This window comes from Argopecten irradians, chromosome 9 (assembly GCF_041381155.1).
Source record: "Argopecten irradians isolate NY chromosome 9, Ai_NY, whole genome shotgun sequence".
NCBI lineage: Eukaryota > Metazoa > Mollusca > Bivalvia > Pectinida > Pectinidae > Argopecten > Argopecten irradians.
Window position 1 is genome coordinate 32,048,220 of NC_091142.1, and position 144,179 is coordinate 32,192,398.

At 36.0% G+C, this 144,179-nt stretch overlaps 2 protein-coding genes and 1 pseudogene across 2 annotated transcripts; all 3 read left to right on the forward strand.

The window, feature by feature from the left end:
* Window positions 1-21,260: 21,260 nt before the first annotated feature.
* LOC138330707 (uncharacterized) lies at window positions 21,261-85,797 on the forward strand. The gene is made up of 3 exons (XM_069278242.1): window positions 21,261-21,391; window positions 56,806-56,956; window positions 85,595-85,797. The coding sequence occupies exons 1-3, from the start codon at window positions 21,341-21,343 to the stop codon at window positions 85,795-85,797; spliced, it is 405 nt and encodes a 134-aa protein (XP_069134343.1). The 5' UTR covers window positions 21,261-21,340.
* A 41-nt stretch (window positions 85,798-85,838) lies between these two features.
* Window positions 85,839-88,277, forward strand: LOC138332086 (uncharacterized). The gene is made up of 3 exons (XM_069280036.1): window positions 85,839-85,866; window positions 86,728-86,916; window positions 87,135-88,277. Exons 2-3 carry the CDS (start codon window positions 86,739-86,741, stop codon window positions 87,335-87,337), a joined length of 381 nt encoding a protein of 126 aa, XP_069136137.1. The 5' UTR covers window positions 85,839-85,866; window positions 86,728-86,738; the 3' UTR covers window positions 87,338-88,277.
* Window positions 88,278-110,608: 22,331 nt separating this feature from the next.
* LOC138332087 (uncharacterized) lies at window positions 110,609-112,130 on the forward strand (annotated as a pseudogene).
* The last annotated feature ends 32,049 nt before the right edge of the window (window positions 112,131-144,179 follow it).

Genomic DNA, 144,179 nt, shown 5'->3' on the forward strand with positions numbered 1-144,179 from the left:
ATACATGGGGGCCGTCCTTACATGACCATATATGTTAATAGGACGTTAATTAATCAAACAACAAACAAATCCTCTCTCTACTGGTACAAATACAGTGGTAGAGCATTCGGCTAGTGTTTCTCCTCACATGGTACAAGATCAAGTGAAACTTGCAACACGGATCATTTATAATCTAACCTTATACATATGTATATAGTTATCTTCGTTAGATGTGTATAGACTCATTTGTTGAAGTTATGGTTTTGATTTTACCGCAGACGCGTGCAAGACTTTCCGGATATGAAAGTGGCCGTGCTGCTACTGTTCTATTGTGTTGTCGGTGTCAAGACAGGTAAGTTGTCATTTAAATTCCATCACAAATTAAGAAAGGAAATATTCCAACTTAAGGTATAATGTGTGTGACATTTCTATTATATTATATTATACAATTATCAACCTAATTTCAGATGGATACGGTGAGTTATCAACCCGAGTAAGTGATATATCCCGAGCCCATCTGGCATTCTTGAGTGTTTTCCATAAATTGAAGTTTGCAGTTGATCACGGTTGATCGCAGTAAACTTTCTGCCTTCCGACATATATGTTGCCGACTATAATAATAACGTCACAATAGATTATCCTGAGGGAAACTACCGTTACGTGATATTTGGGTATAACTCAACGTCAAAGGTGATTATTACGTCACATCTCAAGGGAGTTTTCCTCTATCTAATTTTGACACTGGTTACTGCACTTGCGAGAGTAACGTCGCGTGTTTTTCGCCGCTGATTTCGGGGTTGATATCGCAGTTGATTAATACTTCTGAGAAACGTATGGGCCAATCAAAATAAAGCAAAAGCACAAGTCATATAATAATTATCAATTATTGACTTTTGGCGAAGTCAATATACGGTATATTAACCGAGACGAAAGTCCTTAATTTTTATATTACATATAAAATCAATATTTTCAAACTGATAAAACAAAAATAATATAATTTAAATTAATTATTTACTAACATACTTAACATTTTAGCAAAATTAATATGAAATTCTATATTTTAACAACATTATAATATTATTATTTACATTTACAACTATATCTGTAGGTAATTTGATAAATTGAGTAAGATTTTCTGTTACCTTCTGACTTTGTGATATTGATTTTGAAATTGAATGTTATATTTGAACAGTTATTCAAAGTGGGCATATGTAGTACTAGAGGTGACTTAGCAGTTGTACAAGAAACCGTAGCCAGGGATAGCTGGTTGACTTGTAAAAGTATCTACAAAATTACTGAAAAGCTCATTGAAACCATCATTCAATGACTGGTGGTCAAGACCATCCATAAGAATTTGTTCTTGTGAAATTGTCAAGGATACCAACGGAAGAGTTTGGCCGGTCATCCCTGTTGTAACACTTGATGACGTGGCAGAAAAAGTTGCACTTGCTTTGCATCCACTTGCTTTTTCTTTTAACTTGCTGAAATCAATTTTTTCACTTTTCTGTTTAGCATATGTATTCAGTGAATTTTCGGACTTGTGTCCTGTTACAGAAATGATATGCCTGCTAGGAAACTGCAACATCTAGAACATGAACAGTTGTAGCCCTTAATAAATGATAAGTGTACTCTATCAATTGGCCTGTAGCTTTCGAAATGTTCATCATGTTCCCTACAAGGTTACTGGAATAAGGCCCAGCATTTTGGGTTGAGACGTTTTAACAAAACTTCTCGCTTGACATCTGTCACTCGCTTGACATGTCATCTAAGAGAGAGAGGAAAATTAATGTTTGGTTTGGTTTGATTAGTTTAACGTCCTATTAACAGCCAGGGTCATTTAAGAACGTGCCAGGTTTGTTGATGGAGGAAAGCCGGAGTACCCGGAGAAAAACCACCGACCAGCGGTCAGTACCTGGCAACTGCCCCACATGGGATTCGAACTCGCGACCCAGAGGTGGAGGGCATGTGGTAATATGTCGGTACATCTTAACCACTCGGCCACCGCGGCGAAAATTAATGAAAATGAGAAAATAAAGACACATTTTCTTCAAATTTTATTATTCATGGCTACTGTTTTAGACTCATTGTAATGACTATTCTCATGTTAAAATCATATGAAAATCTTGGTGTTGTAAGTAACCAGAGAGTATGAACTCATTTGTGATTGGATTTGATTCACTTAATCTCCAGTGTGTTAATGGTGACGCATTAACATTACCATCATCAGTCTTGGTATCATCATCAACCTGGTGCTTTCTTGTTAATTTATCACGGGTTTTGTAAACATAAAAAGAGCCTTCTCCGTCCCGCATTACCGCAAAGTCATCGCATTTGCAAATTCTCCTTTCCTTGGTGACCAAAGTGAATCATTATATCTACAAATACCTGTAAAGTTAAACATAAATATTCCATATATACTTATATAAGTTTAGTATGTTTTTTTTTTTTCTCTCTCTCTCTCTCTCTCTCTCTCTCTCTCTCTCTCTCTCTCTCTCTCTCTCTTAAATTTGATTTTGCAATCCTTTAAAATATTACACAGACAAATAAAAATTTGAGTTGAAATATTAACTAACGTTTACATCTACGTTATACTATACATGTACGAATACGCACATTCGTAACATTGTAACATTGTACCGAACTAGCTACATGTAGTTATATGTGTAAAAATAATTTATTACTAAAAGCCTAATGGATGATATACACTCTTGTAAACTCGGCGATGTTCTTAAAAAAACTACAACAGAGTCTGAAGCACGCCATGTATCTAGATTTTTGCACAACGCAAGACTTCTTACACATTTTCCCGTCTTTATCTCGGATATAGTTATAAAATCTACTTGGTCTAAGTGTTCCTACTCGTATCTTTCGAAATCTGTATCCATTTCCTTAGTCAACAAATAATCTCTGGATATTTTCACTGAAAGTTGAGTTAGTTTTTAAGTCACCTGAGACGAAGTATCAAGTGACCTATTCTCATCGCCTTTTGTACGTCGTCCGTCGTCAGCGTGCGTTGTGTGTCCGTAAACAATTTACATTTTCTACTTCTTCTCCAAAACCGCTGAAGCAATTTCAATGAAATTTTGCACAAACCTTCTGAGGCATAAGGCCAATCAAAATTGTGATTTATATGACCACCACCCCCAGGGGGCTGTGGGATGGACCAAAAAGGCTAAAATTGGCTAAAATTTCAAAAATATTCTTCTCCACTCACAAATGCGGTAGAATCAAATACTCTTCATAGAAATAAAGGTCTTAAGGCCTTCTACAAAAATTGTGAATTATATGACCATGGTGTCTCAGGTTTTTCCCTGGGGAGGGGGTTAAGTTTATTATAGTTTATATAGGGAAAACACATGTGTGAGCATTATATGGTCATTTATAATAAGAAATTAGTCAAATGTTGTCAGAATTATCCCTATGTGATGGCCATTGAATGATATAAACAAATTTTCCATGACTGACTTCCAGAGACCTTAAGAGCGGGGCCAAGAGGGGTCAAATAGGCTAATACTTCAAAATAAATTCTGAAATTCTGGAAATGGTAGAATCAAATATTCTTCATAGATGGAAAGGTCTCAAGGTCTTTTACAAAAAATGTGAATTATATGACCCTGGGGTCTAGTGGTTCTCCTCTGGGGAGGGGAAAAAGTTTACCATATTCTATATAAGAAAAACACATTTATGAACATTATTTGTTTATTTTTCATAGGAAATTAGTCAAACTGGGTTAGAATTATTAGCCTTAAATAGCATTTTAACACCATATCCAATGACTTAATTCTTCCTAACGTCTTCCTTGACACCACCTCACTTTTGGCCTTTAGTTGAGCGCTCGCCCCTGTGAGGAAGGCTCTGGGTTCTGTCCCCTGGCCGAGACACACCAAAGTCTATAAAAGTGGTAGTTTCTGCTCCTGATTAGCGCTCAGCATAACGGGAGTGGGACGACTGGTTCACCCGTTGTCAGTATAATGTGACCGGGTGGGGTGTGTTGATTGGTGTCTTCGGCGGCATGCTTCAGTGATATAGCACTATAAAAAGGGCAATAGTTCCACTATACAAGAAGACACAACATGAATATACCACAGTCTCCCAAAACACTCACCTCGCACTACATACACGCATCACACCGCATACATGGGAGGCCGTCCTTACATGACCATAGCTGTTAATAGGACGTTAATAAATCAAACAAACAAACAAACCATATCCATATTGGTCCTGGCCGACCCTCAGGGGTCAAAAGATGTCAAAATGGTTAAAATCTTCTTTGAATTCACAGATTAAATGGAACCAGATATTCTTCATAGATTGGAAGGTCTTAAGGCCCTTTACAAAAAATTGTGAATTTCATGGTCCTTGGATCTCAGTTCCCCCTGGGGAGGGGTCAAATTTACTATAGTTTATATAGGAAAAACACATTTATGAAGATTATATTGTTGTTTATTATTTGTAATAAATTTTGTTTAGAAACAACCAGATTGTTTGGGCATTACTTATATGCCATCTTTTTATATTCTGGTGTTAGTATAACTAAGTATCATAATACAATTTTGTTCTTTTAGTTTTAATTGTTTTTCTTTTGTACTCTTTTGTATAAAGATGTTCCACCGCCGACAAATAGTATTTTTACACTATCAAATACAGGAGAAGACGATTTAGTATTCTTCCTCAGTTACAAAAGTTACTTACTTTACACCATTACCATCATCGAAATGTATGAGCTTCTAATTTTACTTCAAGCTAAAAATATGAAAATAATTTATTGCATCACGAAAAAAATCAGTGGCACTATATCCTATTTGGAATGAAGTACTGATTGCGCATGCACCAAAGGCAAAATAAATTATTTTATATTACTTTTCGTGTTAATTAGACATATATATATATACACGATAATACACCAATTATTGTTCAAATAATGAATATCATTTATGCTATATCGGCGGTGGAGCATATTTAACTTTTAATTTTTAGTTATAAATAGTTTGTTTATATAATTATATATAGTAGGGATTTCCCCCTACTGTGTGCACTTGGTTTGATCAACAGTAACTCATCTGCATGTGTGTTAATACATAGCAACATTGACCCTTCACGTGATCGTATGCTAATTACATCCGGGATGCAGCTACTGATTGGTAACCTCATCACTAGGCAGCTATATATAGTTAAGAACAATTTGATTGGTCAAGCGTTAAGCAGTCTTGCATAATTGATGAGGTCCGGCCACGGGTCGGAACAAGGACGTTAAGCCCCATCAATCAATCAATCGGGTCAGCGTCACCCGGCGCGTCACCTTCGTTAGAGCGACTAGCAGTACTAGTGCCTGCAGCTACATGTTATAGCGATTCGTTTAAGCCTTTCCTCCATCCGCCCCAACCACCACCTTTTATTTTAATTCTTAATTCAGGACAATTTTTTTCTGGTTAAGTATTCACGTATCATGCAGTTATTTTATCATGTTGTATATTAAAAAAACTACAATCGTTTTATAGCAGTCAAAATACCAGTTTGACAAGGGTTACTATTAAACAACAATATATATTATGTATGTTTATATATATAATAATAATAACATGATTATACCGGTACATTAATTGGGACTGTTTCACATGTGCACCTCAATTTATAGCTAGGGACGGGGATTACACAACCGCTATGTTGATGTATTTGCCCCCATGTTGTCAATAGATATATACAAGCATGTATAATGTCGTAGATACCAAGCATGGTATATGTCACCAGCATTTATAGATCCAGGATATTCTAGCAACCCTCGCATAGGAGCCATGCACCATTGGCTGACGGGGCTAATGGTTGGAATCGAGAGTTCACTACCTCGCTGCATCCTCTCACGGGACCAATAAACATACATACAGACTCAGGGTGTGTTGGGCTCGGTATCCTCTCATGGTATTCAGCACTCTACAGTTTCTCATAGAGGCTGAATTCAGGGTCGTCCAAATATCCTCTCATTGGGGTCTGTATAAGATGTCAGGAATCTCGTCCAGCCGTGGGGACCAGGAGTAAATTACTTAATCCTGGTTGGGATATCTTACCTTAATATTCATAAGATTCCTTAGTTATATATGTGCAGTGTGATTCAGCCCCAGAGGCCAAAATTTTAGTTCAGTTTTTTGATGTAATATGTATATGTAATAATAGGTTTTAAGTATTGCTTGTATGTAAATGTTTTGTAGTTTTTGTGTTTTATATAAGTGTAAGTTGTATAGACAAGCTGCTTATGGACAGTTAATAAATGCATATTTATTAACTGTTATTTTGCGTCTGGTGGTTTTAATTGTTTATGTTAAGGTAATTAATCAAACTGGGTTAGAATTATTAGCCTTTTAACATTTCGCATTTTTACAGAGGTGCGGGGGCAAAAATGGGTCAAAATAAATAACATTTCAAAAATCTTTCTTCTTAATTCACAGATTTGATGGAACCAAATACTCTTCATAGATTAAAAAGTCAAATTTATAAAATCACTGACTGACTTAAAGTGCCTGATGGGCCAATATGTAGTGTTTATATGTCTTTGCTTCATTCTGTATCTGAACTCAGGTGACCGTTAAGGCCCATGGGCCTCTCATTAAATATTATCACTGATTGAACTGTGTGCTAACTCTTTCATGTGCGCTTTATACATCTCCACAACCTATCGCTTCGAATTCGCCGCCATTGTTGTTGACAGACGACAGCCGGGTCGATTCTTAACAGTAAACCAAAGAGCTATATACACTATCATGATTTAGTTTTTGAAACACCGAGTCTATATTCCCGCGTCAACGATAAAAAATCGTAACACCGAGTTAATATTCCTGCATGCCACGATACAAATAGAAACATCGAGGCGATATGCTTTTTTGGTGAACATGTGATGTTGTCTTAACCAATCGGGAATAAGATAATTATACTTGTGTATAATTATTTGTGTAATATATATATATATTTATATCAATTATGGACCATTGTTGAGGTCAATATGGTTTTAAAATGCCCGAGTAGAATGCATACTCCTTCGACCATTATTTGAAATTTCAACGAGGGCAATAAACCACCGAAACATAGGTCCTTAATTTTTATATTACACCTGGCCCGAAGGGCCGGTGAGCTTATGTCATGGCGCGGCGTCCGTCGTCCGTCCGTCCGTCGTCCGTCCGTCTGTCCGTCAACATTTCCTTTAAATCGCTACTAGTCATAGAGTTCTGCATGGGTTGTAACCAAATTTGGCCACAAACTTCCTTGGGGGAGGGGGAACAGAACTTGTATAAATTTTGGCTCTGACACCCCGGGGGCAGGAGGGGCGGGGCCCAATAGAGAAAATATAGGTAAATCCTTTAAATCGCTACTTGTTATAGAGTTCTGAATGGAATGTAACAAAATTTGGCCACAAACATCTTTGGGGGAAGGGGAACAGAACTTGTATAAATTTTGGCTCTGACCCCCCGGGGGCAGGAGGGGCGGGGCCCAATAGGGGAAATAGAGGTAAATCCTTTAAATCGCTACTAGTCATAGAGTTCTACATGGATTGTAACTAAATTTTGCCACAAACATCCTTGGAGAAGGGAACAGAACTTGTATAAATTTTGGCTCTGACCCCCCGGGGGCAGGAGGGGCGGGGCCCAATAGGGGAAATAGAGGTAAGTCCTTTAAATCGCTACTAGTCATAGAGTTCTACATGGATTGTAACCAAATTTGGCCACAAACATACTTGGGGGAAGGGGAACAGAACTTGTATAAATATTTGTTCTGACCCCCCCGGGGGCAGGAGGGGCGGGGCCCAATAGGGGAAATATAGGTAAATCCTTTAAATCGCTACTTGTCATAGAGTTCTGAATGGAATGTAACAAAATTTGGCCACAAACATCCTTGGGGGAAGGGGAACAGAACTTGTATAAATTTTGGCTCTGACCCCCCAGGGGCAGGAGGGGCGGGGCCCAATATGGGAAATAGAGGTAAATCCTTTAAATCGCTACTAGTCATAGAGTTCTACATGGATTGTAACTAACTTTTGCCACAAACATCCTTGGGGGAAGGGGAACAGAACTTGTATAAATTTTGGCTCTGACCCCCCCGGGGGCAGGAGGGTGGGGCCCAATAGGGGAAATAGAGGTAAATCCTTTAAATCGTTACTTGTCATAGAGTTCTACATGGATTGTAACCAAATTTGGCCACAAACATACTTGGGGGAAGGGGAACAGAACTTGTATAAATTTTGGCTCTGGCCCCCCGGGGGCTGGAGGGGTGGGGCCCAATAGGGGAAATAGAGGTAAATCCTTCAGTTCGCTACTAGTCATAGAGTTCTGCATGGAATGTAACCAAATTTGGCCAGAAATATCCTTTGGAGAATAAGAACTGAGTTTGTATAAATTTTGGCTCTGGTCCCCGGGTCAGGAGGGGCGGGGCCCAATAGGGGAAATAGAGGTAAATTCTATAAATTGCTACTTAATTGTCCTAGAGTTTTGTATGGATTGTAACTAAATTTGGTCACAAACATCCTTGGGGGTAGGAGAACAGAACTTGTATAAATTTTGGCTCTGACCCTCAGGGGGCAGGAGGGGCGGGGCCCAATAGGGGAAATAGAGGTAAATTCTATCAATCGCTACTTATCCTAGAGTTCTGCATGGATTGTAACCAAATTTGGCCACAAACATCCTTGGGGGAAGAGGAACAGAACTTGTATAAATTTTGGCTCTGATCCCCTGGGGGTAGGAGAGGTGGGGCCCAATAGGGGAAATAGAGGTAAATCCTTTAAATCGCTACTTCTCATAGAGTTCTGCATGGATTGTAACCAAATTTGGCCAGAAACATCCTTTGTGGAAGGGGAACAGAACTTGTATAAATTTTGGCTCTGACCCCCAGGGGGCAGGAGGGGTGGGGCCCAATAGTGGATTTAGAGGTTAATATTAAAATTCCTTCAGAAAAGAAACAATGAACCTGTATTCAGAAAATTATTTGGCATTACAAACCAGGTGAGCGATACAGGCCCTCTGGGCCTCTTGTTATATTAGATATGATAATTATTTTAGATGTTTACTTCGTTTTAAGTAATATAGAAATGCAAGGAGAATGGCTCGACTACATCTTCCCGAATAACACGACATCAAAACGAAGATTGTGAACACTATTTTCTATACTGCCCTTTATACGTCAACCCTATACGGCTCCTTTTTAACTCTATCTTGGAACTTGACAATGATATACCACTGACAACACAAACATTTTTGCATGGCTCTGCATTACACGATATTAACATCAATAAAGCTATATTGGATAAAGTTCAGTGCTTTGTCAGAGATACCATTATATTTCGCTGATTTTGTTGAATATATTTCGTTGAATTCGTTGATTATCTTGTAAAATCATTTTTTTCTATTTGTAATGATATGAACTAGGAGACATTTTGTATATGATGTTTATCAATATCTAGCTTGATGTTTTAGGATATCATCATCATTAAATAAATATAGCAATTCAGATTATTCATGTATATATCAATATTAATTAATTTGTATCTACTGTTAATATGTAAGGAGAAGGCGTTAGGCATGTTGCCTGTTGCCCAATTCCGATTGTCTGTAACATCTGACAATAAAATATTCTGAAATGAAAAAAAATGAAATAACACGACATCGGGGTATTGTGACGTCATAATCGCAATATCGGCATAGGAGTGACGTCACAAAAGAAATATCGACTCGTCGGGAGTGACGTCACAATAGGGAATATTGATTCGGTGTTTCTAAAAATGCAAACAGAGTCAATATGCTTCCTAAAATGGAAACATCGTGTCGACATACTAAATATCGCCCTCCACATGGCAGTGTATCAGCCTATGAGAGTGGCGTAAAATCTGAGCACATCTAATTCAGTGTGTATTAATATTATTATCTTACTTCTCTAACATTTCAAACATTTACAAGTACTTATCATACTCACATAATTAGTCGGTTGTTATTTTTTATTTCTTAAATAAGATTTCGTTCGTATGGATTTTTCTTCAAATTTATTTTACAAACCTAGATATGGATAATATAAGCGTAAATAATATATAACATGGCTTAATGGAACATTCTTGTTACATATCTTATGATAAATGCTTGTAACATTTCTAAATCTCTTTCTCCCATCATTTTTTTTTCATTCTAAAATGGTGTTGATATAATGTTTGTTTTAGATGGATTGTTTAAAAAGGTGGAGTGTCAATTTGGGGCCTTTGGCGGCTATTTTTTGTTTACAAATTCCCGGGAGTTAGGACATCATGATATGATCAAGGTCATGACAATGACGGAGTCCCTTGTGAGTTATGGAAAATTAAACAAGAGGGATAATTTTCTGCTTTGTCCAGTTTTGTAGGAACCCAATGATATTTTTGAATATTTTTCATGAATATATTTAGATGTTGAAAAAAGGAAAATATAACTTCAGTGTCAAAAATTAGGTCACAATAACCTAATTTTGTTAAACGTCAATTATGTAAGAAAAAAGTTCATCTGGAGCCATAATATGCCAAAACAAATGTTTTATTGTATCATATTAGATTGCATTGAGAAGAGTATTGGCATATCATAAACTTGGGCAAAAATAATAAGGATAGGACGGGATCGGGTAGGGGGTGCATGGGGAATGAGGATTTTTATTTTTCAAACTTTACAACACCTATAAAAGATAGTTTGTACAGCATATTCCATAACGAAAAAAGTATAAATTTTCCTACATAACTGGTCGGTACTTCTGTTTTGCTCTTTATTCAAAAAACAAATCCCAATTATCCATTCGGAAAATTTGTAATCCTCAACTTTTGTGATCTAGGGCAAACTTGTCGAGACAAATATTTTAGGATTCCTCACAGACAGGAGTCTTTCTAAGAAAACGATTAATGCATTGATAACTAATTTTTTCGTGATTCTGGCAGAAAATGTATAAAATTTTGCACCATTTACCCCATATGTACTTTAATACAAAGTCTAAGGATCAACTGTGATCAGCTGGGAAAATTTGTAGTGGGCGGAGCTTTGCAATGTCAGAATGTAAGAAGCGATCTGATTGACTAATAGGAAAGAAGCGGGAGATCTCCTTTTCAGATGACGAGTTTTTATAAACCTTAAGGGAAAATACGACCTTTATGCATTATTACAAATTTAATGATTTTAGAATGGGGATAGAACGCCATTTGTCGTGAGTTTATTGAAGATCATGACTTTTTAACACAACTTAAACAACAATTCTTTTCCACTGATTGTAAACATCAAAAAAGTTTAACTCAAATCTCAAACACAATCTACTATAGAATATAGCTACACTCGAAGCGAAAACACAAAAAAGGTTAATTCTGTCAAGATATACTGTTAATTACCTTCGTGACGTCACAATACGATTCACACTATGCAAACCAATTTAACGTATAGAACATTTCTTCAGATAATTCAATTTCCAAATATTTTATTGACAAAGATGTTATATGTTAGTAGGATTAGATAACAGGCATGGGCTATCTTAGTCTTCTGATAATGGTGGTACAAACAATCAAATATATAAAACATATATACATGGTGAGGTTTGTGAAAATAAGGGGAGGTAACTCCTTGATGAGGAACGATATCATTTTTGGTAATATTTTTTGTTACTCTATAAATTAACAATTAATTTCCATTTCTAATATATAATAACCGAGTAATGACATGATTCTAAATATACTTGATAGTATGTATATTTTGTCATATTGGTCCTATTCGCCACAACAGATACAGGCTATAAAGTTCACAGGTGTATAGCACAACGCATCAAGAACCAATCTCACAAAATAGACATATATTTGATTTGTGGATTTACAACTATTTTTGTTATTGCAAGTGTTTATCCATAATCAGCTTTTAAGGAGTTACCTAAATATCTAGAGATTTTAAAATAATAAAAGAGAGAAAAAAAAATAATATAAAATATAAAAGAGAGAAAAAGATGATAATCTTATAAACAGAGATATTTATAAAACATTAAGTTGGATAAGTCTCATTAGGCTGCCCATAGTACAAATAAACTGTGAGTTGCTAGCTTTATGAAGGTGGATCACCAGGGATGAAGGATGTTAGGTACATGTACATATAAACAATAATGAGCATTTATATATATAGCATTTAGTGAATTCCCATCAATTTTGTTCTCAATCAATCTTAATATATTTAGTCTTTTAAAAGCTTTCTCATGAATATCAGGCTGAGTTTAATAGTTTTCCTGGAAAATAGAACAGACTCTGTTTTAACAGGAGGTTAAATTTGATGTCCCATTCTGTGGTAAATGTTTTAATATTATTGAGATCATCTGACAGATTTTTTTTTTTTTTGGTAATTCTTGGGGATTGTTATCACATATAAAACAAATAAGGAAGTAACATCGGCAAAATAACTTTATTTTGTTTGAGACACAATCGACAATATCATTAATATAAATTAAGAACAGTAGCGGTCCGAGGACTTAGTCTTGAGGAACTCCTGCTTGGACCGGTTTCAAAATTGAGTACCCTTCGGCAGTAACCCTTTGCTTTCTTGATGCTAAAAAATGAGCCAATTTAAAAGATAACCTACAATTCCATATGATAGTGACTTGCAAAGCAGACCATTATGCCAAACTCTGTCAAATGCCTTACTGATGTCACAGAATATATATATATCATTTACTTATTTTGATCTAGGCAATTAACTATAGTATGGTAAAGGACAATAATTGATTTATAGTTGAGTCTTTGGGAGTAAAAACCTGATTTGTGTTTGGTTATAATTATAATGTTGAGAGGTAGTTATATAGGTATTTAAAAATAACCTTTTCTAACATTTTACTTCAGCATGAAGTGACAGATATAGGCCGATAATTAGAAACATCATTGATTCGCCCTTTACCTGTATAAATTGCATTAATATCTGCCATCTTCCAAATAGAAGGAATTATACTTGTTTCAATAGTCTTGTTATAAAGGAGAATAAGAGGGGGAAATAAAAATGGTTGTAGCTGTTTTATTATTTTAGGAATTATGTCATCAGGTCCTGCAGGTTTATTACCATTCAGTAAAAATAACTGATCTTTAACATCATCCTGAGTTGTAGGAATATTAGAAATAGAGTGAGGAAATTGTTGGGTAATTTCAGGTAGTAGTCCAACATCTTCAGAGGTAGAGGATATGGATAGAAAATACTTATCAAAACACTCAGCTTTATCAAATGGATGTTGAATGAAGAAGTTATTATTAATAATAGGGGGTTGGATGTTGATTTATTATTGATATTTAAAACATTACGTGCAATTTTCCACCATTTATTAAGGGGAATATATTTATCAGATAGGGATTTTTGTAGATTTCGATTCTATAATTTTCCCAATAGAGTGCAGAATTAAATAATTTTGCTTACCTATGTGCTCTATTTCTTTGTCTTATATGTAATCTGATATCATTATGCAACCATTTTTATCATTTGGCCTAATTGTAACATATTTATTAGTAATACCTTCAGTTATTAGGCTTTTTATTGTATCACATATTATGTTATTAAATTCAGTTGCATCATGTCTATTTATAAGGCTTTTCGTATCTTTTCTCAAGATTTGTTATATTCATTTTATCAAAATCAGCATCTGAATAATTTAGATTTTTTTTACTATATAAATGTTTTCATAAAAGTGTGCAAGATATGTTGAAATTAATCAATGACTATGAGTGATCACTACATATAGGGGGAAGTACACATGCATTTTTTTTAACATTGTTGTTATTGGTAAAAACAATATCAATTGAAGTTGCTAATGTTGGAGTGATGCGAGTATCTCCACTAATTAAGTTAGACAAATCAAGTTTAGACATCAGTCTACTAAGATGGGAGTGTGGTTGAAGATTGGTCACGTTAATATTTATGTCACCAGTAATTATTTTATCGATATTAGTATCAATAGCTTTCTCAATGACAGAATATGTCCCAGTATCTAACAGGTGATTCAGGTCTATAGAGACAAGCTAAAATAAATTTGTGTGACTCTATGTGAACTTCTGTCCATAACGTCTCTGCTTCATCATGCTCTAGATCATGTTGTCTATAACTGAAAATATTATCTTTGTTGTATATTAAGACATCACCACCAGGACCAGTTTGTCTATCTAATATATAGATATTTTCGAGAAAAAAAACAGAAGTTTCAAGTTCAGAATCAGCAATGGTAGGACTAAGATATGTCTCAGTAAGACTTAACATATCACTGTCACTTAATTCTGTCTCAACAATATCAATGTTATCGTTTAAAGATCTTATATTAAGGTGTAAAATTTCAAGGTAGTGCATTGGGCCTGGATTTGGTTTTACAAATACTTTTTCTTTACTCATACTCATGTTACTCATACTCATGTTCATACAGTGCATGCTTTCATTCATATATGTGTGCGTTTAAACATTGTTGATATTTTTCAGATATCCTGGTTTGTTCTGAATACCTGGTTTCTGGTTCTCACGGAGTTACCGATAGCGCCATGACAGCTTCATCGTTTCTGGGCGGTCCCGCTGATCACGGTCCGAGAAATGGGAGACTTTTCTATCCTGGAAATTATATTTCAAACCCAGTTAGAATAGGAGGCTGGATCAGCAATACGTTAAACACAGACGAATTTATACAGGTTATTTTTTGGTATTATTTGAACAGGTACACTGAAGTAAACAATGACAAAGGTCGGGATTACGGGAACAGTCTCATAGGTAGTAAACAATGACACGGTCGGGATAACGGGAACAGAGTAAGCAATGAAGATGGTCGGAAGAACGGGAACATTCTCATAGGTAGTAAATAATGACGAAGATCGGGATAACGGGAACAGACCCATAGGTATTAATAATCGACGAATGCCGTGATAACGGGAACAGTCTTATAGCTAGTAAAGAATGACGAAGGTCGGGATAACGAGAACAGTTTTATAGCTAGTAAACAATGACGAAGGTCGGGATAACGGGAAGTCCCATAGGTAATAAACAGGAGCAGTCCAATAGGCAGGTAACAATGACGAAGGTCGGGATAACGGGAACAGTTTTATAGCTAGTAAACAATGACGAAGGTCGGGATAACGGGAGCAGTCCAATAGGCAGGTAACAATGACGAAGGTCGGGATAACGGGAACAGTTTTATAGCTAGTAAACAATGACGAAGGTCGGGATAACGGGAAGTCCCATAGGTAATAAACAATGACGAAAGGCGAGATAACGAGAACGGTCTCATAGGTAGTAAACAATGACGATGGTCGGGATAACGTAAACAGACCCATAGGTAGTAAACAATGACAAAGGTCGGGATAATGTGAAAAGTCTTATAGGGATTAAACACTGACAAAGGTCGGGATAACGGGAACAGTCTTATAGAGAGTAGAAAATGACAAAGGTCGGGATAACGGGAACAGTTTCATATGTAGGAGGAGTGACCTCCCTACCCAGGTTCTAGCCCGAGTTTCCATGTGAAACATAAATAAACAATGCACGTATAAGTTTCTACAACTTTTATTCATAGATAATAACAATGCCCTGCTGGGACGACACACAGATAGACCATACGTACAATACATAACACAGTGGGTCAGCCTACCTGGCTTCGCCCAAGACAAACATAGTTTTATAGACAAACATACATGACACCACGTCAGACACCCACCTGTAATATATGACAGCCAACGACGAGACAGACACAGCGCGAGCTACTCGTCTGCCTGCCGAACACACGTGCGCTACCGTATTATAGTAAATACGGTAGCCAATGTCAGACAGTCTACCACTCGACCAATCAGCACACAGCTTTCATTCCACCCATGCACACGTACAGTAAACAACATGGACGACACCAGTGACAGACGACAAGTCCCAGCGGAGTCTAATCAATTTACACGCAAACAATAACATAAAACGAGGTAATTATATATGTAATTATAGGCTTTCAGACACTGATACATCCCTTCCATTCAACATATAGATATATAACCAATCACACACGGCATCACTCACTGCACTCTCGACACTCGCACTCGCATAGGCCTATTCCCTTGCACACATATATATACAAAAATACCCTACTTCCACACACTTCCCCCCCTTTTTTTTTAGAAAAATACAGATCCTATTTTTCTACAATTTAACAAATCATTCGCTTATTATCAATATACAATGTGAGCATAATTAGAAAATCACAATTAATTTTATTATAATCCCCAACTTTCAAGATCAGGCTTACATAAATTAGTAACAAAACACTTCACACTCAATTCACCATAACATGATGAAGATAACAAGTTTAGATTATAATCCCAACAATTGTAAATCGTATCAAAATAAATTTAACAATAGAAAAATAATTTTAAAAAATGTCAACAACTGCCCAATAAACCTCTATATAACATGGCAATAAAAAATGTCAACAACTTATACAGTCACAGGGGTAGCACATCACAAACAACAATTAGATGGCATGACACTCGTCATCAATATACGCCAACAGTTCCTCCAAGGGTGGGATCTGTTTGTCCGGTTCTGTTGGGTCCTTCAACTTTCTGACTGGAATCCGAATGCCTCCAGGGGAGATATATTTCTTGTTTATAACTCTGTATCCTGTACCCACAAGTTCTGCTGCTGCTGCGGGACACAGTTGATGGCAGTATCTGACATGCCTCACCACTTGGTTTCGGCGTACATGGTAATAGGTGCAGTTAGGGCACTTTACCCTCTCTACTGTCCTGGCGTGCACCTCTGCCCAATGCCTCAGCATCCCTGCATAGGACTTATAAAATTTGGTTCCACAGTATGGGACAGGACAGCTCATTCCCATTTCCACCCATTGGGGTTTTGTGTCCCTCTGTATTAGTTCTGCTTCTCCCTCGGGCACTAGCAAGTCGATGATATCATCCATAGTCTAGGAATAAAATTTCACAAATCAGGCTTCACGCCTTCTTATACATATTTTTTTCCTGTGATGATTTATACTATAGTAATAACTGATTTACATGTTATCAGGCTAACAAGCCTTCTCACTGAGTGTTTATATGCCGGTCAGTTTACTATTAACGTTGTATTATTATAAGAGTTTAGGAAGGACAATACAATTACACCACAAATGGAACATAAGACAAAACAATTATAGACATATTGGTTAGCTATCAGGTGGGGCTGAATGGGACTTTGGACCGGATTCTCCTTCCAAATCGGCTATATACTGGAGGGGTACGAGGGGGAGATACTTCCATGCCACTAAAGTCATAGTCATTGTTACTGTCATGGCCATTGTCAGAGTCTTCGTCACTGTCATCGTCATGGCCAGCTGCAGAGGGTACAGAGATGTCAGACATATTGTCTTCCATAGACTCTTCTTCTCCCCAAGCTGTAGGAATGGTCCCCCCTTCATAAGGTTTTAGATGATCCACGTGTACAGTGGTTGCACGAGCACCAGGCTTGAGCTGTATTACATATGTAAGGGCTGATTTGATTTCTACTACTTTATAGGGTCCAGCCCAACCCTTCCCCAATTTACAGGACAGGGCTGGTGGGTACCATCTCCAAACATAATCACCCACTTGATACTGCCGCGGTTTTAACCCCTGGTCGTAATTATTTTTCTGCCTGTCGGCTGATACCTTTAGGTGTCTAGCAACAAAGTCGAAAGTACTACACATGCTACGTCGGAGCCAGTTAACATATAAGTTGGGGCAAACAGGGTGCTGTTCAGGGGAGGGAACTCCCATTACAATGTCCAGAGGACAAGTTGTCTCCCTCCCCAACATTACCAGATTTGGGCTACAACCTGTGCTTTTCTGAGCTGTAGCTCTATAGGCAATTAACACATATGGGAGATGATCATCCCAGTCATCATACTCTGAGTTTACAAATGTACTCAGCATCTGAATCAGGGTTCTATTGAACCTCTCAACCAGGCCATTTTGTGCTGGTCTAAAAGCACACGAGTTTTTCTTTTCTATCCCTAACTTCCGACACAGATGTGTAAATAGATTTCCTTCAAATTCTGCTCCCCTATCGGTTAGTACTTCCGTACTGCATATTAAATATACTATATTAACACAATAAACGCTTTTATACAGCTTTGCAGCTACCAACGTTTTATACAGCTATTCAGCTACAAATATTCCAGTCCAAAGTACCCACGTATGTTACGAGACAAGACATGAAACGAATAACATGCAACATATAGGACAGAATTCAAACCGTAAACACATAAACACGTGTGAAACACATGGAGGTTGCCCAGACTTCTATCACAGCACCATTTGTAGGAGGAGTGACCTCCCTACCCAGGTTCTAGCCCGAGTTTCCATGTGAAACATAAATAAACAATGCACGTATAAGTTTCTACAACTTTTATTCATAGATAATAACAATGCCCCGCTGGGACGACACACAGATAGACCATACGTACAATACATAACACAGTGGGTCAGCTACCTGGCTTCGCCCAAGACAAACATAGTTTTATAGACAAACATACATGACACCACGTCAGACACCCACCTGTAATATATGACAGCCAACGACGAGACAGACACAGCGCGAGCTACTCGTCTGCCTGCCGAACACACGTGCGCTACCGTATTATAGTAAATACGGTAGCCAATGTCAGACAGTCTACCACTCGACCAATCAGCACACAGCTTTCATTCCACCCATGCACACGTACAGTAAACAACATGGACGACACCAGTGACAGACGACAAGTCCCAGCGGAGTCTAATCAATTTACACGCAAACAATAACATAAAACGAGGTAATTATATATGTAATTATAGGCTTTCATACACTGATACATCCCTTCCATTCAACATATAGGTATATAACCAATCACACACTGCATCACTCACTGCACTCTCGACACTCGCATAGGCCTATTCCCTTGCACACATATATATACAAAAATACCCTACTTCCACACATAGGTACATTGTAGTAAACATCAACGAAGGTCGGCATAACGGGACCAGTCTCGTAGGTAGTAAATACTGACGAAGCTCGGGATAACAGGAACAATCCCATAGGTAGTAACCTAATAATTTCCACAATTAAGTATTGTGTACAAATATTCTAAAAGTTGAATAGTCTTCAATGCCCTGCAGGTAGGGCGTTAGAATTGTACCTGCTGCCCCTATTGTATTATCGTAAAAGGCGACTAAATTTAGGATCTTATCTTTTCTCTTCTTCCTTACCGACTTTATCTTTCCTAATGCCTCCCTTGGCACCGCCTCACTTTTGGCCTTGATTTGAGCGTTCGCCCCTGTGAGGAAGGCTCTGGGTTCTGTCCTCTGGCCAGACACACCAAAGTCTATAAAAGTGGTAGTTTCTGCTCCTGCTTAGCACTCAGCATACAGGGAGTGGGACGACTGGTTCGCCCGTTGTCAGTATAATGTGACCGGATGGGCTGTGTTGTTTGGTGTCTTCGACATCATGCTTCAGTGATATAGCACTATGAAAGGGCAAGAGTTCCACTATACAATAAGCCACAACATGAATATACTGCAGTCTCTCAAAACACGCACCTCACACAACATACACGCAACACACAGTATACATGGGGGGCCGTCCTTACATGACCATAGCTGTTAATAGGACGTTAATTAATCAAACAAACAAACAAAATTCTAAATTCTTCAATATATAACATCAAGGCACTCGGTATATATCATGGATATAATATCCATATATAATATCAATGAAGAACAGATATGGGAAAGTAAACTTTTAAAAATTCGAAACATAGTAATGTAATTGGAAAAACTTACGCTTGAAGGAAAAGTTCTCATAATTAAATCTTTGATTTGTTCCCAGGTAACATATGAATAATCTCAAACGAACATTCCGAAAAACTATAAAATTAAAATAAACGATTTGATTTATGAGTTCCTATGGACTCTCTATACAGTTGTGTTATCAGTCAAGAAAACAGGGTGGATTACATATGTTGGATATAGACTTTATTGATCAAATAAAAAAAGTTAAAATGATATATAAGCTTATCCATAGTGAAACAGAGGCATGGAATATCATAGGAAAATACTGGCTCTAAACTTATGATAACACTTTCAACATTGATTACTTTTTTCTTTGCAAATGTAGCACTACAAAAGGGTTAGACCTCCAGAAATACCAGATATATTTCATCAGGCCTTAATTCAATGGTAGTTAATTATTAAAAAATATTCTAATCACACCCGGGAAGGCATTTTTTGGCAATAGCAAAATATTATTTAAGCACAAAACACTTTTCTTTAAACAATTGTACAATAGCGGAATATCTAAAATCAAACATGTATGGAATAATACAGAAAGCAGATTTATTACCTCAGAAGCATTACAGAATAAATTAATCAACAGACATAACTGGATATACGAATATTCTTAAATAAAGAAGGCAATACCTAGTAATTAGTTACATATCTTAAAAAAATAAATAAGATGAAAAAGAAATAACTAAGATCACCGATGATCTGTGTCTAATATGCATTGAGAAAATTATAAATACACTTCAAAAAGTTTTTAAACACATTTTGTATAGCAATAACTCAAAAACTTAACAAATGAACAAATGGGAACAGTACTTTAATAACGAGGATATGAATTGGGAACTTATTTGGCAAACTATCAAATGTTAAATAGCAGAAATAAAAATATAAGGATTTTCAACTGAAACTTAAACAAAGAATAGTAATCACAGAACACAAACTTAAACAAATGAATAAATCAAACGGCCTATGTACATTCTGTTAAATGAATGAAGAAATCTAAACGGATTTATTTTATCCATGCCCAAAAATTGAATTACTTTGACAAAAAAATTAAAATATCATGATAAGGCTATTTAGCTTACCCCCAAATTATATTATGGAAGAAACACATTATGTTAGGACTGAATGATTATTTCAACAAGGAACAGCTAATCATTACCAGTTTGATTATAATAACAACAAAATGGTGGATTTTGAAAACAAAAATATTAATAAATATCAAAACATCGATCATGATGAAAATTATATATTCAGACACTAAAATTCATTTAATCGGCACAGCAAACATTTTTGGATTGGGTGCAATAAAAATATTAAAAAGGACACATGTAAAACACAGAAAAAAGTATTGTGTCGAAAGTGTCTTTTACACGTTTCAAGTTTTTTCGATGAAAAATGTGTTTAGCCACATACAAGTACGCAGATAAAACTATAGTGTTATGTTTTCCGCTTCGTGACCTATAGGTAACCTTTCCTGTGGACACAATAGTTACCGCTGTGACAATACAGGGACGATCCAAAACCCTTCAGCAATGGGTGAAGTCTTACTATTTACTTCACAGTATGGATAACGTCATATGGACAACGGTGACGTCATCAGACGGTACCCCAAAAGTAGGTATCACTAAATATACAGTATATCAAGACTGCCAAAGGTATATAGCAAAATGGTCTGTATAGCCAGATGGTCTATACATGCATATTGATTTATGTTAAAATTAGTCAAAGGGCTTATTCGTATATCAGAGGTGGTCGCTGAGGCAGGTTTTACTCTATACATACTTCCCACGCATACAATGTGGTATTTCTTATGATTCCCGTTTTTTTGGTTTTTTTATTAGGGCTTTTCACTTTTTGGTGAAAAGACCTATTGTTTTCGTTAAGTTTCTTATTCTTATTCTTATTAGGGCTTTTCACTTTTTGGTGAAAAGACCTATTGTTTTCGTTAAGTTTCTTATTCTTATTATTATTATTCTTATTATTATTATTCTTCTTCCTGTTTTTGTGAACGCTCTATCGGTCAAATGGTAAGACATAGGATAAAAATGATATCAGTATCTTTAAACCAAACATCTGAAGGTGATCCATGAACAAAATTAAGTAGGTCAAAAAATCCAAAATGGCCGCCATGACGTAAAACCTTAAAACACAAAAAATGCTATAACTCAAAAAGTATGAAAGCTTTTTCAAATCTGAAGGTATGTTATTGTAGGGAATGAACATATCTAACTTTTACCCGTGACATGTTTCCACAAAATATGTATCGTTTAAAAGCTCGCTATTAGGTCGAAGTTTACCAAATGTGACTATTTTTAGATTTTTTTTTATTATTCATTTTTTCTCCAATTTTTTTCAATACATTGATTCCGGATGTCTTTTTGAAGGTTTGGATGTCTTCAAAAATCAAATTGGTCCACTAATTAATTTTTTATGACGTAATTAATATTAAACTAAGATTTTTTTGCAAATTTCGACAATTATATTTTAAACATCTCCTCTGATTCCACCAGTCCGATCAAGCCCAAACTCACACAAGATCTTCAACTGATTACCGTGACTAATTCTTGTTAATATGGTGTTGATTCAAATTCAAATATGGCCGCAATGGCCGCAATGACGTCACTTCCGGTTTAACCTAGACAGCCATAACTCGTTAACCACTGAGCCAATTTCTTTCAGTTTTTTATATGTTGTGTAGAATGGCATACTGAGAAACTTTGTAATTGTACATTTTTCTCTAAAATGTCAACTTCCGGTTGTTTATTGACTCATAGTGCAAAATCGCCGTTTTCGGTGAAAATCACGAAAAAAACTTCTTCTCAAGTTCTACATAGTATAGAGGCTTCATGTTTTGCATGAAGTAAGCTTAGGTAGTTGACTATCGGGTTTGAAAAAATAAACGAGCTTGACCTTCATCCAAGGTCACAGAGTGCGTGTGATTGTAGAGATATGAAAATGATCCTGTGAAAATTCAGCTCATTTAGACAGCCGTAGCTCGTTAACCACAAATACAATTACTTTCATTTTTGGATATGTTATGAAGAATAGCATACCAAGAAACTTTGTAATTGTACATTTTTCTCTAAAATGTCAACTTCCGGTTGTTTATTGACTCATAGTGCCAAATCGCCGTTTTCGGTGAAAATCACGAAAAAATCTTCTTCTCAAGTTCTACATAGTATAGAGGCTTCATGTTTTGCATGAAGTAAGCTTAGGTAGTTGACTATCGGGTTTGAAAAAATAAACGAGCTTGACCTTCATCCAAGGTCACAGAGTGCGTGTGATTGTAGAGTTTGGAAATAATCCTGTGAAAATTCAGCTCATTGAGACAGCCGTAGCTCTATAACTACAAAGCCAATTACTTTCATTTTTGGATATGTTATGTAGAACAGCATACTGAGAAACTTTGTAATTGTACATTTTCTCTAAAATGTCAACTTTCGATTGATCATTGACTCAGTGCAAAATCGCCGTTTTCGGTGAAAATCGCGAAAAAATCTTCTTCTCAAGTTCTACATAGTATAGAGGCTTCATGTTTTGCATGAAGTAAGCTTAGGTAGTTGACTATCGGGTTTGAAAAAATAAACGAGCTTGACCTTCATCCAAGGTCACAGAGTGCGTGTGATTGTAGAGTTTGGAAATAATCCTGTGAAAATTCAGCTCATTGAGACAGCCGTAGCTCTATAACTACAAAGCCAATTACTTTCATTTTTGGATATGTTATGTAGAACAGCATACTGAGAAACTTTGTAATTGTACATTTTCTCTAAAATGTCAACTTTCGATTGATCATTGACTCAGTGCAAAATCGCCGTTTTCGGTGAAAATCGCGAAAAAATCTTCTTCTCAAGTTCTACATAGTATAGAGGCTTCATGTTTTGCATGAAGTAAGCTTAGGTAGTTGACTATCGGGTTTGAAAAAATAAACGAGTTTGACCTTCATCCAAGGTCACATAGTGCATAGGATTTATCATTTTAGAGCTATGAAAATGATCAAGTGAAAATACAGCTCTCTGAGACAGCTGCAGCTCGTGAACCACATAGCCAATTTCTTTGAGTGCCTGTGATTTAAGAGTTAAGAAAATTAAATTCATTGAAACAGCCTTACCTCGTTAACCAGAAATCCAATTTTATTTGTTTTTGGATATGTTATGTAGAATCAAAAATGGAAGAATTCAATTATTCACCACTTTTCTGTAAAACATCAACTTCCGGTTGGAAATAAGGGTGAAATTTCTTTAGGGGTTTAAGATTAAATGTTTTTTCTTAAATGCGCTAAATTATAACATTTCAGTGTCTAATATTATCAGAAAATCTTTTCATGAGCTATATAAGGATATATTATTTTTCTTGAAAAACTACCCCACAGTAATCTTTCTTTTAGATGACAACTTTACTGGTCATGGATTTTGAATATATTTTTCTAACATAATGTGGTAAAACGTTACTAAAATTTTTGGTGTACAAGAACTGGAAATGGGTACACCATTTTGGTGAAAATTTGATATTGCTAAAAACAAGAACTTGCAAACAAATTATTTCAAATTTTTAAGTTACATATGTTAAGTCAAAATTTGTGGTATTGAATACTTTTGAATAATGTTATTGGTTTTCGAAATTGAACATTAATTTGATATAGCTTTGGACCTGAAAGTTAACCCTGGTGTACACCTCGGGATGGCAACATTAAATCAGCCTCTGGGGCCTTCTGAATTTTATAAAGGCATCTTACAGGTTCTCTGTCATAGTACCACAAACATGTACCTGGGTTTTATTAAATTGTTCGTGGGCAAAATTCAATGGTAGGTGTAACAGGTCCTTTCGTTCATTTCTACATAATATGACTGAAGGCAATGCCATAAAGGGCGCAGCCAGATGTTTCAGTAAGCATTAATTATGCAATGTTAAAAAGTTCAATTTATGGAAATAACGGAGACAAATTTTCTGTTTATTGTTTATTCATATATTCAAACTCTATCTTTGTCCCAAAAAACCCATTTGCAAAGGAAACCCACATTAGAGAAGAAAGAAACTTGAACGCTTGCAAATAAAGAGCAACAGCACTGACCTTCTGCCGGATGAAAATTACGTTCGTCGGATCTTAAAAGCGTTTGAATCGCTTGATTATATAATGAGCTGACCTCAAGCATCGAATTTACGCTGATGGGATTTTTTACAGTGGATAAAATAATGGCGGCCGCAAACTGAAGCTGTCAATGTGTAGGATTGAATTTTGAAGATTGTGTTTATTCTTATATTTTCATGTATGCGTTACTTTAGAAGTGTTTCGCACTTCGTGCCCTTTGGGAGGATAAATTGAGATTATTTGTCTTGAACGGTTTCCTCCTAAGAAAAAGCGTCCGGTTGTTTTGGGGTCACCGCAAATAAAAACGTCGTTTTTTTGTGAAATTCTGAATGTGTTACTTCTAGAGTTAGTTGCCTATCAGGTGTGAAAAAAATAACTTAGATTTTTATCCAATGTCATGGATTCAAAGTGGTTTTATTCTGCTACGGTGGTATGATTATAAAAAGAAACCTGGTTTAATGAAAAGGTTTTTGATGATGAATCGTCACTCCTCCCATGTGGATACAGGCAGATTTATACATTTAGAGTGCAAGAGCTTAGTCTTCAGAATATTTTGGGTAGGTTTTCAAGAAATCAAACGGCAGAATGTTTATGTAAATCACAACCCATCCCCCGAAATATCAACCATTTCAACTATCTCAACTGGAGAGAAGAGGGTTGAGTTGGTAGTATTCTACCACCATCTCATTGGCTGATATTCTATGGCGGAGGCCCGGGATGTAACACACCTCCATTTTTATGTCGCCAGATATATCAATTAGGTTCCTTTGAAAACGACACAGAAATAGCCTCATGATAGCTATAATAACACGGTACCACTTGTACATTTATATCATCAATGTTTTTAGCATATACATGGTCAATAAGCGTCCCCTTCTCTGTTGTTGGTTCTCCTACCAATTGTTTGTAGCCATAAGACTCCATAAGTGTTTTCACAAATGACATTTTCAATATGTTTTCATTGAAATCACCTAGAATTATTGAACTCGTCTTGGTATCGTCAATTTTCTTCACTAAAAGTCTCAATTTGTTTTTAAAGGTCTGAATGCTGTACGATGGTGGTCGATATATCGTAATGACAATGACAGTTTTAATCTTAAAAGCAATATATTCAAAATCATTCACCTCCAGGAATGTACGATTGAATTCGGCATTGTTTCTGCTCAACACTGCTACACCGCCATGTTCGGGTGCTTTTGATTCATCTGAGTAGCTGAATGACATTTTTCTGGTTTGATTATGTAAATGAAAGTTTGGAACATTGATACTTTCGTAAGTGTCATCTACTAGCCAGGTTTCCGTCAAACAAACATAATCTGCTTCGAGCATTCGTTTATTAACACGTATATCTCGTAGGTGCGGAATTAACCCTTCAGTGTTGTGATAAATAATTTGTATCGAATTTTGAACAGTTTGCTCATTTGTAATAATAAAATTGGGCATTCTTGCAAGTGAATCCTTTATCTTTGGATTGCAGAATATCATTTTCTGGTTAAAATTTATGATTGAAAGTCCTTGGACAGACGTAACTCTACTTAATGCTACATACGCTTGGCCTGGCGCAAATATTTTGTCCAAACAAACAACGGCTTTGTCAGTTGTAAGACCTTGGACTTTATGAACAGTACATGCCCATGCAAGTTTCAAAGGAAATTGACGTCTCACATTTCTATTGTTTCTACCTCGTACTACTTCCTGACGTTCTATTTTAACCAAAATATCACCTCCAACATTTCTACCATTTATTTTTCCAACTTTTTTATTTTCAAAAATAACTTCAACAAATTTTACTGATTCGCTGTTCTCTTCAGTTACCAATCCTTTTACTGTTCCAAATGCACCATTAACGAGTCCATCAGAAACATCTACATTTGATGTAAGCATGACACGAGCACCTACTGACAACCATAATGAACTTGGCAAGCTACATGCTCTTGTTTGTGTGTCGGTTATTTCATTTCTTGTCATTCTTCCACTGCGTTCATCTTTAGTCCAGTCTTCAGCATCAATACAAAGAGGGTCATCGCAAATTTCGTGTAATGCATTCAAATTGTGTGCATTCACCTGATCATTACATGCATATATATGTAAAGCGTTACTTTGTTCACCAGTTTCTCTGCTGGATAGCATTTGTATATCATTATCATTAAGATTTTCATTTTTTGGCTTGATGCGACATCGGTTTAGTACATTGGCAAATTCCTGGTCATCCTTCTGTCTCATTATTTCTTCTAATTCCACAATTGAGAAATTATCATTCCATAAGTCATAATAAATATCTCTGGTATACAAAGCTTTTCCCTTTACTGGGGGAAGCTGGTAGAAATCGCCTACAGCTAATACGCTGACCTTACCAAATGGAGAATGATCACCTGTTTGCTTTATTTGTCTCAAGCGTCCATGAACATAAGAGAGCAGTTTTTTGTCAACCATTGATATCTCATCTATTATGAGGAGTTGCAACTGACCAAGTTTACTTCGCATGGTGTTAATTCTTTCATCACCAAGTGGTTGATAATTTGATTTAGCATCTACAGGTATCGAAAATGCGTTATGAATAGTTGAACCGCCAATATTAAAAGCTGCAACACCAGTTGGTGCAACTAGCATAACTGCAATATCATCTGGATTTTGCAATGTTGGTGCAAAAAGTCTTGTGACCTCAAATAATAGATGGCTTTGATCAAATGACTTTTACCTGTACCAGCTCCTCCAGTTAGATACACATGTAGTGGTTCAGGTTCAAGACCATATAGTTTATGACAGCACCATTGCCGAATCTTGTAAAACACTTGACTTTGTTTTGAATTCATTGATCTCAGTATAGTTAAACCTTCATCTCTTGATACAACAGCTGGACATATTTCTACATCTTCGTTTTTCTTATTCCCAAGTAAATCTGGTATTCCTTTTATCTTTTCTGTATCGTCTCCTGAATTGCACTTTTCTAAATCGCATTCGATTCGTTGTACTTCTGATTCCGGACAAATGAGTGCCCATGCATCCTCTTGCGGTTCAAGTTTTTCCAAAATATTTTGTGCGTCATCTAATGCATCAACATCTTTTTCAAAAAAGTTACGGTTAGCATCTACTAATGACTGGACCTGTTTCAACTCTTCATCTCCTTCAAGTTTGACATATCCTGTATTGTAAAACTCTCCGTAAGTTTCGAAACCATTTGGTTTTAATTGTACATCTGTTCTAAATGGTAAGTACAGTTGAAGAATAGATTGAAAGTATTTCTCTGGTGTACGTGTGACTGAAAATCTAGGGTATCTTATTACGGCAAAGTCTGTTCGTGATCGCTTCATGACATACCCCAAACCATTTTGTAGAGTATGGACAATGTTCCGATGTTTAGAATCTTTGGACGCTTCACTTGATGATAATACTCTGTATTCAGAACAAAAGGTACCAAGACACATTTGGTCAAATTCTTCAGACCTAGGTCTTGCTTTGTACCTGTCGACCAGGTTAGTCATCCATATATTGCTGTCATCGATCTCTGCTTGGTTTTTTATAACAGATAACGGAAGACTCATTCGTACAGGGTTATCACCTATGGGTATGAATTGAACTTTTCTTGAACTTTGTTTTAGTTTCAAGTTGCAAACCCTAAATGTAGCTTCCTGTGCGCTTACTTCCCGATGATGAAGATACACACTTCCAATTTTTTTCATGGCCTTTTCTGCATCACAGTTGCCCTCTTTAGCTTAAGTCTGAGCATGATCGAGTGTTTGACTGATTTCCCTTTCGGCTTTGGAAATATATGACACTATGTAAACAACACATGCGTATGCATCGGTTATATACTGAATATCCATATTTGCGTTCCAGCATTGCAGTAAGTGTGGATTGTACTGGTTTGTCCAGGTTTCATTTACATCTCTCTTTAAAACCACATTTGTTTTTTTCGTGAGAGTATTGCATGCTTGTTCAAACATAGATTGTGTCAATCCTAGTTCATGAAATATGGTTTCTACTGTTTCAGTATCATAGTCTGCAGATGTTATACGTTCCCACAAAGAACCCAATGTAGCTTTTGCCATTTCAACAGACATATTTCCAATTTTCATGTTATGTGAACAAATTTCTTCAAACTCTTCAGCACTCATTGTTAGGTCTGACTTTTTTATGTCTTTTGAATTGTTTTGTGGACGTGAAACAAATGTCTCGGCTGATGGTGGTCTAGGAAAGTTAAATCGACATGCTTTCCCACCCTTTTTACAAGACTTAGAATGTCGTTTACTATGTTGTTGGACACTTGTAACTATTTTGTGCAGTTCTGTTTCGCTATCCGGAGGCATTCTACATGTAACATATTCATTAACAAAATCGACTATGTCTGCATCATCATCTTTGTCCAACTGTGGGGCATTCTCTATCCAGAATAAACAATGAGTGTGCGGTGACCCTCTCTGTTGGAATTCAACTCTATAGAAATAGTCAATAACGTTACCTATTGGATTAGCTTTGGACATGATAACATCCTTTAAGAAATAGTGAAAGCGGTGTTCAAACATTCTAGCTACTGTTATAGGATTGCTTTTTAATACATCATTTTTCTCTTTCCATCCTAACATTTCTATTTTTCTTTTATCATTTTGCTGATTTAAAATGCATTCCATTACTTCGGTCCACCTCATTTCTGCTGCTGAAAATGAGCAAAACCATGTTGGAAGCCCAAGCTGACGTAACATAGCAAACAGATCTTTTTGTGTTGCTTGCCAATACGGTGGTGTACCTCTTATTGGTTTAAGGAACTTGTAACCTTCGTCGTTTTTTAGGATCGATTTAATGTTTTCATGGTTTTTAAATGTTTCAGAAGTGACATTTTTTTCATCTTGACCAATACTGGTTCCTTTTCTCAAAGCTATCGAGACATTCGATACCACTTGTTGTAATTCTGATATATATTGTGCAAAGAATATGAAATCTGTGTTTTTTGCAAACCTATTGTCTGCATTCATTAATCTGTTATGCAAATATCTACATAAAGTTATGCTTATATCACGGTCATCACTAAAAACATTTTCCCCGTCTGGAAATAATACAGGAAATGCTTTTGCTTCAATCCCCTTTTCCATTAAAACACTAATTGGGTTGTTTTTCTCGCATGGAGCTACTGAAAATATTTTGTCAAAATATTGATCAAGAACTTCTTGTCCTATATCCACAGGTTGTAAACAAGTATCAAGTGGCAAAGCGTGAAGTGCATTATCAACACCGTCATCAACCGCTTCATTGTCATTATTTTCTGCATTTTTGTTTTCTACCTCATTTTCCACATTGGTGTTCTCAGTGTTTACCTCAATAGGGTTTTCCCAAAATTCCTCTACTTTCACATTTGCGTACCACTTATTTCTATCCTTTAAATATGCAATTGCCTTTTCAAGATGGCTTGTATTTACAAAATGATAGTCATAATGACCTTTGTATGACAGTTTTCTTTTCAGTTTTACACGAATTAATTGGTTATCACTCTCACATCTAGGTAAACTTGTAATGGACGTGTTAATATCTGCTGGAACACACACAACTGGTCCATGAACACCATATTGTCCACCTTTCGGTAAAGGTATCATTTTCATAAATGGCACAATTATTGAAATCAAATGCGATTCAATTGGATTTAAACACTTGAGTTCTGAAGGGATATCAACGATTTCCATTTTGTTCATTGCTGCCTCACTGGGAATTTTTCCATCTAGTAATTTTCTATGACATGTAAAGCAAATCCACAAAAAACACATGTTTGAGCACTGGTGGTTGTCATCATCTGAACAAGGATTAACAAATCGTTCAGATATGCAAAGTTGTGCAACCTCGATACTTTTCTGTCCCATTTTAACATAATTATCCATGTGACATCGTAGGACCTGTTTCCTAAAAAGCAATTTGTGACAGACAGAACATATATGATCAGGAAATTCCTTAATAATGTTTGAAAATGTGTTAATAACAAAGTTTAAATCTTGCTTTTGGTTTTCTAATTTATTTCTTGTTTTTTTAACTCTATCTTTAACCTTCTTTTTATGGGCGTCTAACCCATACTTTCTTTTAGATGCACTTTTCAAACTTTCTTTGTGCTGTTCGTTGCATTCATATTTTCTTTTTGATGAATTAATTTTAGTTTGTGCTCTTCATTACATTTATACTTTCTTTTTGATGCAGCTTTTACACTTTCTTTATGTTCTTCATTGATCTCATATTTTCTTTTTGATGCAGCTTTTACACTTTCTTTATGTTCTTCATCGATCTCATACTTTCTTTTTGATACAGCTTTTAATTTTTCCCTGTGCTCTTCGTTGATTTTATATTTTCCCTTTGATGCAGTTTTTACACTTTCCCTGTGCTCCTCATTGCATTCATATTTCCTTTTTGATAAATTAATTTTATTTTGTCTGTGCTCTTCGCAACATTCATACTTTCTTTTTGATGCAGCTTTTACACTTTCTTTATGTGCTTCATTGATCTCATACTTTCTTTTTGATGCAGCTTTTACACTTTCTTTATGTGCTTCATTGATCTCATACTTTCGTTTGGATGCAGCTTTTATATTTTCTCTGTGCTCCACGTCGCATTGGTATTTCCTTTTTGATGCCTTGATCACATTTTGCTTGTGCTCATTGTCCGTAGCGTATTTCATAATTGAATTGGCCATTTTACATTCTTTGTATGTATTGTCATTTGCGTATTTCTTGTTTGTATTGGCTTTTTTAGATTCCTTTTATACGCTATCAAATGCATACTTTAATCTTAGTTTTTCCTTTTTCCCTTCGTACAACCTGTAATCAGTTTTATTTCCAAAAGAATCTGTTACCTCAATAGATTTATGTCTGTATTCTCTCATTCTTAACTTCCTTTCTATTTGCTTTTTCTTGTAAGACTTCCTGATTTGTTTCTTTTTAGGGAATAACAAACCTGTATCATGAACATCTTGAGCTATTGCTCTAGAACAGTTACTTAGATTTGAAGTTTCAGCAGCTTGATTAAATGTTCCGCTAAGATCAACAGCGAGTTGTCTTTTGACAGTAACTGCAGTAATTTCGAACCTGTCGTGCATGTTGTAATTCATTGACAGAGCCAATTGAATGCAATGATCATACACCTCATCAATGCAAGATCGATGAACAACTACACTTCTCCCGCAGGGTATTTGTAAACCTAAAGAATTCCTTGAATGAGAATCGAAAGCGTAGTATCCGCCAGCTTCCTTAATAATTATAAACGTGTTTCCTTTAAATGTAATAAAAGCACCATGACTTTCAGGTTGGTTTAACGCGGCATGTAATGCTTCATTCAGTGTGACAAACAGTAACACATCGAGATCTTGACCTGTATGTCCAAGTGTACCCTCTAGGGGTTCCTGAAACTCGAACTGGTATTTTTTCCCATAACATTCTAGCTCTCTTGGTATTTCATTTATAGACACGTATTCGTGGTGCATTGTAGAGCTCTGCTGAAGGAAACCATATACCTCGTCGCCTTCAATCAGTATTTGGTCCAGGTCCGGACTCATCCACGTACTAAAAGGTTTTTCTTTGCTATATATAAGAGCTGCTAAACTGTTCATTACACATTGTTTCCCTGCATTGTCTAAAAATCTTGGGTGTCCCTGATGAAAAGTTCCCTGCACCGATTCATGCATGTCCCTTTGCGTCTTTATTTTTTCAAAACTTTTGCAAGGCTGGCATTCATTCTCATCTAAATGAGAACTGCGTTCATTCAAAGATTTAAAAGCTGTCGAATTCGGTTTTTTTGCAACTGATTCTACACAAGCGCCTGGTCTTTTGAGCACTTCTTTGTCATTGTCAAACTGTTTTGTTTGTTTTATACGTATATCTTTACCACTACATACAGATGGCCGATTACAACCAGCAAATGTTTCAACATTTCCAAAAGTATCTTCAACGCATAACACTACATCATAATGAGCTCGATATCTATGTATCAGATATATTGCTTCTTGTTCTACTTCTCTGTTTCGATCTACCTGCTTTGCTGAAAATTTCAACCAAGATGACATATTCTCTTCATAGATGTACACATCGGTACCGAGAAAATCAGCAGCGGCCAATATTTCAATTTCTGTCGCCCATGTTCCATTTTCAAGCATTTTTTTCTTCATCACCCAATCACTAACAGATTTATAACCAGATCTCAAGTGACTATTGTATTGGTTAGCATTCTGAATCATGTGTATAACGGTGTCGTGACGAATTTTTCTATGGTGCGTTTCATCATTACTTAGGTTATACGACAATGCTCTGAAAAAGCAGTTACCATCACCAAGTATTCGTTTTGTTTGCTTAGGCTTACCCAATATTTTATCATTCGTTTTTTCTTTTTCATTGCGACAATGACTGCTGATTTTCAATTTCTTTGTCAATCTCTGTTGTGTTCCAGTGGATAATGGATTAAAGTAAAACACTGCAGGCCCAGTTTCACTTTCAAATTGAACTTCATCTGTTTGTTCAAATTCAGCCGTTTCATCTATTGTCTGTTCAGTGGTATCTCTGGTTGGACCAGCAAAATATTCATGTGAATCATTCTGTTGACTGGACAACTGGTCTATTTTGTTTTTTATCAAAGCTTTCATTTCTTTAGGGATCGGTAATGAAACATGCTCGTTTTTCTTTAATGTTTTCCCCAATTCACGTGGTTTTCTACATGTTCCCATCGAACTTACAACATTTTCTTTTTCTGAGTTTCCATTGTCTGTAGCGCGACACTTTTCTTCATTGTCATTAAGAATTGGAATATCTGTTTTACATTTACTCTCAGAATCTTTGCATTGATTCTGTTTGTTTGGTTTTTCTTTTTGTTTTCTTTTTTTCTGTTTATGTAATGTTTCCAGTTTTTCTTTGTGTGGTTTTAATTTCATGTTTTTGGTTTTAATTCTTCTACGGTTGGTTGGTTTCTCGCAAGAATACCTTAATTGAGAAGTACGGTGTATCCCTTTAACACGATTCATCTTTTGCTTTGAAATGTCAATAGCTATTGTTTTCTCAGACTTTTCATTCATTTTATTTTTTCTAATTTTTCTATCTGCCTTTGCAGTGATCAGCATTATATTGAAGCGAGGCTTGTGTTTGCCTTTCAGAGTTTGCTTTTGAACACTAACTTTTAAGGATGGTTTGACAATTTCAGCTTTTTTAAACGAGGTAGCATCCTCACTAGCACATTCCGATTTTTTAAACGAGGTAGCATCCTCACTAGCACATTCAGATGTTTTTAACGAGGTAGCATCCTCGTTAGCACATTCAGATTTTTTAGACGAGGTAGCATCCTCGCTAGCACATTGAGATTTTTTAGACGAGGTAGCATCCTCGCTAGCACATTCAGATTTTTTAGACGAGGTAGCATCCTCACTAGCACATTCAGATGTTTTTAACGAGGTAGCATCCTCACTAGCACATTCAGATGTTTTTAACGAGGTAGCATCCTCACTAGCACAAATAGCTTTGTTGAACAAGGTAGCATCCTCCGGTGTCTCAGTAAGTACCCTCTTCTTCGCCAAACCCTTACGCCAGTTCTTCTTCCGAGGCATTCTGAATCTGCAAAATCTATCTATTTTAAATTCAACAAAGGCAATTCAAAATTGCAAGATAAAAAATTGAATGGCAGAGAAACCAAGGTGTTGGATAAACTTATTGTGGAATTAAGGTTATGTTAATGAAGTAAAAAGTTGAAATTTAGTTATTATTCCTAATCCAAATAGAATGCATCAAACTAATGACAATGGCTTTAATGAAAACAAATGCTGCGCCAAATGATGTCTTTCACGAAGTTAGGGAAATCGCCCAGGAAGCAAAACTAAATGTTACATGTAAGAATATTAGCGCAAACCCTTTTAATACGGTTAAACAAATGCAGGGGGCTGTGCTATGGCCAAATTAAATTTGCCCATTAGAGGTGTGTGACAGGGTTCCCTTTTTTATCCAGAACGGTATCCAAATCCTGATTAATATCGTCAACAGAAAATAATTTGAAGAATATTTATCACGAGATGCAAAATACAACACGAAAGTATTATGGAGGTATATTAAATCAAAATCAAAATGCTCTTGCAGGTAGGACGTTAGAATTGTAGGTGCTGCCTTTATTGCATTAGGAAAGAGAAAGTCAGTTAGGAAGAAGATAAAAGATAAGATCCTAAATTTAGTCGCCTTTTACGATCATGCAATAGGGACAGCAGGTACAATTCTAACGCCCTACCTGCAGGGCCATTCTTTCTCTTCTTCCTAACTGACTTTATCTTTCCTAATGCCTCCCTTGACATCGCCTCACTTTTGGTCTTGAGTTGAGCGTTCGCCCCTGTGAGGAAGGCTCTGGGTTCTGTCCCCTGGCCGAGACACACCAAAGTCTATGAAAGTGGTAGTTTCTGCTCCTGCTTAGCGCTCAGCATACAAGGAGTGGGACGACTGGTTCGCCCGTTGTCAGTATAATGTGACCGGGTGGGGTATGTTGCTTGGTGTCTTCGACGGCATGCTTCAGTGATATAGAATTATAAACAGACCAACAGTTCCAATATACAAGAAGACACAACATGAATATACCAAAACAGGAAACAGACGTTTAGGTGAAAAGCCCGTCAAATTGTCTCGGTGACAATTTCTAGTTATTCTTATTATTCTTCTTCCTGTTTTTGTGAACGCTCTATCGGACAAACGGTAAGACATAGGATAAAAATTATTTCAGTATGTTTAAGCCATGAAACTAAAGGTGATCCATGAATAAAATTAAGTAGGTCAAAAAATCCAATATGGCCGCCACGACGGAAAACATTAAAACACAAAAACTGCTCTAACTCAAAAAGTTTGAAAGCTATTTCAAATATGAAGGTATTTTATTGTAGGGAATGAACATATCTAATTTTTTTCCGTTACATGTTAATACAAAATATGTCTCGTGAAAAAGCTCGCTAGAGGTCAAAGTTTACCAAAAGTGACTATTTTTAAGATTTTTTTTAATTATTCATTTCACCCCAACTTTTTGCATTGCATCCATGCAGTATGTCATTCTGAAGGTTTTGATGTCTTCAAACTTAAAATTGGTCCACTAATTATTTTTTTATGACGTAATTATATTTAACTAAGAATGTTTTGCAAATTTCGACAATCATATTTTAAACATCTTCTCTGATTCCACCAGTCCGATTAACCCCAAACTCACAGAAGATCTTCCAATTATCACCGTGACCAATTCTTGTTAATATGGTGTCGATTCAAATTCAAATATGGCCGCAATGATGTCACTTCCGGTTTAACCTAGACAGCTATATCTCGTTAACCACTGAGCCGATTTCTTTCATTTTGTTATATGTTATGTAGAATAGTATATGGAGAAACTTTGTAATTGTACATTTTTCTCTAAAATGTCAACTTCCGGTTGATCATTGACTCATATTGGAAATTCGCCATTTTCGGTGAAAATCATGAAAACAACTTCTTGTCAAGTTCTACATGGTATAGAGGCTTGATATTGTGCATGAAGCATGCTTAGGTAGTTGACTATCAGTTTTGAAAAAATAAACGACCTTGACCTTCATCCGAGGTCACAGAGTGCTCCTGATTTTAAAGCTATGAAAATGATCCAGTGAAAATACAGCTCATTGAGACAGCCGTAGCTCGTTAACCACAATGCTAATTTCTTTGATTTTTGGATATGTTATGTAGAATTGAAAGTGAAACAATTAACTTAATTACCACTTTTCTGTTATACGTGAAATTTCGGTTGTAAATAAGGGTCAAAGTTCAAAAGTGCAATTTTTCGACAAAATCATTAATAAATCTTCTTCTCAAATTCTAGAAGGCATAGACACATAATATTAGGCATGTAGCATGCTGACATAAATGCCTACCTAGATTGTTAATATGATTGACCTTCATCGATATTCAAGGTCACAGGGGCCAAAAAACCTAAAATATCCAAATGACGTCTGCTGTTCTGCAAGGCCTAGATACCTAATATAGATATGCATGATGCTGAAATAAATGGCTACCAAGTTTGTAAATAAGAATGAAAATGATCCAGCGAAAATACATCTCATTGAGACAGCTTTTTAAGACTTTTTTTATATGTTCTATATAATCGAAAATGACACAATTAAATTTTTTACCACTTTTCTGTGAAACGTGAACTTCTGATTGCAAATAACGTCAACGTTCAAAAGTGCAATTTTTCGACAAAAACATTAAAAATATTTCTTAAAGACCTAGATACCTAATAATAAGCTTCTAATAATAAGCATGTAGCATGGCATGCTGATATAAATTCCAACAACTTTTGATAATATGATTGACCTTGAACTTCATTCAAGGTAACATGGGCCAAAAATTCTAAAGTCTTCAAATGACTGAATTTTAGAAGGCCTAGAGACAAGGTAATAGGCATATAGCATGCTGATGTCTTTGTTTGATTAATTAGCGTACTATTAACAGCCAGGGTCATGTAAGGACGGTCTCCCATGCATGTGGTGTGTTGCGTGTATGAAGTGTGGGTGTATGTTTTGGGGGACTACATTTGAAACAGACCCATACGGTCAAGCTGTACTGACAACGGGCGACCAGTCGTTCCATTCCCTCTATGCGGAAACTACCACTAGAAACAGAAACTAGACTATGGTGTGTCTCGGCCAGTGTACAGAACCCAAAGCCTTCCTCACAGCACTCAACAAAACTGAAACCCAAAAAATAAGGCGTTGTAAAGAGAGAAGTTAATAAACATGTAAGGAAGGCAGAAAGAAAAGAAAACATCCTAAATCTAGACGCCTTTTACGATCATGCGTCACGGACAGCAAGTACAATTCTTAACCCCTACCTGCAGGGCCAGCATGCTGACATAAATGCCTATAACGTTTGACATGAACGACCATGACCTTCATCCAAGGTCATAGAGTTCATGTGATTGTGATTTGTGAAATTCTGCATTTTTTTCCTTCTCGAGTTCTATAATGTCTAGAGGCTACATATTCTACATGAATCATGCTTAGATATATAGGTTTGAAAAAATAAACGGCTTAGACATTTATCCAATGTCATATATTTTAAGTGGTTTTATCGTACTACCGCGGTATGATTATGAAAAGAAACCTCCTGTTTGATGCAAAAGGTTTTTGATGTAGAAACGCCATCTCTCCCGTGTGGAAACAGGCAGATTTAAACATGCATATCCCGTGCAAGAGCTTAGTCTTTAGAATATTTTGTGTAGGTCTTCAAGAAATCAGACTGCACGATATTTATGTAAATCACAACCCCTGAACAACACCTCCCCCGAAATCTCAATCCTCTGTTCTGATCTCAGTTGGAGAGCAGATGGTTCAATTGGTAGTATTCTACCACCATCTCTGTGTTTGAAAAGTTATGGTGATGACCCGGTATGTAACAGACCTCCATTTGTATGTTTCAGGATATATCAATTCGGTCCATTTCAAAACGACACTGAAATAGCCTCGTGATAGCTATAATAACATGGTACCACTTGCACATTTATATCATCAATGTTTTTAACATATACATGATCAATAAGCGTTCCCTTCTCTGTTGTTGGTTCTCTTACCAATTGTTTGTAGCCACAAGACTCCATAAGTGTTTTCACAGATGATGATGTTTTCAATATGTCTTGATTGAAATCTCCTAGAATAATTGAACTCATCTTGGTATCGTCAATTTGCTTCACTAAATGTATCAATTTATCTTTAAAGTTCTGAATGTTGTATGATGGTGGTCGATATATCGTAATGACAATGACAGTTTTAATCTTAAAAGCAATATATTCAAAATCGTTCACCTCCAGGAATGTACGATTGAATTCGGCATTGTTTCTGCTCAACACTGCTACACCGCCATGTTCGGGTGCTTTTGATTCATCTGAGTAGCTGAATGACATTTTTCTGGTTTGATTATGTAAATCAAAGTTTGAAACATTGATATTTTCGTAAGTGTCATCTACTAGCCAGGTTTCTGTCAAACAAACATAATCTGCTTCGAGCATTCGTTTATTACCGCGTATATCTCGTAAGTGCGGAATTAACCCTTCAGTGTTATGATAAATAATGTTGGTCGAATTTTGAACAGTTTGCTCATTCATAGTAATGAAATTGGGCATCCTTGCAAGTGCATCCTTTATCTTTGGATTGCAGAATATCATTCTCTGGTTATAATTTATGATTGAAAGTCCTTGGATAGACGTAACTCTACTTAATGCTACATACGCTTGGCCTGGCGCAAATATTTTATCAAAACAAACAACAGCTTTTTCAGTTGTAAGACCTTGGACTTTATGAACAGTACAAGCCCATGCCAGTTTCAAAGGAAATTGACGTCTTACATTTCTACTGTTTTTACCTCGTACTTCTTCCTGTCGTTCTATTTTAACCAATATATTATCTCCAACATGTATACCATTTATTCTTCCAATCTTTTTATTGTCAAAAATAACTTCAACAAATTTTACTGATTCGCTGTTCACTTCAGTTACCAATCCTTTTACTGTTCCAAATGCACCATTAACGAGTCCATCAGAAACATCTACATTTGAGGTAAGCATGACACGAGCACCTACTGACAACCATAATGAACTTGGCAAGGTACAGGCTCTTGTGTGTGTGTCGGTGATTTCATTTCTTGTCATTCGCCCACTGCGTTCATCTTTAGTCCAGTCTTCAGCCTCAATACAAAGGGGGTCATCGCAAATTTCGTGTAATGCGTTTAAATTGTGCGCATTCACCTGATCATTACATGCATATATATGTAAAGCGTTACTTTGTTCACCAGTTTCTCTGCTGGATAGCATTTGCATATCATTATCATTAAGAGTTTTATTTTTTGACTTGATGCGGCATCGGTTTAGTACATTGGCAAATTCCTGGTCATCCTTCTGTCTCATTATTTCTTCTAATTCCGCAATTGAGAAATTATCATTCCATAAGTCATAAAAAATATCTCTGGTATACAAAGCTTTTCCTTTCACTGGGGGTAGCTGATAGAAATTGCCTACAGCTAATACACTGACCTTACCAAATGGAGAATGATCACCTGTTTGCTTTATTTGTCTCAAGCGTCCATGAACATAAGAGAGCAGCTTTTTGTCAACCATTGATATCTCATCTATTATGAGTAGTTGCAACTGACCAAGTCTACTTCGCATGGTGTTAATTCTTTCATCACCAAGTGGTTGATAATTCGATTTAGCATCTACAGGTATCGAAAATGCGTTATGAATAGTTGACCCGCCAATGTTAAAAGCTGCAACACCAGTTGGTGCAACTAACATAACTGAAATATCATCTGGATTTTGCAATGTAGGTGCAAAAAGTCTAGTGACCTCATAATAGATGGCTTTGATCAAATGACTTTTTCCTGTACCAGCTCCTCCAGTTAGATACACATATAGTGGTTTAGGTTCAAGACCTTGTAGTTTATGACAGCACCACTGCCGAATCTTGTAAAACACTTCACTTTGTTTTGAATTCATTGATCTCAGTATAGTTAAACCTTCATCTCTTGATACAACAGCTGGACATATTTCTGCATCTTCATTTTTCTTATTGCAAAGTAAATCTGGTATTCCTTTTACCTCTTCTGTATCGTCTCCTGAATTGCTCTTTTCTAAATCACATTCAATTCGTTGTACTTCTGATTCCGGACAAATGAGTGCCCATGCGTCCTCTTGCGGTTCAAGATGTTCCAAAATATTTTGTGCTTCCTCTAATGCATCTACGTCCTTTTCAAAAAAGCTACGGTTAGCATCTACTAATGACTTGACCTCTTTTAACTGTTCATCTCCTTCGAATTTGACATATCCTGTATTGTAAAACTCATCGTGAGTTTCAAAACCATTTGGTTTTAATTGGACATCTATTCTAAATGGTAAGTACAGTTGAAGAAGAGATTGAAAATATTTCTCTGGTGTACGTGTGACTGAAAACCTAGGGTATCTTATCACGGCAAAGTCTGTTCGTGATCGCTTCATTATAAACCCCAAACCATTTTGTAGAGTATGGACAATGTTCCGGTGTTTAGAATCTTTGGACACTTCACTTGATGATAATACTCTATATTCGGAACAAAACGTACCAAGACACATTTGTTCAAATTCTTCAGTTTTAGGTCTTGCTTTGTACCTGTCGATAAGGTTAGTCATCCATATATTGGTGTCATCAATCTCTGCTGCTTGCTTTTTTATAACAGATAACGGAAGACTCATTCGTACAGGGTTATCACCTATAGGTATGAATTGAACTTTTCTCGAACTAAATTCTGATATATATTGTGCAAAGAATATGAAATCTGTGTTTTTTGCAAACCTATTGTCTGCATTCATTAATCTGTTATGCAAATATCTACATAAAGTTATGCTTATATCACGTTCATCACTTAAAACATTTTCACCGTCAGGAAATAATACAGGAAATGCTTTTGCTTCAATCCCCTTTTCCGTTAGAATACTTATTGGGTTTTTTTTCTCGCATGGAGCTACTGAAAATATTTTGTCAAAATATTGATCAAGAACTTCTTGTCCTATATCCACAGGTTGTAAACAAGTATCAAGTGGTAAAGCGTGAAGTGCATTATCAACACCGTCATCAACCACTTCATTGTCATTATTTTCTGCATTTTTGTTTTCTATCCCATTTTCCACATTGGTGTTCGCGGTATTTTCCTCAATAGGATTTTCCCATAATTCCTCTAATTTCACATTTGCGTACCACTTATTTCTTTCCTTTAAATATGCAATTGCCTTTTCAAGATTACTTGTATTCACAAAATGGTAGTCATAATGACCTTTGTATGACAATTTTCTTTTCAGTTTTACTCGAATTAATTGGTTATCACTCTCACATCTCGGTAAACTTGTAATGGACGTGTTAATATCTGCTGGAACACACACAACTGGTCCATGAACACCGTGTTGTCCACCTTTCGGCAAAGGTATCATTTTCATAAATGGCACAATTATTGATATCAAATGCGTTTCAATGGGATTTAAACACTTGAGTTCTGAAGGGATATCAACGGTTTCCATTTTGTTCATTGCAGCCTCACTGGGAATTTTTCCATCTAGTAATTTTCTATGACATGTAAAACAAATCCACGAAAAACACATATTTGAGCATTGGTGGTTGTCATCAGCTGGACAAGGATTAACAAATCGTTCAGATATGCAAAGTTGTGCTACCTCGATACTTCTCGGTCCCATTTTAACATAATTATCTTTGTGGCATCGTAAAACCTGTTTCCTAAATAGCAATTTGTGACAGACAGAACATATATGATCAGGAAATTCCTTAATAATGCTTGAAAATGTGTTAATAACAAAGTCTAAATCTTGTTTTTGGATTTTTATTTTATTTCTTGATTTTTTAACTCTATCTTTAACCTTATCTTTCTGATCGTCTAACACATATTTTCTTTTAGATGCACTTTTCACATTTTCTTTGTGCTGTTCATTGCATTCATATTTTTTCTTAGATTCTTCTATCTTATTTTGTTTGTGTATGGTATTGTTCTCGTATTTTCTTTTTGATGCAGCTTTTAATTTATCCCTGTGCTCCTCATTTCTCTCATATTTTCTTTTTGATGAGTTAATTTTAGTTTGTCTGTGCAATTCGTTACATTTATACTTTCTTTCTGATACAGCTTTTAATTTTTCCCTGTGCTCTTCGTTGATCTTATATTTTGTCTTTGATGCAGTTTTTACACTTTCCCTGTGATTCTCATTGCTCTCATATTTCCTTTTTGATGAATTAATTTTAATTTGTCTGTGCTCTTCGTTAATTTCATACTTTCTTTTTGATGCAGCTTTTATCTTTTCTCTGTGCTCCTCGTCGCATTGGTATTTTCTTTTTGATGCCCTGATCACATTTTGCTTGTGCTCATTGTCCGTTCTGTATTTCATAATTGAATTGTCCATTTTACATTCTTTGTATGTATTGTCATTTGCGTATTTCTTGTTTGTGTTGGCTTTTTTAGATTCCCTATAAACGCTATCAAATGCATACCTTAATCTTAGTTTTTCCTTTTTTACTTCATATAACCTGTTAGCAGTGTTATTTTCAAAGGGATCTGTTACCTCAATTGCTTTATCTCTGTTTTCTCTCATTCTTAATTTCCTTTCCATTTGCTTTTTCTTGTACGACTTCCTGATTTGTTTCTTTTTAGTACTAGTAAGTAACAAACCTGTATGAACATCTTGTGCTATTGTCCTAGAACAATTACGTACATTTGAAGTTTCTGAAACTTGGTCAACCGTGCAGTTAACATCAACAGCGAGTTGTCTTCTTCTGACAGTAACTGCTGTAATTTCAAACCTGTCGTGCATGTTGTAATTCATTGACAGTGCCAATTGGATACAATGATCATACACCTCATCAATACATGATCGATGGACAACCACACTTCTCCCGCAGGGTATTTGTAAACCTAAAGAATTCCTTGAATGAGAATCGAAAGCGTAGTATCCGCCAGCTTCCTTAATAATTATGAACGTGTTTCCTTTAAAGGTGATAAAAGCACCATGACTTTCAGGCTGGTTTAACGCGGCATGTAATGCTTCATTCAGTGTGACAAACAGTAACACATCGAGATCTTGACCTGTATGCCCAAGTGTACCCTCTAGAGGTTCTTGAAATTCGAACTGGTAATTTTTCCCATAACATTCTAGCTCTCTTGGTATTTCATTTATTGAGACGTATTCGTGGTGCATTGTGGAGCTCTCCTGAAGGAAACCATAGACCTCGTCGCCTTGAAACAATATTAGGTCCAGATCCGGACTCATCCACGTGCTAACAGGCTTTTCTTTGCTATATACAAGAGCTGCTAAACTGTTCATTACACATTGTTTCCCTGCATTGTCTAAAAATCTTGGGTGTCCCTGATGAAAATTACCTTGCACTGATTCATGCATGTCCCTTTGTGTCTGCATTTTTTCAACACTTTTGTATGGCTGGCATTTATCCTCATCTAAATGGGCATTGTGTTTATTTATTGATTCATTTCCTTCTGTCGAAGTGAATTTCTTTACAACTGATTCTACATAAACGCCTGGTTTTTTGGGTACGTTCTTGCCGTTGCCAAATTGTTTTGTTTGTTTTCGACATATATTATTACCACTACATACAGCTGCCCGATTACAACCCGCAAATGTTTCAACATTTCCAACCGTATCTTGAACGCATAACACCACATCATAATGAGCTCGATATCTATGTATCAGATATATGGATTCTTTTTCTACATCTCTGTTTCTACCTGTTTTGCTGAAAATTGCAACCAAGATGACAGATTCTCTTCATAGATGTACACATCGGTACCAAGATAATCAGCAGCAGCCAATATTTCAATTTCTGTCGCCCATGTTCCGTTTTCCAGCATTTTCTTCTTCATCACCCAATCACTAACAGATTTATAACCAGATCTCAAGTGACTGTTGTATTGGTTTGCATTCTGAACCATATGTATAACTGTGTGTGTCGAATTTTTCTATGGTGCGTTTCATCATTACTTAGGCTATACGACAATGCTCTGAAAAAGCAGTTACCATCACCAAGTATTTGTTTCGTTTGCGTAGGTTTACCCAAAATTTTATCATTCGTTTTTTCCTTTTCAGTGCGACAATGACTACCGATTTTCAATTTCTTTGTCAATCTCTGTTGCGTTCCAGTGGATAATGGATTAAAGTAGAACACTGCAGGTCCAGTTTCACTTTCAATTTGAACTTCATCTGTTTGTTCAAAGTCAGCCGTTTCATCTCTTGTCTGTTCTGTGGTATCTCTGTTTGGACCAGCAAAATATTCATGTGAATCATTGTGTTGACTGGATAACTGATTTATTTTGTTTTCTATCACAATTTTCATTTCTTTAGAGATTGGTAATGGAAAGTGTTCATGTTTCTTTAATGTTTTCTTCAATTTACGTGGTGTTCTACATTTTCTCATCGAACTAACATTATCTTTTTCTGAGTTTCCATTGTCTGTAGTGTGACACTTTTCTTCATTGTCACGAAGAATTGGAATATCTGTTTCACGTTTACTCTCAGAATCTTTGCATTGTTTCTGTTTGTTTGATTTTTCTTTTTGTTTTCTTCTTTTCTGTTTTGTTTCAAGTTTTTCTTGGCATGGTTTTAATTTCATGTTTTTGGTTTTAATTCTTCTACGGTTGGTTGGTCTCTCGCAAGAATACCTTAATCGAGAAGTACGATGATTTCCTTTTACATGTTTCACCTTTAGCTTTGAAATGTCAATAGCTACGTTTTTCTCAGACTTTTTGTTCATTTTACTTTTTCTCATTTTTCTGTGATCAGCATTATATTGAAGCGTGGCCTGTGTTTGCGTTTCGGCGTTTTAGTAGGATTATTCTCACCCGAATGTGATTTAGTAGTTTTAGTACGATTTTTCTCATTCAAACGTGGTTTGTCTACTTTTCTTAAGGATGTAGCGTCCTCACAAGCAAATTCAACATTTTTAATAGAGGTAGCATCCTCACTAGTTAACTCAGCAGCTTTTTTTAACGAGGTAGCATCCTCACTAGTCAACTCAGCAGCTTTTTTTAACGAGGTAACATCCTCACTAGTTAAGTTAGCAGCTTTTTTAACGAGGTAGCATCCTCATTAGTTAACTCAGCAGCTTTTTTGAACGAGGTAGCATCCTCACTAGTCAAGTTAACAGCTTTTTTTAACGAGGTAGCATCCTCACTAGTCATGTTAGCTGCTTTTTTTAACGAGGTAGCATCCTCACTAGTCAAGTTAGCAGCTTTTTTTAACGAGGTAGCATCCTCACTAGTCAAGTTAGCAGCTTTCTTTAACGAGGTAGCATCCTCACTAGCTTCCTTTAACGACTTAGCATCCTCCGGTGTCTCAGAAAGTGCCCTCTTCTTAGCCAAACCCTTCCGCCAGTTCTTCTTTCGAGGCATTCTAAATCTACAAAAGCTATCTATTTATTCAACAAAGACAATTCTAAATTGCAAAAAATACAAAACATTCAATGGTAGATAAGCCTATTGTGGAATTAACTGTTATATGCCATCTATGGTCTTTCTTATTCTGTTAATGAAGAAAAGAGTTGTTCAAATTTTATTTTTATTCCTAATCTAAAATGAATGCATAAAACTATTGATAATCGTTTTCATGAAAAACAAATGCTGTACGAAAAGGACCTCTTTCATGAACTTTGAAAATTCGCCCACGAAGCAATATCATCAAAACTAAAGGTTAATATGTATTAACATTAGTGAAAACCCTTTAAATACGATTTAATAATTGCAGGGTGCGGTACTATGGCCAAATTAAAGTTACCCGTTCGAGGGGTAAGACAGGGTTCCCTTTTTGATCCAAAACGGTATCAAAATGTCGTTATAAGAAAATAGTTTGAAGATAATGTATCACGAGAAGCAAAATACAATACGAAAGCAATATGAAAGTACATTAGATCAAAATCAAAATAGCAAGCAGGTAGGGCGTTAGAATTGTACCTGCTGCCCCTATTGCATGATCGTAAAAGGCGACTAAATTTAGGATCTTTTCTTTTCTCTTCTTCCTAACTGACTTTATCTTTCCTAATGCCTCCCTTGGCACCGCCTCACTTTTGGCCCTGAGTTGAGCGTTCGCCCCTTTGAGGAAGGCTCTGGGTTCTCTCCCCTGGCAGAGACACACCAAAGTCTATAAAAGTGGTAGTTTCTTCTCCTGCTTAGCGCTCAGCATATGTGAGTTGGACGACTGGTTCGCCGGTTGTCAGTATTATGTGACCGGGTGGGGGTGTGTTGCTTGGTGTCTTCGGCGGCATGCTTCAGTGATATAGCACTATAAAAAGGGCAACAGTTCCACTATACAAGAAGACGCTACACGAATATACCGCAGTCTCCCCAAACACGCACCTCGCACAACATAACGCAACACACCGCATACATGGGAGGCCGTCCTTACATGACCATAGCTGTTAATAGGACGTTAATTAATCAAACAAACAAACAAAATAGCACTGCAGTCAGGGCGTTATAATTTTGCCTGCTGCCTATATTGCATGATCGTAAAAGACGACTAAATTTACATGTTTGTTGCTCTTCTTCCTAACTTTATTCTTCCTAACATCTCCCTTGACATCGCCTCACTTTTGGCCTTCTGTTAAGCGCTTGCCACTCTGTTGGTATGTGTTGGGCAGGGGACAGAACCCAGAACCTACCTCACAGGGGCGATAATACAGAAATTTCCACACTCCCATATAAAGATAAAATTTACCCGATGCAGCAAACTATTATTCATCACGATACTGTGTCAAAAGAATTTTTCAGATTTAAGGTAGATAAATCACCAGGAATTAATCAGTAACATCCTCTTTTCCTCAAGAAAACAGCAGAAGCAATGTCGTCAAAAAAAACACCTTTTCAGCATTTCATTGAAAACAGGAACAGTACCAGATGGTTGGAAAGAAGCTCAAATAACCGTAATTTTAAAAAGTGACAAATGCGAAGCAGGAAATTATAGACCTTTTAGTTCAACATTTTTAATTAAAAAATGGCCCTGTTGAAAGGCCATTAGATTTTTACCTGCTGTCCCTATTGCATGATCGAAAAAGGCGACTAAATTTAGGATCTTATCTTTCCTTTTCTTTCTTACTAACTTCATTCTTCCTAACGTCCTCCTTGACACCGTCTCACTTTTGGCCTTCAGTAGAGCGTTTGTCCCTGTGACGTAGGTTCTGTGTTCTGTCCCCTGGCCGAGACACACCAAAGTCTATAAAAGTGTTAATTTCTGCTGCTGCTTAGCGCTCAGCATAAAGGGAATGGGACGACTGGTTGGCCCGTGGTCAGAATAATGTGACCGGGTGGGGTAGGTGGCTTGGTGTCTTCGGCGGCATGCTTCACTGATATAGCACTATAAAAAGGTCAACAGTTCCACTATAAAAGAAGACATAACAAGAATGTACCGCGGTCTTCTAAAAGAAGAAACAGTCTTTTAGGTGAAAAGCCCGTCAAATTGTCCCAGTGACAATTTCTAGTTTGTTTTGTTTTGTTTGTATATTATACAATTAGAGCATTAAGATAAGGTCGATGCATGTTTTTATTAACCAAAGGAAAACTATCTACCGAATTCGAAATGCTTAAATTGTTTTATTATTTAAGTTTCTTTACATGCAATCAAGGATTTAAAAGCGTCATCTACGTCCTTGATGCATTACATAACAAGAGGCCCAAAGGGCCTTAACGGTCATCTGACTACCTTGGCAATAGTAAAATTTGTTTCATATGGTGTCACTTTGTCAGGACCATGTCAGGATCATTTTCCATTTCCTTCAACAAATCTTATTTCAAACAAGAGGCCCAAGGGCCTTAACATGTAGGAAATTAATCAGATATAGTGTCATGGTAACCTTCTTCGATTTGGGATCAACCAGAGATGTAACAATACTTTGTCGAACCATGTCTGGATCATCTCATGCAGATGAAGTTGCAGCCAAATCACAAAGGTAGAACTTGAGAAGAAGTTCAAAATGTGTTTTCAAGATGGCGGCTTTGGCGTCCATCTTGGATTTCGGATCGACCCGAAAAATAACAACACTTTGTCAGGACCATGTCAAGATCATTTCATGCAAGTTTCAGCCAAATCTCACCGGTCAAACTTGAGAAGAAGTTCAAAAATCTTTTCAAGATGGCGGCTGTGGTGCCATTTGGATTTCAGATCGACCCGAAAAATAACAACACTTTGTCGGGACCATGTCAGGATCATTTCATCAAGTTTCAGCCAAATCGCACCGGTAGAACTTGAGAAGAAGTTCAAAATGTGTTTTCAAGATGCGGCTTGGCGGCCATCTTGGATTTCGGATCAACCCGAAAAATAACAACATTTGTTGGGACCATTTCAAGATCATTTCATGCAAGTTTCAGCCAAATCGCACCGGTAGAACTTGAGAAGAAGTTCAAAATGTGTTTTCAAGATGGCGGCTGTGGCGGCCATCTCGGATTTTGGATCAACCCGAAAAATAACAACACTTTGTTGGGACCATTTCAGGATCATTTCATGCAAGTTTCAGCCAAATCGCACCGGTCAAACTTGAGAAGAAGTTCAAAATGTCTTTTCAAGATGGCGGCTGTGGTGGCCATTTTGGATTTCAGATCGACCCGAAAAATAACAACACTTTGTCGGGACCATGTCAGGATCATTTCATACAAGCTTCAGCCAAATCGCATCGGTTGAACTTGAGAAGAAGTTCAAAATGTGTTTTCAAGATGGCGGCTTTGGCGGCCATCTTGGATTTCGGATCAACCCGAAAAATAACAACACTTTGTTGGGACCATTTCAGGATCATTTCATGCAAGTTTCAGCCAAATCGCACCGGTAGAACTTGAGAAGAAGTTCAAAATGTGATTTCAAGATGGCGGCTGTGGCAGCCATCTTGGATTTCGGATCACTCCGAAAAATAACATCACTTTGTCGGGACCATGTCAGGATCATTTCATGCAAGTTTCAGCCAAATCGCACTGGTCAAACTTGAGAAGAAGTTCAAAATGTCTTTTTCAAGATGGCGGCTGTGGTGGCCATTTTGGATTTCAGATCGACCCGAAAAATAACAACTTTTTGTCGGGACCATGTCAGGATCATTTCATACAAGTTTCAGCCAAATCGCACCGGTAGAACTTGAGAAGAAGTTCAAAATGTGTTTTCAAGATGGCGGCTTTGGCGGCCATCTTGGATTTCGGATCAACCCGAAAAATAACAACACTTTGTTGGGACCATTTCAGGATCATTTCATGCAAGTTTCAGCCAAATCGCACCGGTCAAACTTGAGAAGAAGTTCAAAATGTCTTTTCAAGATGGCGGCTGTGGTGGCCATTTTGGATTTCAGATCGACCCGAAAAATAACAACACTTTGTCGGGACCATGTCAGGATCATTTCATACAAGTTTCAGCCAAATCGCACCGGTAGAACTTGAGAAGAAGTTCAAAATGTGATTTCAAGATGGCGGCTGTGGCAGCCATCTTGGATTTCGGATCAACCCGAAAAATAACATCACTTTGTCGGGACCATGTCAGGATCATTTCATGCAAGTTTCAGCCAAATCGCACTGGTCAAACTTGAGAAGAAGTTCAAAATGTCTTTTTCAAGATGGCGGCTGTGGTGGCCATTTTGGATTTCAGATCGACCCGAAAAATAACAACTTTTTGTCGGGACCATGTCAGGATCATTTCTTAAAGTTTCAGCCAAATCGCACCGGTAGAACTTGAGAAGAAGTTCAAAATGTGTTTTCAAGATGGCGGCTTTGGCGGCCATCTTGGATTTCGGATCAACCCGAAAAATAACAACACTTTGTTGGGACCATTTCAGGATCATTTCATGCAAGTTTCAGCCAAATCGCACCGGTCAAACTTGAGAAGAAGTTCAAAATGTCTTTTCAAGATGGCGGCTGTGGTGGCCATTTTGGATTTCAGATCGACCCGAAAAATAACAACACTTTGTCGGGACCATGTCAGGATCATTTCATACAAGTTTCAGCCAAATCGCACCGGTAGAACTTGAGAAGTTCAAAATGTGATTTCAAGATGGCGGCTGTGGCAGCCATCTTGGATTTCGGATCAACCCGAAAAATAACATCACTTTGTCGGGACCATGTCAGGATCATTTCATGCAAGTTTCAGCCAAATCGCACTGGTCAAACTTGAGAAGAAGTTCAAAATGTCTTTTTCAAGATGGCGGCTGTGGTGGCCATTTTGGATTTCAGATCGACCCGAAAAATAACAACTTTTTGTCGGGACCATGTCAGGATCATTTCTTAAAGTTTCAGCCAAATCGCACCGGTAGAACTTGAGAAGAAGTTCAAAATGTGTTTTCAAGATGGCGGCTTTGGCGGCCATCTTGGATTTCGGATCAACCCGAAAAATAACAACACTTTGTTGGGACCATTTCAGGATCATTTCATGCAAGTTTCAGCCAAATCGCACCGGTCAAACTTGAGAAGAAGTTCAAAATGTCTTTTCAAGATGGCGGCTGTGGTGGCCATTTTGGATTTCAGATCGACCCGAAAAATAACAACACTTTGTCGGGACCATGTCAGGATCATTTCATACAAGTTTCAGCCAAATCGCACCGGTAGAACTTGAGAAGTTCAAAATGTGAAAAGTTAACGCACGGCGGACGGCGCACGGCGGACGACGACGGACAAAACATGACGACTATAGGTCATCCTGACCCTTCGGGTCAGATGACCTAAAAACGCATATATGTGACAGTGTAGTGTGAACACCTACAAAGATTTTCAGTTGAAATTAATATTATGTATATATATATATATATATATCCAAAATGATTGTACAAATGATCCGATGATTTAAATACAGTTTTCTTATTAGTTCTGGTTTTCAGATACAATGTAGAATATGGAGAATGCATCATCAAACCCATACAGTTCTGTATTTTTCATAGTTCTCAACTGTTGAATTACTGTAAATGTCTAAATACATATATATGTACAAGCACTGCTGGTATCGTTGCGTCTTTGTATGTTTCATTTCTCCTTTATCGGCAGAGATGCACACCTGCAGCTGTGTCTGCCTACCATTTTCAGTGTTTGACGAAAATGTGTTTCCAACAAAACCGGTGAAGTTCTCAGTGAAGTCCTCATAGTAAAATCATGATATATATGGTTTTATTGAAAGTTGAAGTTCTCATAGTGATAGTTTTTTGCAAATAACATGTAATATTCATTAAAATCATGATATATGTTTTTATTGAATCTTAAGGCAATTAAATGTAAATTAAAAGATATAATTGACGTGGGGATAGGGGGTTCATTTCACCATGGCCATGGTATTTTGACCCCCCCCCCCCCTTCCTCTTCTTAGGTGAAGTTCTCATAGTCATAGTTTTTGCAAATAACATTTAATATTCATTAAAATCATGATATTTATAGTTTTATTGAATCTTAAGGCAATTAATTGTAAATTAAAAAGATATAATTGACGTCGGGATGGGGGGTTCATTTCACCATCCCCATCATATTTTGACCCCACCCACCATCCCCTTCTAAGTTGAAGTTCTCATAGTGACAGTTTTTTGCAAATAACATGTAATATTCATTGAATCTTAAGGCAATTAAAGGTAAATTAAAAAGATATAATTGACGTGGGGATGGGGGTTCATTTCACCATGGCCATGGTATTTTGACCCCCCCCCCCCTCCTCCACCTTCCCCTTCTAAGTTGAAGTTCTCATAGTGATATTTTTTTGCAAATAACATGTAATATTCATTAAAATCATAATATATATGATTTTATTGTATTTTAAGGCAGTTAAATGTGAATTTAAAAGACATAATTGGCGTGGAGATGGGGGGGGTCATTTCACCATGGCCATGATATTTTGAACCCACCCACCTTCCCCTTCTAAGTTGAAGATCTCATAGTAATAGTTTTTTGCAAATAACATGTAATATTCATTAAAATCATGATATATGTTTTTATTGAATCTTAAGGCAATTAAATGTAAACAAGGAAATAGTCATTCAGATCCCCCGCCAATGGAGATATCAAAGCTGAAGTAAGTTTGATTGTGGAGACTTATGTGTATGAAAAAAACCAGGAAAAGGGAAGTTGAGCTAAAGAAAGATGGTGTATAATTCAAGTAGAGCCGGGCTGCAATTGTTGAATCAGGTATACAGCCTTGACATTTATATTAGACTATATACACAAAGATGGGTGGAGTTTTGCAAAGTAACATTTACCATTTACCATGATATTTTCAGCAATGTTTCCATGGTAATGGAAAAAGTGCAAAAAATGAAAACCTAAAAATAGCAAAAGGTACAACTAGACCATAAAAAGAATGTGTCTATGAAGTTTCGTGGAAATATCTCTGCTGGTTTTAGAGTTATGCTCCGGAAATGAACCTGCTACAAAAATATGATATTTTCAGCAATGTTTCTATGGTTACAGAAAAAAGCACGAAAAGTGAAAACCTAAAAATAGCAAAAGGCACTACTAGACCATAAGAACAATGTATCTATGAAGTTTCATGGAAATATCTCTGCTAGTTTTAGAGTTGTGCTCCGGAAACGATTCTTACCCAAAAATCTGCCATTTTCAGCAATGTTTCCATGATTACAGAAAAAAGTACAAAAAGTGAAAACCTTAAAATAGCAAAAGGCACTACTAGACCATAAAAAGAATGTGCCTATGGAGTTCCGTGCATATATCTCAACCGGTTTTCCAGTTATGCTGGGGAAACGAACCTGGTACAAAAATATGATATTTTCAGCAATGTTTCCATGGTTACGGAAAAAGTGCAAAAAATGAAAACCTAAAAATAGCAAAAGGCACTACTAGACCATAAGAACAATGTGTCTATGAAGTTTCATGGAAATATCTCTACTGGTTTTAGAGTTGTGCTCCGGAAACGATTCTTGCACAAAAATCTGCCATTTTCAGCAATGTTTCCATGGTTACAGAAAAAAGTACAAAAAGTGAAAACCTTAAAATAGCAAAAGGCACTACTAGACCATAAAAAGAATGTGCCTATGGAGTTCCGTGCATATATCTCAACCGGTTTTCCAGTTATGCTGGGGAAACGAACCTGGTACAAAAAATATGATATTTTCAGCAATGTTTCCATGGTTACGGAAAAAGTGCAAAAAATGAAAACCTAAAAATAGCAAAAGGCACTACTAGACCATAAGAACAATGTGTCTATGAAGTTTCATGGAAATATCTCTACTGGTTTTACAGTTGTGCTCCGGAAACGATTCTTGCACAAAAATCTGCCATTTTCAGCAATGTTTCCATGGTTACAGAAAAAAGTACAAAAAGTGAAAACCTTAAAATAGCAAAAGGCACTACTAGACCATAAGACCAATGTGTCTATGAAGTTTCGTGGAAATATCTCTTCTGGTTTTAGAGTTATGCTCCGGAAACGAACCTGGTACAAAATATGATATTTTCAGCAATGTTTCCATGGTTACGCAAAAAATGCAGACAATGAAAACATAAAAATAGGAAAAGGCACTACTAGACCATAAGACCAATGTGTGTATGAAGTTTCGTGGAAATATTTCTACTGGTTTTAGAGTTATGCTCCGGAAACCATTCGTACGGACGGACGGACAGACGGACGGACGGACGGACGGAACCCATTTGTATATCCCCCGCCAACTTGGGCGGGGGATAATTAAAAAGACATAAATGACGTGTGTATAGGTGGTTCATTTCACCATGGCCATGGTATTTTGAACCCCCCCCCTCTCCACCTTCCCCTTCTAAGTTGAAGTTCTCATAGTGACAGTTTTTTAGGTCATCTGACCCGAAGGGTCAGGATGACCTATAGTCATCATGCTTCGTCCGTCGTCGTGCGCCGTGCGCCGTCCGCCGTCCGCCGTGCGCCGTCCGCCGTCCGTAAACTTTTCACATTTCAATCTTCTTCTCAAGTTTGACCAGTGGGATTGAGCTGAAACTTACATGAAATGATCCTGACATGGTCCCGACAAAGTGTTGTTATTTTTCGGGTCGATCCGAAATCCAAGATGGCCGCCACAGCCGCCATCTTGAAAACACATTTTGAACTTCTTCTCAAGTTCTACCAGTGCGATTTGGCTGAGACTTGCATGAAATGATCCTGACATGGTCCCGACAAAGTGTTGTTATTTTTTGGGTCGATCCGAAATCCAAGATGGCCGCCACAGCCGCCATCTTGAAAACACATTTTGAACTTCTTCTCAAGTTCTACCGGTGCGATTTGGCTGAAACTTGCATAAAAATGATCCTGACATGGTCCCGACAAAGTGTTGTTATTTTTCGGGTCGATCCAAAATCCAAGATGGCCACCACAGCCGCCATCTTGAAAACACATTTTGAACTTCTTCTCAAGTTCTACTAGTGCGATTTGGCTGAAACTTGCATGAAATGATCCTGACATGGTTCCGACAAAGTGTTGTTATTTTTCGGGTCGATCCGAAATCCAAGATGGCCGCCACAGCCGCCATCTTGAAAACACATTTTGAACTTCTTCTCAAGTTCTACCAGTGCGATTTGGCTGAAACTTGCATGAAATGATCCTGACATAGTCCCGACAAAGTGTTGTTATTTTTCGGGTTGATCCGAAATCCAAGATGGCCGCCACAGCCGCCATCTTGAAAACACATTTTGAACTTCTTCTCAAGTTCTACTTGTGCGATTTGGCTGAAACTTGCATGAAATGATCCTGACATGGTTCCGACAAAGTGTTGTTATTTTTCGGGTCGATCCGAAATCAAAGATGGCCACCTTAGCCGCCATCTTGAAAACACATTTTGAACTTCTTCTCAAGTTATACCGGTGCGATTTGGCTGAGACTTGCATGAAATGATCCTGACATGGTCCCGACAAAGTGTTCTTATTTTTCGGGTCGATCCAAAATCCAAGATGGCCGCCACAGCCACCATCTTGAAAACACATTTTGAACTTCTTCTCAAGTTCTACTTGTGCGATTTGGCTGAAACTTGCATGAAATGATCCTGACATGGTCCCGACAAAGTGTTCTTATTTTTCGGGTTGATCTGAAATCCAAGATGGCCGCCACAGCTGCCATCTTGAAAACACATTTTGAACTTCTTCTCAAGTTCTACCAGTTCGATTTGGCTGAAACTTGCATGAAAGGAGCCTGACATGGTCCCAACAAAGTGTTGTTACATCTCTGGTTGATCCCCAATCGAAGATGGCAACCATGACACTATATCTAATTAATTTCCTATATGATTATTGCCAAGGTACTCAGATGACCGTTAAGGCCCATGGGCCTCTTGTTGCAAATAACATGTAATATTCATTGAAATCATGATATATATGATTTTATTGAATCTTAAGGCAATTAAAAGTAAATTAAAAAGATATAATTGACGTGGGGATGGGGGTTCATTTCACCATGGCCATGGTATTTTGACCCCTCCACCTTCCCCTTCTAAGTTGAAGTTCTCATAGTGATATTTTTTTTGCAAATAACATGTTATATTCATTCAAATCATAATATATATGATTTTATTGTATTTTAAGGCAGTTAAATGTGAATTTAAAAGACATCATTGGCGTGGAGATGGGGGGGGTCATTTCACCATGGCCATGGTATTTTGACAACCCCCCCCCCCCCTTCCCAAAATTTTTTTTAAAAAAAATGCCTTCCACATGCTAGCCATAGGTCTAACTTAATCCCAATTTGAAGTTTATCATAAATGAGAAGAAAATATCAAGTTTACAAGTGTTATAGTAACTTTTAGAAGGGAGAGTCATTTTACCATTGGGGGGGTCATTTCACCATAATGGTATTTTGACCCCGGGGTCATTTCACCATAATGGTATTTTGACCCCGGGGTCAATATACCATGATTCAAAATACCATGCTACACCGGCATCTTAGAAACGCTTTAATTATCAATGTTATAATGCATGTCGCATTCAAACGTTAAATGACTTTGACGCATTGATGCACTAGTTCGGGAATTTCCGATCTATTTATAGACTGATGGGTCAACTTTTTCATTCTAATTTTACCAGTTGATCATTGTTTTATGTTTGGTCAAGTGGGGTACCGACGTCCAATGAGATTTGCGGAAAAACTAAGAAAAATAATAAAAATATATATATATATATATATTTAGATATTTCTCCTCCAATACATCTCCAATACTCTACTACCTACGTGTGTTATTTACACTGTAACATTTCATGGGAATGTATTAAAAGTTTCAGTATCGGTTACATTAAGTAATCAGCCGTCAGGTGACCGGGTCAGACCGAGGCATACTGAATAAATTTGTGACGCCGCCTTAATTCAGCAGCATGATGAAGTCTTCGCGATAAGTCACATTTAGACTTCCAGTCTTTCTTCCCTGAATCGTTCGAGGGCAGCGCGTTATACTATGCTTCATGGACAAACCACGGTAAAAAAACTAGCCATACAAAGATAAAAAGTATAAATATATCTATTCTAGGTTTTCATTGGAAGTACAGACTTAAACACACCAGCGAAAACTTCAGTAACACCAAACATCACAGTTCGACATTTACGGATAAACCCTCAGACGTGGGAGTGGTTCCCCACACTTAGGTTTGACGTCAGTGGCTGTCATATTAAGGAGATCGGTAAGTTGAATTGTATTGTGTGGCTTACGTCACCAGTCTGTGGTTAAATTGTTTGCTTGATTAATTAACGTCCTATTAACAGCTATGGTTAAATTGTATGTTGTGGCTTACGTCACGAGTCTGTGGTTAAATTGTATGGTATAGCTTACGTCATGCGTCAGTGGTACCGAGTATTGGAAGTATTTCAATGTCTCTTTATTTCAATGTCTCTTTTTTATTATTTTAAATAACGAAATAAAAATAGTGTTAATAAGAATATAAACATAATTAAATTGCAGGCTATTATCTCATGAGATACTTTCTCTCTGTATTTCTCTCTCCCTCTCATTACTGTCATAGAGCAGTAAAGTACTTTGATTCGTCAAGTGGAAAAATCGTTTTCTATACAAGTATGTGTGTTGTTACTACAGACCATGAAAACATCAAACATTCCCTCAAATGCGTGTTGGTTTCCTTCGTGTTCCTTTCGTTTTTCGTTTGCGCTTCCGGATTCCTTTCGTTCGTTTTCATTCGTTTGCGATTGAGCTGTTATTTGAATCCATTTTTGTTCGTACAAACAACGATCACCCTGCTTTCTTTGACTTCTTAATAAAATTTCTAAACAAATTTAATATTCCACGCACCATTTTTTGTGGTGATTTTAACCTTGTACTTAACTCTGATATTGACTCCTGAAATATGTATATGTACATCTAAAATAACCTTAAACAACGCAAAAGGACTTATCTTATGGAAGGCTAATTTAACGATTTTAGGAATTATTGACCTTGAATGAAAGTCAAGTTCATTCATATTAACAAAAATTATAACCTTTTATATCAGTATGCTTCAAGCCTAATATTATGTATCTAGGCCTTCCGTAACATCACAAGAAGTCCACAAGATGACTTTATTTTGAACGCCATTGCTGTCCCGTATGGTTTAAATATAATAAATGAATTTGTGTTTTCAATTTAGCAGTATATGGTTACCGTGTTATCTGTATTTGACTTGGTTTTAACAATGTATCATTTGCTTATATTATTATTTTATCTTCATTTGTCGTGGAATAATTTTAACCTTAAACAACGCAAAAGGACTTATCTTATGGAAGGCTAATTTAACGATTTTAGGAATTATTGACCTTGAATGAAAGTCAAGTTCATTCATATTAACAAAAATTATAACCTTTTATATCAGTATGCTTCAAGCCTAATATTATGTATCTAGGCCTTCCGTAACATCACAAGAAGTCCACAAGATGACTTTATTTTGAACGCCATTGCTGTCCCGTATGGTTTAAATATAATAAATGAATTTGTGTTTTCAATTTAGCAGTATATGGTTACCGTGTTATCTGTATTTGACTTGGTTTTAACAATGTATCATTTGCTTATATTATTATTTTATCTTCATTTGTCGTGGAATAATTTTTGCTTTATTATTATATCAATCAATTTCACCATTATTTGATTTGATGATATATATATTTGATTTACACCTATCATTGTTAAATCTGGTGTTATCATTATATTATTTTCATCTATCGTTATATTATTTGATTTCATCTTCATTTGAAACTTATTTTCCAAATGCAAAACAAAAATGCAATGTACAATCTTCAAATTTCTTGATTTGAAATGACATCTGAAATATAAACAGTCTGGAATACAACCTTTGATATTACTATTTAACAAGTATAGTGTTTGTCTAGTGTCGCTTAGATAATCTGTTTATTCGACTTTCCTAATAAAATATTTCATATTCATAAATAAACAGTTAAGGATGTATTCTTCTGAGGTTTCAGTCCCATTGAAGTCTCGTTTCAACATAGATCAAAGAAGTTATGAGATTTTCAAATATAATTTATCAGTATCTGTAGCAAGTTGCCAGATGCAAATTTTGTCAAAAAATTACATTTCTATTTTCAGTAGATTTTTTTAAACGGGGATTTTAAGAAATGACCCATTTGGCGGCCATTTTGAAATTGTGTCTTTTTTCGCTTCAAGTAGAGCCACAGTTTTAACATTTTTTACTGAAATTGTTTTTACTTAAATCATTACTGCGCCAGCATTTTTAGCTGTATTTAGCTAAAATTTGCTGCAAATCGTTACTAGGTTCGTAGTAATTAAAATATTGAGCATTAATATGTGAAACAATACACTTTTGTGACTTTATTTTTACATTTAATGGTAATCTGGGCACTTTTATTTTTTACTCTAAAATACTGAAAAATAACAAAAATTCAAATGGGGCAAAAAAGTAAGCACACGGACCCCCAATTTTTCTTCCTGATTTAGAAAGAACAACCGTTTCCCTATTGATATGCAAAATAATAACAAAAGTTTAATACCAGAACTTTTTCTATAAAGGGTTAAATTTGGCAAAAATGGCTGAAAATGGTGCATTTTGTTGCACAAAATTAAGGGGTAGGGGTAGCATATGTTGTTATTCTGAGAAAAAATATTAGTCTAATTGATCAAAACTGGTATATTTTTAAAGAAGACTACTAGAAAATGAATTCTACAAACATTCATACATATCAAACACCTCATTAAGAAATTATGGCTTTAATCTCTAACTTATATGGCCAAAATGGCAAAATTCCCATAAAATCCAATATTTTGTCAACTGGGTGTCTTTGAGTGACAAAAGCTCAAAAACGAGCACACGGACATATGTTTTTTCTTCCATTTTCTTTTATGGTACAAACTCCTTTTTCCAAAAATCCATATGAGAAAAAAAGTTTAATACAAGAAAATTTTGACTTCTCAGAGGTGTACATCCTTAAGCTAAATTAATGGGTTTAATTTCTGGACATTTGAAACATTTAATGATAAACACAAAAATTCCTCGAGTTGAATTGACATGCAATCATAAAAAGAATCATGTAAGATATCTATCGACTCCATTAAACCTTGTTAACGTTTGCGTGACAGTAAATAAACTATTAGAAACTGAATTTATATTATTTATATATAGTATATATTTCTTATACAACCGCCGCAATCGTACAGACCTTTTGACGAAACGAAACCTACAATACCAGAAAATGCAAAGCGGGCATTCAATAGAAATTACTAAGAATTGCATTAAATCATTTTTGTAGCTAACATGTTTCGTCCGTCGTCGTGCTCCGTGTGCCATTCGTAAACTTTCCACATTTTTAGTAGTAAAATCAGGCTGAAACTTGTATGAAATGATCATGACATTGCACCGACAAAGTGTTTTTATTTTTCTAATCGATCCAAAATCCATAATGAGGAAAAACGGTATAAAGCTAGTATATTAATAATCCGAAATAAAAGGCCAAAATAAATTCAAAGTAAAATCAAAATCATTTCTATGGAATATATATTCAGCCACTATAGGGCCTTCTTCAGTCCGAAATAACACTTGTTTACATCTATTGTGTGCAGGTACGAAATGTCTCGGCCCGTTTGATGTATACGGCGGGTTATTTCGACCCAACATGCTATGTGCACTAAATCAACCCCAGTGTTTAAACAATGGTTATAACCGCAAGATACTTTATCAGATAGACTTGTGTAGCCATAAACATAACACTGACGTATCAAAAGGGGATATTATATGCAATCACATGCACAGTCGAAACGTCAGACATACCAGCTTTTCGAGGTGACAATCGACTAAGGGTATGTTATTGTTTTGAGACAACTCGTACCTCACACTTTTCTGTAGACATAGTGCCTATTACATCAAATCTAATAAATAAAACAGAGATTCCTATTATCATTACGTTTGATCAAAAAGGATCAGAGAAAAAAAAATCATTTTAAACTCCTTCTGATGAATCATAACATGGTCCGACAAGGTGTTTCGTGTTGATCACAAATCTGAGATTGCCCGATAACCGTTGGGCCTCTTTTTTTGATAAGTTCTTGCAAGAAACCCTAGGTTCTGATATTCTAGGTCGTGGCGAACGGTTTATGTGTACGCACTCTATATCGACTACATAACGATATCCACGCCTATGAAATTGAATTAGGAACCATTAATTATTGTTCCTTACATCCTTAAGAACCTTCTGGGGATATTGGAAAATTAAAATTTATAAGTTAATTAGAGTAAAACAAAATATTAAAGCACCACGTATTGAGGGTCGTGGCAAACCGTTTCTGTGTACGCACTCTATATCGACTACATAACGATATCCACGCCTATGAAATTGAATTAGGAACCATTAATTATTGTTCCTTGCATCCTTAAGAACCTTCTGGGAATATTGGAAAATTAAAATTTACAATTTCATGAGATTAACACAAACTATTAAACCACCACGTACAATGTATTGAGGGTCGTGGCGAACCGTTTATGTATACGCACTCTATATCGACTACATAACGATATCCACGCCTATGAAATTGAATTAGGAAACATTAATCATTGTTCCTTACATCCTTAAGAACCTTCGGGGGTATTTAAAAATTAAAATTGATAATTTAATCAGAGTAAAACAAACTATTAAACCACCACGTATTGAGGGTCGTGGCGAACCGTTTATGTGTACGCACTCTATATCGACTACATAACGATATCCACGCCTATGAAATTGAATTAGGAACCATTAATTATTGTTCCTTACATCCTTAAGAACCTTCTGGGGATATTGGAAAATTAAAATTTACAATTTCATTAGATTAAAACAAAATATTAAACCACCACGTATTGAGGGTCGTGGCGAACCGTTTCTGTGTACGCACTCTATATCGACTACATAACGATATCCACGCCTATGAAATTGAATTAGGAACCATTAATTATTGTTCCTTACATCCTTAAGAACCTTCGGGGGATATTTAAAAATTAAAATTTATAATTTAATTAGAATAAAACAAAATATTAAACCACCACGTATTGAGGGTCGTGGCGAACCGTTTCTGTGTACGCACTCTATGTCGACTACATAACGATATCCACGCCTATGAAATTGAATTAGGAACCATTGATTATTGTTCCTTACATCCTTAAGAACCTTCTGGGGATATTGGAAAATTAAAATTTATAATTTAATTAGAGTAAAACAAAATATTAAAGCACCACGTATTGAGGGTCGTGGCGAACCGTTTCTGTGTACGCACTCTATATCGACTACATAACGATATCCACGCCTATGAAATTGAATTAGGAACCATTAATTATTGTTCCTTACATCCTTAAGAACCTTCGGGGGATATTTAAAAATTAAAATTGATAATTTAATCAGAGTAAAACAAACTTTTAAACCACCACGTACAATGTATTGAGGGTCGTGGCGAACCGTTTATGTATACGCACTCTATATCGACTACATAACGATATCCACGCCTATGAAATTGAATTAAGAACCATTAATTATTGTTTCGTACATCCTTAAGAATCTTCGGGGGATTTTTAAAAATTAAAATTGATAATTTAATCAGAGTAAAACAAACTTTTAAACCACCACGTACAATGTATTGAGGGTCGTGGCGAACCGTTTATGTATACGCACTCTATATCGACTACATAACGATATCCACGCCTATGAAATTGAATTAAGAACCATTAATTATTGTTTCGCACATCCTTAAGAATCTTCGGGGGATTTTTAAAAATTAAAATTTATAATTTAATTGAGTAAAACAAACTATTAAACCACCACGTATTGAGGGTCGTGGCGAACCGTTTATGTGTACGCACTCTATATCGACTACATAACGATATCCACGCCTATGAAATTGAATTAGGAACATTAATTATTGTTCCTTACATCCGTAAGAACCTTCTGGGGATATTGGAAAATTAAAATTTATAATTTAATTAGAGTAAAACAAAATATTAAACCACTACGTATTGAGGGTTGTGGCGAACCGTTTCTGTGTACGCACTCTATATCGACTACATAATGATATCCACGCCTATGAAATTGAATTAGGAACCATTAATTATTGTTCCTTACATCCTTAAGAACCTTCTGGGGATATTGGAAAATTAAAATTTACAATTTAATTAGAGTAAAACAAAATATTAAACCACCACGTATTGAGGGTCGTGGCGAACCGTTTATGTGTACGCACTCTATATCGACTACATAATGGCCCTGCAGGTAGGGCGTTAGAATTGTACCTGCTGCCCCTATTGCATGATCGTAAAAGGCGACTAAATTTAGGATCTTATCTTTTCTCTTCTTCCTGACTGACTTTATCTTTCCTAATGCCTCCCTTGGCATCGCCTCACTTTTGGCCTTGAGTTGAGCGTTCGCCCCTGTGAGGAAGGCTCTGGGTTCTGTCCCCTGGCCGAGACACACCAAAGTCTATAAGAGTTTTTGCTCCTGCTTAGCGCTCAGCATACAGGGAGTGGGACGACTGGTTGGCCCGTTGTCAGTATAAAGTGACCGGGTGGGGTGTGTTGCTTGGTGTCTTTGGCGGCAAGCTTCAGTGATATAGCACTATAAAAAGGGCAATAGTTCCACTATACAAGAAGACACAACACGAATATACCGCAGTCTCCCAAAACACGCACCTCGCACAACATACACGCAATGCACTGCATACATGGGAGGCCGTCCTTACATGACCATAGCTGTTTATAGGACGTTAATTAATCAAACAAACAAACAAAGTATAAAGTTGATAGCATACAGATAATTGCCATGGTTAAAATTGCATGAATGTAAATTCAATAGTTTACATTGGCAACATATTGGCTTTGTTTACTCTTTTAAGTCCAAACTTTCAAATATATAAGTATTCAAGTATAACTTAATGATTGGCTGCCATACAAATTAAGTAATTGAAATGACACTTTGCAAAAGAGAACAAAAAGACATTTTATCGTATATGTAGCACGCAAAAAGTTGATAACCTAACTAAGTCTTTTCCAAAATATTATGCATCCATGTATATCAATTTGTGGTCAAGATATAATTTAGATAGCTTTTAATAAGATAGATTTTTTTTGTTACTGTATAGTTGTATTTTTTTAATATCAACTCATTTCAAATAATTCAGCTGAACAAAGTCTTCCCATCTCTTTCGACCGGTACGAGTAATGTTAATTGTTATCCACTTATATAGTACAATTTATATGAATTATTTAATCTTAGTAGGAATAGAAGGATATTCAATTTGACATATTCATACATTTTTCAATCAGGTATTTTCTGATAGCAGGTATTAAACCATGATACTCTACAAAATATGTATTAATCTGATGAATTAAATTTGCAGCAAGAATTGGACCGCAATTCCGGTCTAATTCACCCAGCAATTTCCATTTGACATGTCAATTTACTTTGAATATTGGTGACAATACTGTTTTTATAAGGCTTGATTCAGGAAAAAACATAACTGTAGTAAACGATTTAATAAAGGTTAGTGACATGCTTACTTTTTACAGTTTTGATGAAATCATACAAAAGTGTAATTGTTACTTACACCGTTTTCAACCTCTTCATTCGAGAAAGTGCCAGGCAGCTCTAGATCCTCTTCGTTTTCATCATTATCATCATCATCATCATCATTTACATCATCATCCTGTTAATGGAGAAGTTGTTTTACTCGTAATTTCAGTAAGCCCTGGGTTGTAAATTATTTTGTTACCGTTGTTAGAGTATCCCTTTCATTGAAATCAGCATATGAAAGAGTGTTATTATCTTCATATGGAAAGATGTTTTGTTATGTTTCTCTATTTCTGTCTTACGAATATTTCAATAAATGATTATATTCAAACTACATATATGGAAATATGTATGTTAAACTTAAGAAAATGAATAAAAAGGTTATTTTTACCTCGAGTAATGTAAATGGAGGAGTTGATTCCAATGGTAGAATAGGAACTGCCACCTTCATGTGCCATTCATCTGTATCAGTCTTTGAAGATCAATGAAATGCATTTTAGATATATATTATGCAATGTTACAATAAATCTGGCATAATTCATATTTCAAAATTCAATGAGTATTGACTTTTTATTTATAAAAATACCTGATATATATTTCTTAAAAAGCAAATTTAAAAAAAAAGTTTTCCTTCATATTCTCTGCTATGATGCTGTGGTTAGAAATAATCACCATTAAGGAATGAAGCTTACAGGCAGACAGTGATTACTGTAATAATTGAAATAATAATAAACTTTATTTATTGAGGATGGATTTACATGTTAAGCCAAAGGCCTATCTACCATATGGTCCTCAAATACATGATACGCTTAACTCCACTGGTGTTGGTTTGAGATTTTGCCTACAAAATGTACCATCACTTTGCAATGGCTACTGACAAGCTATACTATTTGTATTGCACGTATTTCGCAGCAGACGCTGCAATAACTGATATGCAACACATGTAAAGGTTATAAATGTTAATGCAGCTGTGTTTACCTGACATGACTGTCCGTCTTTGAAAGCATCATTGCTTGTTGTAAAAGATGTAAAATGTTTATAATAATTATTGTAAGCGGAAACGGTATTATCATATATGAAGGAATATTATGATATGTAAAAAAATACTTTTGTCAACTAAGCATTATTTTGAGCATTGTGACACAGGAATATTAATACTTTATTTGAAATATTATCACTATCTTTTTATAATATACGTAGTCAAAGGATAAATGAAAATATGATTTTTGGTGTGACAGTGTCTTTTTACCTTGAAATTGTTTCCTTTTCTTTGTTCCAACCTAGAGAGAAATCATTGAAGTATTAACGGAAACGTATTGATTTTACAATGATATCTCAATGACAGGCAACGAAGCCAAAAAACATCAAAGATAAAGTGATGTTGCCAGGCTGTGTTCACATTTAAAAGTTTGAGCCAAATCACGTATGATTAAATGATTTTTGATGCTTTTATGAAAAGCCCCTAATTCAAAATTGGAAAATACTTTTAAACACATTCTTAATGAAAAACCTTCAAATTGCGAAGTTTCGGGTTGAAATAAATAGCTTATATTTGAGATAAGTAGTACAATGTAGTACCTGACACTCTCTACAAATGAAATGTGGCGGTTCCTGCCATTCATCAAAACCAAGACAATCTGGATGATACCAGTCTTCACAGCATTCACACTGCCAATATTTTCTAAAAGTTAAATTCAGATATTTAGAGAAATATTGTCAGCAAACAGTTTCTAAAATAATATGTTTGACTTATTCGACTATCATGGTATTCAATTCACATAATAATGATACCGTTATTGGATAAATATATATCATTAATTGCATGGAAATTGTATATGATTGGAAATCCAAAACATATTTCCGGTTTATTTATTGTAATTGATATTTCATCACGTGACGTGATGAAATTGAGACATCTATATACTTCACTATTACATTAATTGCTGAACTAGAAAGTCGTATAGGTGCCGTTATATACTGCCTCATGCATGTTCATGTCGTCACCAGGATAATGGGTGGAAAATCTTTCTCCATCCCACACTTTGTTACTGGTGGTATATTTACCTGCCATCATTTTTTCTTTTGCAGACACAAAATGTGTAAGCATTCTTTTTTATCTTTGGGTACACATATGAGACGCGTTTCCTCTGTCAAATATAAGACATATTGTCTTTCGTAATGAAAGAAGTAATTGACATGTACATATATAAATAATGTGGTGAAGCAATATTTCTAGAGAACTATTGTAATATCATATGTACATTGGTCATTTGAACATGGAAAGAATTTTAACACTACAATTTTGAATTTTTTCATAATGCTGTTACGGTTTAAGTATTTGAACATTTGGTGAGTTAAATATCCAGTTTACTATAGAGATATTTATGTTAAGAATTGTAAACGAAATTAAAGTATCAATGGAACGAAAGGTAAGTGAAAAAAACATTAAGGCCAGGTAAATCATAACTGTAAGTACAACACGCATGTGAAGACACATACCTTTTTACAACCTCTGTCTTGGTTTTTCCTGGTCTCATGCGACACTGTAACAAAAGAAACTTTCATATGGAATTATAGTGTTACAGTGGTGTAAATCAAAGCTTTATTTGTTTTAAATTGTAGGTGTTAAATAATACGTCTTATTTCTTGTTTCCATGAAATAAATATAAGTTTATAGCGTCATTATATATAAACTTCTTTAGATTTCAGTAAAGGAGATAAATTAAGCACAGTCAGACAAACAGTCTTCCTACGCACTGGTTTAAATTCCATGTTTCAATATATATTTCAAAACATTCTGCATCGATTAGAAATACTTTCATCCTACGCACCTGTTTCTTTAACGGCTGGCGATTTGTCATTGACCGTTGCATTTTCATTAACTGGAGTTTCCTGTTGTTTCTCTGAAAAAAAGTCAACATCATTAAATTGCACCACAATTAAGTCATTAAATTTGCAAGCAATATGTTCTGACATGCTGTTCCCAATAACTACCCAAATCGCATTATAGTTGATGCTTTTCCAACTTTTTAAAATCGCATGGAAATGGACAATACACTAAATATCAGGTTTCATAACCATTGCGACCATGTGGCCGTGAGTCCATGAATAGATTTCAGTAAAGGAGATAAATTAAACACAGAAAAGTTTTGTCAATCAGACAAACAGTCTTCCTACGCACTGGTTTAAATTCCATGTTTCAATATATATTTCAAAACATTCTGCATCAATTAGAAATACTTTCATCCTACGCACCTGTTTCTTTAACGGCTGGCCATTTGTCATTGACCGTTGCATTTTCATTAACTGGAGTTTCCTGTTGTTTAAAGAGAAAAGTTCCACTATACAAGAAGACACTACATGATTATACTGCAGTCTCCCGAAACACGCACCTCGCACAACATACACACAACACACCGCATACATGGGAGGCCGTCCTTACATGACCATAGCTGTTAATAGGACATTAATTAATCAAACAAACAAACAAACATCTCTGAAAAAAAGTCAACATCATTAAATTGCACCACAATTAAGTCATTAAATTTGCAAGCAATATGTTCTGACATGCTGTTCCCAATAACTACCCAAATCGCATTATAGTTGATGCTTTTTCAACTTTTTAAAATCGCATGGAAATGGACAATACACTAAATATTAGGTTTCATAACCATTGCGACCATGTGGCCGTGAGTCCATGAATAGATTTCAGTAAAGGAGATAAATTAAGCACAGAAAAGTTTTGTCAATCAGACAAACAGTCTTCCTACGCACTGGTTTAAATTCCATGTTTCAATATATATTTCAAAACATTCTGCATCGATTAGAAATACTTACATCCTACGCACCTGTTTCTTTAACGGCTGGCGATTTGTCATTGACCGTTGCATTTTCTGACAATCATGTGAATAATGCTATAAATTGTCTGTTAATATTTCAATATGGGTATCCAAAAATAAGAGAGATAACTTTTGTTGTTATGAACTAAATAAAATCAAAGTAGTGGAAGTGCTGAAAAGTTAATATACCAATCAAATATATATAGACTTTGATGATAAGTATGAAATTTTTTTAATGATGGCAGCAATGACAACCAACTTGGCTTTCAAATTGACTTCAAAAATAACATTTATTTAGGACAATGCCAGCAACTTTTCAGGCAACTGTCAACTGTGTTATAGGTTTTCAAAGGAAACGTTAAAACCCATGTGGGACGGCGCACAATGATAATAGGTCATCCTGACCCTTCGGGTCAAATGACCTAAGACGCAATTGACTGTATTTAATAACTCATCCTAAATAAATATATTCAAGTGACATCTTCTTGTCATGGTGCTTACGACTGTGAAATTATAAAAACAGTAGGATGAGTGGGCAGATTCAAAATGACAGGCCATCCAGATGGGAGACAAAAATGATAATAAGCATAGGAACAAACCATATCCACATCTCATTATTGTCAGTGCTAATATCTTCCTTTCATTTTGAATGTCGTCTCTTGACCACTCAAACTGGTATCCCACCTTCTTACTGAAGTTTTCAGCAAACAGTTCAAACGTCGACAACATAAAAATTTTCAAAACTTTGCAAAAAAAGTAGAAAGTAGATATTAAAGTCTATCTACCAGTATTAATACTTACATGTATACAACTTTCACAACCTAACTATGCATCAAACTGGAAATTACAAGAAACTCATAACTTATAACAAGAACGAAGCAACTTCATAAATGATGCCATTCCGACACCAACATGTACTTCCTTCGGTCCTTTTGGTGTAGAAGTTCATTCTCCTTTGGACCAATGAGCTACAAATCAGAATACCTAAGTTTCCAATTATCTCCCTGTAACTACAGCACATTTTGAACATGAAAACATATGTAAAATTTTTTTTTTATTTTTTATTTTTTTTTTATAGAAATTACTCTCTAACTTATACCTTCAAAAGAATTAATCATATTTACTGATTATAATACTGTTTACATTTTACATTAAAACCTAAACTCCACAAGATAAACTATCAAACTGTTTGGCATGTTGCACAGTTTCCACTGTCCACTGCTGGCCTGTACCATCATCGGCATTGATGAAATTGCTAAAAAGTTAAAATAGACTTTGATCAATTATAAACATTGTGCATTCAATGTAAAATTGTTACATTGATATCAAAGTTACAATATTTAAATTCACAATATTCAAATCAAAATTTCAATTTTTTATAAGAAATGAAGAAGTTCGAAAACACCCATGACGTTACATTGCCACTCAGATAAATACAAAATATTTACAAGACACTCAGATAAAGACAATATATTTACAAGACATGTGAAATTCTACAAAGATTCTTCATCACCTTTTCAAACTAATGTTTATAAGGAAGACTGGACTGCAGACAAAAAAGAAATCTAAGTAACACACCATATCAAGAATGACATTACGCGAACAACTATAATTATTCCAGTTCTCATAAATTAGTTATGCTTTGATGTTATCATACATTTCTACTACTAACAGACAAAAGTGAAAGTAGTACATTGCAACAACAAATACTCTTACAAACCTGTAAACGAAAATTACTTCAAAAGTTATTTCCCTATGAAAATACATTGAAGTTTTTAGTTGATGCTAGGTGTCATTAAAAAAAAGTTCATTATATAGAATACAAGATAATACTTCCAAATACTAGTTCTCCAGAGGGAGAATATATATAAGCATTAAATAGTATAAATTTCCCTTCCACAAATTTTCAGCCACTTGGCCATCTTCAGGTACATAGAAACACAAGAAAAAAGACAATATCTGGAAAAAAACCCATTATTTTTCAATAGACTTTTACTTTTAAAGACTACATTTCATCAAACTGCGTAAAAATATTCTCTTATTACTGGGAATTTAGTTAATTTCTTCATTTGTTTCATTAAATTTTCAACACAAAATTGATATATCTTTTCATTTAGGCTGATATTATTTTGTTTAACTAAATAATCATTCATGACTTTTACACATTGCCTCATTGGTTGAATTTATCAAATATATTGATAACATTGATAGGCTCCATAAATTTGCCCGATTAACAAAAAGCACTCATAACAAAAATGGCAGTAATATGAAGGGCAATTGAGAAGTTCTCAGCATTAATGCATTATATGTTGCATTTTTCCCCATCATAACATACATAATCAGAACTGCATTTATAATTCACATATAGATACAATATTTGAGAACCAAAGTACCTATTTTAAAACAGTTTTTTCCTTGACCATCCAGAAAGTCTTCTATAAATTGTGTTGTCTAATTATGTGGCAGAATATTGTTACCATTAGTGGTCGTTTTGCAATTTCTGACATAGAAATAAATATCAAGATCAGGCCAAAAAATAAAAATTTCAAATCAGATGTGAGCCATGCCAGTTGGACAATTGTAAACAAGAGCACTGGCTTAATTTAACAACGCATTCAGGCTCCGTAAGTTTTGTTGGTTTTTTTTTTCAATCACTATTTCAGCATTTTAATTTAATTTTATGATTTCTTTTAACCTGCATTAGTGACATACTTTCCTAAACAGGTGTTACCCTTCAGGTTCTGCTACGCTTTAATCTAACCTTTCACTACTAATTATAGAACATAAATAATCAACTTTCCAGCAGGAATAACCTATTTTGCTTTATCTTTAAAGTGCTACTGCTTCCATAAAAGTGATCAGATGACACAAGCATTCCAATTCTGTGACACAAAAATGTCAAGAAATTACAAAGCTGAAAAAAAATCCTTAGACTTTGTCAATATATATTCAAAACTTATCAATCACCCTTCATATCTGAACTTAAATTGATAACAAAACAAACAACTTTCAAAATACAGTCAAACCTGTCTATAACGACAACTGAAGGGGAGAATGAAAAACAGTCACTATAGACAGGTTTCCTTTATAGACAGGTTGGGGCGTTCGTGCCAACCAGCATGCTAGTTAAATAAAACATATTTATATTAATGCAAAACAAACCTGCTATTGGATATTTATATATTTATTACCATGCATTATTTAAGAACTAATTGTATCAATATATTTCAGTAATTTGTGTTCATTTCATTTCTAATGAACACTGTCGTGAAAGAAACAGTCAACGGGATCTACGACGAAACACATACGGATACAGATACAGATGTTTGGATGGGGCTTTCAAACGCAATAGGAAATTATGATCATAAAAAATCAACTCGTTATGATACACACTTAGTCTAGTAGTAATTTTTCTCAGCTATGATCATGATAATTACCTAATTACTGACTTGACATTGTCTTGAATTATCTGTGCAAGATTATTTTGAGACAATGTATGGGTGTAATATTTTTACAGTGCATTCTCGCTGGCAAGTCGTGTGCAATGTTGTCGTGTAACCAGAATTTCATCAGACAAATTGCATGATATTTCAGTAATTTAACATGATATATTAATTTCATATGACAATATACTTAAATTAAATAGACTACATCTCAAAACTTTCTTGTAAATCAACGGTTAATAGTTGCAATATCAAAACTTTACAATCCAAATCTTGTTTTTGTATTTCATGTAAATGCAGCATAGGTCAAATATTTTTGAAAAAGTAATGCAATTTGTTTTTAAGGATAAAGTTTAAAGTTTATCCATTCAAAGTATATCAAATAAAATAAAATTTAAAGGTAGTCTCATTAATTCTGAACTAATATTGTAACTTGCAGTGTTTGTACCCATATTCAAAGTTATAATGCCAAACAACAATGCTCTAATGATTTTTAAGTTCAGCAGCAGATTTGTTTGATAAATACTGCTTTCTGTACATGTACAAGTTACCAACTGCTACATATATGACAATATGTCACGTACACGCATGCACAGAAATTTAGGCCCTGCAGCTGTTAAGGCATATCTAGATAAAAGAGTATGTTTAATGGAGACTACCCTTAAAGGATTTATAAGACAATTATGATTTATAAACAGTATGCCAATAAAATTGTATAATTTTGCCATGTTTCTGGTTGAACAGCAAAATTGAAATCAGTCTTTTACATCTTATGCTTCAATATTGCTTGATTCACACAAATGAAATTTTCCTTATTCCATAAATAAATTTTTCGTCCAGGATATGTTTTTGGTGATGACGCTATACAATTTCATTGCTAATTTTCAAAATTTAATTCAACATTGAAACAAATACTGTTCTACATACCACCAAAACTGTAGTAAAGCATTACAAACAGTTTTGTTCTCTCCCATTGGGTTCATGTATATAAGTGTTTTTTGTTGTGGTTGAATGATCTATATACACACAAATACATGTAATATATTAATGACATATGTTTACAAACGATGAATACATATTTGAATACATATGATATATTAATACATCTAAAGTAACAAAGTACATTGTCCTTGCATAGCAATGATATAGATAAAACAGAACTATGACACAACTGTTGAGCACTTTAGCCCCATCAACTGAGCTTTTCACAAATGACATTACAAATAATGAAATGTAACTATAAAAGACAATGACAACATCTAGCAATGGTATGCAGAAACAAATGAATTAATTCAAATTATTTTCATTCCATTTTCATGGTATCAGAGATTTTACAAAGGGAACATTATAATATCATCATTACTGCATTATAAACTCACATTTAAAAACTATGATCACCGGATCGTATTTAAAAGGGAATCACAAGAACTGGAATTAATTAATTCACATTTAAACTAAATATAAATAGTATGTAATGATTTGTTTTTCTTTTTGCCATTGTAAGATGTTGTTGGCTCTAATAGGTCCATTTCATTATTTGTGATTTCATCATTGTTATGGCGACATTTATTAATATATTCTGAATAGCTTCTTTTGACAGAGCGAAATTGATCAGTATTTGTGTTATTCTTTTCTTTTACTTATGAATACCGGATATATATATATATATATAATAAAATATATGATATATATATTTATGACAAAACAAAGATTACACTAAGCAGTTTTGTGTTATTGGATAGTAATGTGTTAATGTATTAGCTTCAAAATTATTATGATAATTTACTGATTTATTGATAGAAGAACTTTATCAGACACATCCGTAAAAAGCCCTCTTTTAAACAATGCACAACATTTACAGGCACTACCTCAACCCATTTTCCTATAAAGTCAAAAGGAATACTTACAAGTAAAACCCAGTGGTGTCCTCCTTCATTCACGGCAGCAATGCAGGCATCATACTTTTGAAAATTTTCCTGTAATGCAGTGTTATCCTTCAGTATCTAAATGTCCTATACATAACATCCCTTTGAAATGGGAAAATTCATGTATTTTAATACAAATATTTTTAAATTCATAATTTACCTTTTCTTAGCTACAGATAATTTTGAGTTAAAAAATCATGTTCCAATTCATTCTTTACTTTATCATTTACAAACAGCGTTCAAATTATCACATTTTTATTGAGAGCCTTTATGGATTAACGTTGCTGAACAATTGCGTACCATTGATAAAAACAAGCTCCTCTGTCCATGTCCCTGGAATGATGCTGTGGCTACCACACAACTTATGTGTAGAATGTTAGTACCATTACATAGCAGTGAAAGGTATGCATCAATGATCTGAAAGATCAAATCATTTGTACAATTAACACTGATATCACTAACAATAATGAAATATTTATATCTAACAGTTGCTCATTGTGTATACCTTTATGTCTTTCACACAAGTGTGCCTTTATTATCATATAAAAGGTTGGGAATGGTGCTGTGAGTACTATGTCACCAATGTCTTTGATTAGGATTGAATGATATTTGAAATTTCAGTTTCTCTGAATCTATTTAAATGATGTTTTGTAGTAAACTGTCATTGTCAAAAGTAATCCTTAAATAGAGATTTCCATTTTATTTTGTTTATAAGCACTGCATTACTTTCAAACAAAACTTTAGTCACATTTTTCATTGCATCTGGCAGAGTATATCGTTTATTGTTGAAGCATTCAAAGTAATTCAAAATTAACAAGAGGCCCATGGGTCTTAACAGTCACCAGAGTCTGAATATATAATGAAACAAATAATGAAACAAATTAAAGACATATAAACAATATATACTGGGCCTTGAAGCTGGTCTTTGTTTGTTTGTTTGTTTGATTTATTAACGTCCTATTAACAGCTATGGTCATGTAAGGACGGCCTCCCATGTATGCGGTGTGTTGTGTGTATGTTGTGCGAGGTGAGTGTACTGGGAGACTGCGGTATGTTCGTGTTGTGTCTTCTTGTATAGTGGAACTATTGCCCTTTTTATAGTGCTATGTCACTGAAGCATGCCGCCGAAGACACCAAGCAACACACCCCACCCGGTCACATTATACTGACAACGGGCGAACCAGTCGTCCCACTCCCTCTATGCTGAACGCTAAGCAGGAGCAGAAACCACCACTTTTATAGACTTTGGTGTGTCTCGGCCAGGGGACAGAACCCAGAGCCTTCCTCACAGGGGCGAACGCTCAACTCAAGGCCAAAAGTGAGGCGGTGCCAAGGGAGGCATTAGGAAAGATAAAGTCAGTTAGGAAGAAGAGAAAAGATATGATCCTAAATTTAGTCGCCTTTTACGATCATGCAATAGGGACAGCTACAATTCTAACGCCCTACCTGCAGGGCCAAAAAAAAGGAAGATCATTTTCAAATAGATAACTATTACACCACACAGAGAGACAGAGTGAATATATGTTTGGTTCAACTTCTCAAAATTTATTCTTCTTTATGGACAAAACTCCAAACATCATGAACCTGTATTACCAAATTTGAAAATAACCTTGTTTTGATGGCATAAGGCAAAATCTTATTTCAATAACTGAAAGACTTGTTGATTATAAAATTTTGGATTGAGGACTACCCAATGATTTCTTTCAAATTGGACATAGTAACAAGTATGATATCTGAATATTTTGAAGGAGTTGTGTATATAATCAGTTCTGAAACTCAAAATATAATTAAACCATGGGAGCTAGATCAGATAACATTCGAATCATACAAAAAATTCAAGTTAAAGAGATTATTTCCAGTAACTTTGTAATTATGTTTGTGTGTTAGGGAAATAAAGCAGATTTTCACTTAATTAGTAAACATTTATTTACTGACGGTACTTACGCAGGTCGAAAAAAGTAGCTGTCTTCTGGATGCTGACTTTGAACATCGTCTATCATTTTTGCTACCTCATTTTGGTCCTCTTGCCCAGACTGAAGACTATATAAAATAATAAATATATAACATATAATAAGATCCTATTAAGGAGATGAAAGAGTTTTCTCTAAACAAGATAATCTGAAGGCTATGTATATATAGATTTTACACAACAAACTACTGTTAGATATATTCATTTCACTCATTAAATTACAACATGGCTGTGATGTCATCTATTGTTTTAGCTTGAGGTATAGTCAGAGCAAAGTCGACTATTATCACCTACTACTGTGGCATAGTTACCTTTTCTTGTGGAATAGTTTGTGAACTATTCTACAGTTAAAGGCGAATTTAATGACTGGTGAACATAACTTATCACGTAGTCAACATTATATCCATATTCCTTTAGGAAATTTACATTAATAAAATCCAGGGAGAGATGGCACAATAGTAATATGAAAGCAACAAACAAATCAAGATTTCCAAGTTTCAACAATGATAATTCCTAGGTACCTGTTGTGATGTATTTTTACACTTATTTACCTGGTATCTTTTTATGTAACTATGTAATTTTCGTCACTTCTTTCCAAAAGAAATTTTATCATTTCTTCCACAGCCACTCTATCCCTAACCCAGCTAATAATTCAATTTAATAAATCCATGAAATGTTTAGATGGAATACCACAGCACAACTTTCTCAAAAAGAAATTACACTTCATATTTAGTAAAAATGGCATCTATTTAAGTGACAATTCAGTGTAAGAGTTTATCAAAATTTGCACATATTTTGGAAACAAACCAGTTCTAATGGAAATTAGATCAGTTGGCTTTACGGTGATATGCCAGAAAAGCCCACTGCAGGTAAATGTACGTGAAATGGTCAAACTCGCTTGCAGTCCGCCATTACACATTGTGGCTGGACATCTTGTATGCCGGACCATGGCCCTTGCGAGTGTAGTAAAGATTTTTTTGTCTAGAACTACTCAAATCCCTCTTACAGTAGTGTGTTTATTAGATGCATGTACTTGTCTAAAAATGATTTCATCAACTCATCAGTGGTTCTGTATTGCATTTGTTTAACGCATGTGACTCTGGCCCAGGTATGGGTACATTACATGTTATACATGCTTATTGGTATTGATCAACGATTTGGAATTTCAACGGTATCCAACAAAATATTTAAAAATGTCGTGGAAATTTTGTTAATATTTCTTGTTACTGGCATATATTTCATAAGGAATGTAGAACAAACATTTACGTCATATTTTGCCCTTTAAAACTTTAGATTAAAAAATCATCACTACTGAGTTCAAAACTGCATGCAGGGCTATATATGTATGGTCCTCCATGTTGAACAGTGAAAACTAAATTGTCAATGAGTAAATGTTTGGGCTTGAGTACCATTTAGTACTTGTCCATGGATCTTTCAAGAAGTTCATACAAATCATGATTAGTAAGACAATGGAATGCATCATAAATAAAGATCTCAAGGTCTTATATGGGTTTACCTTGAGTTGTGAAATATTTTAAAAATACTAATGTATGGTAATAGTAGAGAGTACCGGTGAAATTCGATGGCATGTTTAAAATATGAGAAACATCTCAAACTGTGGAAAAGTCAAGATAATGAATAGTTCAATAGAACAATTCATTATCTTTACTATTCCGCTCCTTTCGGTGCTTCTGCTATTCTTATTTCTTGAACGTTACAAACACTAGCTTCAGCGAGTGTCTATTACAAATTTTATGATATACAAATAACTGTCAAGAATGTAATATTTGAAGTATCCAAGTACTATAAATATATACAATATAATCCGATCAGAATTATAACATGTGTGTTATCAATAAATATTTGTATGATAACCCACCTTCCTCCCACCACTGCATGGTCAATGTGGTTCCTTACATAGTTAGATGTTGGATGGAAACTCCTGTTTCCTTTACTGGAATCTGGTGCCAGTTCCTTTTCTACATATTTGTCAACCAAAATTTTTACACTAGACACATTTCTGTGCCCCTCCTCAGCCAAGGATTTTATTTTAGAAATCACTTTTTTATCAAGTGATTGTGTGTATCCAGCAATCTTAAAAAAAAAAAAAACAATTAATGCACTACGACCATCCAAATAATATAAAACTCTTCACCTGAAAAACACTTCAACATCAATTCAACATTGTGTTTAAGTACAGAAAATGTAGCATACCGATGATAATTCATAGATGCACATCATTTCTACAATATGAATTCATCTTACAACAATGCAGTTCACAAACATGAAAGTAAAGCACTTTAAGATTTTAATTCAACATTCCCTTCATGAACTCAGTTACTATTATCAACATGGCAGTTATTGAAACTCCTATCGTTACCCTGTTTTATTTTACAGTTTTCTTTCACATATAATTAAAGCAGAAAGCCTTTGGAATGAATGAATGAAACCTTCATTTCAGAGAGTAAAGAAGATATTCAATGCATGCAGCAAACAAATCAATAGATAATGAAAACATAATTTCGGCTACAAATGCGAACAATAATTTCTAGTTCAATCAATTTACCTCTCCTGTGGGATGATTCTGGTGAGCATCCTCTGATGGAATAGAGGCAAATATCTTCAGACGTTTCTCTGTAGCCTCACTGAATTGTGATTTCAGGGATGCAGACATCAGCCTCCGGGACCTTTTTGTGTTGGCACCATTTATCTGCTATATATCAACTACATCAAACAAAATGTTCTCTATCGAAATCTAGCCAAATTAATAGTCTAGTTTATTGATGTTTTCTGTAAAATCAACAACCAGAGTACCCAAAGAAAAAATTCAGATCTACGGTCATAACCTCGCAACTTCTTCACTTGGGTTTGCAATGTTCAACCCTTAGGTGGAAGGCTACTCAGGTAAAACATATCAGAACACCTTCAACACTTGAGCAACCAAAATCCCTTGAAGTAGTATTGTATCATTAATCCTATCTTCATGGAAAGTAATTTCAATCTTTTCCTTAACAAAAACATGCATTTTCAAATCATGTCAAACAAAAACATTACGTTTATAAATCACACATTAAAGAGACAATTCAGCGAGGCTAATTCTGTTATACAGTATAACCACAAAGAAAACTATGACATAAATGTATTGTTCTACATTCCTTATGAAATATATACCGGTAACGAGAAATATTGACAAATTCCACGACATTTTTGAGTATTTTGATTGATACTGTTAAAATTCCAAATCGTTTATCAATACGATTAAGTATAGGAGAAACACCGAAAACTGTGGAATAGTCAAGATAATGAAATGTTCGAGGACAGCTCAACATGGAGGACCATACATATGTAGCTCTGTGTGCAGATTTTGAACACAGTACTAGTAGTGATGATTTCTGGATTTAAATGTAAAGTGATTTGGGCAAACAAATTTACAACAACAACAAAAAAATATATACCTTAATATTTTGGATCAAAATACTACCGGTACATATACATACACAAAAAAGTGACATCGTGTGACAAAATAGTGTGTTTTTGAAAGTATTCCTTGTGGATTAATCTTCATGAAAAGTGATGGAATGTACATTTTTTTGATAGATGCAGTTTTTATGGAATATCAAGTGATTTGGATAACGAAATATGGAAAAATCATGTCAAGCATTGCATCTGTAATTTCATTTTGGCAGAGAATTCAGCATTTGTCTCATGGAATTTAATCTTAATCTTCTCTTCTCTGGATTTGTTAAATTTAGTTCTTTTATGGATTGTGAATACAGAGGCTGTGAACAAAATGATGAAATTTATTTTTGAATGAAATGATGAAAATTGTATATATCGGTATTATGAAAATAAGTTTACAAATACATCATGACAACCTTGACAAGTAAATAGGTTAATTTTTAATCCATCTCTACCTGGATTTAGTGAATGAGGATGTATTTCTGACTACATGCTAAGCTATGTTCACCAGTTCATCAGTTACCTTTTCCCGTGGAATAGTATACAGCAAAGGTAACTATTCCACAGTAGTAGGTGATAATAGTAGACTTTGCTCTGACTATACCTCAAGCTATAACAATAGATGACATCACAGCCATGCTTTAAGCAGGTATAACATGAACTTGTATGCTGTACCCATACCCGAGCAAAAATCACTTACGTTAATCAAATGCAATACATAACCACTGGGGAGTTGGTGCATCAAAAACATGCACCTAATGACGTAAACACACTACTTCAATAGCGTTTTCAGTAGTTCTAGACAAAGAAATCTTTATTACACTGGTAGAGCCAAGGTTCGATTGAAGATTGAACAATTCACATAAATTTCACTAATGTGGACTTTTCTGGCATATCACAGTAAAATCCACTAGTCTAATTTCCATTGCAACTGGTTTGTTTCCCATATATATGCAAATTTTAAGGTACTCTTAGACTGAATTGTCCCTTTAAAGAAAAAAAAAAGTCTGAAAATTATATAATAATTCAACTCCTTTATTTAGGCAATTATGGACTTATGGACGCAAATATCATTTAAAGCAATATTTTAAAAAAAAAGTGGTCCGGAGCAACAATAAATAAACTATCCATTTTCATCAAAACTAGTATTATCAATTTTGCTCCTTAACCAATTAAAACTTCAAAGCTATTCCAAAAGACCTTGCAAAATTAAAAATACATAATAAATAGAGACTTTATGCAATTTATGCAATTATTCAAACACCTGTTAGTATGTAAAGCATTACAAGAGGCCCATGGGCCTTTACACTCACCTGATATTTGATACAAATTATATATTTAATTTATTATTTCTTTTGTTAACGAAATAGGAACATGCATCTAATAGGTCTACACACAAAGTTTCATTAAGCTTGGTGCATATTAACTCCAATTATCTTGTTCCCAAGGTTCAATAATTATTATTGCAAATGGCAATAACTCTGTAAATAAGTTGGAGTTGAATCAAGCAGATTTTTCAACTTGTTCGAGATATTTCCAATGTTAGTCCATATGACAAGTTTTATTAAGCTCGGATCATGCATATTTACATTTGTACTCCACTTATCATGTTCACAACATTCAATATTTATAATTGCAAAGGGCAATAACTCTTTAAATTACTGTCGAATCATGCTGATTTTCGAACTTGTCGGAGATCTTTCAAAGTTTAGTGTAAATACATGTATAGTTTCATGAAGCTGAGTGAATATTTATCCAAGTTATCGTATTTACAATGTTAAATAATATTGTCATGTGACCAGACTGTAATTATACCTTGAGATAATGGCACAAGATTAACACTGTAGTAATGCGAGACAACAGAGCAAAATACTTAAATAATTAAATATACATTCATACACATGTACATACAATGTAACATTATAAATACATACAATGTAAAACAAAGCACATTTTCAGTCCTTTGGTAGTAGAGAATCTTCATGACTTATTTGATCCAATCCAATTTATAGTTTACAAGCAATCATTTATATCAACTATTCCATGCCAAATTAAGTCATATTCAACCAAGTTATTCAGAAAAAGTTCTGGACAGGCACAGGTGAGCTTTTTGCCATGTTCATTTCCTTCTTGATTAAATTCTTCATTAAATTCCCATGTATTGTATAAAAAATGAAAGGCAGATAAATGCATAACCAGACCGGGATTCGAACCCAGATCACCCAAACTTTTACTGGATGCTCTACCGTTGAGCTACCTGGTTGTCAGTGATTCATCTGTTTTAGATTAAAACTGAAAATTCAATCATCATTTGAAACTAAATGCATAATTAAGGGAGATAACTAAAGGTGGTAGTCTCACATACCCCAAAATTTCCCCGTTGTTCAATGTTATTTATATTTCTTTTATCAAGTAATAATGTTGTTATAATATGCATCTTCTGTCAAATTTTGTAATAAATTACACCTGCCATTTTTTGTAAACTGTTTTATTTAATTTTTCATTTTTAATATATCAACTATAATCAATATATATTATTAAATATAATCAAATTATATTTCTTGTGCATGAAATCGAACATTCATACAGAGTAAAATCAACCCATAAATAAAAATTTTCATCACAATATTCTATGATATGTATTGTTTGACAGATATGGTGAGCTATGCCAGTAAATTACCAAAAACTGTGCCCAGAAAAGAAAATATATCAAAAGTGTGAAATTTAACTGCTATAGAAAAATAATGAAATGAAAATAGGCATATTTGCTTCTATTATGTATATTTTCAAGAAAATTGAACCACATTTTCCCAAGATTTAATTTTTTTTTTAAACTTCAAACCTTCATTTGTCAGTTATGATTTATCATCAAAACAGAGTTATCTCTCTTGTTTTCCTGTTAGAATATAACTCAAATGTCAATTTATTTTATCTTGAATTTCATAACGATGTTCTTTCCATTTCTTTCAATATAAAATAGTACTGTATTGTTTATAAAGGTATTCATGAGGTTAGTTTTAAAACTAATAAAATAATTTATTCATGAATTCAAAGCCTACTTCTTCAGCAAAATGTCACAAATTATATGACAGTCATTCAAATGTTTCAAGTGCTTGAGGCATCTGCCATAATAAAAGCGTCTGCACGAAAATGTTACTATTTGTCTCCCTTTTCATGAAACTACCATCTTCAGTGGGAGCAAATATGAGGTCAAAACCAGTTGGTGCACCTTCTTAATCCTACCTTATATTCAGGAAATTGAATAATTCGTCTGATCCTAACCACAGCTGGACAATTCAGCTTCCTAGTAGTCCTTTTCATGCTTTGCAAATCCTTTTTCTGACAATGAAAAAGTATTTGTAACGTTAACTTTATTTCACCTCTTCATAACATATTCAATCAGCTTTTGCCCTGCCCTGTATATATATATGCGTGTACATGTATAACATCATAATACAAGTCTATGGACTCTGGGTAGAGCAAGTCTGTACATAAAAACTAAGAATTACTGCTTTAAATTGCCTTCAATTATCATAATGGAACAAACAAGCTATTAAAGTTTTTAAAAACTTTAAGAAAATAAAAATTACTATTCGGTAACAATAATTATGTACAGATTACTATCCTGAAATTTGATAATTTATTATGTAATTGGATGAAAAACAGTAACAAATTGAGTAATGTACTACTGTTTTCTTTACACTACTGTGTGAGTCCTAGTATATAAATGATTTCTTTGAAATTTTGTGTGAACATCAATGTACTAATGGTCCCCTTGTACCATTGTGTGAACATTAGAGTGTACTAATGGTTCCTTTCTATCTGTGTGAACGCTATTGTATTACTGGTGACATTGTACCTTGTACATTGTACATTGTATATTAGTGTGTAAATCATATTTTATTGCTGGTTTTGTTACAATTCAATGAAAAATACAACCTCTTTGAATTCCCAAATTGAGTCCAATCCCTCCTGCCCCATGGGGGTTCAGAATCACTGTATATAGAAATTTGATAACAGCACACCCTCCCCAAAGGATGTTTCAAATTATATTTGGATAAAAATCAATCTTAACAGATTGTAAAAGGAATCTTACTCTATACAGCCTAATGCTCCAGTTCATCTTGCCCCAAGGGGTTGGAGTCAACAATTATACAAAACCTTAAGCCAATTTCCTAAACATCTGTGTTAACTGAAGTGGTTAAATTACATTAAAAATTTTATGATAAGTAGTCACATAGGGTTTAAAAACATCCGAAGTGGTTCACAGTGACTATTCATACAGAATCTATTAATCTTCCTCCAAGGATGTTTGTATTCAATTTTATTTAAAATACAAAAAAACTAATTTTATATTTGTTTTCCTCTATTACATTGGCTATCCCCATCCAGACTCTGTCAGGGACAATGTCACCAAAATCTCTTGATCTTACCGAAAGGATGTGTTTGTCCATATCCATTTCAAATCAATGGAGAACTTTTCAGCTACTAGCAATTCAAAGAAAAAATCTACACATGATGCATGGTGGACAATGATAGACTGGACAAAATAGCAAAAATTGGTGACTTTGTGTACATGTACAACAGACGAAATTCTTACAACTTGATGATTTGGCCCATGCTGGCATTCATAACCCTCACTGTTGAGAACAATGAATGGTGTGCCATCATATTCCACATTTAACGAAGAATGGCCTACATCTTGAAACCTGATCCTCTTCCCTTCCAGATCCAATGCTTCAATGAATAAAAATAACATTAAAAGCAATGAAATATTATTATCAACTGATCTGTAGTCATTGTAATTAAAAATAATTCAAAAAGTTGAATTCAAATTTAAGACCACCTTATGATCCATGAAACTGTGAACCTAACGCACATTTTAAAGGGAAAAAATATCTCTCAGTTGTAAATAATGGTTTCAAAAGTCACTGATTGTCGCTTCCCATAACATGTATTTTACTGTTATTATTTACTTGTACAATGGACCTATATACGATAATGCAACATTAAATATGTTTTGGTTTGGTGAACCCGACCAAAAATCTTGCATGTATGTAGGTAGGTTTCAATTTTTGGAATTTCCAAACTTAAATATGAGGAACTATGTATTCATTCAAAAAAAAATTAGGTTAACAAATAACACCAGCTGCTTGACGTCTGGGATTGTTTTCATAGGCTTGTATAGTATTTGTACAAATCCTACATGAGTTGTCTCCCTTTGGCATCTTTTCTTTTCGTAGCAATAAGCAATTAAGCAATAAACTGTTACCAGATTGGACATACAGTTGATATGAAGCCCATCCTGAAGGAAGATAAATAGAATGTTAACGGGCGCCATGAATATTTATCTTTCGGACGGATAAATTTGAAACAAGCGAACAAATGAAAATTATGCCATGACGTTTTTTAATACAAGTGATTTTGTCAACACGATAATACCATTAGATTTCATAGACTGCACAACTTTCAAACCACTTTCGAAATTATTTGACCGTCATGTATATATAGGCGTAAGTATACATTGAATACATTGTCAGTGACGTGGCAATCTCTACAGCCCTGGACTATCTCATAGTAAAACTGGAGGCAACAGTACAGAACACCTAATTTAGTCCATTGGTGCAAATTAAAAGAGCCGTATAACGGTACACTGTGGTTGACTCTGTGACGTCACTCTCTCTGCAGTCAACAATCAAACCTATGATTGGTTCAGATTTTTTTTCTCTGAGCAGCATTCAGTTTTACAATGAGATAGTCCAGGGGTGTAGGGATCATAATTGATTGGAACCCCTGGATTATTAAGGATGTACACCTTTATGATTGCACTGTATGTGGTCTGTTAAACAGGTTTTTGCCTTCTCTTTTATACACGCTAGAGAACAGTAGGTCCCCGAAAGCCGACCAAAGAAATCAAGAAGATATAGAGTGGGGCTATTTGAAATCCAGTGGTTTTTTCCCTTTCAACTTGCATTGTCAGCTTTATGGTGAAAATTACTTATGAACTTATACTTGTTTGATCAAAAGTATTTTTCTTGGCACTGTACATGAACCACCTTAATATTTAAATAAATGAATGGTATCAAAAATAACGGGAAAATTACAGTACTACTTAGCCTTGCATTCAGTCATTTTCCTATGCCATGCACGATTCATATTTAAACATCTGGCTGCGCCCTTAAAGGCCTCGAGCCTTGCCTTCAGTTAATTGTCCTATGTGAATATGAAATCAAAATGACACATGTCATTTCTTACCATCTAAACGTGAAGATATATGCCTCCGTTGTCAACGCTTCCTCGCAAGCAAAAACACGGACGGTCGCCTTGCTCGCCATGTTGTTTCAACAGGAACCGGATGTTGTGTAGGCATAACTCATCAATATTCATGACAGTTTATAACTGGGCGTTGTCTATGTTGTGGGCGTGGCGACCCTCAATACGTGATGACCTTCAATGCGTGGGATTTAGTTTTTCTCTATTGATATTTTATTTCGAACCGATCTGAGAACAGTTATTTTATACAGCATTTATCAGAAACATTGTTTTCCCTTGATATTCTTAGTTATTTTCCATATTCTGTTTGTAGTGGTTGTTCCTGGATATAATTGAATGTATTTTACGCATGATGAATTGTTTATGTCAGGTAGAGGCAGTCAGTTCAAACGGAAGTTTTCGCTGCCTTCTGGGGATATGGGATCACAGGCAGTGGTCGGTCCCCTCACAACAAGCCTTTCCTTTGTGGACTGTGCCAAGGCATGTCACAAGCTAAACATGTGCAAAGCTAAACACGTGCATGTCTTTCACTCTCCAGAACGCCGATGGTGTGCAGAGCTGTACAGGACATAGTGCCTGGGTCATCGAACACGTCAACGTCACTCCCAGTCACTCCCAGCATACAAGTTTTCTTCAGGCAAGGTGTGATTATCATTCCCCCTTAGGGATAATGAGAAAATGTAACTTATATAACAACCAGTATTTGTAATTATTTGATATTAATTGTATGCATACACCTATTTGGCCAGTTATGTTTCAAAATGGAATTAGGATTATCCAATTCTTCAGGAAACACTGTGCATAAACGCCAAATTCCGAGCCCAGTCAAGTTATTCAAAGAAAGACACGTCGTTGCAATCACATAAATATTTTTCGCGTGTGACAGACAGCAGTGTAGTAATGATGCCCCCCGTAACATTACCGCTGTTGCATGGTTATCGTTCCTGACAGGGCGAACTTAGGAATAGACGGAAAATTATTTAAATATTATGAAAAAGGACTAGAAATGGGTACCAATCCATATTTTTTATTTTAATTGCATTAATAAAAAATAAATACTGTATTGCCATACTTATAACCATTTTTCAAATGAATAATGAAGTTTTGATATGGTATTTAATATGTTTGCGTGTCAACGGCAAGACATGACTCTATTTCAAAACATTGCATACATTCAAAAAGAAATGATTTGGATAATTTAAAGTATAAGTTTCTGACAGTCATAGAGTCACACGGGTCTAATCACGATCCACACAGAAGTAATTATACTTCACGCCAATTTCACATGAACCGAGGCAAAATCAACGAATTTCACGTGAAATTCATACGGTGAATTATTACAAATTGTAAGTGTAAACATTAACAATAGTATGTATAAACTACTGCATACTTGGGATCTGGTGTCTTTTTGGGAAACAGCTCATTCTAATCATAGGATGCGCATACTAATGAATATTTGGAGCATACGATTACTAATACCGAAGCATTATACATTCTCCACAGACATTCTGGACATGTACGGCTACAGAGAGGATCAGGAAGCCGCCATCTTGTATAACATCGTAGAGGTAAGACAGGATCAGGGAAGTGCAGCAAAGACCTGTACCTCAATGTACACACGTCTGATGGTTGTCGACACGTTAACTAAGATGGAAGGTCTGAACAGGATCATCGCCAAGTATTATGTACTGAGTAAGTGCAACTATTTTAGATAACAGATGCAGGATATGTGTTTTATCAAGTACAATACAAAAAATATAAAAATGACAAAATCTTCAGTGAGCTCAAAACACATCATACGATTATAGACTGAATTGTAGAATTCATCAGAACATTTTCTAATGGTAATTGAGTGTAATATGCATGTTACTTTATATATGTTTTTATTTTTGTGGTACAATGTATTGTAGGTCATGATTTCCGATTCTTCGTCGCCGGAACTTACACATCATCAGTTTGGAGTTACACAGGAGATATAGGAGATGTTATCAAGAGTGACCTCTGGTCTCCTGGTAACCCAGATCAAGGTCAAGGTCACTGCGTCATGTTGACAGAGACGGGTTTGGCCAGTGTGGATTGTCAGGAACAACTATTCGCAATCTGCGGGAATTAACGTTTGACAAAGTAATACGACAGCATACTACGGCGATATGAGAACTAGGTATTCCCATAACCAGTCACGGAGTATTACAAGGAGGTTTTTTTCTGTGCGTTATGGGTTCATTCCAAACATCGCTGAATAATAAGTGGGCAGACACGAAGAGATAAGGTAACGCATGTGTGAAAATATAAGAAATAGTCCTATCTTCAACATTCAGGCCTTCACAGTGACAGTTTTCGGAAGCCATATTGGATTCTTATGGGAATTGTGGGTAAAAATCACCAAGGATATGATATTTTACAATTGTGGGTAAAAATCACCAAGGAAATTATATTTTACAATTGTGGGGAAAAATCCCCAAGGATATGATATTTTACAATTGTGGGGAAAAATCACCAAGGATGTGATATTTTACAGACAACCCATATATGTGTTATAAAATATTATTTTGAACAAATGTTTATGAAACATGCTGTTATGACTTTTAAGCAAATGAACTTATTTTATTTGTATTATCACAAGCAGTCCATCTCTGCCTCACGAATTCAAATCACATGTTGGGCAGTTGCAAGGTACTGACCTCTAGTCGATTGCTTTTTTCCCGATACTTCGGCTTTTTCCCACCTCCATATCTTGATGAACTGTCCTTAGATGACCCGGGTTTTACTATACATTAAACCAATAAAACCAAATGTAACCTTGTAATGGACCTTTTAGCGTATTACCTTTACCCCGATAGTCTTTAAGCCAGTGCGTTACTTCACAATTTGAAATACATTCATCATAGATAATCTTTATTTTTTTATCTTTGCTGAGGCCATTTGTATTGTGAAAAGATTTCTTTAGCGAATATTTGATCCATAATACGGAAGTGCTATTACCATAGAGCATTAGATGTAAGTTATGAAGGAGGAGTTATCAACCCTTTAACCAAAGGAGGAGGAAAATTGTCGGCTCCAGGTAAGATTTCCGTTTTCGGCTATAAAGACGGTGTAAATCAATGCCTAATTAGCATTAAACAACGCAAATATCAGATTTTATACATATAGGGAAATATCAAATGCTTCATACAGCAAAATATGGCAGAATCTTTAGAAAACAATGCACCAACCAAACCGGCAAATGACGGACAGGCCGATATACAGGTATCTGAACAACAAACTTCATCCTAAACATACGCCGGTGCTGTTATATCGCAGTTCAAAACAACAAAACCTGTATTTCTCTCCGAAAGAGAGAACACAAACCAGCAAAAGAGCAATGGCTTAGCCATACGGAGGTATTTAAAGAAATAGCAAATGCCATCCCCCGGAAAATCTGAGCGGCTTGCAAAGAGTCGGCGGGCTCTGGCGCATATATGTCGACAGCAACGACTTAAACAACGATCTAATAATCAATGGATTAATACTGCGAGAGCGTAACATACCAATTTATAAATACAACCCTACCAGTAGCTACATGTACAATGATGACGACGCGGTGAAGGTCAGGGTTAAAAACATCCCCATCTATGTTGAAGATAAATTAATAAAACAGGCCATATCCAATAAAGATGCAACCAGTGAATTGGTCAGCTTGTATAGGGAAAAACTGAGAATAGATGGTCGTCTGACTAACTGTGATAAGGGGAAAGGATCCTACGGATCAGGAACTTGTCGTCCCCACTTCCAGTGGTGATGACCATGGGTATACATCGTGCAGTTGTGAAACACCAAAGTCAACCAAATGAAAACACAAAATGCGGTAATTGTATCGCTAAAGGTCATTTCACAAAAGACTGTAAAAGTGAAAGAGTCGGTAAACAATATCAACTGTCTGGACACGTACAAGCAGAATGTACACCCCCTACTGAATCAGACGATGACAGCTCTGACGATAGTCAATCAGATTCGGACTCTGAAAAGGAAGTCAAAATGCCAGTGACTGAGGAAGACGATACCTCTTACCAAGCAGACCATAAATGATGCTCCAACTCTCAAGTAACACTTGATTTCAGGAAAACACTGAACATGAAGACTCAAAAATAAAAAAAGAAAAAGGCAAAGGCAAAAAGGAAGTCTGGTAATTCCTGCAACGACCTACAAGACGGACAGGATAATCTGGATCGCTTTGTAAAAGCAACTACAACTAGAGCTCAGAAGTCCAGTAGTGTAAGTGCAGATGTAAGAATGGAAGACAAAGAAATCAGACATCAGAAATATATGGGATCTATGTAAAATTGAAATAATAGAAATGAGAATATAATTTAGGAAAAATCTAGCAAAAAATCAAAAATGCAATATTACAGAACTGGAAGATAAAATTAATAGACTTCAAAGTAATGAATCCGACCAGATCGAAATAGAAGAAATTGAAATTGGATAAAATAAAAACTGAAAATGGCATGATGGTAACCTCACAAAAAGAAATTCTTTGAGTTATACGAGTCGTAACTGGCCGAACATTTGGATATATTATTTTTCTTCAATTATCTATTTAAAACCATACGTTGCAATGAATAAAGCTGTGAAAATCATTCAAATGGACAGACAAAGATATATAATGCCTTATAAACGTTAGTTGGAACACATATGTTATGCACTGTGAAATTCTTGTTTTTTTATGTCTTATACACGTTTAGATGGAAACATACCTTCAGAAATCAGTTTACAACTACTAATGTAAAAAAATGTGCAATGAAATTGTGGACAACAATATGTTTTCATGGTCTGACCGTATGAACTCATTTAACTACACTGAAGATGTTAATATAATGATTTTTGGCACTACTGCCAAAAATCATTTTCAGCTCTCTTTTGTACTTGTAAAATTAAAACCTATACATTGAAAGTATTGTAATTTTCAAAATGTTGGTAACTTTTGGAGTGGAATAACATATTAAAAGCTCTTCTTGATTCGTGACTATGAAAAATACGGCACATATAACCCTAAATCAATAATGACCCTTCATCAATACTACCAAAAACTTTACACCTCAAAACAAATAGATAGAGAACAGATACTAGAATACATCTAAAATACAACTTTTGAAAAAAACACTAAGATGAGTGCAAAAAAGCTATTTTTAAAATAAAACAAAATAAATCACATGGACAAGATGGTCTCACTGTTTTGTCCAGGTGATTTATTTTGTTTCATTTTTTTTTTTTTTTTTTAAATATGGTCTCACTGTCTGCCCTGCAGGTAGGGCGTTAGAATTGTACCTGCTGCCCCTATTGCATGATCGTAAAAGGCGACTAAATTTAGGATCTTATCTTTTCTCTTAACTGACTTTGTCTTTCCTAATGCCTCCCTTGGCACCACCTCACTTTTGGCCTTGAGTTCAGCGTTCGCCCCTGTGAGGAAGGCTCTGGGTTCTGTCCCCTGGCCGAGACACACCAAAGTCTATAAAAGTGGTAGTTTCTGCTCCTGCTTAGCGTTCAGCATACAGGGAGTGGGACGACTGGTTCGCCCGTTGTCAGTATAATGTGACCGGGTGGGATGTGTTGCTTGGTGTCTTTGGCGGCATGCTTCAGTGATATAGCACTATAAAAAGGGCAACAGTTCTACGATACAAGAAGACACAACACGAACATACCGCAGTCTCCCAGTACACTCACCTTGCACAACATACACGCAACACACCGCATACATGGGAGGCCGTCCTTACATGACCATAGCTGTTAATAGTACGTTAATAAATCAAACAAACAAACAAACAATGGTCTCACTGTGGAATTTTATAGAGAATTTTGGTACGAATTAAAGGAACTCATTATAACTGATTTTAACGAATGTTACAACAATGGAATGCTATCATCATCTCAAAGAAATTGCATGTTATCCTTAATATACAAGAAAATTACCCTTTTGATCTAAACAACTGGAGACCAATCACGCTTCTAAATGTAGATTACAATATTCTAGCCCCCTGCCTTGCGGAAAGATTAAAAAAAATCTACCAAACATAATTAACACTGATCAAAATGGATTTATAAAAGGAAGATACATTGGATACAACATCAGACTTATACAAGATATAATTGATAATATTGAAAAATATAATATTAAGGGAACAATACTTTTTTTAGATTTCGCAAAAGCCTTTGATACATTGAATGGGACTTCATATTTATCACCATGGAAAAGCTTAAATTCAAATTTTCCTTTATTAAATAGATTAAAATTCTATACAAAGAGTTTAGCTGTCAAATCTGTAATAATGGATATATTACAAAATCTGTTAAAATAACTAGAGGTATCAGACAAGGATGTCCAATTTCAGCCTTGCTCTTTGTAATAGAAGTTATGGCCATCAAAATTAGAGGTGAACCCAATATAACCGGGATTACAATAAATAAATCTAAAAAAAACGTGCTTTCAAAATCTCACAACTCGCTGATGACACCACCCTTTTTCTTAAGTCAAAACTTGAAATTAAAAAGGCTCTCAATTTAATTGAAATTTTGTGATCTTATTCTGGATTAATATTAAACATAGATAAATCAAAAGGGCTTAAATTGGGAATAACAGTGGAAAATGAATATGAAGGAATATCATGGTCAGAAACAATTATTCAAGCACTTGGTATTTACTTCGGACAAAACAAAATTGAAACAGAAAGAAATTGGTCAGGAAAAAAAAAACAGAAAAAAAAACTGTGACATGCTTGGAAAAAGTCGAAAACTGGAAATAATAGGAAGAATACAAATAGTGAAAGCTCTATTACTAACACAGCTTACAATGGCCCTGCAGGTAGAGCGTTAGAATTGTACCTGCTGCCCCTATTGTATGATCGTAAAAGGCGAACAAATTTAGGATCTTTTCTTTTCACTTCTTTCTAATGGACTTTATCATTTCTAATGCCTCCCTTGGCACCGCCTCAATTTTGGCCTAGAGTTGAGCGTTCGCCCCTGTGAGGAAGACTCTGGGTTCTGTCCCCTGGCCGAGACACACCAAAGTCTATAAAAGTGGTAGTTTCTGCTCCTGTTTAGCGCTCAGCATACAGGGGGTGGGACGACTGGTTCGCCCGTTGTCAGTATGATGTAACTGGGTGGAGTGTGTTGCTTAGTGTCTTAGTGTCTTCGGCGGCATGCTTCAGTGATATACAATGTAGCACTATAAATAGGACAAGAGTTCCACTATACAAGAAGACACAACATGAATATACCGCAGTCTCCCAAAACACGCACCTCGCACAACATACACGCAACACACCGCATACATGGGAGGCCGTCCTTACATGACCATAGCTGTTAATAGGACGTTAATTAATCAAACAATCAAACAAGCTTACATTTTCTGTCTGTCATGGAAACACCACTTAAATTCATCACAGAAACTGAAAAACTCTTATATAACTTAATATGGGAAGGAAAGAGAAACAGTTAAACAAAAAATAATGGTAAGGTGCAACATTGAGGAAGGGATGAAAATGATTGATATCAACTCATATGTAAATGCAATACGAATAGGGTGGATAAAGAAAATATATACTAAGGAAGACTGCCAATGGAAGATAATCCCAATAAACCAATTTAACAACTTTGGTCCAAATTATGTTTATTTATATGTCGCTTCAATATTAATGATATAAAACTAATTCAGAATAGAACTGAGAAATCTCCCTTCTACCATGAAATCATGAAAGCATGATTTGAACATAAAAAACCTACAACAATCATCCAGCCAAAGTCAGTTACTGAAGTACAATCTCAAATCATCAGGGGCAATAAACACATACAAACCAATAACCATACTCTGTGTTTCAAAAACTGGATAGATTCCAACATAATTACAATAAAAGATCTACTTAACACCCGAAATGAAATTGATGCAAAGTTCATTTATGAAAAATTGCAAAATAAATATAACTGGATAGCACAGTTTGCAATGATATAACCTGCTATACCAAAATCCTTGATAAACAAAATCAAAAGTGAAAACAATAACCCTGAAAAAAAATGGAACACAAAAGAAAATAATTATCTATAACAAACCAATAGACAAAGTATACAACAAAGATACATTGTTTGTTTGTTTGTTTGATTAATTAACGTCCTATTAACAGCCATGGTCATGTAAGGACGGCCTCCCATGTATGCGGCGTGCTGCGTGTATGTTGTGCGAGGTGCGTGTTTCGGGGGACTGCGGTAATTTCATATTGTGTCTTCTTGTATAGTGGAACTGTTGCCCTTTTTATAGTGCTATATCACTGGAGCATGCCGCCGAAGACACCAAGCAACACACCCCACCCGGTCACATTATACTGACAACGGGCGAACCAGTCGTCCCACTCCCTTTTTGCTGAGCGCTAAGCAGGAGCAGAAACTACCACTTTTATAGACTTATAAAATCATCTCATTAGAAAACCTCACAAAAACCAGTTGCATATTTATACTGGCACCACATTTTCAAAGAAAACTTTGAAGAATGCCAGATAAAATGTACAAATAATTTCATATTCAATTACCTGCATGAAAATAAACTTAAGCAATACAGATGGAAACTATTACATAAAATACTAACAACAAAACAGATATTACATCAATGGAAAATTGAAACTAATCAATTATGCAATATATGCAATGAAACTGGAGACTACAATCATTTTTTCATTATATGTAAAATATTAACATCATTTAAACAAAAAATAAACAATCTCTTTGAACAACTCCGATACAAAAAAAATATGTTTAACCTAAAGTACTTCGTCATAGATTATAAAATAGAATTAAAAGAATATTATGAAGTTAATTATTTACTTATAATCATAGGATTCATTATCTACAAATGCTACTACATGACATAAGTGACAAAAAGAAAAATAACTTGAGACATCATTAATGTATCCAGAAACCATATCGACAAAACCGTAAGCCAGGCACATAATCAATCCTCGAATCATTTTTCACACGCACAAACTCAGATAATCCTAGAAATGTCAGTCCTACAAAAAAACAAAACAATAAATATTGCGATTTATTCAATCCTATTCCATGACGGAAAATCACAGTAATCTATCTTGAACATACTGTATATGATACCTGTGGTAAACCTTAAATCCTATATAGAGATGATAGAATAAAGTGCTATCATTATGTTCTAGTCTAACTTAAATATAACGACAATGTATATACATTTTACAAATACATCGTAGTCTCGGTACAATTAACAGATGGTGCATATGGAGCAAACCTCGCTGGTAGGGTTATCCCCAACCGTTGGGAAACTCAAATTGCACCTTACTGTTAACGTTGGCCTCGAGATCTAATGCGTCAATTAATTTGCATTTTTTAATGACTGTTATACATACCTGATAAATATATATATTGTAAACACAATTTTTGTTATTACCTATGACAATATCACATAAATTCGCAGTAGACCTAGTACAAGTAGACTCTACATAGACCAAGGATTACTTGTAGGATATGTGCAGTGACACGTGTACGCGAAATGTAAACTAACTCGGGCATATGACACACATCTATTTTTAGCACCTGCGCCGAGAACCAGTCCAGTTCGATGCAATAAATAGGACCTACGTTAATAAGAAGTATGCAAGCATGTGTGCTTAGTTGTTTCGCTATGACAAAAATACCTAAATTCTTGTAGATATATTACGCGTATCCTAGATAATACGATGAAAGCATTAGGCTATCTTACAGTAGACATATGGAACCTACAGAACACAGTTTATGCTTCATAAGTTCAGAGGTTAATGTACAACCATGAAGACGCTAGTTATAGTTAATGTCATATCTGATATTCTTTAATGTTATATCTGATATTCTCACCAAGCTCCGAACTATTAAAATTATCATACCGTAAAAATAAAAAATACATACCATTTTTAAACAACACTAAATTACTATGGATTTTGGACATATTTTGGTGGTTCTCTGGAACATTTGATCTAACTCAAAAAAGAGGTAAATTCATAGAACTAAGTGAGACACTACCAGAAGATATAGCTAGACAATTTGCGAGACTGACCTATCTGAAATCCAGGTATGGAAAATATATTGAAAGTGGCTTAACTGGAATGTCCAGTCTAGTCCATTATAGAATGGAACAAAGGTAAAGGACATAGTAATCCATCGTATTACAAGGACAAACAAGATACTCTGATCGTATTACAAGGACAAACAAGATACTCTGATCGTATTACAAGGACAAACAAGATACTCTGATCGTATTACAAGGACAAACAAGATACTCTGATCGTATTACAAGGACAAACAAGATACTCTGATCGTATTACAAGAAACAGTATTGATCGTATTACAAGGACAAACAAGATACTCTGATCGTATTACAAGGACAAACAAGATACTCTGATCGTATTACAAGGACAAACAAGATACTCTGATCGTATTACAAGGACAAACAAGATACTCTGATCGTATTACAAGGACAAACAAGATACTCTGATCGTATTACAAGGACAAACAAGATACTCTGATCGTATTACAAGGACAAACAAGATACTCAGATCGTATTACAAGGACAAACAAGATACTCTGATCGTATTACAAGGACAAACAAGATACTCTGATCGTATTACAAGGACAAACAAGATACTCTGATCGTATTACAAGGACAAACAAGATACTCTGATCGTATTACAAGGACAAACAAGATACTCTGATCGTATTACAAGGACAAACAAGATACTCTGATCGTATTACAAGGACAAACAAGATACTCTGATCGTATTACAAGGACAAACAAGATACTCTGATCGTATTACAAGGACAAACAAGATACTCTGATCGTATTACAAGGACAAACAAGATACTCTGATCGTATTACAAGGACAAACAAGATACTCTGATCGTATTACAAGGACAAACAAGATACTCTGATCGTATTACAAGGACAAACAAGATACTCTGATCGTATTACAAGGACAAACAAGATACTCTGATCGTATTACAAGGACAAACAAGATACTCTGATCGTATTACAAGGACAAACAAGATACTCTGATCGTATTACAAGGACAAACAAGATACTCTGATCGTATTACAAGGACAAACAAGATACTCTGATCGTATTACAAGGACAAACAAGATACTCTGATCGTATTACAAGGACAAACAAGATACTCTGATCGTATTACAAGGACAAACAAGATACTCTGATCGTATTACAAGGACAAACAAGATACTCTGATCGTATTACAAGGACAAACAAGATACTCTGATCGTATTACAAGGACAAACAAGATACTCTGATCGTATTACAAGGACAAACAAGATACTCTGATCGTATTACAAGGACAAACAAGATACTCTGATCGTATTACAAGGACAAACAAGATACTCTGATCGTATTACAAGGACAAACAAGATACTCTGATCGTATTACAAGGACAAACAAGATACTCTGATCGTATTACAAGGACAAACAAGATACTCTGATCGTATTACAAGGACAAACAAGATACTCTGATCGTATTACAAGGACAAACAAGATACTCTGATCGTATTACAAGGACAAACAAGATACTCTGATCGTATTACAAGGACAAACAAGATACTCTGATCGTATTACAAGGACAAACAAGATACTCTGATCGTATTACAAGGACAAACAAGATACTCTGATCGTATTACAAGGACAAACAAGATACTGAACAAGGACAAACAAGATACTCTGATCGTATTTTTAAAGGAAAAAAAATACTCTGAAAGCGTATTAAAATGGACAAACAAATACATTACAAGGATCAAACAACTCTATTGTATTTACAAGGAAACAAACAATGATACTCTGAATCGTATTACAAGGAAAAACAAGATACTCTGATCGTATTACAAATTTCTGAAAACAATACTCTGATCGTATTACAACCTTATGACAAACACCATGATACTCTGATCGTATTACAAGGACAAAAATGACACTCTGATCGAAAGAATAAAGGAGTTAAACATTGATCAACGATAGAACGGCAATACAGTTCCAAAAAAAGTATGGATTTGTATGCAACCTTCTGTGGTCATGATTAATCATATGCTTAGCAAGTATTGGGCAAGGAAATAGGGCTGTACTGTGGTTAAACAGTGCTGCGAGAGCCAATGGACTGTACTCTCTTAGGTCGTGTTGAGTGGAGATTTCTGCTCCACCACATGGAGATGAACTGGTGACCAACAAGATAAAGGAGTCTGATCAACAGAAAAGTAGAGAGTTAAATACAATGGCTTTTCAACCTAAAGGAGTCTGCCTCTAAAATGTGGCTAGAAGAAAAGACCATGATGTGGAAGAGATCAACAAATTAACTGAAGCCCTTGGATTGAGTGATTTGAGATTAAAGCAAAGAATTGAAGGGAAAAACAGATCGACCAAACTCATATTTGAGACTAAATCAGAAAGGAGAAAAGCATCAACATCAAAGACATAAAAAACAAGGACTTAAAGGGCGTAATAGTAACCAGGGATTGCAATCCACAGCAAAGAGAGGACAATACAATTACAATTACAATCTAATGCCAAAATGAAAATAAAAGTATGAAAAAAAATACGACAGAAAAATGTACGATGATGAAATGGCTCAGTGCAAGAGGGACGAAATATAACATAAATAGATAAATATTAGACAAGACATTAACAGCACAATTGAAATAAATACTAATTTCAATACATTTAAGATTAAACAACTCTGTTAAATTTCATTTGCTAAATTTTAGTTATTTTTTTATACATGTAAAAACGTTAATTTTTTAACGAGCATTAGTAATATATGATATGACTATGCTATGCATATATTGTATTTTAATACATGACGAGCCAATTCTGAGTACAGGAAAAAAAGTAATGAAGCTGAACTTGGTTAATTTTCAAAAAAGGAAAATAAATAATGTAATAATTACATAAAATTGAAAATGTTTCAGATCCTTACCATTAGCCTCTATTTCATTATTCATCACCGATTGGTTTTATCTGCAACCTTCTGTTTCTACTGACAGGGTTTGTCGTTTGTATACGACCTTCTGTTTCTACTACCAGGGTTTGTCGTTTGTATACGACCTTCTGTTTCTACTACCAGTGTGTCGTTTGTATACGACCTTCTGTTTCTACTACCAGGGTTTGTCTTTTGTATACAACCTTCTGTTTCTACTACCAGTGTTTGTCGTTTGTATGCAACCTTCTGTTTCTACTACCAGTGTTTGTCGTTTGTATGCAACCTTCTGTTTCTACTACCAGTGTTTGTCGTTTGTATGCAACCTTCTGTTTCTACTACCAGTGTTTGTCGTTTGTATGCAATCTTCTGTTTCTACTACCAGTGTGTGTCGTTTGTATGCAACCTTCTGTTTCTCTACTACCAGTGTGTGTCGTTTGTATGCAACCTTCTGTTTCTACTACCAGTGTTTGTCGTTTGTATGCAACCTTCTGTTTCTACTACCAGTGTGTCGTTTGTATGCAACCTTCTGTTTCTACTACCAGTGTGTGTCGTTTGTATGCAACCTTCTGTTTCTACTACCAGTGTGTCGTTTGTATGCAACCTTCTGTTTCTACTACCAGTGTATGTCGTTTGTATGCAACCTTCTGTTTCTACTACCAGTGTGTGTCGTTTGTATGCAACCTTCTGTTTCTACTACCAGTGTGTGTTGTTTGTATGCAACCTTCTGTTTCTACTACCAGTGTGTGTCGTTTGTATGCAACCTTCTGTTTCTACTACCAGTGTGTGTCGTTTGTATGCAACCTTCTGTTTCTACTACCAGTGTGTCGTTTGTATGCAACCTTCTGTTTCTACTACCAGTGTTTGTCGTTTGTATGCAACCTTCTGTTTCTACTACCAGTGTGTGTCGTTTGTATGCAACCTTCTGTTTCTACTACCAGTGTTTGTCGTTTGTATGCAACCTTCTGTTTCTACTACCAGTGTTTGTCGTTTGTATGCAACCTTCTGTTTCTACTACCAGTGTTTGTCGTTTGTATGCAACCTTCTGTTTACACTACCATGGATTGTCCTTTTGTATGCAACCTTCTGTTTCTACTACCAGTGTTTGTCGTTTGTATGCAACCTTCTGTTTCTACTACCAGTGTTTGTCGTTTGTATGCAACCTTCTGTTTCTACTACCAGTGTTTGTCGTTTGTATGCAACCTTCTGTTTCTACTACCAGTGTTTGTCGTTTGTATGCAACCTTCTGTTTCTACTACCAGTGTTTGTCGTTTGTATGCAACCTTCTGTTTCTACTACCAGTGTTTGTCGTTTGTATGCAACCTTCTGTTTACACTACCATGGTTTGTCCTTTTGTATGCAACCTCTGTTTCTACTACCAGTGTTTGTCGTTTGTATGCAACCTTCTGTTTCTACTACCAGGTTTGTCGTTTGTATGCAACCTTCTGTATCTACTACCAGTGTTTGTCGTTTGTATGCAACCTTCTGTTTCTACTACCTACCAGTGTTCTGTCGTTTCGTTTGTATACGACCTTCTGTTTCTACTACCAGGGTTTGTCGTTTGTATGCAACCTTCTGTTTCTACTACCAGGGTTTGTCCTTTTGTATTCAACCTTCTGTTTCTACTACCAGTGTTTGTCGTTTGTATGCAACCTTCTGTTTCTACTACCAGTGTTTGTCGTTTGTATGCAACCTTCTGTTTCTACTACCAGTGTTTTGTCGTTTGTATGCAACCTTCTGTTTCTACTACCAGTGTGTGTCGTTTGTATGCAACCTTCTGTTTCTACTACCAGTGTTTGTCGTTTGTATGCAACCTTCTGTTTCTACTACCAGTGTTTTGTCGTTTGTATGAAACCTTCTGTTTCTACTACCAGTGTGTTTGTCGTTTGTATGCAACCTTCTGTTTCTACTACCAGTTTGTCGTTGTGTATGCAACCTTCTGTTTCTACTACCAGTGTTTGTCGTTTGTATGCAACCTTCAGTTTCTACTACCAGTGTTGTCATTTGTATGCAACCTTCTGTTTACCAGTGATTGTCCTTTTGTATGCAACCTTCTGTTTCTACTACTAGTGTTTGTCGTTTGTATGCAAACTTCTGTTTCTACTACTAGTGTTTGTCGTTTGTATGCAACCTTCTGTTTCGTACTACCATGGAGGTTTTGTTTATGTCGTTTTACCAGGGTTTGTCAACCTTCTGTTTCTACTACCAGTGTTTGTCGATTGTATCCAATGTTTGTGATCTGTTTCTACTACCAGTGTGTTTGTCGTTTGTACTACCATGTGTCGTTTGTATGCAAACTTCTGTTTCTACTACTAGTGTTTGTCGTTTGTATGCAAACTTCTGTTTCTATTACCAGGGATTGTCCTTTTGGTTATGAAAGTTAGTGTTATAAGACTAATATTTATCAATAGTATATATTCATATTTCCAGATGTGATATCCTGTTTGCCTACAGATTTGTGTTGTTTATTACAGTCGTACTAAATATCACTTTAAATTGATCCTATTTGGGATTAAAACTGAAATAGTACATATTACACACTCTGTATAGAAACACTCTGTATAGAGGAGAAACATCTCAAACTGGAAAAGAAAAAAGATCATGAATAGTTTGTGACCCTTGTTTAACTATTCCACAGCTCTAGGTTTTACTACTACAAATACTTTGAGATATATTCATGATTAAACTGTACCTCATCAATTTGCATTATTTTTAAAAGATCCATGCATATGTTACTACATCATATATGTTACTAACAAACATTTACTCAGTTAGGTTTCACCATTCAACATCGAAAACCAATATATATGGAGTTATGCATGCAAATACATTTATTTTCGGATATAAATTATAAATTATTTTAGACCACAGAGATTCCCCATGCAGCACAAAGATCAAGACCCTGTCAAAATTTAGAGAAACAATACATTAAGAAGGATTTTATGATCACAATTTCGCCTGTACATTAATTTATAAAATCATATAGATGTCACGGATTGTGCTCGCTTGTTTTTACGGGCTGGGAAATCATTAACTTATATCGCAAACGTTCTGTTGGCGGGGGAAATACAAATGGGTTCCGTCCGTCCGTCCGTCTGTCCATCCGTCCGTACAAATTTTCTAATAAACTCTAAAACCAGTGGATTTGCCACGAAACTTCATACACACATTACATCTTATGGTCTAGTAGTGCCTTTTTTTAAATTTTTATTGTTTTCATTTTTTGCATTTTTTCCGTAACCATGGAAACATTGCTGAAAATATCATATTTTTGTACCAGGTCCGTTTCCGGAGCATAACTCTAAAACCAGTAGAGATATTTCCACGAAACTTCATACATACATTGGTCTTATGGTCTAGTAGTGCCTTTTGCTATTTTTAGGTTTACATTTTTTGCATTTTTTCCGTAACCATGGAAACATTGCTGAAAATATATTTTTGTACCAGGTTTGTTTCCGGAGCATAACTCTAAAACCAGAAGAGATATTTCCACGGATCTTCATAGACACATTCTTTTTATGGTCTAGTAGTACCTTTTGCTATTTTTAGGTTTTCATCTTTTGCACTTTTTCCGTTACAATGGAAACATTGCTGAAAATATCATGGTAAATGGTAAATGTTACTTGGCAAAACTCCACCCATCTTTGTGTATATAGTCTAATATAAATGTCAAGGCTGTATACCTGATTCAACAATTGCAGCCCCGCTCTACTTGAATTATACTCCATCTTTAGCTCAACTTCCTTTTTCCTGTTTTTTTTCATACACATAAGTCTCCACAATCAAACTTACTTCAGCTTTGATATCTCCATTGGCGGGGGATCTGAATGACTATGTCCTTGTTATTTACTAATAGGGTCTAGACGAAACAGGCTTACCGCCTCTGGTTTTAGCATTGTTGGTGTATATACAAAAAAAGTATATACAGCAGAAGAACGGTTCAAGATGAAGCTGGTCATTTCGATACTAAGCGTCTTTGATTCACACATAAATGCAGGTATGGTGTTATTTTCAAACATTTGTATTAGTTTTTTCTCAGGATTTATATAGAGGGGGAGTACTAACTCAGATGTTAATACCGTAATACACATGAACTCAAAACCTATTATTGTCCTCTTTTTCCTTTAATGAGATTTTATTCGCATGGGTTATGTTGTTATAATGTAATAAACTGATAACTATAGCTAGAAATTCATGACCACGGAATCTGACATTGGACTGAATACACAACGATTATCAACAGCCATACATAATAGTACACGGGATATTACAACATCTCTATCTCTTATCATGGAAAACCGTTTTACAGATATTACATTCATTAACAAATCGGTATTTGCCTAAAGCAAACTCATAGTTTTAAGGAATAATTGTGATGGCGACTGACAAAATGTGTCCAGATGTCACATTTTTTACTTGATGGTGTTCAGATTACGTTTAAAGTCGTAAAATGAAGTATTTCAGAGATATGCGACTTTAAATGAGGCAACATGTACATTCTTTAATGACAAAATCAGCGGCGTCAAATTACCACGTTTTGAACATTGACGTCATGTCACAAGGCTGCCAATGATGTTATATAAAACATATGTGTATACGACTATTCTTTTGACTGGTCTTTAATACTTGTAATTTACTCACAAAGTTTAGCTTTAGCTCTATCAGTGTTACATGTATCTACATCAATTGATCTGTGACACGTAGATGTGACAATCCAATTCCACGATTTGACGGGGTAACACACTGCGTGATGTGTGTAACAAAATTATTCGTGTGTAATTTAGTTTCGTGGTTTGAAACTTTCAAATGTTTTCCTGTGTAGATATATTTATAGTTCGCCAATGATACCATTAATACATCAACTATGATAATTTGTTTATTTTATATTCATGTTTCACATCAACCGCAAAAAGAACAACTTCTCGGGGAAAATTTGATGAAATGTTATTAATTTGTATGTATTCAAAATTTCACGAAATCCGAAGATCTGTGTCTTTAATTAAAGTGTAAATGCTTCCAGATTCTTTTAACTAAAATGCTGGTATACGAATAGCATTAATTGAGTGACCGACGAGATATGTAACAATAAGTCAAATAATATTATATTTTCCATGAACAGATTTTAGCTACTTGCACATCCATGCGTATGCTCTCATGTGCCAAGAATTGACGAAAACCGAATAGATAATGTAACAAAACCGTCAAACTAAATCGAATGTACATATTTGTAGATCAAATAAAAAGACGAATGCATGGAATATCATATCCAGGTCAGATAAGGTTTTCATAGCATACACATAATATGTTTTCGAATTTTTTCGAATCGTAAAATAACCAAGACTGGTGACATATCATTAACTGATTTGTGCAATTATTTCAAAGATCTGGCAGGTAAAGCGAATGACATTGACATTATGAAAGACGAAAACACTGAATGTATGTATCCGTAATTAGATGTAGATTTTGATGCTAATGAACTTTTAGATGTAATAAAAGGTCTTCCCAGGGGCAAGTCTGCTGGTGTTGATATGTCTCTTAACGAATACTTTATTGAATATGATTAAGGAACTATTTTCAACGGTTATTATTATTTAATAGGTTATTTCCCAGAGTCGTGGATTCAGGGCGTTATCATTCGATCAATTCCCTTGCGCAAAAAGGGCGATAGAAATAATGTAAATTATTATAGGGGGATTACATTGATAAGCCATTTAGCAAAACTGTTTGCATTGTTGTTTAATAAACGGCTGTTAAAATAAGTGCACATGAAAATATTATATCTGATGCTCAGTTCGGTTTTAAGCCTGGGTTTGGTACCAGGGACGCTGTTTCGCGTTACACAGTTTAATTATTAATTCTATAGAACAAAAGATTATAGTAAGGCTTTTGATAGTGTAACGCACCACAATTTATGGTATAAACTTTGAATAGTGGTGTCATAGGAAGACTGCTTAATCTAATTAAATCAATTTATAATAATGTTCGCTCATGTGTGAAATTGAATGATAAATTATCTGCTATGTTCGATATACATGTCGGTTTAATACAAGGGGAATCGTTATATCCGATACTTTTTTCATTATTTGTTAATGATATGGAAAGTATTTTTTTTAAATTCTAATTGTCAAAGTTATCCATTACAGTTGATAAACCTTTTTATGCTCATGTATGCGGATGACACAGTTTTATTCTCAGAAGATGCTACCGATCTCCAGTATAAACTAGATTGTTTACAGGACTAAGCAATATGTATTAAATGAAAAAAAAAATCAATATTCATTCAAGAATTACGTAGTGCCTTTGAAGTTTCATCCAAATATTATTTATATAAGCATACAGTTGATACCTTTTGTATCCAGTATTATTTAACTAAGCCAATGCAACTGACCCTAGATATGAAAAAAAATATATTGAGTAAATTTTTGATGCAAGGACACAGTCTTAATAAATAATTTTGGCGCTATAGTAACATTCCTAGGAGTCAGAGATTATGTACAGTTTGTGATAAGAATGGCGATGAGGTTTGTTTGTTTGTTTGATTAATTAACGTCCTATTAACAGCGAGGGTGTAAGGACGGCCTCCCATGTATGCGGTGTGTTGCTCGTGTGTTGTGCGAGGTGCGTGTTTTGAGAGACTGCGGTATATTCATGTAGTGTCTTCGTGTATAGTGAAACTTTTGCCCTTTCTATAGTGCTATATCACTGAAACATGCCGCCGAAGACACCAAGCAACACATCCCACCCGGTCACATAATAGTGAAAACGGGCGAACCAGTCGTCCCACTTCCCGTTTGCTGAGCGCTAAGCAGGAGCAGAAACTACCACTTTTATAGACTTTGGTGTGTCTCGGCCAGGGGACAGAACCCAGAGCCTTTCTTACAGGGGCGAACGATCAACTCAAGGCCAAAAAGAAGGATAAAGTCAGTTAGGAAGAAGAGGAAAGATAAGATTCTAAATTAAGTCGCCTTTTACGATCATTCTTACGCCCCCTACCTGCAGGGCCATGATGTTGAGGACCAGGTCCATTTTTTTTTACTTTGTCTTGCATATTTTCATTTAAAAAGGACACATATCGAGCAGTATTATTACCGACATCCAGTGTTTACAAACTAATATAATTGTTTTCATGAAATAGTGTTAAAACTTTAAATAAATTGATTAAATATTTGTTTCATGCTTTTCGGAAATAAGTAAAAATCTCTTCTTTGTGTAACGTTGTAACAAAAGTTGACTTAACTGTACATTTATTTTACACTTAGTTATCTAATCATTGACGAACGATTATTCATTTATTTATTTTCTAAGTGTACTTAAAGACACTCTATTTCGCTCCGCCTTAGTTCAATAGTGTATGCAATATAGATCTTATTATTTCATGACGTCATATGTGTGGCGACGTCACAAATATATTCATTTTTTGGTATTGTTCTGTTATTAAGAAGTTTGCAACGAACCTACACGTCGTAAAGGGATTCTTTATAGATATGAATGGGATTGTCCTCCGCCATCTTGTATATTATATGTGAATTTTGATAATATTTAAATAAGCTCCACCGCTGACAAATGGTATTTGTCCTTTAAAATCAGGAGCAAACGATTAAGTATTTTTCTTCAATTGCAAAAGTTACTTAATTTACATCATTGCCACCATTGAAAAGTTTGAGCTTCTACTTTTATTTCAAGATGAAGATATTAAAAGTAATAAATTGCATCCCGAAAACAAGTTCCTTGCATTATGTCCTATGTGGAATGAAGTACTTGTTGCGCATGCATTAAAAGCAAATTCAATTATTTTTTATCAATTGTTGTATTAATTAAATATATATATACAAGATTAAACACCAAATATTGTAAAATGATGCGTATCGTTTATGCTCTGTCGGCAGTGAAGCCTCTTTAATTATGTATATTGCTGCCTATATGCTGTATCGCATTTGGTTTTAATAAAAACTTTAAACATATGCCTGATTATATAGACAAATTTGTATTAGACGAGCTGACCATGTGCTAGTGAATTGAACCCGAAACCTCGGCTCTCTTTGCGATCACACTGGGAAACCACAGTGTACAAGCCTAAACACCCGTCGTGTAGGCTGATTACATTGGTAACAAGTAACAAAAAACAATATTTTCAATTCCCATAAAAATTTCGAGTCCACTTCGTGATTAAAAGATCGTTCACATTTTAACGATCACTACATGTCAATGCAGAAATGTTTTAACATCGATAACTAATTAATGAGTTGACCAAATGAGCTGTGCTTAGACAGACTTTAGTAGAAACGCCATTTTGTGATAAACGTGTTGAAAAATTTGCCATATAAGCATCAAAACGTTTGAAAATCGCATATTTACAATGATTGTTACGCTTCGATTTTTCAATTGGCAACTAACGCCAAGTTAGGAGCAGTCATACAACCATAACACGTAATTATGGATCTAAAGGAATGGATTTGCGTGTTCGTTGTCAAATTCTCTCGAGATCTAGCCATGCTATGGTAAAATCGGCTCCTTATCTCGGCAGAAACCCCACTTTGTAACCGACACCTACCTTTTTAGTTCTCAACCGGCCGCCATCTTGAAGTGTCCATTCCATATCGGGTACGTGTGTGTGTGTGTTTGTGTGTGTGTGCGTGATTAATTAACGTCCTATTAACAGCTGTGGTCATGTAAGGACGGCCTCCCATGTATGCGGTGTGTTGCGTGTATGTTGTGCGGGATGCGTGTTTTAGGAGACTGCGGTATTTTCGTGTTGTGTCTTCATGTATATCGGGTACACCACAGTTATAGTGGTGTTGTACAACCAGGTCCGGCCGAATGTCGGGCGATGTGATTGCCGCTCTATTCCCGGTCGGATATCGGTCGATGCTTAAACGATATGTTAATGATATGTGGTCATGTGGATATATGAAATTCAACGGGACACCGGAGAGATTTTAACTTCGAATTAATACTCTTCGGGCACTGGCGGCCAAGTTTGGTGTCAGGTCGAATACCAGGCAAAAATGGCTAAAAACCTATGCCGGGAGTATATACGTACATCTACAAGTAACCAGAAGGGTTGTGACTAAAGCACAAGTATTGAAGTATACGGACTAAATGGAATAATGACATTTTTTTGTTCCTCAAAGTCAATTTGCTATAGAATATACAAAAACGAATGTTATTTTAAAGAATATTTTGATATATAAAATAATATTAAAATAGCTTTAATGTGTAAATTTAGAACAAGTAATCATCAATTCATTGTGGAGTCTGGTAGATTGATAAATATGAATTATCAAGATAGAATTTGTACTTATTGTGATACCAATGATATTGATGATGAATTCCATTATTTATTAAAGTGCCTGTTTTTGACCTTAGAAAGAAAATTTTATGTTAATCAGTATTATTACACCATGGTGTCCGCCATGTTGGCGTGTTGCAGTTGTTGCCTCGTGTGAGGACTCGTTGTTTACCTGCATCTCTGTATAATGACTCTGTACGGAAGGTGAACTGTGTTTTGAAAGACCGCATATCGGAATTACCACATGTTACGTACCATAAACATAAGGGACTGAAAGCCAGTGAACAAAATGTGTTTTTGTCGGACGGCGTTCACTTGAATTATTCATGCGGCATGCCTAAATATATTCGGAGTGTCCGTGGGGCAGTGCTTTCGTCCTATCGGAGAATTACACAGTGCAATGTAAAGTAAGTGTCTCCGTGGTTTAAGTTTATGGTAAAGTCTCGATATGGTTTTGTTTACATGTCAATGCGTTGGCCTGATTTTCTTTGTTCTCGGAAAAGGGGCCGTCTCAAAAGCGGATTCAATGCATCTGGGTTACTACACATGCGTGTTATGGTTTATCCGACGAACTTCCGGGGTTGGCTCAAAGGGTGTTTGTTTTGTTTACATTTATGAATATTTCGCATATATTTTATGATACACCGTAAGTTATCTAGGTACGGGTTATGATAAGTATGCAAACAGTGAGGTAAGGAGTACAGTTTAACTGTATTATAATTTTGCCCAGTTCACACCTTATTACATTGGTTCATGTGGGATGGCGTACGACGCCATCACCATAGGTGAGCTTGATTGCTTTGCACATGTGGGCATAATGTTTGCGCCATTGGTGTGCTGCGTTCATGTGGGATAATGTTTATTTTATCACCATTGTTGAACATTTGCAGAAGGTGTAGGTTTATTTCACTGTGGCAGCTATTCATATACTAGTGGACTTACTGTTTGCATGCTTTCATTTTATCCTAAACACATATGCTGTGGCTACTTCAGCTTTTTATATTTAATATATATATTTATTGTGTAAAGCCTTAAAGGGCTGTGGTGGAAAGATGAAGCTATAAATATAGATACACTCTGGCTTCACCTAGTATCTCAGCCTTGTTGAAATTGTTTAATTCGATCTATGGAACAATGGAATCTGGCATTCCAGATATTTGTAACAATTGTGGTTCAGGGTAAGCCGGAATTGGCAGCCCCATTGATGAAGTATGCGCACATTGTGCAACACATTGGCAAGAGGGCTGGAGATCAAGCTGCGATTATGTATGATATAAATTTTCGTAAATGGAGACAGGCATCCCCACACTTATTGCCTTATGATCAGGCCAATACAGAACTATACTTAGAGGCCATGACCTCACAGTCAGCCTTTGGGGCTAAGACCAATAAAGGATCTAATAAGGGTAGTAATGGTCAATCAAGCCCATCAGCCCCACAAAACAAAGTTTGCTATGCCTTTCAAAAAAAGGGAGCGTGTAATAGACCCAACTGTTGGTTCAAACATGCCTGTAGGGATTGTGGGGGGAACCATTCCTTTCGGAAATGTCATGGCAACAAAGTCGACTCTTCCCACAATTCATCCTCAAATGTCCAATCTTCGGGGGGTAAACCCAAATCAACCAATACCAATAAATGACATTACACCAGTTAAATTTGACCGTTTAGCTTTGTATTTACAGGGTTATCCAAAAGCAGCATTTGATTTTCTAGAACAGGGTTTTACTAGTGGTTTTTCGATAAATTTTCAAGGCCCAAGGCTCCATAGGGTTAGTAAAAATTTACAATCGATTAGAGAACATCCAAACATTTTGACAAACAAACTCAATGCAGAAATCTCTCAAAATAGGATTGCAGGCCCTTTTACCACCTTACCATTTCCCAATTTACAGATATCTCCCCTTGGTTTAGTCCCAAAGAAAGAAGGGGGTGAGTTCCGGCTCATTCACCACTTATCTTTTCCTTTAGGACAGTCCATTAATGATGGAATTAGTGAGGTGGATAAAACTGTTCAATATGAGACGTTAGATCATGCTATCAAGCTAATTAATGAATGTGGAAAAAATGCATTGTTAGCCAAAACGGACCTCGAATCAGCATTTAGGTTAGTTCCAGTTCATCCGCAGGATTATGAATTGTTAGGCATGATGTTTGAAGGACTGTACTATTATGATAGGTGTCTTCCAATGGGCTGTGCTATATCTTGTCAGCTATTTGAGAAAGTTAGTTCGGCTCTTCACTGGGTTATGGGTAATTATTTTAAAACACCAAAGGTGGTACATGTCCTAGATGATTTTTTGTTTGTTGGAGAACCTTCGTCTACAGAATGTCAGTATGCCCTTGATAGTTTTTTGCTATTATGTAAGCAGGTTGGTATCCCTATTAAGCATTCCAAGACTGTTACACCCACTATGTGTCTCACATTCTTAGGCATTGAACTTGACACCCAGTTAATGTTAGCCAGGCTCCCTGTGGATAAGGTACACAAGATCATAGCCTTGTTGCAGTCATTCCTGTCAAAATCAAAGGTCTCTTTGAAGGAATTACAATCACTAATTGGTTTGTTGAATTTCGCATGTAGGGTAGTTGTCCCAGGTAGAGCATTTTTACGAAGGTTAATTAATTTAACGATAGGTCTTTCCAAATCGTACCATCATGTAAGGTTATCAACAGAAGCTAAAGCAGACCTCAACGTCTGGCTTTTATTTATGCAACATTTTAACAATGCCACTTTCTTTTTGCCAAATCATTGGGATACATCCGACGTTCTACATCTTTTTACTGATGCTAGTAATTTGGGTTATGGAGGGATTTTAGGGACGAAATGGTTTTATGGCCCATGGGATGATGTCTTGCGTGTACATCACATTAACATTAAAGAACTCTTTCCCATTACGGTTTCCCTAGAACACTTGGGTTCACAACTGCGAAACAAGTCAATTATATTTTTCTCAGATAATGAAACAGTGGTAGCTATAATAAACAAGCAAACTTCTCCCAATAACATACTTATGATTTTGGTAAGACGCCTGGTTTTAGCTTCCTTAAAGTTTAACATTCGTTTTAAAGCTAGACATATTCCAGGTAAACGAAATGAGTTAGCTGATGCACTATCTCGTTTACAGGTACACCAGTTTCGGTTGTCAGCCCCCAAAATGGATCTACATCCCAACATAATTCCGGAACATCTGTTGCAAATTTAGGTGCAACAGTACTCCAGCTCCTTGATTCAGCATTATCTCAGGGCTCAAAACAGTTATACAAAAGAGCTTTCATGATGTATTCACAATTTTCACAAACTCAACTGCACATGGAATGCTGCCTGCCCATTAAAGTTTCTTCATTAGCATTGTTTATTGCTCATCTTGTCAATGAGGGGTTTGGCTTCATCAACTATTCATAGTTACATTTCCGCTCTTGCGTATATACATAAATTGGCGGGTGTCACCGATCCTACCCAATTTTTTCTCATCCGAAAAATGCTTTTAGGCCTACAGAAACGGGGTACAAAACCAGATTTTCGACAACCGATTACTATTGATATTCTACATAAACTTGTTGTCTCTTTGCCAAAAACATGCCCATCCTATTATGAGCATGTCATGTTCAAATCCATGTACCTGTTGGCTTTCCATGCCTTTCTTCGTATAGGGGAGATAACGTACAATGGAAATGCCGATAACGTGTTACAGCTCAGTAATGTAAAATTTTTCAAGCTTGGCAACACATATCCCTCAAAGTTGGAAATTTCTTTTGGCTCTTATAAAAGTCATTATAACTGTACCCCTGTCACACTCTCAATCCCAGTATTTGAGAAAGAGGAATTTTGTCCTGTTCTGGCATTATTTCAGTATTTGAAATTAAGGAGAGCTAGAGAAGGGCCGTTATACGTCCAACCAAATCAAAAAGCTGTGTCTTACCAAAACTTCTGTTACATATTAAAGCAAACTTTGTTGGTAGCCCAATGCAACCCCTCTATGTATAAGAGTCACAGCTTTAGAATTGGGGCGGCCAGCACTGCGGCTAGTCAGGGTGTTCCTGAGGCAGATATCCAAGCAATGGGCAGGTGGCATTCCAATGCTTTCAAACGGTATATCCGTGTTCCAATGTTACATTTAGGTTAAATTGATACTTATGTTATCAACTTTATGTCTTTGAATGCAGGGCATTCCTGACAAAAGGTTGGTAATTTCAGTGTTTGGTTGTTACTAAGCTTTTATGCTACATATTTATATTTTGATTATCTTAAGTTGCTACCTATCTATTTTGGATGCAGGGCATTCCTATAGATTTGTTAGTAATAGATAACTTCCTGAAGGTATAGTTTTTCATTATATATGTACTATGTTTTAATTCAGCTTTTGAAACTGCCTGTCTCCATCCTCTTTAAACATTTTGTGTTATTTTTGTGATTTAATTGTGAATTATATCATGAGCTGGTGTACCTGGTTTTTTGTACATCCTATATGTATGTACTTTGACACTTGGATTGGACCTTACCTGGATGATGTGTGTAGTGGATTTCATAAATCCTGGACTTTGGAACAATATGATTATTATCCCAGTGGTGTATACACACATCTTTGCAAAATGTTCACAGAGTAGGAGCTATTTGACATATAAAGAACAATCAGTTGTGTGCCCCCTTCTCTTAGTGGAATAGTGTCAAAGTAAGTTAATCCTTAGTGCCTATGGACATTGTGATTCAACACATGAATGTAACATTTCCTACAGAACATCAGTGACTGTTTGTCTAATGTTACCAGTGTTCCATCGTTTGTAGCTAGGACTCGTCTCTGTGTAGTGTATTCTCGTGTATCTGACCAGGTATTCCCTCCTCCGTGTTCGTTTTTTTGTGGTGGTCCCGACCATTTCTGTAGTTTGGGGATACTACTTATGTGTGTTTCGTTCGTTGGTTGGTGGTACCGTGTTTTCCTTTCTTGCTTTTGTCATGTGTTGAATAATTTTCGTTACGGGGGAGATGGTTTTTTCAATTCCTCCTTGCTGGAGTATGCTTTCTTGCTTAGGTATTTCTGTTCTGGTCCCTTCCTATCATACTTGTAGGCTTTTCGTGATGGAGTTTCCACCCTTTCCGTGCTTTTGTTTTAGTCATGTGACCTTCTGGTTTTTATTTTGGTTTGGTCCTTCTCTCTTGTAGGATTTGTCTTGGTGGGGATTTTGTGTTTTGTCGTTTGTATGCAACCTTCTGTTTCTACTACCAGGGTTTGTCGTTTGTATGCAACCTTCTGTTTCTACTACCAGTGTTTGTCGTTTGTATGCAACCTTCTGTTTCTACTACCAGTGTTTGTCGTTTGTATATGCAACCTTCTGTTTCTACTACTTACCAGTGTTTGTCGTTTGTATGCAACCTTCTGTTTCTACTACCAGTGTTTGTCGTTTGTATGCAACCTTCTGTTTCTACTACCAGGGTTTGTCGTTTGTATGCAACCTTCTGTTTCTACTACCAGTGTTTGTCGTTTGTATGCAACCTTCTGTTTCTACTACCAGTGTTTGTCGTTTGTATGCAACCTTCTGTTTCTACTACCAGGGTTTGTCGTTTGTATGCAACCTTCTGTTTCTACTACCAGGGTTTGTCGTTTGTATGCAACCTTCTGTTTCTACTACCAGTGTTTGTCGTTTGTATGCAACCTTCTGTTTCTTCTACCAGGGATTGTCCTTTTGTATACTACCTTCTGTTTCTACTACCAGTGTTTGTAATTTGTATGCAACCTTCTGTTTCTACTACCAGGGTTTGTCGTTTGTATGCAACCTTCTGTTTCTACTACCAGTGTTTGTCGTTTGTATGCAACCTTCTGTTTCTACTACCAGTGTTTGTCGTTTGTATGCAACCTTCTGTTTCTACTACCAGTGTTTGTCGTTTGTATGCAACCTTCTGTTTCTACTACCAGTGTGTGTCGTTTGTATGCAACCTTCTGTTTCTACTACCAGTGTTTGTCGTTTGTATGCAACCTTCTGTTTCTACTACCAGTGTTTGTCGTTTGTATGCAACCTTCTGTTTCTACTACCAGTGTTTGTCGTTTGTATGCAACCTTCTGTTTCTACTACCAGTGTTTGTCGTTTGTATGCAACCTTCTGTTTCTACTACCAGGGTTTGTCATTTGTATGCAACCTTCTGTTTACACTACCATGGATTGTCCTTTTGTATGCAACCTTCTGTTTCTACTACCAGTGTTTGTCGTTTGTATGCAACCTTCTGTTTCTACTACCAGTGTTTGTCGTTTGTATGCAACCTTCTGTTTCTGCTACCAGGGTTTGTCGTTTGTATGCAACCTTCTGTTTCTACTACCAGTGTTTGTCGTTTGTATGCAACCTTCTGTTTCTACTACCAGTGTTTGTCGTTTGTATGCAACCTTCTGTTTCTACTACCAGTGTTTGTCGTTTGTATGCAACCTTCTGTTTCTACTACCAGTGTTTGTCGTTTGTATGCAACCTTCTGTTTCTACTACCAGTGTTTGTCGTTTGTATGCAACCTTCTGTTTCTACTACCAGGGTTTGTCGTTTGTATACGACCTTCTGTTTCTACTACCAGGGTTTGTCGTTTGTAATGCAACCTTCTGTTTCTACTACCAGGGTTTGTCGTTTGTATGCAACCTTCTGTTTCTACTACCAGTGTTTGTCGTTTGTATGCAACCTTCTGTTTCTACTACCAGGTGTTTGTCGTTTGTATGCAACCTTCTGTTTCTACTACCAGTGTTTGTCGTTTGTATGCAACCTTCTGTTTCTACTACCAGTGTTTGTCGTTTGTATGCAACCTTCTGTTTCTACTACCAGTGTTTGTCGTTTGTATGCAACCTTCTGTTTCTACTACCAGTGTTTGTCGTTTGTATGCAACCTTCTGTTTCTACTACCAGTGTTGTGTCGTTTGTATGCAACCTTCTGTTTCTACTACCAGTGTGTTTGTCGTTTGTATGCAACCTTCTGTTTCTACTACCAGTGTTTGTCGTTTGTATGCAACCTTCTGTTTCTACTACCAGTGTTTGTCGTTTGTATGCAACCTTCTGTTTCTACTACCAGTGTTTGTCGTTTGTATGCAACCTTCTGTTTCTACTACCAGGTTTGTCGTTTGTATGCAACCTTCTGTTTCTACTACCAGGTGTCTTTGTATGCAACCTTCTGTTTCTACTACCAGTGTTTGTCGTTTGTATGCAACCTTCTGTTTCTACTACCAGTGTTTGTCGTTTGTATGCAACCTTCTGTTTCTACTACCAGTGTTTGTCGTTTGTATGCAACCTTCTGTTTCTACTACCAGTGTTTGTCGTTTGTATGCAACCTTCTGTTTCTACTACCAGTGTTTGTCGTTTGTATGCAACCTTCTGTTTCTACTACCAGTGTTTGTCGTTTGTATGCAACCTTCTGTTTCTACTACCAGTGTTTGTCGTTTGTATGCAACCTTCTGTTTCTACTACCAGTGTTTGTCGTTTGTATGCAACCTTCTGTTTCTACTACCAGGTTTGTCGTTTGTATGCAACCTTCTGTTTCTACTACCAGTGTTTGTCGTTTGTATGCAACCTTCTGTTTCTACTACCAGTGTTTGTGTCGTTTGTATGCAACCTTCTGTTTCTACTACCAGTGTTTGTCGTTTGTATGCAACCTTCTGTTTCTACTACCAGGTTTGTCGTTTGTATGCAACCTTCTGTTTCTACTACCAGTGTTTGTCGTTTGTATGCAACCTTCTGTTTCTACTACCAGTGTTTGTCGTTTGTATGCAACCTTCTGTTTCTACTACCAGTGTTGTCTTTGTATGCAACCTTCTGTTTCTACTACCAGTGTTTGTCGTTTGTATGCAACCTTCTGTTTCTACTACCAGTGTTTGTCGTTTGTATGCAACCTTCTGTTTCTACTACCAGTGTTTGTCGTTTGTATGCAACCTTCTGTTTCTACTACCAGTGTTTGTCGTTTGTATGCAACCTTCTGTTTCTACTACCAGTGTTTGTCGTTTGTATGCAACCTTCTGTTTCTACTACCAGTGTTTGTCGTTTGTATGCAACCTTCTGTTTCTACTACCAGGGTTTGTCATTTGTATGCAACCTTCTGTTTACACTACCATGGATTGTCCTTTTGTATGCAACTTCTGTTTCTACTACCAGTGTTTGTCGTTTGTATGCAACCTTCTGTTTCTACTACCAGGGTTTGTCATTTGTATGCAACCTTCTGTTTACACTACCATGGATTGTCCTTTTGTATGCAACCTCTGTTTCTAATACCAGTGATTGTCGTTTGTATGCAACCTTCTGTTTCTAATACCAGTGTTTGTCGTTTGTATGCAACCTTCTGTTTCTACTACCAGGGTTTGTCGTTTGTATACGACCTTCTGTTTCTACTACCAGGGTTTGTCGTTTGTATGCAACCTTCTGTTTCTACTACCAGGGATTGTCCTTTTGTGTTCAACCTTCTGTTTCTACTACCAGTGTTTGTCGTTTGTATGCAACCTTCTGTTTCTACTACCAGTGTTTGTCGTTTGTATGCAACCTTCTGTTTCTACTACCAGTGTTTGTCGTTTGTATGCAACCTTCTGTTTCTACTACCAGTGTTTGTCGTTTGTATGCAACCTTCTGTTTCTACTACCAGTGTTTGTCGTTTGTATGCAACCTTCTGTTTCTACTACCAGTGTTTGTCGTTTGTATGCAACCTTCTGTTTCTACTACCAGTGTTTGTCGTTTGTATGCAACCTTCTGTTTCTACTACTAGTGTTTGTCGTTTGTATGCAACCTTCTGTTTCTACTACCAGTGTTTGTCGTTTGTATGCAACCTTCTGTTTCTACTACCAGTGTTTGTCGTTTGTATGCAACCTTCTGTTTCTACTACCAGTGTTTGTCGTTTGTATGCAACCTTCTGTTTCTACTACCATGGATTGTCCTTTTGTATGCAACCTCTGTTTCTACTACCAGTGTGTCGTTTGTATGCAACCTTCTGTTTCTACTACCAGGGTTTGTCATTTGTATGCAACCTTCTGTTTCTACTACCAGTGATTTGTCGTTTGTATGCAACCTTCTGTTTCTACTACCAGGGTTTGTCGTTTGTATACGACCTTCTGTTTCTACTACCAGGGATTGTCTTCTGTTTCTACTACCAGTGTTTGTCGTTTGTATGCAACCTTCTGTTTCTACTACCAGTGTTTGTCGTTTGTATACGACCTTCTGTTTCTACTACCAGTGTTTGTCGTTTGTATACGACCTTCTGTTTCTACTACCAGTGTTTGTCGTTTGTATGCAACCTTCTGTTTCTACTACCAGTGTGTGTCGTTTGTATGCAACCTTCTGTTTCTACTACCAGTGTTTGTCGTTTGTATGCAACCTTCTGTTTCTACTACCAGTGTGTGTCGTTTGTATGCAACCTTCTGTTTCTACTACCAGTGTTTGTCGTTTGTATGCAACCTTCTGTTTCTACTACCAGTGTTTGTCGTTTGTATGCAACCTTCTGTTTCTACTACCAGTGTTTGTCGTTTGTATGCAACCTTCTGTTTCTACTACCAGTGTTTGTCGTTTGTATGCAACCTTCTGTTTCTACTACCAGTGTTTGTCGTTTGTATGCAACCTTCTGTTTCTACTACCAGTGTTTGTCGTTTGTATGCAACCTTCTGTTTCTACTACCAGTGTTTGTCGTTTGTATGCAACCTTCTGTTTCTACTACCAGTGTTTGTCGTTTGTATGCAACCTTCTGTTTCTACTACCAGTGTTTGTCGTTTGTATGCAACCTTCTGTTTCTACTACCAGTGTTTGTCGTTTGTATGCAACCTTCTGTTTCTACTACCAGTGTGTGTCGTTTGTATGCAACCTTCTGTTTCTACTACCAGTGTTTGTCGTTTGTATGCAACCTTCTGTTTCTACTACCAGGGTTTGTCGTTTGTATGCAACCTTCTGTTTCTACTACCAGTGTTTGTCGTTTGTATGCAACCTTCTGTTTCTACTACCAGGGTTTGTCGTTTGTATGCAACCTTCTGTTTCTACTACCAGTGTTTGTCGTTTGTATGCAACCTTCTGTTTCTACTACCAGGGTTTGTCATTTGTATGCAACCTTCTGTTTACACTACCATGGATTGTCCTTTTGTATGCAACCTTCTGTTTCTACTACCAGTGTTTGTCGTTTGTATGCAACCTTCTGTTTCTACTACCAGTGTTTGTCGTTTGTATGCAACCTTCTGTTTCTACTACCAGTGTTTGTCGTTTGTATGCAACCTTCTGTTTCTACTACCAGTGTTTGTCGTTTGTATGCAACCTTCTGTTTCTACTACCAGTGTTTGTCGTTTGTATGCAACCTTCTGTTTCTACTACCAGTGTTTGTCGTTTGTATGCAACCTTCTGTTTCTACTACCAGTGTTTGTCGTTTGTATGCAACCTTCTGTTTCTACTACCAGTGTTTGTCGTTTGTATGCAACCTTCTGTTTCTACTACCAGTGTTTGTCGTTTGTATGCAACCTTCTGTTTCTACTACCAGGGTTTGTCGTTTGTATGCAACCTTCTGTTTCTACTACCAGTGTTTGTCGTTTGTATGCAACCTTCTGTTTCTACTACCAGTGTTTGTCGTTTGTATGCAACCTTCTGTTTCTACTACCAGTGTTTGTCGTTTGTATGCAACCTTCTGTTTCTACTACCAGTGTTTGTCGTTTGTATGCAACCTTCTGTTTCTACTACCAGTGTTTGTCGTTTGTATGCAACCTTCTGTTTCTACTACCAGTGTTTGTCGTTTGTATGCAACCTTCTGTTTCTACTACCAGTGTTTGTCATTTGTATGCAACCTTCTGTTTACACTACCATGGATTGTCCTTTTGTATGCAACCTCTGTTTCTACTACCAGTGATTGTCGTTTGTATGCAACCTTCTGTTTCTACTACCAGTGTTTGTCGTTTGTATGCAACCTTCTGTTTCTACTACCAGTGTTTGTCGTTTGTATGCAACCTTCTGTTTCTACTACCAGTGTTTGTCGTTTGTATGCAACCTTCTGTTTCTACTACCAGTGTTTGTCGTTTGTATGCAACCTTCTGTTTCTACTACCAGTGTTTGTCGTTTGTATGCAACCTTCTGTTTCTACTACCAGGGTTTGTCGTTTGTATGCAACCTTCTGTTTCTACTACCAGTGTTTGTCGTTTGTATGCAACCTTCTGTTTCTACTACCAGTGTTTGTCGTTTGTATGCAACCTTCTGTTTCTACTACCAGTGTTTGTCGTTTGTATGCAACCTTCTGTTTCTACTACCAGTGTTTGTCGTTTGTATGCAACCTTCTGTTTCTACTACCAGTGTGTGTCGTTTGTATGCAACCTTCTGTTTCTACTACCAGTGTTTGTCGTTTGTATGCAACCTTCTGTTTCTACTACCAGTGTTTGTCGTTTGTATGCAACCTTCTGTTTCTACTACCAGTGTTTGTCGTTTGTATGCAACCTTCTGTTTCTACTACCAGTGTTTGTCGTTTGTATGCAACCTTCTGTTTCTACTACCAGTGTTTGTCGTTTGTATGCAACCTTCTGTTTCTACTACCAGTGTTTGTCGTTTGTATGCAACCTTCTGTTTCTACTACCAGTGTTTGTCGTTTGTATGCAACCTTCTGTTTCTACTACCAGTGTTTGTCGTTTGTATGCAACCTTCTGTTTCTACTACCAGGGTTTGTCGTTTGTATGCAACCTTCTGTTTCTACTACCAGGGTTTGTCGTTTGTATGCAACCTTCTGTTTCTACTACCAGTGTTTGTCGTTTGTATGCAACCTTCTGTTTCTACTACCAGTGTTTGTCGTTTGTATGCAACCTTCTGTTTCTACTACCAGTGTTTGTCGTTTTGTATGCAACCTTCTGTTTCTACTACCAGTGTTTGTCGTTTGTATGCAACCTTCTGTTTCTACTACCAGTGTTTGTCGTTTGTATGCAACCTTCTGTTTCTACTACCAGGGTTTGTCGTTTGTATGCAACCTTCTGTTTACACTACCATGGATTGTCCTTTTGTATTCAACCTTCTGTTTCTACTACCAGTGTTTGTCGTTTGTATGCAACCTTCTGTTTCTACTACCAGTGTTTGTCGTTTGTATGCAACCTTCTGTTTCTACTACCAGTGTTTGTCGTTTGTATGCAACCTTCTGTTTCTACTACCAGTGTTTGTCGTTTGTATGCAACCTTCTGTTTCTACTACCAGGGTTTGTCGTTTGTATGCAACCTTCTGTTTCTACTACCAGGGTTTGTCGTTTGTATGCAACCTTCTGTTTCTACTACCAGTGATTGTCGTTTGTATGCAACCTTCTGTTTCTACTACCAGTGTTTGTCGTTTGTATGCAACCTTCTGTTTCTACTACCAGTGTTTGTCGTTTGTATGCAACCTTCTGTTTCTACTACCAGTGTTTGTCGTTTGTATGCAACCTTCTGTTTCTACTACCAGTGTTTGTCGTTTGTATGCAACCTTCTGTTTCTACTACCAGTGTTTGTCGTTTGTATGCAACCTTCTGTTTCTACTACCAGTGTTTGTCGTTTGTATGCAACCTTCTGTTTCTACTACCAGTGTTTGTCGTTTGTATGCAACCTTCTGTTTCTACTACCAGTGTTTGTCGTTTGTATGCAACCTTCTGTTTCTACTACCAGTGTTTGTCGTTTGTATGCAACCTTCTGTTTCTACTACCAGTGTTTGTCGTTTGTATGCAACCTTCTGTTTCTACTACCAGTGTTTGTCGTTTTATGCAACCTTCTGTTTCTACTACCAGTGTTTGTCGTTTGTATGCAACCTTCTGTTTCTACTACCAGTGTTTGTCGTTTGTATGCAACCTTCTGTTTCTACTACCAGTGTTTGTCGTTTGTATGCAACCTTCTGTTTCTACTACCAGTGTTTGTCGTTTTGTATGCAACCTTCTGTTTCTACTACCAGTGTTTGTCGTTTGTATGCAACCTTCTGTTTCTACTACCAGGGTTTGTCGTTTGTATGCAACCTTCTGTTTCTACTACCAGTGTTTGTCGTTTGTATGCAACCTTCTGTTTCTACTACCAGTGTTTGTCGTTTGTATGCAACCTTCTGTTTCTACTACCAGTGTTTGTCGTTTGTATGCAACCTTCTGTTTCTACTACCAGTGTTTGTCGTTTGTATGCAACCTTCTGTTTCTACTACCAGTGTTTGTCGTTTGTATGCAACCTTCTGTTTCTACTACCAGTGTTTGTCTTTTGTATGCAACCTTCTGTTTCTACTACCAGTGTTTGTCGTTTGTATGCAACCTTCTGTTTCTACTACCAGTGTTTGTCGTTTGTATGCAACCTTCTGTTTCTACTACCAGTGTTTGTCGTTTGTATGCAACCTTCTGTTTCTACTACCAGTGTTTGTCGTTTGTATGCAACCTTCTGTTTACACTACCATGGATTGTCCTTTTGTATGCAACCTCTGTTTCTACTACCAGTGTGTCGTTTGTATGCAACCTTCTGTTTCTACTACCAGTGTTTGTCGTTTGTATGCAACCTTCTGTTTCTACTACCAGGGTTTGTCGTTTGTATGCAACCTTCTGTTTCTACTACCAGTGTTTGTCGTTTGTATGCAACCTTCTGTTTCTACTACCATGGATTGTCCTTTTGTATGCAACCTTCTGTTTCTACTACCAGTGTTTGTCGTTTGTATGCAACCTTCTGTTTCTACTACCAGGGTTTGTCGTTTGGTATGCAACCTTCTGTTTCTACTACCAGTGTTTGTCGTTTGTATGCAACCTTCTGTTTCTACTACCAGTGTTTGTCGTTTGTATGCAACCTTCTGTTTCTACTACCAGGGTTTGTCGTTTGTATGCAACCTTCTGTTTCTACTACCAGTGTTTGTCGTTTGTATGCAACCTTCTGTTTCTACTACCAGTGTTTGTCGTTTGTATGCAACCTTCTGTTTCTACTACCAGTGTTTGTCGTTTGTATCAACCTTCTGTTTCTACTACCAGTTTTGTTGCTTGTTTCTACTACCAGTGTTTGTCGTTTGTATGCAACCTTCTGTTTCTACTACCAGTGTTTGTCGTTTGTATGCAACCTTCTGTTTCTACTACCAGGGTTTGTCATTTGTATGCAACCTTCTGTTTACACTACCAGTGTTTGTCGTTTGTATGCAACCTTCTGTTTCTACTACCAGTGTTTGTCGTTTGTATGCAACCTTCTGTTTCTACTACCAGTGTTTGTCGTTTGTATGCAACCTTCTGTTTCTACTACCAGTGTGTTTGTCGTTTGTATGCAACCTTCTGTTTCTACTACCAGTGTTTGTCGTTTGTATGCAACCTTCTGTTTCTACTACCAGTGTTTGTCGTTTGTATGCAACCTTCTGTTTCTACTACCAGTGTTTGTCGTTTGTATGCAACCTTCTGTTTCTACTACCAGTGTTTGTCGTTTGTATGCAACCTTCTGTTTCTACTACCAGTGTTTGTCGTTTGTATGCAACCTTCTGTTTCTACTACCAGTGTGTGTCGTTTGTATGCAACCTTCTGTTTCTACTACCAGTGTGTGTCGTTTGTATGCAACCTTCTGTTTCTACTACCAGTGTTTGTCGTTTGTATGCAACCTTCTGTTTCTACTACCAGTGTGTGTCGTTTGTATGCAACCTTCTGTTTCTACTACCAGTGTTTGTCGTTTGTATGCAACCTTCTGTTTCTACTACCAGTGTTTGTCGTTTGTATGCAACCTTCTGTTTCTACTACCAGTGTTTGTCGTTTGTATGCAACCTTCTGTTTCTACTACCAGTGGTTTGTCGTTTGTATGCAACCTTCTGTTTCTACTACCAGTGTTTGTCGTTTGTATGCAACCTTCTGTTTCTACTACCAGTGTTTGTCGTTTGTATGCAACCTTCTGTTTCTACTACCAGGGTTTGTCGTTTGTATGCAACCTTCTGTTTCTACTACCAGTGTTTGTCGTTTGTATGCAACCTTCTGTTTCTACTACCAGTGTTTGTCGTTTGTATGCAACCTTCTGTTTCTACTACCAGGTTTGTCGTTTGTATGCAACCTTCTGTTTCTACTACCAGTGTTTGTCGTTTGTATGCAACCTTCTGTTTCTACTACCAGTGTTTGTCGTTTGTATGCAACCTTCTGTTTCTACTACCAGTGTTTGTCGTTTGTATGCAACCTTCTGTTTCTACTACCAGTGTTTGTCGTTTGTATGCAACCTTCTGTTTCTACTACCAGTGTTTGTCGTTTGTATGCAACCTTCTGTTTCTACTACCAGTGTTTGTCGTTTGTATGCAACCTTCTGTTTCTACTACCAGTGTTTGTCGTTTGTATGCAACCTTCTGTTTCTACTACCAGGGTTTGTCGTTTGTATGCAACCTTCTGTTTCTACTACCAGTGTTTGTCGTTTGTATGCAACCTTCTGTTTCTACTACCAGGGTTTGTCATTTGTATGCAACCTTCTGTTTACACTACCATGGATTGTCCTTTTGTATGCAACCTCTGTTTCTACTACCAGTGTTTGTCGTTTGTATGCAACCTTCTGTTTCTACTACCAGTGTTTGTCGTTTGTATGCAACCTTCTGTTTCTACTACCAGTGTTTGTCGTTTGTATGCAACCTTCTGTTTCTACTACCAGTGTTTGTCGTTTGTATGAAACCTTCTGTTTCTACTACCAGTGTTTGTCGTTTGTATGCAACCTTCTGTTTCTACTACCAGTGTTTGTCGTTTGTATGCAACCTTCTGTTTCTACTACCAGTGTTTGTCGTTTGTATGCAACCTTCTGTTTCTACTACCAGGGTTTGTCGTTTGTATGCAACCTTCTGTTTCTACTACCAGTGTTTGTCGTTTGTATGCAACCTTCTGTTTCTACTACCAGTGTTTGTCGTTTGTATGCAACCTTCTGTTTCTACTACCAGTGTTTGTCGTTTGTATGCAACCTTCTGTTTCTACTACCAGTGTTTGTCGTTTGTATGCAACCTTCTGTTTACACTACCATGGATTGTCCTTTTGTATGCAACCTCTGTTTCTACTACCAGTGTGTCGTTTGTATGCAACCTTCTGTTTCTACTACCAGTGTTTGTCGTTTGTATGCAACCTTCTGTTTCTACTACCAGTGTTTGTCGTTTGTATGCAACCTTCTGTTTTCTACTACCAGTGTTTGTCGTTTGTATGCAACCTTCTGTTTCTACTACCAGTGTTTGTCGTTTGTATGCAACCTTCTGTTTCTACTACCAGTGTTTGTCGTTTGTATGCAACCTTCTGTTTCTACTACCAGTGTTTGTCGTTTGTATGCAACCTTCTGTTTCTACTACCAGTGTTTGTCGTTTGTATGCAACCTTCTGTTTCTACTACCAGTGTTTGTCGTTTGTATGCAACCTTCTGTTTCTACTACCAGGGTTTGTCGTTTGTATGCAACCTTCTGTTTACACTACCATGGATTGTCCTTTTGTATGCAACCTTCTGTTTCTACTACCAGTGTTTGTCGTTTGTATGCAACCTTCTGTTTCTACTACCAGTGTTTGTCGTTTGTATGCAACCTTCTGTTTCTACTACCAGTGTTTGTCGTTTGTATGCAACCTTCTGTTTCTACTACCAGTGTTTGTCGTTTGTATGCAACCTTCTGTTTCTACTACCAGTGTTTGTCGTTTGTATGCAACCTTCTGTTTCTACTACCAGTGTTTGTCGTTTGTATGCAACCTTCTGTTTCTACTACCAGTGTTTGTCGTTTGTATGCAACCTTCTGTTTCTACTACCAGTGTTTGTCGTTTGTATGCAACCTTCTGTTTCTACTACCAGTGTTTGTCGTTTGTATGCAACCTTCTGTTTCTACTACCAGTGTTTGTCGTTTGTATGCAACCTTCTGTTTCTACTACCAGTGTTTGTCGTTTGTATGCAACCTTCTGTTTACACTACCATGGATTGTCCTTTTGTATGCAACCTCTGTTTCTAATACCAGTGATTGTCGTTTGTATGCAACCTTCTGTTTCTAATACCAGTGTTTGTCGTTTGTATGCAACCTTCTGTTTCTACTACCAGGGTTTGTCGTTTGTATACGACCTTCTGTTTCTACTACCAGGGTTTGTCGTTTGTATACGACCTTCTGTTTCTACTACCAGGGATTGTCCTTTTGTGTTCAACCTTCTGTTTCTACTACCAGTGTTTGTCGTTTGTATGCAACCTTCTGTTTCTACTACCAGTGTTTGTCGTTTGTATGCAACCTTCTGTTTCTACTACCAGTGTTTGTCGTTTGTATGCAACCTTCTGTTTCTACTACCAGTGTTTGTCGTTTGTATGCAACCTTCTGTTTCTACTACCAGTGTTTGTCGTTTGTATGCAACCTTCTGTTTCTACTACCAGTGTTTGTCGTTTGTATGCAACCTTCTGTTTCTACTACCAGTGTTTGTCGTTTGTATGCAACCTTCTGTTTCTACTACCAGTGTTTGTCGTTTGTATGCAACCTTCTGTTTCTACTACCAGTGTTTGTCGTTTGTATGCAACCTTCTGTTTCTACTACCAGTGTTTGTCGTTTGTATGCAACCTTCTGTTTCTACTACCAGTGTTTGTCGTTTGTATGCAACCTTCTGTTTCTACTACCAGTGTTTGTCGTTTGTATGCAACCTTCTGTTTCTACTACCAGTGTTTGTCGTTTGTATGCAACCTTCTGTTTCTACTACCAGTGTTTGTCGTTTGTATGCAACCTTCTGTTTCTACTACCAGTGTTTGTCGTTTGTATGCAACCTTCTGTTTCTACTACCAGTGTGTGTCGTTTGTATGCAACCTTCTGTTTCTACTACCAGTGTGTGTCGTTTGTATGCAACCTTATGTATCTACTACCAGGGTTTGTCGTTTGTATGCAACCTTCTGTTTCTACTACCAGTGTTTGTCGTTTGTATGCAACCTTCTGTTTCTACTACCAGTGTTTGTCGTTTGTATGCAACCTTCTGTTTCTACTACCAGTGTTTGTCGTTTGTATGCAACCTTATGTTTCTACTACCAGTGTTTGTCGTTTGTATACGACCTTCTGTTTCTACTACCAGGGATTGTCCTTTTGTATACGACCTTCTGTTTCTACTACCAGGGTTTGTCGTTTGTATACGACCTTCTGTTTCTACTACCAGGGATTGTCCTTTTGTGTTCAACCTTCTGTTTCTACTACCAGTGTTTGTCGTTTGTATGCAACCTTCTGTTTCTACTACCAGTGTGTGTCGTTTGTATGCAACCTTCTGTTTCTACTACCAGTGTTTGTCGTTTGTATGCAACCTTCTGTTTCTACTACCAGTGTTTGTCGTTTGTATGCAACCTTCTGTTTCTACTACCAGTGTTTGTCGTTTGTATGCAACCTTCTGTTTCTACTACCAGTGTTTGTCGTTTGTATGCAACCTTCTGTTTCTACTACCAGTGTTTGTCGTTTGTATGCAACCTTCTGTTTCTACTACCAGTGTTTGTCGTTTGTATGCAACCTTCTGTTTCTACTACCAGGTGTTTGTCGTTTGTATGCAACCTTCTGTTTCTACTACCAGTGTTTGTCGTTTGTATGCAACCTTCTGTTTCTACTACCAGTGTTTGTCGTTTGTATGCAACCTTCTGTTTCTACTACCAGTGTTTGTCGTTTGTATGCAACCTTCTGTTTCTACTACCAGTGTTTGTCGTTTGTATGCAACCTTCTGTTTCTACTACCAGTGTTTGTCGTTTGTATGCAACCTTCTGTTTCTACTACCAGTGTGTGTCGTTTGTATGCAACCTTCTGTTTCTACTACCAGTGTTTGTCGTTTGTATGCAACCTTCTGTTTCTACTACCAGTGTTTGTCGTTTGTATGCAACCTTCTGTTTCTACTACCAGTGTTTGTCGTTTGTATGCAACCTTCTGTTTCTACTAAGATCGTTTCTGTTTCTACTACCAGTGTTTGTCGTTTGTATACGACCTTCTGTTTCTACTACCAGTGTTTGTCGTTTGTATACGACCTTCTGTTTCTACTACCAGGGTTTGTCGTTTGTATGCAACCTTCTGTTTCTACTACCAGTGTTTGTCGTTTGTATGCAACCTTCTGTTTCTACTACCAGTGTTTGTCGTTTGTATGCAACCTTCTGTTTCTACTACCAGTGTTTGTCGTTTGTATGCAACCTTCTGTTTCTACTACCAGTGTTTGTCGTTTGTATGCAACCTTCTGTTTCTACTACCAGTGTTTGTCGTTTGTATGCAACCTTCTGTTTCTACTACCAGTGTTTGTCGTTTGTATGCAACCTTCTGTTTCTACTACCAGTGTTTGTCGTTTGTATGCAACCTTCTGTTTCTACTACCAGTGTTTGTCGTTTGTATGCAACCTTCTGTTTCTACTACCAGTGTTTGTCGTTTGTATGCAACCTTCTGTTTCTACTACCAGTGTTTGTCGTTTGTATGCAACCTTCTGTTTCTACTACCAGTGTTTGTCGTTTGTATGCAACCTTCTGTTTCTACTACCAGGGTTTGTCGTTTGTATGCAACCTTCTGTTTCTACTACCAGGGTTTGTCATTTGTATGCAACCTTCTGTTTACACTACCATGGATTGTCCTTTTGTATGCAACCTCTGTTTCTAATACCAGTGATTGTCGTTTGTATGCAACCTTCTGTTTCTACTACCAGTGTTTGTCGTTTGTATGCAACCTTCTGTTTCTACTACCATGGATTGTCCTTTGTATGCAACCTTCTGTTTCTACTACCAGTGTTTGTCGTTTGTATGCAACCTTCTGTTTCTACTACCAGTGTTTGTCGTTTGTATGCAACCTTCTGTTTCTACTACCAGTGTTTGTCGTTTGTATGCAACCTTCTGTTTCTACTACCAGTGTTTGTCGTTTGTATGCAACCTTCTGTTTCTACTACCAGTGTTTGTCGTTTGTATGCAACCTTCTGTTTCTACTACCAGTGTTTGTCGTTTGTATACGACCTTCTGTTTCTACTACCAGGGTTTGTCGTTTGTATACGACCTTCTGTTTCTACTACCAGGGTTTGTCGTTTGTATGCAACCTTCTGTTTCTACTACCAGTGTTTGTCGTTTGTATGCAACCTTCTGTTTCTACTACCAGTGTTTGTCGTTTGTATGCAACCTTCTGTTTCTACTACCAGTGTTTGTCGTTTGTATGCAACCTTCTGTTTCTACTACCAGTGTTTGTCGTTTGTATGCAACCTTCTGTTTCTACTACCAGTGTTGTGTCGTTTGTATGCAACCTTCTGTTTCTACTACCAGTGTTGTCGTTTGTATGCAACCTTCTGTTTCTACTACCAGTGTGTTTGTCGTTTGTATGCAACCTTCTGTTTCTACTACCAGTGTTTGTCGTTTGTATGCAACCTTCTGTTTCTACTACCAGTGTTTGTCGTTTGTATGCAACCTTCTGTTTCTACTACCAGTGTTTGTCGTTTGTATGCAACCTTCTGTTTCTACTACCAGTGTTTGTCGTTTGTATGCAACCTTCTGTTTCTACTACCAGTGTTTGTCGTTTGTATGCAACCTTCTGTTTCTACTACCAGTGTTTGTCGTTTGTATGCAACCTTCTGTTTCTACTACCAGTGTTTTGTCGTTTGTATGCAACCTTCTGTTTCTACTACCAGTGTTTGTCGTTTGTATGCAACCTTCTGTTTCTACTACCAGTGTTTGTCGTTTGTATGCAACCTTCTGTTTCTACTACCAGGGTTTGTCGTTTGTATGCAACCTTCTGTTTCTACTACCAGTGTTTGTCGTTTGTATGCAACCTTCTGTTTCTACTACCAGTGTTTGTCGTTTGTATGCAACCTTCTGTTTCTACTACCAGTGTTTGTCGTTTGTATGCAACCTTCTGTTTCTACTACCAGTGTTTGTCGTTTGTATGCAACCTTCTGTTTCTACTACCAGTGTTTGTCGTTTGTATGCAACCTTCTGTTTCTACTACCAGTGTTTGTCGTTTGTATGCAACCTTCTGTTTCTACTACCAGTGTTTGTCGTTTGTATGCAACCTTCTGTTTCTACTACCAGTGTTTGTCGTTTGTATGCAACCTTCTGTTTCTACTACCAGTGTTTGTCGTTTGTATGCAACCTTCTGTTTCTACTACCAGTGTTTGTCGTTTGTATGCAACCTTCTGTTTCTACTACCAGTGTTTGTCGTTTGTATGCAACCTTCTGTTTCTACTACCAGTGTTTGTCGTTTGTATGCAACCTTCTGTTTCTACTACCAGTGTTTGTCGTTTGTATGCAACCTTCTGTTTCTACTACCAGTGTTTGTCGTTTGTATGCAACCTTCTGTTTCTACTACCAGTGTTTGTCGTTTGTATGCAACCTTCTGTTTCTACTACCAGTGTTTGTCGTTTGTATGCAACCTTCTGTTTCTACTACCAGTGTTTGTCGTTTGTATGCAACCTTCTGTTTCTACTACCAGTGTTTGTCGTTTGTATGCAACCTTCTGTTTCTACTACCAGGGTTTGTCGTTTGTATGCAACCTTCTGTTTCTACTACCAGTGTTTGTCGTTTGTATGCAACCTTCTGTTTCTACTACCAGTGTTTGTCGTTTGTATGCAACCTTCTGTTTCTACTACCAGTGTTTGTCGTTTGTATGCAACCTTCTGTTTCTACTACCAGTGTTTGTCGTTTGTATGCAACCTTCTGTTTCTACTACCAGTGTTTGTCGTTTGTATGCAACCTTCTGTTTCTACTACCAGTGTTTGTCGTTTGTATGCAACCTTCTGTTTCTACTACCAGTGTTTGTCGTTTTGTATGCAACCTTCTGTTTTCTCTACTACCAGTGTTTGTCGTTTGTATGCAACCTTCTGTTTCTACTACCAGTGTTTGTCGTTTGTATGCAACCTTCTGTTTCTACTACCAGTGTTTGTCGTTTGTATGCAACCTTCTGTTTCTACTACCAGTGTTTGTCGTTTGTATGCAACCTTCTGTTTCTACTACCAGTGTTTGTCGTTTGTATGCAACCTTCTGTTTCTACTACCAGTGTTTGTCGTTTGTATGCAACCTTCTGTTTCTACTACCAGTGTTTGTCGTTTGTATGCAACCTTCTGTTTTCTACTACCAGTGTTTGTCGTTTGTATGCAACCTTCTGTTTCTACTACCAGTGTTTGTCGTTTGTATGCAACCTTCTGTTTCTACTACCAGTGTTTGTCGTTTGTATGCAACCTTCTGTTTCTACTACCAGTGTTTGTCGTTTGTATGCAACCTTCTGTTTCTACTACCAGTGTTTGTCGTTTGTATGCAACCTTCTGTTTCTACTACCAGTGTTTGTCGTTTGTATGCAACCTTCTGTTTCTACTACCAGTGTTTGTCGTTTGTATGCAACCTTCTGTTTCTACTACCAGTGTTTGTCGTTTGTATGCAACCTTCTGTTTCTACTACCAGTGTTTGTCGTTTGTATGCAACCTTCTGTTTCTACTACCAGTGTTTGTCGTTTGTATGCAACCTTCTGTTTCTACTACCAGGGTTTGTCGTTTGTATGCAACCTTCTGTTTCTACTACCAGGGTTTGTCGTTTGTATGCAACCTTCTGTTTCTACTACCAGTGTTTGTCGTTTGTATGCAACCTTCTGTTTCTACTACCAGTGTTTGTCGTTTGTATGCAACCTTCTGTTTCTACTACCAGTGTTTGTCGTTTGTATGCAACCTTCTGTTTCTACTACCAGTGTTTGTCGTTTGTATGCAACCTTCTGTTTCTACTACCAGTGTTTGTCGTTTGTATGCAACCTTCTGTTTCTACTACCAGGGTTTGTCGTTTGTATGCAACCTTCTGTTTCTACTACCAGGGTTTGTCGTTTGTATGCAACCTTCTGTTTCTACTACCAGGGATTGTCCTTTTGTGTTCAACCTTCTGTTTCTACTACCAGTGTTTGTCGTTTGTATGCAACCTTCTGTTTCTACTACCAGTGTGTGTCGTTTGTATGCAACCTTCTGTTTCTACTACCAGGGTTTGTCGTTTGTGTATGCAACCTTCTGTTTCTACTACCAGGGTTTGTCGTTTGTATGCAACCTTCTGTTTCTACTACCAGGGTTTGTCGTTTGTATGCAACCTTCTGTTTCTACTACCAGTGTTTGTCGTTTGTATGCAACCTTCTGTTTCTACTACCAGTGTTTGTCGTTTGTATGCAACCTTCTGTTTCTACTACCAGTGTTTGTCGTTTGTATGCAACCTTCTGTTTCTACTACCAGTGTTTGTCGTTTGTATGCAACCTTCTGTTTCTACTACCAGTGTGTGTCGTTTGTATGCAACCTTCTGTTTCTACTACCAGTGTGTGTCGTTTGTATGCAACCTTCTGTTTCTACTACCAGTGTTTGTCGTTTGTATGCAACCTTCTGTTTCTACTACCAGTGTTTGTCGTTTGTATGCAACCTTCTGTTTCTACTACCAGTGTTTGTCGTTTGTATGCAACCTTCTGTTTTCTACTACCAGTGTTTGTCGTTTGTATGCAACCTTCTGTTTCTACTACCAGTGTTTGTCGTTTGTATGCAACCTTCTGTTTACACTACCATGGATTGTCCTTTTGTATGCAACCTCTGTTTCTAATACCAGTGATTGTCGTTTGTATGCAACCTTCTGTTTCTAATACCAGTGTTTGTCGTTTGTATGCAACCTTCTGTTTCTACTACCAGGGTTTGTCGTTTGTATGCAACCTTCTGTTTCTACTACCAGTGTTTGTCGTTTGTATGCAACCTTCTGTTTCTACTACCAGTGTTTGTCGTTTGTATGCAACCTTCTGTTTCTACTACCAGGGTTTGTCGTTTGTATGCAACCTTCTGTTTCTACTACCAGTGTTTGTCGTTTGTGTCAACTTCTGTTTCACTACCAGGTTGTCTTTGTTGCAACCTTCTGTTTCTACTACCAGTGTTTGTCGTTTGTATGCAACCTTCTGTTTCTACTACCAGTGTTTGTCGTTTGTATGCAACCTTCTGTTTCTACTACCAGTGTTTGTCGTTTGTATGCAACCTTCTGTTTCTACTACCAGTGTTTGTCGTTTGTATGCAACCTTCTGTTTCTACTACCAGTGTTTGTCTTTTGTATGCAACCTTCTGTTTCTACTACCAGTGTTTGTCGTTTGTATGCAACCTTCTGTTTCTACTACCAGTGTTTGTCGTTTGTATGCAACCTTCTGTTTCTACTACCAGGGTTTGTTCGTTTGTATGCAACCTTCTGTTTCTACTACCAGTGTTTGTCGTTTGTATGCAACCTTCTGTTTCTACTACCAGTGTTTGTCGTTTGTATGCAACCTTCTGTTTCTACTACCAGTGTTTGTCGTTTGTATGCAACCTTCTGTTTCTACTACCAGTGTTTTCGTTTGTATGCAACCTTCTGTTTCTACTACCAGTGTTTGTCGTTTGTATGCAACCTTCTGTTTCTACTACCAGTGTGTGTCGTTTGTATGCAACCTTCTGTTTCTACTACCAGTGTTTGTCGTTTGTATGCAACCTTCTGTTTCTACTACCAGTGTTTGTCGTTTGTATACGACCTTCTGTTTCTACTACCAGGGATTGTCCTTTTGTATACGACCTTCTGTTTCTACTACCAGTGTTTGTCGTTTGTATACGACCTTCTGTTTCTACTACCAGGGATTGTCCTTTTGTATACGACCTTCTGTTTCTACTACCAGTGTTTGTCGTTTGTATGCAACCTTCTGTTTCTACTACCAGTGTTTGTCGTTTGTATACGACCTTCTGTTTCTACTACCAGGGTTTGTCGTTTGTATGCAACCTTCTGTTTACACTACCATGGATTGTCCTTTTGTATGCAACCTCTGTTTCTACTACCAGTGTTTGTCGTTTGTATGCAACCTTCTGTTTCTACTACCAGGGATTGTCCTTTTGGTTATGAAAGTTAGTGTTATAAGACTAATATTTATCAATAGTATATATTCATATTTCCAGATGTGATATCCTGTTTGCCTACAGATTTGTGTTGTTTATTACAGTCGTACTAAATATCACTTTAAATTGATCCTATTTGGGATTAAAACTGAAATAGTACATATTACACACTCTGTATAGAAACACTCTGTATAGAGGAGAAACATCTCAAACTGGAAAAGAAAAAAGATCATGAATAGTTTTTGACCCTTGTTTAACTATTCCACAGCTCTAGGTAAACCCTTACTACCTACAAATACTTTGAGATATATACATGATAAACTGTACCTCATCATGATTTGCATTGCTATTTTAAAAGATCCATGCATATGTACTACATCATATATGTTACTAACAAACATTTACTCAGTTAGGTTTCCACCATTCAACATCGAAAAACTAATATATATGGAGTTATGCATGCAGTTTTTTTTTAAATACATTAGTGATTATTTTCGGATATAAATTATAAATTATTTAGACCACAGAGATTCCCCATGCAGCACAAAGATCAAGACCCTGTCAAAATTTAGAGAAACAATACATTAAGAAGGATTTTGGATCACAATTAAATTATGAGGGCGCAATGTACTGAACACTCCTTTCTGTGGTCTGTTAGGCTAATTTGGAAATACAATAACTAGATAGTATCAAAGCGTTCTGTTGACGTAGATAAATTATTATTTATCGTCCTCACATTAATTTATAAAATCATATAGATACACGGATGTGCGTCGCTTGTTTTTACGGGCTGGGAACGTCATTATTATCCCTCGCCCAACGAAGTTGGCGGGGGATATACAAATGGGTTCCGTCCGTCCGTCCGTCTGTCCATCCGTCCGTACGAATGGTTTCTGGAGCATAACTCTAAAACCAGTAGAGATATTGCCACGAAACTTCATACACACATTGGTCTTATGGTCTAGTAGTGCCTTTTGCTATTTTTAGGTTTTCATTTTTTGCATTTTTTCCGTAACCATGGAAACATTGCTGAAAATATCATATTTTTGTACCAGGTCCGTTTCCGGAGCATAACTCTAAAACCAGTAGAGATATTTCCACGAAACTTCATACATACATTGGTCTTATGGTCTAGTAGTGCCTTTTGCTATTTTTAGGTTTACATTTTTTGCATTTTTTCCGTAACCATGGAAACATTGCTGAAAATATATTTTTGTACCAGGTTTGTTTCCGGAGCATAACTCTAAAACCAGAAGAGATATTTCCACGGATCTTCATAGACACATTCTTTTTATGGTCTAGTAGTACCTTTTGCTATTTTTAGGTTTTCATTTTTTGCACTTTTTCCGTTACAATGGAAACATTGCTGAAAATATCATGGTAAATGGTAAATGTTACTTGGCAAAACTCCACCCATCTTTGTGTATATAGTCTAATATAAATGTCAAGGCTGTATACCTGATTCAACAATTGCAGCCCCGCTCTACTTGAATTATACTCCATCTTTCTTTAGCTCAACTTCCTTTTTCCTGGTTTTTTTTTCATACACATAAGTCTCCACAATCAAACTTACTTCAGCTTTGATATCTCCATTGGCGGGGGATCTGAATGACTATGTCCTTGTTATTTACTAATAGGGTCTAGACGAAACAGGCTTACCGCCTCTGGTTTTAGCATTGTTGGTGTATATACAAAAAAAGTATATACAGCAGAAGAACGCTTCAAGATGAAGCTGGTCATTTCGATACTAAGCGTCTTTGATTCACACATAAATGCAGGTATGGTGTTATTTTCAAACATTTGTATTAGTTTTCTCAGGATTTATATAGAGGAGGAGTACTAACTCAGATGTTAATACCGTAATACACATGTCCTCTTTTTCCTTTAATGAGATTTTATTCGCATGGGTTATGTTGTTATAATGTATTAAACTGATAACTATAGCTAGAAATTCATGACCACGGAATCTGACATTGGACTGAATACACAACGATTATCAACAGCCATACATAATAGTACACGGGATATTACAACATCTCTATCTCTTATCATGGAAAACCGTTTTACAGATATTACATTCATTAACAAATCGGTATTTGCCTAAAGCAAACTCATAGTTTTAAGGAATAATTGTGATGGCGACTGACAAAATGTGTCCAGATGTCACATTTTTTACTTGATGGTGTTCAGATTACGTTTAAAGTCGTAAAATGAAGTATTTCAGAGATATGCGACTTTAAATGAGGCAACATGTACATTCTTTAATGACAAAATTAGCGGCGTCAAATTACCACGTTTTGAACATTGACGTCATGTCACAAGGCTGCCAATAATGTTATATAAAGCATATGTGTATACGACTATGCTTTTGACTGGTCTTTAATACTTGTAATTTACTCACAAAGTTTAGCTTTAGCTCTATCAGTGTTACATGTAACTACATCAATCGATCTGTGACACGTAGATGTGACAATCCAATTCCACGATTTGACGGGGTAACACACTGCGTGATGTGTGTAACAAAATTATTCGTGTGTAATTTAGTTTCGTGGTTTGAAACTTTCAAATGTTTTCCTGTGTAGATATATTTATAGTTCGCCAATGATACCATTAATACATCAACTATGATAATTTGTTTATTTTATATTCATGTTTCACATCAACCGCAAAAAGAACAACTTCTCGGGGAAAATTTGATGAAATGTTATTAATTTGTATGTATTCAAAATTTCACGAAATCCGAAGATCTGTGTCTTTAATTAAAGTGTAAATGCTTCCAGATTCTTTTAACTAAAATGCTGGTATACGAATAGCATTAATTGAGTGACCGACGAGATATGTAACAATAAGTCAAATAATATTATATTTTCCATGAACAGATTTTAGCTACTTGCACATCCATGCGTATGCTCTCATGTGCCAAGAATTGACGAAAACCGAATAGATAATGTAACAAAACCGTCAAACTAAATCGAATGTACATATTTGTAGATCAAATAAAAAGACGAATGCATGGAATATCATATCCAGGTCAGATAAGGTTTTCATAGCATACACATAATATGTTTTCGAATTTTTTCGAATCGTAAAATAACCAAGACTGGTGACATATCATTAACTGATTTGTGCAATTATTTCAAAGATCTGGCAGGTAAAGCGAATGACATTGACATTATGAAAGACGAAAACACTGAATGTATGTATCCGTAATTAGATGTAGATTTTGATGCTAATGAACTTTTAGATGTAATAAAAGGTCTTCCCAGGGGCAAGTCTGCTGGTGTTGATATGTCTCTTAACGAATACTTTATTGAATATGATTAAGGAACTATTTTCAACGGTTATTATTATTTAATAGGTTATTTCCCAGAGTCGTGGATTCAGGGCGTTATCATTCGATCAATTCCCTTGCGCAAAAAGGGCGATAGAAATAATGTAAATTATTATAGGGGGATTACATTGATAAGCCATTTAGCAAAACTGTTTGCATTGTTGTTTAATAAACGGCTGTTAAAATAAGTGCACATGAAAATATTATATCTGATGCTCAGTTCGGTTTTAAGCCTGGGTTTGGTACCAGGGACGCTGTTTCGCGTTACACAGTTTAATTATTAATTCTATAGAACAAAAGATTATAGTAAGGCTTTTGATAGTGTAACGCACCACAATTTATGGTATAAACTTTGAATAGTGGTGTCATAGGAAGACTGCTTAATCTAATTAAATCAATTTATAATAATGTTCGCTCATGTGTGAAATTGAATGATAAATTATCTGCTATGTTCGATATACATGTCGGTTTAATACAAGGGGAATCGTTATATCCGATACTTTTTTCATTATTTGTTAATGATATGGAAAGTATTTTTTTTAAATTCTAATTGTCAAAGTTATCCATTACAGTTGATAAACCTTTTTATGCTCATGTATGCGGATGACACAGTTTTATTCTCAGAAGATGCTACCGATCTCCAGTATAAACTAGATTGTTTACAGGACTAAGCAATATGTATTAAATGAAAAAAAAAATCAATATTCATTCAAGAATTACGTAGTGCCTTTGAAGTTTCATCCAAATATTATTTATATAAGCATACAGTTGATACCTTTTGTATCCAGTATTATTTAACTAAGCCAATGCAACTGACCCTAGATATGAAAAAAAATATATTGAGTAAATTTTTGATGCAAGGACACAGTCTTAATAAATAATTTTGGCGCTATAGTAACATTCCTAGGAGTCAGAGATTATGTACAGTTTGTGATAAGAATGGCGATGAGGTTTGTTTGTTTGTTTGATTAATTAACGTCCTATTAACAGCGAGGGTGTAAGGACGGCCTCCCATGTATGCGGTGTGTTGCTCGTGTGTTGTGCGAGGTGCGTGTTTTGAGAGACTGCGGTATATTCATGTAGTGTCTTCGTGTATAGTGGAACTTTTGCCCTTTCTATAGTGCTATATCACTGAAGCATGCCGCCGAAGACACCAAGCAACACATCCCACCCGGTCACATTATACTGAAAACGGGCGAACCAGTCGTCCCACTTCCCGTTTGCTGAGCGCTAAGCAGGAGCAGAAACTACCACTTTTATAGACTTTGGTGTGTCTCGACCAGGGGACAGAACCCAGAGCCTTTCTTACAGGGGCGAACGATCAACTCAAGGCCAAAAGGAAGGATAAAGTCAGTTAGGAAGAAAAGGAAAGACAATATCCTAAATTAAGTCGCCTTTTACGATCATTCTTACGCCCCCTACCTGCAGGGCCATGATGTTGAGGACCAGGTCCATTTTTTTTTACTTTGTCTTGCATATTTTCATTTAAAAAGGACACATATCAAGCAGTATTATTACCGACATCCAGTGTTTACAAACTAATATAATTGTTTTCATGAAATAGTGAATTTATTAAATATTTGTTTCATGCTTTCGGAAATAAGTAAAAATCTCTTCTTTGTGTAACGTTGTAACGAAAGTTGACTTAACTGTACATTTATTTTACACTTAGTTATCTAATCATTGATGAACGATTATGCATTTATTTATTTTCTAAGTGTACTTAAAGGCACTCTATTTCGCTCTGCCTTAGTTCAATAGTGTATGCAATATAGATCTTATTATTTCATGACGTCATATGTGTGGCGACGTCACAAATATATTCATTTTTTGGTATTGTTCTGTTATTAAGAAGTTTGCAACGAACCTACACGTCGTAAAGGGATTCTTTATAGATATGAATGGGATTGTCCTCCGCCATCTTGTATATTATATGTGAATTTTGATAATATTTAAATAAGCTCCACCGCTGACAAATGGTATTTGTCCTTTAAAATCAGGAGCAAACGATTAAGTATTTTTCTTCAATTGCAAAAGTTACTTACTTTACATCATTGCCACCATTGAACAGTTTGAGCTTCTACTTTTATTTCAAGATGAAGATATTAAAAGTAACAAGTAAACAAGTTCCTTGCATTATGTCCTATGTGGAATGAGAAGTACTTGTTGCGCATGCATTAAAAGCAAATTCAATTATTTTTTATCAATTGTTGTATTAATTAAATATATATATACAAGATTAAACACCAAATATTGTAAAATGATGCGTATCGTTTATGCTCTGTCGGCAGTGAAGCCTCTTTAATTATGTATATTGCTGCCTATATGCTGTATCGCATTTGGTTTTAATAGAAACTTAAAACATGTGCCTGATTATATAGACAAATTTGTATTAGATGAGCTGACCATGTGCTAGTTAATTGAACCCGAAACCTCGGCTCTCTTTGCGATCACACTGGGAAACCACAGTGTACATGCCTTAACACCCGTCGTGTAGGCTGATTACATTGGTAACAAGTAACAAAAACAATATTTTCAATTCCCATTAAAATTTCGAGTCCGCTTAGTGATTAAAAGATCGTTAGCATTTTAACGATCACTACATGTCAATGCAGAATTGTTTTAACATCGATAACTAATTAATGAGTTGACCAAATGAGCTGTGCTTAGACAGACTTCAGTAGAAACGCCATTTTGTGATAAACGTGTTGAAACATTCGCCATATAAGCATCAAACCGTCTGAAAGTCGCATATTTACAATGATTGTTACGCTTCGATTTTTCAATTGGCAGCTGACGCCAAGTTAGGAGCAGTCATACAACCATAAAACGTAATTATGGATCTAAAGGAATGGATTTGCGTGTTCGTTGTCAAATTCTCTCAAGATCTAGCCATGCTATGGTAAAATCGGCTCTTTATCTCGGCAGAAACCCCACTTTGTAACCGACACCTACCTTTTTAGTTCTCAACCGGCCGCCATCTTGAAGTGTCCATTCCATATCGGGTACGTGTGTGTGTGTGTGTGTATGTGTGCGTGATTAATTAACGTACTATTAACAGCTGTGGTCATGTAAGGACGGCCTCCCATGTATGCGGTGTGTTGCATGCATGTTGTGCGGGATGCGTATTTTGGGAGACTGCGGTATGTTCGTGTTGTGTCTCGGGTACACCACAGTTATAGTTGTACAACCAGGTCCGGCCGAATGTCGGGCGATGTGATTGCCGCTCTATTCCCGGTCGGATATCGGTCGATGCTTAAACGATATGTTAATGATATGTGGTCATGTGGATATATGAAATTCAACGGGACACCGGAGAGATTTTAACTTCGAATTAATACTCTTCGGGCACTGGCGGCCAAGTTTGGTGTCAGGTCGAATACCAGGCAAAAATGGCTAAAAACCTATGCCGGGAGTATATACGTACATCTACAAGTAACCAGAAGGGTTGTGACTAAAGCACAAGTATTGAAATCGAACTATACGGACTAAATGGAATAATAACATTTTTGTTCCTCAAAGTCAAATTGCTATAGAATATACAAAAACGAATGTAATTTTAAAGAATATTTTGATATATAAAATGATAATAAAATAACTTTAATATGTAAATTTAGAACAAGTAATCATAAATTCATTGTGGAGTCTGGTAGATTGATTAATATTAATTATCAAGATAGAATTTGTACTTATTGTGATACCAATGATATTGATGATGAATTCCATTATTTATTAAAGTGCCTGTTTTTGACCTTAGAAAGAAAATTTTATGTTAATCAGTATTATTACACCAGACCAAATATCATAAAATTTTCACAGCTTCTGAACTCAAAGAATATAAAATTAATGGTAATATTCTTCAATTTGTGTGCTTTTCTGTATTTGAATTGCTTGTGTTGTTGTAATTTGAATGCACACAGAAAATTATGGCGGCAAAATTTTGTTGGAAGATATTGTCACCAGGTGGTGCAAGTAAATTGTTGGAATAATTGAACCAATCAGATTGCTAGGATTGTTGTCAACTTCCAATGCATAATGCTTTGCCGTGCTATAGTACGCTAAAGCCTAAAAATGAGATCATCAGTTTACTAGTTGTCGCGACTGGCATTTTGTGAATTGAAGTTTTCTCATCCAGCACTCGATCCGATACTGCAGCCATTTTGGAATTTGTCTGTTTCGGCGCGAAAATAGGCGTAATGTGACTCATTATTAGAAAAATTATAATAATTAAAAATTATTTAATACTGTTTAATGTAAATATTAAATAATCAATGGTCAGTAATCAACAAATTAGAATAAAGAACAAGTATTGCCTGTCACAAACTTGTGTTACCTGAACTATCTAGTATATTAATTTGAAATTCTAAATTTAACTAAAATCATTCATTTCTGTTAATTTAAAATTATTTTAAGGTTTGAAACATTCGTGCATCGTGTACTTGCGACTGTAAGTACAACAAATCGGTATTTGCATACTTGTAAACTAATATCAAATTAAAACAGAAATGGAAAATTAGTACACCACCTCAAATTTATAACATCGTTTATATTACTCAATTTGTTTATCTCCGATGTTTGCAGACTTGTAAACTAATATCAAAGGTGGGGTTGCAAAATCTGCCCACGCTCCGATTTTTTTCTTCAAATTTTGCAGTGTTCTAGGTCTAAATATATTACTATTTCATATGTGGGTTTTTTTAATCTAGTTTGCCTTTTCTAAAAATGTATAAATGGCCTAAAGTGACGTTTTCCAACATTACTCTGAGAAAGGGGACCCCTTATGGCCAACCTTTGAACATATTTTTTTATTCTATTAATATTTTTCTTAATGAATCTTAATGAAAGGTACTTCGCTCTTTATTGTATACCCATTTGTAATGATGTTTTCGAATTCGAATTATTTTGACTACAAATGGATTGTTCAAGCAAAAACTGTCAGTTTTTGGACAGAAAAAAACTTAAAGGGTATTGTGTGTGCACCTAATATTTGGCATGTTATCGATATGGTCACTACTTTTAAATCATTTTAAAAACATTCCATAAGCATAATCTTATAACAGATACTTTGAAAAATGAAATCCAGGAAAACAGCATTTCAAAGGCCGAAAAGTAGCCAGAAAGGATTACAAAATATCAAACTTGTCCAAGGTGACTGTAAATTCAAAATTGACCATAGTTACCGTAATAAAACAACAATGAATTATAGAGTTGTGTAAATTAGCATTTATTCCATAAAATAATTGCATTTTTATTCTCCCTATTTTATTATAATTTTATATTCCCTTTAACGGTACAAAAAAAACCAACAACTAGATATGCTCTTGATTGAAATACATGGTTTCTTTTTTATTATCATAAATCAAATTATAATTTGAAAGAAATGTATTTTCGTTGGTACAAATGTAACTCAAACTCAAAAGATACAAAATAAAATTACCTTTCCTTCTTAGGTCGATAAAAAATCATTGAAATTGAAAGGCTACAATCTTAATTTTGACCAATCAGGACCCTTTTTTTGTAACCACAACAAATTATTTCAAAATTGTTACTATCGTATTCGGCATACCCTATAACCCATATAACAGGCATCTGCATCTGGATTTGGAACAATAAAATATCCTAACCATACTATATGAACAAGGTGAGACACTCCATGAACCTAAAGTTGAGGGTACGCTCCAATTCACTTTGAATTAGACCAATTTTGACGAAAATTTGGAGTGTCCGCTCGCAAAATCAACATACCTTAATTCAGAATCCTATTTTCATAATGCTTGACAGGTTTTTGTCGCGAATTTACGGGGTTTTCATAAGAAACAAGACGAGAAGCTCTCCAAGTAGCGGACGATGCATCAACTGTGGAACGGAGTTGACCTTCAAGCGAGCAGTTTTGCAACGAGCAATCTGACTAGTCGATTAATATAGTAAGAGGTATGTGTTTACAAAGTGTCAAACACGATGGGTTTGGCAGCTGATCAGGAAGAAAGCTTAGGTCAGGCTGGTACAGAAAAAAAGTTTCTTAATATCAGTAGTATATGAAAAACTCACTAAAGCAGGGAAATGTGTACAAATAACGGCAAGCACGGGTATAGCAGCATTTCTAAGTGGTCGCTCACTCGACAGTTGGGTGGGAATTTTAGATGGAAGATTTTTCGATAGAGAGGCAACAGAGAATGATGAGGTGACTTCTCAACAGATACAAAAAACTGACACCCTAATCATTGATGAAATCAGCATGCTTATTGCAAATTTATTTGACTAGATATTAACATAATGAAACTAGTTATATAAATTTGAAACACTGTACAGTTATGGTTATTCATATATAATTATGCCATGAAAGACCCTAGCATGTCACAGCAAGGTTTTAATATTAATCTTCCTGTTTCTGTACTCTTATTATTTATTATGAATAATAATAAAACAAAAACAGAGAGGATACATGCAATAACCCAGCTTCACTGTTTATTGTTTGTCGTGTTAGAAATCAGACTGTACATGCTAGGCTTTATGAAAAAGCAATGCTGATGGCAATACAGGCTTGGTCATATTCCAACCTATGTCCATAGCCTCTAGAAATTGTGTCACATCACCGTGCAGACATTAATATTAGACGAGAAACAAAATAATGAATGGGTTCCTCTTCATTGTTACTGAATATGAATGCATTATTTTTTGCTGCGCTCAAAGATGCAGATTAAACAATTTGATAGAAATACTTTTAAGGTATAAGCATCACATATACCGATAATATTAAAAAAATCATATCATCTTTATATTCATGAACTAAATACTATGAAAGCAAATGCACATATACATGTAAGATTTCTCATTGTGCGATAATGTTACGAGCTGAATTAATTAGTAGCAGATAAAGTTTGGAATGCGATGGACAAAATCCTTCTTATAGTTCATTACTAAGGTTTATTGATACACATCAAATTAGTTGGTGATCAATTGTATCGATTTTCATGGAGTCTTCAAGAAATAAATAAAGACTTTTTCAACAACTTGTTCACGTTACAAGAATACTTATAACATTAATTGCATACTGTAACATTCACTCACAATGTGATCCATGTATACCTCTACAATAATAAATATATTCCATCTGGTTCGGATAAGAAAAAACAATTATTCTAACCTAGATAATAATGTCATATGTCGGATTTACAAGAAATAATAAACATTATATAACATTTGCAATTACAACATATAATAGGAGACGATATGATGCTTTTGTATAACATTAAATATAATATAAGGGGAGACAATTTGTTCCCTATATTGTCTATCAAGGATAGAACAATCTGCAACCCTGTACAGCCATACTATGATTGAATGCAGAGAGAATACACTGGTATAAGGGAAGAAAATTAACCAATTGGACACTATAAAACACATAATACTACATACATGTAAATTTTGTTACAATCATATAAACAATATAAATTACTATTGATAATGTAGACAAATAAAAATACATGTATATAAATGTATAGCTGCATGGCTATATGCTGACTCATCGCTTCAATCTTCATAGATATTAAGCTGAAAATCTTATTTATTTAATACTTAAGAGAAGTACATTTAAATTAATAGTGCAAGATTATCAATTACCCTATAACGTTTTCAGGTGCTTTATATAGATCCATTACTCAAATATGCTTAAAATATACACCCTTTATCTTTACTCTATACCTATTTAAAATATACACCCTTTATCTTTACTCTATACCTATTTACAAATCTGCCCAGTTTTTTTATTTATTCGTCTAAGAATGTAGTACTCTTTAAAAAGTTCAACCTGTTTATTAATAAACAATATCATTGTTATATCTCTAAATCTTGATTAGCTTGTAAATAGCAATTGAACTAATTTACCCATTATTGGATTTTCCCATTGTTTTATATCTGTATTTGCTCTAATTTGCTATACAAATTATTGATGAGTAAGGTTTAATAGCTAATACACAGGCCCCATCTTCATTATATTCTTAATGATCATGAAGCAGTATTTAAGAAAATTAGCCCACTCTGACCAATATTTGTCACCAATTATCACCTTCAGCCAATTTCATAAACCTTACATTGCATCTGGCATAGAAAATGTGTTTCGTTGATTTACAATGTGTTATAGTGTCCTGATAATCATAGTAATATAATATTTCTATTTCACAGGTGGAACATGTTTGCCGCATGGTGAGAAATTCAACACTGTATTTTGAAGGGCTACAAGTGATTTGTGTCGGCGACTTCTTTCAACTACTCCCATTTCCTAATGAAAGGTATATGCATCCTGGTAAATATGCATTTGAAACAGATTCATGGAAGAATGGCATTCTGCACAAAATTATACTGTCAATAGTTGTGAGACAGACAGATACAAAATTTATTCTGGCTATAAATGAATTGGAGAAAGGTTGCCCATCCACTGTTACAAAGTAAAGGCACTGTAATAGAATTAACAGAGGAAGAACCAGTTGTTGAACTCCTTCAAAGCAAAGTTTGTGTAAAGCTCAAAAGAGAATCATTTACCGTGTATGATCCAATTAAGAAAGTGATAGCAGCAGAGAGGTCCCAGTTCCCATTGGCTCTAGGTTTTGCACCGACAGTTCACAAATCTCAGGAAATGACTCTAGAACATTGCGAGATCC

Bases quoted from the DNA above. Each gene is read 5' to 3' on its own strand.
- LOC138332086 (XM_069280036.1), top strand. From the start codon at position 86,739: ATGTACGGCTACAGAGAGGATCAGGAAGCCGCCATCTTGTATAACATC. The intron at 86,917-87,134 runs GTAAGTGCAACT...AATGTATTGTAG, and splicing joins CGCCAAGTATTATGTACTGA to GTCATGATTTCCGATTCTTC.
- LOC138330707 (XM_069278242.1), top strand. From the start codon at position 21,341: ATGGATAACGTCATATGGACAACGGTGACGTCATCAGACGGTACCCCA. The intron at 21,392-56,805 runs GTAGGTATCACT...TATCTATTCTAG, and splicing joins CATCAGACGGTACCCCAAAA to GTTTTCATTGGAAGTACAGA. The intron at 56,957-85,594 runs GTAAGTTGAATT...TGTTTATGTCAG, and splicing joins CTGTCATATTAAGGAGATCG to GTAGAGGCAGTCAGTTCAAA.